Here is a 125,626-nt window from a genome sequence, read left to right as displayed (position 1 = left end):
CTACTGGCTCAGTCCCCACCTGGCAGCCATCCCCTTGGTCACATGCTGGCTGGCACTGGAATTTTTTAAAATACATGCAGGTTCGCAGCAGGAGAAGGCAAGCAGCAAGCAGAGTGAGGTGTGGCGTGGTGGGATGGTTCTTTCCATCAGTTTCAGTTTAAACCTCCTCTCCCTCAAGCCAAACCTACCTATCCTCTTTCCATATCTTCCTTCCTTCCTTCCTTCCTTCCTTCCTTTTTCTTTCTCTCCCGCTGTCCCTTCAAGCCTACCCCCATCTTCTTTTCCTTTTTCTATCCCTCTGTCTCTCTCTCTCAAGCCAAGCCTGCCCTATTCTTTCCCTCTTTCTTTCCCCATCTCACTTTTCTCTTTCCTTCTTATAAAAGCCTGTGTGGTGAAGGATCAAAGTATAATCTTATCAAAAATTAAGAGAAAAACTTCTCTAATTTTTTTTCTTTAGGAGGGCTCCGTGTTAAGTGTGATAAATTGGCAGAGGTGGAAAGGAAGAACAATGTATTTTATTATGTTTGTTGTACAAATTGTATTGTATTTATTTTATTTGAATTTTTAATTCAATTTATTTTATTTTATTTTAAATTAATCTTAGACTGCCAGAACTTCAAAAGTTAAATTTTGATTAAATTCATTTTAATTAATTTCACTTTGATTTAATCAATTGATTGATATTAAGTGTTACATTAATAATCAGCACCCTAAAAATTGACCTTGGCCCCCATGAGCCAAGTCACAGTCAGTTTTGGCCCATTTACTAACTGCTGGTCCAGGAAGCTGTGCATGAAGAATGTAGCGGTCCTTGAAACTCTGTATGAAGAATTCAGTGGTCCTTGACCCCAAAAAGGTTGAAAAACACTGGGCTAGAGTATGGGGCTCAAGAGCAAAGATCTGGGGCTAGCTCAGAGTTTTTCCAGTTCAGATAAACACTGGGTAGCTGCTCAGATCCAGTCAGGACCCAAGCATCATTTCTTTGGGCCCAGTACAAACAACATGTAAGGTGGACTTCTCCCCGCCCCGGCTCTCGTTCGCCCTCTCTCACACACATATACACACCCTTCATCCCACATAAATAAAATCTCATGGATCATGAAAGAAAAAATTCTATTTTAAATTTTGAAATAACATTGCTGACTATTTTGTAACTCGGTCCTAATTATATGTTGAGAGTGAGGCAGGCAGATCACATTCCACCATTATAACCAGAAACCAAGGGGGCAGTAGGTACTATGGCTTAGTTAGGAAACAGCTCAATGAATTGATTTTAAATGTAAGAGAGAGAGCTTTGACGATGGTCCATGCTGACACTGAGGTAGAAAAGATAAGAAGTGACTTATATATAGGAGTTTCAAGTTTGATGGTGACTCCAGAAGTTTGATGGGTCTTTGTCTTCTTCTTTTTTCTCATAGACTTTGCTGGAGTGGACTTCATTTGACAAAGAGATAAGAATATAAGCCTTTTAAATATTGCCCAATTGAAGCTACAGTGCCTGGTCCAGAAAAATCAGAAACATTCATTAAGGCAATCATTCTGCTCAAATGTTTGAACATTTCATGTCAAGGATGACACTTTCCCTACATCCTAGACAGGATGTCCAATTTTTTGACTGTTCGGGAATACTTTACATGTGGCAAACCAATTCAGGGAAGATGTAGATTTCTGCCTTTAGGGTTTTCCCTGTTCTAGAGCATTTCCCCTGCTCCATACAAGTGAAAGGGTACATTTGCTCCTTGTGTGTAGAGAGAAGGGGGGGAAAGAGGAGCATTTGGGGAAAGTGGAATGGGACATAATTGGATGCAACAGGAGGAACTTCCCCCAACATAGGATTTTCCCAAAAGCGCTTGAAGTTTCTTGGATTCTACCACCTCACGTAGCCCCTGTACTGCCTACTGAGTTGGGCCAGTCCTGGCTGGCTGGGAGGAGCTGCCTGTAGCATTTTTAATGGCTTAAAAGGTCAGCAGCTTCCCCTCTCTGTGCAAGCTGCAGCAGGCAGAAAAGAACAGCCCAGAAAGGAGAGGAAGCATTTTTTCCTGTTTACAAATAACTGAGAGAATCACATACAATCAACTGCAGGTTAGTCACTGACATTCAGCCCTGTCTATACTGCAAATTAGGGGTGTGCATTCTGGAATTTTCTTGTTCCGATTTGCATCCGAATCAAAACACCCCCATTTTGTTTTGTACCCAAATTTTCTGAATCCGAATCAGCCCTGTTTTGTTTTGTAGCCGAATTTTCTGAATCTGAATCCGAATCTATTTGGATTTTTAAAAAGGGTCCCAGGGCAAAAAGAGTGGGTGGTGGTGGTAGTGTCCAATGGGTGGAAGCTACCACCCAAATTTCAAAGGAATTAGGCAAAGGGCTGATTTTTTGTGAATTTTTTAAGTTTACACATCTTTAATAATTTTCCCATAGGGAATAATGGGGATTCCAGCAAATGTATCGCTTCAAATCAAGGGGAAAGGGATGACCCAGAGCGAAGTGTGGTGGGTGGTAGTGCCCAATGGGGGCAAAAAAACTTCCAGAATTATCTCAAAAGAATTAGGAACATAGGAAACTGCCATATACTGAGTCAGACCATTGGTCTATCTAGCTCAGTATTTTCTTCACAGACTGGCAGCGGCTTCTCCAAGGTTGCAGGCAGGAATCTCTCTCAGCCCTATCTTGGAGGAGCCAGAGAGGGAACTTGATACCTTCTGCTCTTTCCAGAGCGGCTTCATCCCCTGAGGGGAATATCTTGCAGTGCTCACACATCAAGTCTCCCATTCAAATGCAACCAGGGCAGATCCTGCTTAGCTATGGAGACAAGTCATGCTCATCCACAAGACCAGTTCTCCTCTCCATTGGGCAAAGGGCTGATCTTTTGTGAATTGTTGAAGTTTACGTGTCTTTTAAGATTTCTCCCATAGGGAATAATGGAGGTTTCAGCAGCCCCATAATTCCACTTGGGGGGCACTGGGGTTTCCCAGAGCAAGGGGTTGTGTAGTGCACATAGGGTGCTAACCACCTCCATACCCACAAGCCCTTGGGGTACTGGGTTTTGTGTTTCTGAGGTGTTCATTGTAGATTCTCTGGTAGCATATGAGATTTTCAGTGAAAAACAAGAATCCACTCTCATATGCTACCAGAGAATCTACACTCAGAACACCACAGAAACAACAGAACCCAGCACTCCATGGGTTAGCAACCCTTCCCCTGGCCAATGTGGGGTCAGTAAAGAGTGGCAAGAAGCAAAAGAGCCAATGGGGAATAAGGAGGAAATTGTCAGCCGGTCAGCCCATGATTTAGGTCACCGATCAGAAGGCTGGAAGGGTGGGAAATCCAATGAGACGTCGAACACAAAATGGAGACTGACTCAGAGATCACCACAAAATGGAGGTCCGAAACAACAAAACGTTTTGTAGCCGAAACAGAGACGTTTTGTTTTGTATACAAAACTTTTGGATCTGGAAAATGGGTGTTTTGTTTTGTCTACAAAACACACGAAGCAGGCTGTTTTGGGTACAAAATGTTTTGTATCAGAAACTTTTCGCACATCCCTACTGCAAATGCATACATGACGCCTTGGGGGTATAGTCATTTGCCACAATGAGGCTCGGGGGGGTAGAGTGTCTTGTTTGTTTGCAACCTAAATGCTTGCTGCTGATTCCACCCCACCCCCAGGGAATTATTCTTTTCATAACCAAATAGTAGTGTGTTCTTTCTCAAGGGACTAGAATATAAGGAGCTCTATAAGTAGATGGTATCAAATAACAGTGACAACCCCTGCCCTCAGGTTTACAATCTAACAGACAAACACGGGCAGAGCAGCATTTAGGGTGGCCTTGGGGCATGATTTGAGGGGGCCCCACCGCCACTACCTGCCTTCACAGCCTCCGCTGCTTCTCTTTGTGGCTGCTGACCCACCACGGCTCACTCACCACTTGTGCTGCCCATCTTGCCTCCCTTTACGGATGCATTCTAATGACATCATTGCCTCAGCATGAACATGTTGCCCCACCCCAGCAAGAAAGCATGTGCTGCTGCATTGACATAATTAGACTGTGTCAGCAAAAGGAGGCTGTAAGAATTAACTAAGCTCAGTGGGGCTTACTCCCAGGAAAGTACACATAGGATTGTAATGCCAAGTCGTTAAAGGAGATGCAAGCAGGCAGGAGGAAAGAATTCAACTAAATTTTAGTAATTTCAGTGATCAAGAACGGAGTCCAGTAAACCAGAAGACACTGAAAAACCACATCAAGCATGATTTCTTCCAAATTCCTCAGAAGTCTTTGCATGGGGGAAGCTGCAGAGGTTTGGTAAGCTGGAAGTGCACTAAACCAGAAGTGCAAAACAGCACAATAACAATATTTAAATTAAAAAATCAAACTTGTTACTCCTATGTACAATGTTTTCCTAGGGCCGTAGGTTTTTCAGGTGTGCTCACTTTAAGGATCACCTTGGTAGTCACTTTCAACGAGGTTCATGGAGCAGAAGTGACTATTACTTTGCAACCACAGGCTTCATTACTCAACAAGGGACTTAAGCAGAAGAACTCTGTGGACAGTCACAAGACCAAGATAGAATCCCAGACAAACTCCACCCACACAACTCTGGAAGGAACCCTGGCAGGGTTGTCTGTATCCTTAAAGAGATAGTATCCAAATGCCAACATCCCCCTCTGCCTTCCGTGATTCCACACTATACTTACTAGCACACAACGTAGAGAACACTGGAAACAGAAGTTCAGACACATGATGTTACATTGGAGACAAGTTCTTAGTGCTGCTGTCTCATATCAAAGTCATTACACTTGAAAGGTAGTTTCACCACACAGCCACTACCTGCCTGAATGGAATTCTCTGGCCACCTTCAGATGTAATGCAGACCCGCATCCGTGCCCCCTACTCTACCATCCACATTTTGACAAAATGGAGAGCTCCCTCTCTGCAATCTCGCTGACTGCAGAGAGGAGGGGGAACTGGTTGCTGGGGCTTCCTTCTTTTATGAAGGACAGCCTCGGCAGCCAATAGCAGCTGGAGCAAGGGAGGCGTATCCTCCCTCAGCTCCAGTCGTAGAAGGGGGAAACTGAGGTGACAGCATTCAGATGTAATGCTGGCCCTGCCAAACCGGAGTTGAAGGGTTAGGATAACTGAAGGTACTGACGGTACGAATCGGAGTCCGGGAAGGGAAACCCTGGGTACATTTTTTCCACTAAACTCCAGTTGCCTGCATTCAAATGTACCATTTCCAAAACCGGAGGCGAAAAGAAAGATTATTTGTATTACATAGAAATGTAACAACTTCAGCTTGATAGAAACCTAGGTCTGTTGGATTCTTAATCGCCCAGTTCTTGCATTCTGCTCCTTGCAGCTTTTATCCATGTGGCTCTACCTGGCCGCCCTGGTGGGGCTTTACTTCCTTCGCCGATGGTACCGAGAGAGACAGACTGTGGACAACCTGACAGAGAAATATGTCTTCATCACCGGCTGTGACTCTGGTTTTGGGAACCTGCTTGCTAGGCAGCTGGATGCCCAGGGCCTGAGAGTGTTGGCAGCCTGTTTTACTGAAAAGGGGGCAGAGCAGCTATAGAAGGCATCATTGGAGCGCCTGGAAACCACCCTTCTGGATGTCACCAGCACCAAGAGTGTTGTGGCAGTGACCAAATGGGTGAAAGGATGTGTGGGGAACAAAGGTGCCTGACTCTCTTCTTCTGTCTTGCTGCATCTTGTTGAGATTTATCCTCAGAAGTTGCATTCATAATGCTCACTCCAAATGCAAGATAAGCATCACATCCTAAAAAGCCCAGATTTTAATCCAAGATGCGGAGGAATTGAAGGCCTGCATGCCTGACTACCTGACACCCATCCATCCACATATTTCCTGCCACCAAGTCGCATCTTCCCTTCCTTACTTTTCTCATCAGTCCAGCAGCAAGAGGAGAACAGGGGGCTGTCGCTCCTCCCCCTCCACTGCCCCCAATGCCTGGTAGGCTGTGATTATTGTGTGGCAGATGCGACGTTCTACAAATGGTAGATTTTCCAGAGTTGCTTCCATGGGCCAATAGAGCTGAAGAAACTACAATTCTCACCACTCCTTGCATCTGGCATGCAGTCAGTGCAGCATGCAGGGCACCAGGACAGGGAGAGACAGCCCTCATTTCTAGGGATGTGCGGTTCGGTCCGGATCCGGACCGGTTCGTCCCGAACCGGTCCGGATCCGGCGGCTCGATCCCGGACCAAATCGGGCCCTTCTGGGACCGAGCCGGACTGAATTCGAGCCGGTTCGGTACCGAACCGGCTCAGGTTTCCCGAACCGGTCCGGGAGTGCCATTGAGTCTCTGGAGTGTCTCTTGAAACTTTAAAGTGTGTCCTCCATTTTGTGTCTCCTTCCCGAAACTTTTGCTCCTCCTTGCATCCATTTTGTGATGCTATTTCCAGGCATTGTATTGGCTGCGCTATTGATCCTTGATTGGCCAGAATGAGTCCTTTGGTCTGGTAGGCTGCTTGGCTGTTGCACTGTTGAGAGCTGGCACCCTGTTGGCCGTGGGGGGAGTGCAAAGGTGGGGGCTCCCAAAGGAGGGAATTTCAAACCTATATAAACCCAAGCCTCTTCTCTGGAAACTTCTCTTGGCTGCAGTTTTGGGATCATCTCTGAGACCTGCTTGCCCTTTGCTGGCTGCTCTGGTGTCTCTGTGAGTCCTGACTGTGTCCTGTGTCTCTCTGTGTGTGCTCTAATCCTTTGTCCACCTGCCCTTTGTGACTCTCTGTGTGTCTCCTCTCTCTGTCTGTCTCTTGTCTGTACTGTGTGTTACTTCACTTTACTTTCTTCTTAATTTCCCCCAATTTTCCCTGTTCCTTGTCTGTCTGCTTTTCTCCCCCCCCCTCCCCCCCTTTCCCTTCTCATCCTTTGGGCCTACCCTCCCCCACTCCCACCCACTGCATCCTCATTGCTTTAAAAGTTCTTCCATTAATTATTGCTCTTTGTCCTGCCTTGTTTTTGTTCAACTTTTTGATTTTCACATTGCATTCCATTGGTTTCATTTATATATTGCTTGCTGGTTTTGCTTAAATTGTACCATTTTGTTTGTTTCTGCTGCTGCCCTGCGAGTTGGTTCCCTGAATCCCTCCCCCCCACCCCCAGAGGATTCTGTTGTTGTTTCTTGTTGTCCCATATAATCAGTTTTGGTTCCCTGCTCCCAACTTGCCCCTCCAAGTCCAAACCACACCCCACCCCAACCCCACCCCATCCAGCCTTCTCCCAAATTTGCTGCTGCCAAACAGAGTCCAGTTTTCTTTGCTTGCAGTTCCACTTATTCATTTGCTATTATTAATTTGCAGCAATTGTGCTTTCATTGTCTCTGTTCACTTAGTGGGCCCCCTCAGAGTCTGTGTGTTTGGTTCCCCCTCCCACCCACGAGTTTCTTCTTCTTGGTGGTTTTTGGTTTAGAAAAAAAGAGTCTTTCTTTTCATTGTTTTTTTTTTTAAACTTCTGGCTTGTGTTCTCTTGATATATATTTTGCTCCCCTCCTCCTCCTCATCCCCCTGCCTGCCCCCCCACCCTCCCTCCTCCCAGACCCTAGCCCAGGCCCAGCTCCTCCCCCCACCACCCCATCCAGCCTTCGCTGCTGCTACCCAGAGTCCAGTTTTCTTTGCTTGCAGTCCCACTTATTTATTTGCTATTATTAATTTGCACCAATTGTGGTTTCATTGTCTCTGTTCACTTAGTGGCCCCCCTCAGAGTCTGTGTTTGGTTCCCCCTCCCCACACCCCCACACCCAAGTTTTTTCTGCTGGTTAGAGTCTTTCTTTTCATTGTTTTTTTTTTAAACTTCTGGCTTGTGTTCTCTTGATATATATTGCTTTATATATTTTGCTCCCCTCCTCCTCCTCCTCCCCCCTGCCTGCCCCCCCACCCTCCCTCCTCCCAGACCCTAGCCCAGGCCCAGCTCCTCCCCCAACCACCCCATCCAGCCTAATCGCTGCTGCTGCCCGAGTTGTTCCAGTTTCTCCTTTGCTGTTTGTTGTTGCCCCCTCCCCTTCCCCCCAACACCCCCCTGCCAAACACTAGCCCCCAACCACACACACCCTCTCTGTTCCCCCCACCCCACCTCTTTTTTCTCCTTGCCCCTGACTCTCTCCACTTACCCCAGGCCCCCTGCCACACACTAGCCCCCAACCACACACACCCTCTCTGCTCCCCCCACCCCACCTCTTTTTCTCCTTGCCCCTGACTCTCTCCACTTACCCCAGGCCCCCTGCCACACACTAGCCCCCAACCACACACACCCTCTCTGCTCCCCCCACCCCACCTCTTTTTCTCCTTGCCCCTGACTCTCTCCACTTACCCCAGGCCCCCTGCCACACACTAGCCCCCAACCACACACACCCTCTCTGTTCCCCCCACCCCACCTCTTTTTCTCCTTGCCCCTGACTGTCTCCACTTACCCCAGGCCCCCTGCCACACATTAGCCCCCAACCACACACACCCTCTCTGCTCCCCCTACCCCACCTCTTTTTCTCCTTGCCCCTGACTCTCTCCACTTACCCCAGGCCCCCTACCACACACTAGCCCCCGACCACACACACCCTCTCTGCTCCCCCCACCCCAACCCTTTTTTCTCCTTGCCCCTGACTCTCTCCACTTACCCCAGGCCCCCTGCCACACACTAGCCCCCAACCACACACACCCTCTCTGCTCCCCCCACCCCACCTCTTTTTCTCCTTGCCCCTGACTCTCTCCACTTACCCCAGGCCCCCTGCCACACACTAGCCCCCAACCACACACACCCTCTCTGCTCCCCCCACCTCTTTGGACCGCTGCTACTGCTGTCCTCCCCCACACCTGAATCCCCCCTCCCTGCTGCGCTGCGCTCCTCCTCTCTCCTCTTTCTCTTTCTCTCTCTCATCTCTCTTTCTCCTCTCTCTCTCTTTCTTTTCTCTCTCTCTCTTCTCTCTTTCTCTTTGTCCCTGCCCCCCCTCTCTTTTCTCTCTCTCTTAGTCTTTTCTCTCTCTGCTCCCCTTCACTTTCCACCTCCTCTCCCACAGCTGCAGCCACACACAGTAGCCTACCCACCTGGCGGCTGCCATCGGTTTTTTCTTTTTCTTTTGATAGTTTTTGGTTGATTTTGTCTCTGCTTGGGGGTGAGTTGAGCGACACAAATAGTGTTGTCTCCTCACTTCTGCCCCTCCATCGTTGAACTACCCCGGTTGCCTGTGTGCCTCGTGCGGCAGCCCTGCTGTGTCCCAGCCCAGGGTGGCTGGCTGGCGGCGGCGCATCCGTGACCAGCAGTGAGCGGCAGGAGAAGGACCGGAAGAAGAGGGGTTAGTGCGTGTGCGATTGTGCACCTTTTGTTGCCCCTTTCTCTCCCTAGCTGGCGGTTTTAAATAGGGACACCCCTATTCTGAAATGCATTTGGGTGTGGGGAGGAGGGAGGGAACCTTGGAGAGGAGATGTACTGTTGTAACTTGTGTCTTCATGCCCAATAAAGAAATTGCTGCTGTGTGTTGCGTTGCATTGCATGCGTCTTGCAGTTGGTTTTTGAACAGGTGCCTTCCAGAGTGCTTCCTTGCCTCTGGGGCAGTCTGAGTGGGGTCCTGGGTTCTGATGCTGCCACTACATGCTGGGCCCATGCCATGCCAGAGTGCTTCCTTGCCTCTGGGGCAGTCTGAGTGGGGTCCTGGGTTCTGATGCTGCCACTACATGCTGGGCCAATACACACATATGATGATGATCATGATGTTCAATCCATGAGGCTGCCATCAAGTGTTTGCTGCTGCTTGCTTGCCATGGCATTGGGTGGGCAGAATCACAGAGTGGGTGGGTTCAACCTGTGTGTAGGTGTGACTGGGTTCTGGTTTTGGTTGTGTGCAATTTAGAGTCACTAAATAGGCTGCATTGAGTTTGATGCTCCCCCCACAGGAGCATTACTTGAGAACCACCCCCCAGAACCCACACTTTGTGTTCCAGTTCACTAAATAAGGGTTTCCTCCTTTGATCTGCAGGTTCCCAAGCATTTTCTGCGTCCCTCCCCCACCCCCGGTAGGTGCTGTGCCCTACCCCCATCCATCCCCCGCCCCCAAAAAAGTTAAAAACTTGCCACCCACACCACAACTACTCCACCCAACTGCCCGTGCCACCCTCCCACACCAGGGTTCCACCCTTTAACCCCCTATTTTTTTAAAAAAAAAAAACCCTCCCAGACCCATCTCCCCAATTGGCTTGGTGGTTGACTCCCAAATTCTAAAAGGACACCCTCCCCCTCACTTCGATTGGCTCCCCCCCCATATCAAAAAGTCTTCCTTTCCCCCCAATTGGCTTCCTTTTTTGAAAACAAACTTCCCCCCCCGCCGCCTCCAAATCAGCTGCCTTTTTTTTGGCCCCTAAGCCCCTCCAAATTATTTTTTTGACCCTGTCTGGCCTTCCTCCTAAAGTCTCCCTCCTTCTGACCTAGCAGCATGTCTGAGCGCCGTGTGGCAGGCAGGGCTCGCTCAAGGCTGGCAGGCAGAGGTGGGAGAGGCCAGGTGCGGGGTGCGCCTGCGGCACGGGGAGGGAGAGGATGCGGGGAGCCTGAGGACACCCCAGTTCTCCCCATTGGAGAATTCTTTGCTCCGGCCCCATCTTTGGTGCGCAGGATTCAGTTCCCCACGCCTGCTGCCGCCAATCGCGGCAGAGGCAGAGGCACCGTTAGGGCTGTGGCGGGTCCCTCCTCGCCGGCGGCACCAGGTGCTGCTGAGCTACCGCCAGTTGTTGAGGTGGAGGAGACTGTGGAGTTGGAAGAGCAGGTAGAGGGCGGTGAGGACCGTGCGGCTGGCAGCGATGCAGCCAGGTTCTCCCTCCCTCTGGGGCCCCTTCCCCCTATCCTTTCGCCGCTCAGTGGGGCCCCCCCTCATGAAGCCCGACACTCTGGTGGGGAGCGGTCTGGCGAGGTGGTGGAGGAGAGGCCTGCCTCTCCGATGCCAGTTGAGCCGGGCCCTTCCTCCGCTGTGGAGGGCGGAAGGGGCGGGTTGGGTGGCAGCAGTGGGCAGGCAGCGGCGGCCGCCCCCCCCCCCCCAGGACTGCAGCCACCCTGCGAGAAACGGCCTAGGACGGCACCCAGGGCGCAGGAGGCCAAGGGCAGTGGTGCATGGGTGCATTTTGAGGTCCCTCAAGATGACCCATTCCACGCCCGCTGTGTCCACTGCAGGATGCTTGTCAGCCATGGAAGGGACCCTGCGCACCTGGGTACGACGCCTATGTGGAGACACCTAGAGCGTCACCACCCAGGTCTCAGGGGACAGGCTGGCAGCGCTAGTGCGCCTTGTGCATCTGCCACTAGGGCGGGCAGCGGCAGTGTGCCAGCCAGCAGGCAGGCTACACTGCCCGTCCAGCGGTGGACGCAGTCCTCGGGCAGCCAGCGTATTGTTCGCGTGGACCATCATCACCTCACCCGCCTCATAGGGGAGATGATTTCCACCGATGACCAGCCGTTTCAGGTGGTCGAGAACAACGGCTTCCGCCGGATTCTCCAATACCTGGCTCCCGAATACGTCATCCCCTCAAGGACCACGTTCAGCCGGAACGTGGTCCCCTCCCTGTACCGCCGGTGCAGGGAGCTCGTGTCGGCCGAGCTGCGTGCAGCTCCGGCCGGGACAAGCGTGCATTTCACGACTGACCTCTGGACCAGTGTCAGTGGGATGCACGCTTCTTTCCTGGCCCTCACTGCCCACTGGTGGGGACCGGAGAGTGAGGGGACCTCCGCGGGCGATGCTTCCGGGTCCAGCGCGGCTCCCGCTGCACTACGGCACAGGTGGGCTGTCCTGCACGTGGAGACGATGGACACGAGGCACACCGCGGAGGAGGTGGCGGCCGTACTCGACCGCCAGATAGAGGAGTGGATTGGCGGGTGTCCGCACCTCTCCCGTGGCTTCATTGTCACCGACAATGGAGCCAATGTTACCGCCGCTGTCGAGACAGTCATGGACTGTGTGAACATACGGTGTATGGCACACACGCTCCATCTGACCGTCAGGGACGCCCTTGGCCTTAAGGAGCTGAAGGCGTCCCAGGAGAAGGGGGCCCGCCCCATCCCAGCTGCTATTGCTGCCACGGCCACGCTTGTGGATAAGTCCCGCAAGCTGGCCGCCCACTTCCACCGCAGCGAGAAGTCCAGGAGACTGCTTAGCCAGAAGCAGGATGACCTTGGCCTTCCTCGCCATCTCATCCCTACGGATGTGGAGACGCGGTGGAACTCCACCTTCCTCCTGTTCCAGCGCCTGTTGGAGCAGGAGAGAGCCCTTGTCGCCCTGGCGAGGGACGAGTCCTTGGATGTCTGCGACTTCTCGAACGCAGAGTGGAAGCAGATGTCCGAGGCGGTGTCGGCACTCGAGCCCTTCCAGCTTGCCACGAAGGGCTTGTGTGGCGACACCACTCCCTTGAGCCAGGCGCTGCCCACAGCTGTTGGTCTCGAGAAGCTGATGGGTGGACTCCATATCTCTCTGACCACGCCAGAGGGTCGTGCTCTGGCTGGGAGGCTGAGGTCTGGGGTTGACAAGCGGCTCGTTGATGTGCTGGGAGACAGGGAGGAGTATGTCCTCGCTTGTCTCTGTCACCCAGCCCTCAAGGGCAATGCCGTGAGTGCCGACGAATTGCCCAGGTGGAAGGGCATCCTGGTCGAGAAGGTTAGGGAGGAGGAGGCCGCTAGGGCCCGCAGAGACCAGGGTGTTGGTAGTGGTGCGGGGGCAGCCCTCGCGGCCCAACCCGCACCCAGCAGCAGCATGGGCGGCCAGCCGGCGTCAGCTTCCCCTTCCCCTCCCTCTTCCCAGTCCAGCAGCGCGGCATCCCAGGCGGCGCCATCGCAGCAGCCACTTGCTACCGACTCGAGATCCGCCCAGTGGTTTCAGCGGTTCTGCTATGGCGCCATGCCTGGTATGCAGGAGGCTCGACCTGCCAGGCCCCCCTCCAGTGCTGAGCAATGCGTTGCGCAGTACTTGGAGGAGCCTGTGGAGGGGGACGGCGTGGACTGCGCACAGTTCTGGGCAAGCCGCCGCCAAGTCTGGCCGGACCTGGCGGTGGTGGCTGTGCGCCTCCTCTCCTGCCCCCCAACCAGTGTCCAGAGCGAGCAGGTGTTTTCACATGCCGGGGACGTGGTGACACCCTCTCGCTCCCGCTTGGACCCTGGTCTGGTGGAGCAGCTGGTCTTCCTTAAGGTGAACCTCCCCCTGTTGGGCTACCCCAAGCTGGAGTTTGAGCCGGGCGAGTGATTACCGTGGGTTGCCCCATGGTTGGTCACCTGCCTGGCTCGACCTCTGTGCTTATCCCTACCCTCCCCACATCCACCTCTAGCTGAGCTGACATGACAGATGCTGAGCCGTGCCAGCCAGTCGCAGCGTGTAGTGTGCCCACACAGAGATGCAGTTGTAGTAGTAGTTGTAGTGCTGCGACTGGCCAGATGTTTACAATGCCCACGCCCACCTAAAAAGAAACCCAATGCTGACCAGCACAGGCCCTTTATCTATCCACCTGTCAGCATTTGGGGACCTGGCGTGGGCACGGCACACCCCCCCAAAGTAGCACAGCCCACGGAGTACTAGACTTAGCGGCAGCGGCGGGTATACGTTCTAAAATGCAGTGTAGGTATGTAAATACTGTATGTAAATAAACATGTAAATAATTTTTTCTTTAAAAACCCCATGTTAAAATCAAGCCTCAAAATTATGCAAAAGAAAGAAAAAAAGGTGACAAAGGGAGAACAAAATGATGAATGCCAAATGAATTGATTTTATTGAAAATGTTACCAGAAATCATGTGTGGGGGGCTTGGTTTACATGGAGAAAATGATTGGGTGATTTTTTTCAAATGAAACGAATGAATTATTATCATCTTATGTTCATCTTGATTGTGGTCACTGTTGATGTTGGCTGATGGCAAAAAACCCAAAACCATCAGAATAGCAATGAACTGGCTGCCAACACAACATATTGATTGATAACTGTGCAGGGGGGGAATTGGGTCTCTGTGTGTGTGTGTGGTGCAGGCTCAGTCTGTCTCTTCCTGTTGTGTGTCTGTCTGTCTGTCTGTCTGTGTGAATGGATGCCTAGCACTGTCTCTGTGTGTGGATGCTTTCTGTGTGTAGTGTGGTGTGTGTCTGTCTACATGTTTTTCTTTCCTCCCCCCCATGCCTCCCTCCATCCTTCCCCTCTCATCCTCTCCCCTTCCTCTTCACCACCTTCCATCCTCCCTCCCTTCCAGCCCACCACCGCCTCACCTGCCCCCAACCCCGGTCTGGCAGATGATGAGAGTCTGGTCTCTCCCACCGAAGCACACACGTGAGCACGTGTGTGCACAAATATGTGGCTGACCAACTCTGAGCCGGACCCTCCCCCCTTCAATCCCCTCTACATCCCTCTCCCCCTCCCCTTTCCTCCCCCCTGCCTCCCTGCCTCCCTCCCTCCCTCCCCCCTCCTAGCTAGCAGCGCACACATACACACACAAAACACCTGTGGTGGCAAACACCACCAGCACACATGCACTCACACTGGTGCCACCACCTCTGCCTTGGGCCTCTGTGTCCTTGAGCAGATATGTGGTGGTGGACCAGAGAAGCATTTCTTTCCAGCAAGGCAAAAGGCATGCACTTACTGCACACACACACACACACACACAAAGAGGTGAAAAGACGAGAAGAGGCAACTTCTCTAGAACCAGCAGCAGCAGGTGAGTGTCGTGTAATTGTGTTGCTTCCCAAGGCCACTGCCCATGCTCAATGCTCAGTCTGCTGAAACTAAAGAACTAGCTACAATCACCCTTCCTCACACGCAGCTCAGCTCAGCTCAGCTGCACAGCACACTGACTAACTAGACACTACAGCTGGTGGTAGAAAAAACAGAAGTCTAGATTCTAGAAGATGTCCTGGTGGATTTTAAACTTTCAAATCTGTGCTAGGATTGCCTCGCCTCCTCCTCCTCCTCCTGCCTGTAATTGTGCCCTCTCCCCTTGCAGTTGCACCGTCGTGATGGGTTGGTGATGTGCGTGCGCCGTCTACTTAGCTCTCTCCTCCTCATGTTGGCTGGGCTTGCCAGGCACTGGCTGGCAGCAGCTGTTGGCTGTGTGCTAGGCTCAGGCTGTGGCACGCGTGACTGGACTGGGAATGTTATTGTAGCGGCAACACTGGTTGTGGTGGTAGCAGTAGTAGCTGTTGCTGTTGCTGGGCTGGTGGCTGCTGGCCTGTGCTGACTCTGCGCACTTGGTCTGGTCTGGTAATTTGGATGCAGATGTAGGGTGTGTGTGCATCATCCATGGGGAGCATCAGAGCAGAGCAGAGCAGGTTGGCTGGCTTCTGTCTGTCGGGCCTAGTCAGTGGCAGGCACTGAGTGAGGCGGTGGTTTCTTTGGGCATCACATCACCCATCATGCAGAGCGGCAGGTCTGCTGCTCCGCCTCCTGCTTCTTCTCTGTGTGTGCTGCTCTTGTGCTTAGTGTGCTGCTCCGCTGCTGCTGCTGCTGTGCTGGCAGGCAGCACAGCAGTGGCCTTTTTGTTAGATCAGAGAGTGGGTGTTGTCTCTCTGAGTGTCCTCCTCTTACTTGCTTGGATAGGAGTGGTGGTAGTAGGTAGGCATTAAGATGGACTGACTAGGTGTTACGTGTTAGGGCGCCCAGAGAGAGGCGCCAAAAAGATGGGGTGGCAATTGTTGGGTTGCTCCTAGTATTATTGGTGAATTTTTGAAGAAAAAATTTTTTCCATTGGCTAGAATGGGGGTTTGGGGCTGCCCCAGACCCGCCTCTGTGGGGTGGCAGCACCGCCAAAGTAGGTCCAGGGCCATGGCAAAAATGCCCTCAGTCCCTCCCAGCAATCCCCGTAGAGATAGGAGTGATGGTTCTGTTGTTTTTCTGAGGTGTTCTGAGTGAGTGTGGATTCTGTGATAGCAAATGAGAGTGGATTCATGGTGTCTCATTGGAAATCTCATTAGCTATCATAGAATCTACACTCAGAACACCTCAGAAAAACAACAGAACAGAACCATCACTCCTATCTCTACGGGGATTGCTGGGAGGGACTGAGGGCATTTTTGCCATGGCCCCGGACCCACTTTGGGGGTGCTGCCACCCCACAGAGGTGGGTCTGGGGCAGCCCTAAACCCCCATTCTAGCCAATGGAAAAAAAATTTTCTTCAAAAATTCACCAATAATACTAGGAGCCACCAATTGCCTTGGGATTTTTGGGGTGGAGGACACCCATGGGTGGCTACCACCCACCCCAGCTTTTTTGCCCCTAAGGGCTCCACATTGTGAGTTATGGGCAAAAATTAATTTTAAAAAAAAATTGTAAAAAATCAGAGGAAGGTCCAATCGACTTGAAATTTGGGTGGCAGGTAGAACACAATGTCCCCTTCAAAACCAGCCACTTTTTGTGATCTGAACCGGTTCGGTTCAGATCCGAACCGGTTCAAAACCGAACCGGACCGGGGGTGGTGGTCCGGCAAAACCAAAACCGAACCACCCCGGTCCGGTCCGGACCCGGTTCAGACCCGAACCGAACCGGGAGAACCAGTTTTATGCACATCCCTACTCATTTCCCCTGTTGTTGCTGCTGTCACAAGAAAGGTAACCGAGGGAGGAATGCAAAGCAGGCTAGTGGAAAGAAGGAGCTTTGGATATTTTCCGGTGGATTATGGGGGGTATTGGATTGGACACTGTCACTAGCCCTATTGAGGCATAATGTTGTGTGAGTGTACAGATGTCTGTGCACTCATACATGCTTTTGGAAGTTGAAAACACAATGAGGTCATTCTCACAACCAGCCCTATCCAGGTAGGGCAATGCTAGCCCAGGTAGGGCTGGTTGTGAAAAGCGCTGGAATTGCCTCTGATCCTGGTGCTCCTCCACTGGATAACCTGGGTTTGAAACCCAGGCTAAAAGTTGTTAGAGAGCTTGGAGGGAAGATTGCTTCATCTACCCCAGCTGCAGCGGAAGTAATGAGAGCACTTCTAATAAATATTGTCTGAAGACATGGAGTTAAAGTTCTTAATGAAGTTGTTTATTTAGAAAATCCATCAGGGAGATAGATTAAGGCCTACATGCCTTGCTGCTAGCTACATACAGGAAGAGGGGGAAGGGAGAAGAAAGAAGTCTCTCTCAGGTGAGAGAATGAAAACGGAGACTATCAGTTTAACAAAGGGGAAGTAGAGTAGAGAAAGCATAGTCTGACAGGATTCACTTGCTCACTATCTGTAGTCCTAGTGGGCAATAGTATTGCTGGTTAGCTCCAGGCTTATGGAAATTTCTTCTCTTGGATATTCTCTTGATATCCCTCTTTATCAGTCTGAGGTTTTCTGCCAGGTTTCTTGCTCACTATTGCAACTTACTCCTTAAATTTCTCCAGAACTTGGCTTTTCTCTTTTAGCATATAAATAGTAGTGCATCTTGAGTAGTCATCAATGAGAATCTAGAAATATGTTTCCTTCTGATGATTCAACTTGCATTGTTCCACAGACTTCACTATGAATCAACTCTAGGGGGTGCTGTGACTCTCTGTTTTCTGGTGAAAGCCTTAACTGACTCCTTTCCTTTTCAGACAGCACGTACATGGTGAATCATTTCTTTTGAAAGGCTGAACACTCAAGTCTCTTGCTAAATCCCCCTTCTCAAGTAGAGAAATTACTTTAACTTCTCTCTGTCCAAATCTTCTGTGCCAAAAAAATTCACATTGTTTATGCAAAGATCTTTTTGCAACATTGGCTTTCTCATTAATATAATTAATCTCAAATAAGCCACTTTCTCTTAAATAGCCTCTCATTAACAACTCCTTTTTGTCTCTGATGTCATCATTTTTTAAATTTTACTTCATAGCTCTGGGCATGGCATATTTGACTGAAATTAAATTATTTTCAAGTGCTGGGACATAAAGAGCTTCCTCAGTTCTCAAGGTTATGCTCCTTCCCTTTGGCAGCTTGCATCTGATTTTTGCTTTCTCTCTGGCCGCTGCAATGATTTTTCTGCCATCTGCCTGACTTATTGGGGTTTTATCATTCAAGTTCAACTCATTAAGCAGTTACTTGTTTTTAAACAGATTTGTAGTTGTGCCACTATCAACAACTAGATTTCTATAGTCATTTTTACAGTTACTTTCAATATCACTCTCAGAGAGGGATCAGTAATTTCAAAAATTTTCTGAGTTTATTCCATATGCCTTTTCTGCTCTCTTTTTTAAAATCCCTGTTAGTCTGGTTGGGAGAGATTCTAGGTGATGAGTCATTCCTCTTGGAATTTCTTTCAGCAGCTCTGCTGTGGCCGGGGTTTTTGTTCTGAGGACAGTTCACTTGCAAATGGCCTGGCTTCCTACACAGCCAACACACCTTGCTCTTTTGTTTGGTTTGGAACCAAGTCAGGCTATAACCTGACTCTTTTGGTCAGAGACTTCACTAGAGGCTGCATCTGATCTCCTATCAAAATCCTGAAGTCTAGAAATCACAAATTCCAAATCAATCTCCTTTTTAAAATTCCAAAACAAAACATATGATTTGAAATCTTTCAGGCATTCAAAATAAATCCAACAATTGCTTCATCTGGGAGTCTTACATTTTCTTGTGCATATCTCCTTGCTGTGTCTAGGATTAAGATGCTCAGTTAAATTCTCTCCTCTGAGTTTCATCATAAACAGTCTGACAATCAGATCAACACTAGTATTAGCTGTCTTTCTTACAGGCATTTTAAAGTGTCCCAAGATTCCTTATCTATCCTGGTCTTTCTCAAATGCACAATGATTGGGTAACTCACAGGCAAGCAGATGAGTCTGTAGACCTTTCTGTTCTTAGCATTGCACACTGCTTGTTCTCTAGCTGCTTCTAGCTGTCCTTTTGCAAAATGCTTTCCAGTCCCCGAGCCATGAGAAAGGACTCCATCTTGAATAACCATGTTTCATAATTAAATCCATCCAGCCTCAGGATCACTGGCTGCTCCTGTGCTGCATTCTCCAGGGTGAAAAAACTCCCTGCCTTTTTCTCTCTGCAACTCTTTCCTAATCAAGCAGGTTTCCACTTACTTACTGTGCCTCTTTCTCTGCTTACCCTGGGCTTTGTTTGCTTTTGGGTGCTTTCTCTGCATTCTCTAGGTTCACTGGACTCATAACCCTGTTGGAGAGCTTGGAGGGGAGATTTCTTTATCTACCCCAACTTCAGTGGAAGTGCACAGGCACTTGTAATTAATATCATCTGGAGAAATGGAGTTAAAGTTCTAAATAAATTAATTTATATAGGAAATCTATCAGGGAGATAGATTAAGGCCTACATGCCTTGCAATGAAACCTGAGGCTATCAGTCTAACAAAGGGGAAATAGAGTAGAGAAATCATAGAGATGGGATTCCCTTGCTCACTATCTCTACTCCTAGTCCCTCTAGTGGCCAATAGGGTTGCTGGTGCTAAGAGTTGATGCCATCAGGAGCTGCATCTTCAACAAAAGTGAGGTAGGAGAATGTGTGCATGCCTCCTACCTCACTGACCAGCTGTGTAGATGCTCGATCTGCCAGCAGCTCCTTTTGGGCTGCCAGTAGCCATCAAGACCATAGAGCCAGGGGATAGGAGTGACCCAGCAGCAGGGGGTTCCCCAATGCACTACACGGCTCATGTTGTGCATTGTGGGATTCCTGGCAGCCAGATTTCGTTCCCTCCACTTCTGGGTTGCCATGCCACTCACCATACTGCTGATCTGGTGGGCGTGCAGCACAGCGAAGCCCAGGAGCAGCAGGGGTCATGTGGGAGAAGATAGGTAGGCTCCTGTCTTCCCCCCAGCCCTCCCTAACCCCAGTGCCAATGGTTGTGTGAACAGCCTTAATTTTTATTAATGATTGACATACTACTGAACTTCACTTCAAGGTTGTTCGCAATAAAAGCACTGGGACTGAAAGGCAAAGGAGATTTGTAGGTTCATGGAGGTGAAGTTGTAAGACTGTAGAACATGCTTTAGTCATGCAGAAGTTAAGGTACAATATGTAAGACTGTAAAACTGTGCCTTAAGTGGCACAGCGGGGAAATGCTTGACTAACAAGCAGAAGGTTGCTGGTTCAAATCCCCACTGGTACTATATCAGGCAGCAGCGATATAGGAAGATGCTGAAAGGCATCATCTCACACTGTGTGGGAGGAGGCAATGGTAAACCCCTCCTGTATTCTACCAAAGAAAACCACAGGGCTCTGTGGGCACCAGGAGTTGAAATCAACTTGACAGCACACTTTACCTTAGAACATGTTTACTGCTTTAATTACACAGAAGTTAAAGCAGGTGCCTTAAAATAAGCTTTCCAAGCTTTTTCATGCAGAAGTGAATTTGTAAGCATTGCAACTCTTCAGTGGATCCAAATGGTTTTTTTTAATCCTAGGACAGATATCAGCATAAATAGAGACCAAGGCAGAACACAATCAATGGAAAACGGAAATTGTCCACTCCTTCAGATAGCTTGGAATGATAAGGACATCTCTAAATGTGTTTATTTTCTCCTTGTACAGGGCTCTGGGGCTTGGTAAACAATGCTGGTGTTGACACCCCAATGGGTCCCAATGAATGGATAGTTAAAGATGACTTTGCCAAGGTGATAAATGTCAACCTGCTTGGGCTAATTGATGTCACTGCACATGCTGCCCTTGGTGAAGAGAGCCAGAGGGAGGGTGGTCAACATGAGCAGTGTGACAGGAAGAATGGCAGGCTGCGGAGGAGGTTACTGCCCATCCAAGTACGGTGTGGAAGCCTTCTCAGACAGTCTGAGGTAAAATTGCAGCTTTCTCTTTTTCTTGGGTACATTACATGAGTATTTCTCCAGCCAATGTAAAAGTAACCAGATTGAACAACAGGAGGAGTATTTTCAGACAGCAGGCTTTCCTGCAGGTTTACTGCGAGGGTTCACTGTGAGTGAGAATTCCCCCCCCCCAATGCAAAAAGTGGAATTTTTACCCCAACATAAATCAGGCTATGCTTTAACAGGTAATGAAAACCCTGGATCATATGTGAAGTATTCCCCGATAGCTCACAGAGACTTCGGGGTGAATCTGGCCAATATGTGAACGCACACCCTCCATTCCAGGGGGAGAAGTGAGCTAAAAGCCCTGCCTGGAAATGCTCCAGGTGCTAGCAGGAATGGTGTCAGGCATTGGCCAGGTCAGGAATGGGCCAAGGCCCCAAAACACATGCCCCTGAAAGACTCACCTTACCCGGCCAACATCTATTGCTGGCACTGTGTCCGTCACCTAGAGGGACTTTTTAGAAGGCCTCTAAAAAAGTTATTGAATTATTTAATACCGTTGTAGATTTAGTCACTTAGTCGTAGTACATCGGTCCATGGAATGAAATTGATTGGTTTTGTCACCAAATTATAAGATGGTTTTAAAATAATTTGAAAATTGTCTTAGAATATTGATCTATGACATATTTCTTAGGTGATATGTGAATTATAAGACTGCATATCGGAAGTCATTTGTTTTAAGAAGAAAATATTTGGCACTCCATTTGCAAAAGAGTTTGCAATGTGTGAACTATATGGCTGTTTATTAGGAGTTATCTATCCATACAACAAAATATTTGGGGGGTTTCTCAGAATAGAAGACATTCTATGTTTTCAAGGGTGGTGTTGTTGTTTTTTACATGATTTTACTCACATTGAAGATATGTGAGTAAGAAACACTCACTTTTACAAGAAATAATTTGGGACTTGCACTTGGACCACTTGATAACTTTTTTTGAAACAGTTATTCACCAGATTTCTGTTTGTGTGGATCTGTTTTTTGTGATTCAGCTTGAGATTTCAGATCCTTGAATGCTGAGTGTGTGGGGGTTCTATTCTGATGCAGCAGCAGGTGTTGTTGGTTTTTTCCCTTTGCAATTTTTTTCACCCCCACAGACTCTTCTGAGTGACCACCAAAAGCAATTCCCACCCCACCCCCAGAATGTCTCACATGTTGCATCATTCTGCAGCATACTCAGGTGTGGGGGGATGGAAGCCACTAATTGTAAAACAAAAGATTTAAGGAAAATAATATCTACTACCGCTGTGCTAGTAATTCTATCTCATGAATATTTTGTAGAATTTTACTTTACAAATGAAATTGTCCCCAATTTCAGACTCCCACCTTTTATCTCCCCATTTCAAACAAATCTGAGGAGGGTTTTTTTGTGTGGGGAGGATTTCTGGCTCAGCCTTCATTGTCATTCTGTGCCCATGTTCTTCCTTGGTTTAGGTTTGTATCAAAAACTTAAAAAGGGGGGGGGGAAGCTAAAGGAAGACCACTCCATAATGAAAATGAATATGAATTTAAATAAATGTTATTTCAACATAGGGATAACTAAACAAGAGATGAAATGATGAAAAACAAATGAGTAGCGGAACAGGGGGGAAAGTCTATGAACCACTAGAATGATTTAAATGTTGGAAAGAAATCAAATTTGGCTGGAGAAATTATTTTTTAAAAACTGAGGTGAGAGGAGAATGGGAGCTCACTCTCCTGCCACATTTTTAAAGGAAGTATCCACCTTATGAAGGCTGTTGGGTTCTTGCATTCACAGGAGCTGTATTTGTTTCCGGGAGGAGCATACGCCCTTTTCATACGTTACATCCAACACTCATAAAACAAGGGTACCATGTACACAGGTACAGCAATACACTTCCTATCTGTGCCATGCTTTGGAAGGGCCTGTATCCAGCTTCACTTTTAAAATGAGCACAGGTCTAGTCATTCACACAAACATATGCATGAGTGTCCAGACATAGTCTGAATTTCTACCATAAGGGATTGGGAGGGTTCTTGTGTTCCTAAGGGCAGAGCATCGTGTATGCTCAATATCGTAATATATAAATAGTACCATTATTATGATGATGGCTCAAGGGGAAGTGATGTCCCTTAATCTTTTTGGTTTCAATTCAGGCGGGAGCTCCGTCCCTTTGGGGTCAAAGTCAGCATTATTGAGCCTGGTGGTTTCAGTACATCTATTTTCAGCATCATAGAATTCCAGAATATATGGAGCAGGGTGCCTTCTGACATCAAAGAATCCTATGGGCAGCAATATTTTGAGGATTGTGAGTTAAAAGGGCAATTTGCTTCTGGTGAGTTTGTGGGAAATGGGCAAAGAACTCCCAGCCTTTCCAAGGGAGTTTTAATTCTGAAGCATCAAGAAGATGCCTCTGCCTTGGTCCAGGACTTCTAGGGGATGTACCCAGGAGCTGTTGTGCCCCTTCTGGTTCCTAACATTTCAGCGTGCCTCCTGTGTTGTTTCAGGACTAGCTTTTCCTTTGCTTCTTATTTCTCAAATACAGATTGCAAAGTATTCTGTGACAGAAGCAAGGGAAGCAACAACAACCTTCACATGGTCACTGACTGCATGGAACACGCCCTGAAATCCTGCTACCCTTGCACTCGCTACTCTGTAGGCTGGGATGCGAAGTTCATCCAAATTCCTCTCTCGTACATGCCAACTTCACTGGCAGACTATATGTTCAGATGCATCCTGCCCAAGCCAGCACAGGCAGTACAGATTGTGCTGCAGAAACAACAAGCTGTCAGTGGAACACAACTCCAATTGCTTCTTTGAATGTCCTCAACAGAGGTAACCTTATTAATCAATAAACTATGAAAAAGTTTTTTCCCCTTTTGATTCTGAGCTATTAGCTCATGTAGCTTAGTAAAATTTATGCCCTTTTTTTCCAGTCACATAGTCTAGAAATGACACCAACAAATATTTATGTACCACTTTTCAACAAAAGCTTCAAAAGTGGTTTACAGAGAGAAATAATAAATTAATAAATGAAATGGATCCCTGTCCCCCGAAAGGGCTCACAATCTAAAAAGAAACATAAAATAGACACCCGCAACAGACATTGGAGTTCTGTGCTGGGGTTGGATAGGGCTGGGCTAGTTGCTCTCCCCCTGCTTAATAAAGAGAATCACCACGTTAAAAAGGTTCCTCTTTGCCCAGTTAGCAAAAGGGTCATTACTGCTGCATTCATGTGTGAGCACATACAGTAGATCAATATTTTTATTTATTTATTTTATTTTATTTTATTCATTGTTAAATTTATATACTGCCTTTCATTAAAAACAATCCCAAGGCGTTTACAAAAGTTAAAAAACATATAACAAAAATGATAATAAAAATAATTAAGCTAAAAATATAAAACAAATCTAATTTAAAATCTATAAAATACAAACATTAAAACTATACACGAGTAAAACACATAGAAGCAGCCATAAAAACAATCATGTAAAGGCCTGGATAAAAAGCCAAGATTTAACAAGCTTTCTAAAAACTGTGATGGAGTCCATGGAGAGAATGGCCACTGGGAGAGCATTCCAAATTCTGGGGGCAGCAACCGAGAAGGCCCTGTCCCACGTGCACGACAGCCGAGCCTCTCTCATTGTCAGCACCTGGAGCAGAGCCCCCTCAGATGACCTCGTCAAGCAGGCAGCAACACTTGGGAGCAGGCGGCCCTCAAGTACACCGGGCCCATACCGTTAAGGGCTTTAAAGGTCAAAAACAGCACCTTGAAATGGACCCGGAAACAAACTGGCAGCCAGTGCAACTCTTTCAGAATGGGTGTGATGTGCTCCCACCAGGCAGCTCCAGATAAAACCCTAGCTGCCACATTTTGCACTAGCTGCAGTTTCCAGATATTCTTCAAGGGCAGCCCCACATAGAGCACATTAAAGTAATCCAGCCATGACGTGACTAAGGCATGGGTAACTGTGGCCAGAGCTGCCTTTTCGAGAAAGGGACACAGCTGGTGCACTAGCCGAAGCCATGCAAAGGCACCCCTGGCCACCGCCTCCATAGAGCTTCCAAAAGTCCAGTAGTACCCCCAAGCTGCATACTTGCTCCTTCAAGGGGAGTGCAACCCCATCCAGAACCGGTAAAATCTCCTCATCCCGATTCGCTCTCCTACTGACCAACAGTACCTCTGTCTTGTCCAGATTCAATTTCAGTTTATTAGCCCATATCCAACCCATCACGGCCTTCAGCCCCCGATTCAGGACATCCACTGCCTCCCTAGGATCAGGTGACAAGGAGAGATAGAGCTGAGTGTCATCTGCATATTGCTGACAACTCAGTCCAAGTCCCCGGGATGACCTCTCACAGCGGTTTCATGTAGATGTTAAACAGCATGGGGGACAAGACCGAACCCTGTGGGACCCCACAGGCCAATGGCCACGGGGCCGAGCAGTAGTCCCCCAGCACTACCTTCTGGACCCTCCCCCCAAGAAAGGACCGGAAACACTGCAACACAGTACCTCTGATTTCCATACTCAAGGATACCGTGGTCGATGGTATCGAACGCCTTTGAGAGGTCCAGCAGAACCAACAGGGATGCACTCCCCCTGTCTAGTTCCCAGCATAGGTCATCCACTAGAGTGACCAAGGCAGTCTCAGTCCCATATCCAGGGCGGAAGCCAGATTGAAAAGGGGCCAGATAATTCATATCATCCAAGACCCTCTGCAGCTGGGACGCCACCACACGCTCTATCATCTTGCCCAAAAAGGGCAGGTTAGAGATCGGTCTATAGTTGTCTGAGTTGGAGGGATCAAGGGAGGGCTTTTTTAATAATGGTCTTACCACTGCCCCCTTGAGGCACGATGGCATCCTGCCATCCCTTAATGAGGCATTAATAATCACATCCAACCATCTACCTGTACCCTCCCTGGCAGCTTATATTAGCCATGAAGGGCAAGGGTCAAGAGCACACAATGTCACCTGCACACTGCCCAGGATCTTGTCCACATCCTTAGGCTGCACCAACTGAAAAGAATCCAATATTTTCCCATTTCAGATAGCTAGGGCACATTTTTTGCTGAATTAATACTGGAAACACACTGCAAGGATCAAAGCAGTGACTCATGCAGAGCTGCAATGGACAGTCTCTTCTGAGAGAGGATCATTTTGCCTTCTCTCTGTAACTGAATGATCCAAACTAGTTGCAGAGAAATAGAAAACTAACCTGCCTCCAGGAGAAGCTGATTGGAAAGAGGCCAGGCCAGAACAGTAAATCATGCAGAGACACAGCAGACACTCTGCTTTTAGTAGATAGATTCTACTTCCTTTTTCACAATACACTACTCTCCCCAGCACCCAGATTAGAAATCCCTGGTGTAGCTGCTGCTTTTTCCTCAGTACAAACAATGGAGGCATCTCATGGCAGCAGGATTACAGCTAACCCACTGGAATCTATTTTTGAAATCTCATAATCGGGGTGTAGCAAGGTTGGTATGGGTCCTGGGACAAAATTTACAATGGGCCCCTGCCCTCCCACCTCCTTCTTCAGAGGCATAAGGAGAAGATAAAAAGCAAGCTCTCACCCAGCTGGTGGGTCCCCATCCCTCAGCCCTGGGTACATTTGTCTCTTTCCTCTTGCTCAGTTATAACTATGCCTATACTCATTATATTTGGAGCTTCTTTACTGAAGATGAAGTGTCTTTCACACGCACACTCACACACACGATGCAGAAACTTCAGCCACGGAATGGACAGTACTGACAAGGCACTGTGGAGATCTTGACAGGAGCAACCATTTAGACTTTAGTCTTTCAGTAAATTAAAATGCTGCCACCAGACACTCTTTTATCAGGGACTGGACTGGAGCCTGGGCTGGAGTGCCACAGCCTAGACCTCTTTCTTTATTTTGCTATTGGGCAGATATCAAAACCTTCCACATGTATGCCTACACATGGTGAGAAAACAAGGTAGCTGAGCTGAACTCTCAGAGATGCTGTGCTCTACTGGGTGCCCCTACCCCCGTCTTCTGAGTTAATAACGAACTCTGAGAGGCTTGTAAAAAGAAAAGAACCAAAAAACCCACCCAGTTTATTCAATTGCTACAGACTGGTCCGTCCGAGGCTTTAGATGCACTTAAATGCACTTTAGATGCACTTTTTTAGATGCACTTAAAAATGCTTAGGTAGGTTACAAGTATGTTTCAAATAACCCAGATCTTTCTTGCGTGGAACATAATGGAACTTATTTACTCAGTTACAAAGAACAGATATTTAGGAATATGCAAAGCACACACAGAAAGCAAAGTAAATTCCTAATGCAAAGTCTGACTTTTCCCTATGCTAGATTCCCAAAGCCATAAAGCCCTGGCTTCATTTCCCTTGAAAACTCACCAAAATTACTGGCAAGATCAAGGCTCCTGCAAATCTCTTACCCTGGGAGATTGTCCTGCAGCATTCACCATAGGCACAGAATCCATGCTGCCCTGCACTCTCCCACTTCCTCCTTCATCTTTCCAGCATTGCCCCAGCAGCTCTCCTCCTGTCCCACCCACCTGATGGATTGATTGGTCAAGCCTGGGGTCTCCAACCTGTCAGTCAAGCGCAGGGGTTCACTTCTGGATAATCCTATAGAGGGTAGGGAGGCTGGGTCACCACAGGTTGGTAGTCTTAGTAATATTGAGTATTTGAGTATTTTGAGTTATACTGCTCGTAACTGTTGATTACTGTATTTGCTGGCCGGGTTGTGGACCACAATAAAGATAAAAATTCAAGATAAAATGTTTCTGATAGAATACTAAAGGTAAAGTGTGCCGTCGAGTCGATGTTGACTCCTGATGACCACAGAGCCCTGTGTCTTTGGTAGAATACAGGAGGGGTTTACCATTGCCTCCTCCCACACAGTATGCTAATCTACTTACTGTAAGTAGTAAGTAGCAAGTACAAATAGCAAGTACTCCCTTCCCAGGCCAAAACAACAATCAGCAATATTCCAGGCTTGAGTGGGGCTTGGCTTCCCCTTTCCCTCCCCTCTGCCTCTCCAGAAGGGTGCCCCACAGTCTGCTTAGGCCAGTGTTGCACCTTCAAGAGCACCCTCCCCACTCTCAGCAAAGACAACAAGAAGTGGGCGCCAGCCTCTCTATTTCCCTGATCATGGTCCATTTCAGTCACTGGTTCCCTACAGCTCAGTCAACTCATCAGGCAGAACACAGAACTAATTATTTGACACAGGATGATGGTCACCAGCCTTGATGGCTTTAAAATAAGCCTGGGCAAATTCATGGAGGACACCTCAGTCTATCAATCTACCCTTTCCATGCCATCCCCATCCTGCCTGCAACTTTGGAGAAGCCACTTTCAGATAGATGGAACAACAGTCTGACTTGGTGCAAGGCAGCTTCCTATGTAAGGGGCAGGGGGGTGGACACTACACACATGCCTGCTTCTCTACACCGTTCAAACATGAGCCTCTCCTTCCTCTGGTGGATCACAGAATCCCAGGAGACAAATCAAATAATGGAGTATGTTAATTTCATTTTGGAAAGGGAAACCACCAGAGAAACCCTTTTCAACACAATTCAACACCAGCCTCCTCTGGATCACAATTTTTTTTTTTAACCCAAGGGCCAGATCTGGCCAACAGAGTGTATTTCCTATAGAGCTTAGCTGCTACTTGTTACAGCTACCTGAAAAAGTGAGCTCAGTTGGGAGGCGGGGGAAGCAGACACTCTGAGCAAATGCAACAGCATTATAATACTGCCCATAGAAAATATGAGGACAAAAATGATTTTTTTAAAAAAAGATCCAAGAGCCAGTTCTGGCCAAAAATGTGTGTTGCCAGGCTCTCTGGAATCAATACAATGCACTCTGCTTTTAAAAAAAAAAAAAAGACCACAACACTCACAAATACGGTGAATATTTTTATACCACTTTTCAACCAAAGTTCCCAGAGCAATTTACCTATATATAAGTGGCTCCCTGTCCCCAAGGGGCCTGCAATCTAAAAAAGAAAGATAAGACAGACACCAGCAATAGCCACTGGGGGGCGATGCTGTGCTGGGGATGGAGGATGGATGGGGCAGTTGCTTTCCCCCTGCTCAATAAAGAGAATCATCACTTTTACAAGGTGCCTCTTTGCTCTGTTATCAGGGGACAAAACTGTTTTGACAACACTTACAAAACTGTTCCCAAAGATGGGTATATCTTAAATAAAAACTGACAAGAAGTTGCCGGCCTCATTTTTTGACAAGCTGTATTTCAACGGACCATAACGCAGCCATTTTTCATCTTTTTCTTATGAAACTGCATATGAATAATCTTCAAATGGACCTACCCTAATATGAAACTTTCAAGCCACCATACCCTTCCCCAGAAAAAATAACATCATGCCCCCTGCATCCTGCTCATAATGGTCGGATTTGATTTGTGTCCTACGCCCTTAACGATGGAGTGCTGACTAGCACTTCATAATATTAAATAATATCAGAGATAGTCTTGACAACACTGATTTGGCTTATTATGAATAGCTATTAATACTGCCATCAATATGCATGCTACGTTACAACAAAACAACATGGCCCTAGCCTGAGTTCACAGTCTAGGACATGGAAGAAGAGGAGGGCAGAAGAATATTGGTCAATGGGAGCATCTCAGGAGTACCAGGTAAGAAAGGACGGAGGCACAATGGAAGCACTTCCCCCTGCTCTGTTTTTCAAACCATATTTGATTATGCCCCAGGGACCCTTTTATCTCTGGTTATTATGGGACATAAAAGGTAAGGGCAATAAATCTTTAAATGCACATCATATTGCAACTCAGTTTTGAGTAGATCCATTAATCTTCCCCATCCACTAAAACCTGAAATTATTTCTCTGCCTGCGATCACCACCTCTTACATTTGACCCCTGTCTGCTTCAGGATAAGCCACCTAATGGCACAGCAGGGAAATGACTTGATTATCAAGCCAGAGTTTGCAGGTTTGAATCCCTGCTGGTATGTTTCCCAGACTATGGGAAACACCTGTGTACAATTCTGGTCACCACATCTTAAAAAGGACATTGTAGAACTGGAATAGGTGCAGAAGAGGGCAACCAAGATGATCAGGGGCCTAGAGCACTTTTCTTATGAGGCAAGGCTACAACACCTGGGGCTATTTAGTTTAGAAAAAAGACGACTGTGGGAAGACATGATAGAGGTCTATACAGTCATGCATGGGGTGGAGAAGGTGGATAGAGAGAAATTCTTCTCTCTCACACATAACACTAGAACCAGGGGTCATCCCATGAAATTGATTGCCGGGAAATTTAGGACCAGCAAATGGAAGTATTTTTTTTCCATGCATAATCAACTTGTGGAATTCTCTGCCACGAGATGTGGTGACAGCCAACAACCTTGATGGCTTTAAGAGGGGTTTGGATAACTTCATGGAGGAAAGGTCTATCGACGGCTACTAGTCGGAGGGCTGTAGGCCACCTCCAGCCTCGGGGGCGGGGTGCCTCTGGATACCAGTTGCAGGGGAGTAACAGCAGGAGAGAGGACATGCCCTCAACTCCTGCCTGGTGGGCCACTGTGTGAAACAGGATGCTGGACTAGATGGGCCTTGGGCCTGATCCAGCAGAGCTGTTCTTATGTTCTTATCTATATCGGGCAGCAGCATTATAGGAAGATGCTGAAAGGCATCATCTCTTACTGTGTGGGAGGCGGCAATGGTAAACCCCTCCTGTATTCTATCAAAGACAACCACAGCGCTCTGTGGTTGCCAGGAGTCAACACTGACTTGACGGCACACTTTACCTTTACTTGCTTCAGGATGGTTTTTATGAAATGTGTTTGCTTCCCTGTGGGAGAGGTTGTAGCCCTAACCCTTTACCTCCTGCTCTCCTTCCCCCTCACCTGACCTTTCCTACTCCACCCCCCTCATATCGCCTTAGCACATTTTGGCCCAGATCAGATTAGCACAAAGTCCACCCATGCTGCAGGGGAGAGAGAGAGAGAGAGAGAGAGAGAGAGAGAGAGAGAGAGAGGTGGAATATTGAAGAACCAGTAGCACCAGCAAATGTTCCACTTGGGGTGAGCAGCAATGAGTCACCTCTCCCCCACCCCCGCATTGGCCCTCTGGGTGGAAGCCAGCACTGACATTGCCCTACCCCCTTCAGCAGTCTATCTCCCCACCTCACCGGCCCAGGCTCTGCCCCTCTTCGCCTTCACTGATGGCCTGAGCCCACCACTTCCACTTGCAGTTTGCATACCAGTGCAAGGCAGCATAAAGCATGCCTCCAGCAGACAGCAGTGCCAGCTGACCTCTCTTCATCACAGCTGCACTGCTCAGCCAGCACCTGTATGCACTCTCACTCTCCCCACCCCACCCACATCTCTCCCCTTGTGGTGAAGGAGAGAAAGAGTGCAACCTGCCTACTGTTGCCACCCCCGCCTGATCTGTGCTGCTGCCCCTGCTCCTCTCCTCTGCTTTTCCCCTTGCCTCTGCCTCTCTTGCCAGTCCTGCCTCACTGATCCAGGTTCTGCCCCTCTTCACCCCCTCTGCCAGTCTCAGCTTCTGGGGTGTGCTGTCCTGCTTACTGACTGCACGTCAACTAGAGGCAGTGTGGAGAATGCCTCCAGCAGGGGCGGCTGGCCTCTCTTCATTGCCACTGAACTGCTAAACCAGATATTGGAAATATCCCGATATCGGCACAAAGTAGCACATAAAAATAAACTCCGTGCTAAGGAAATGCAGGTTGCATCATATTCTTAGTGCCACCTGCTGGCAGGCTGTGGCAATTGGTGAAATAACTGTAAAAGAAATGTCCGCTTTCATTAAAGGGCCACAGGAGGACTCCTTTAGTTAAGGGAGGCAAGTAGTTTAAAAAAGTTCTGCCATTATCAGTCTCAAAATTGTATTGTTTATAAATATGACATTTGTTGAAGCGAATAAGTTGAAAATTGGCACTAGACAAGTTTGTTTGTTTGTTTGTTTTTATTTAATGGATTTTTATACCGCCCCAAACCAAAGTTCTGTGACTGTTCCTAATTTCAAAATTATCTATAAAATTGGCACCAGGACAGTACAATATGTTAAAAAGTGCTGAAAATTGAGAAATTGACCCCTTTCCCCCAAATTTCATCCATGCATATTGTATATTTATTTCAAATTTGATGAAAATGACTGATATACTGTACCCAGTCTGTCTAGGAAGAGTGCCTTTAAGTATAACTTTGCCAGCACTTGCTAGCCATGTGGTGTCATTTAGTGACATTTTGAGCAAAAATTCAAAATACTCCTGTGCCATTAAAGCCTATGCCTAGCAAGTGCTGGCAAAGTTATTCAGTGCATGGCCAGTTTGACAATGAAGCCAGAGTGCTGACACATGTGCCCGTACCCTGACACTGGCAGGAGGAACAACCTAATGGATTATATTGCAAGTGCAATGCCTGTTCTGTTAAGTCAGGGGTGCCCAACCTTTAGTACTCCAGCAGTTGCTGAACTACAGCTCCCATCATCCCCAGCCACAATAAATTGCAGCTGGGGATTAAAGGAGTCATAGTTCAGCAACAACTGGAGTACCAAAGGTTGGACATCCCTGTGTTATGGAACATAAACTCTCAGGAAATGGGGGGGGGGGGGGGTAAAATGGAATGGACAGGTGGGGAAAGTCAGGTGGTTAGGTGAGCACTGTGAGGGAGAAGCAGTGTTGGTTTGAGGGGTATATGGAATGAATTTGAAAATGCATGCACACAGAACACACACACAGTCAAACAGAAGAACAAACACATGCCTGCAGGACACACAAATGTGTGTTCAACACATATGAACAGACACACACACACAGAAATACAAATGCCTCACAAACACATACATACAACACAAATACACGAATGGATAAGAATATTCTCAAAGACCAACACCACCCCTTTTTAAAAAAAATGTTCTTCACCTAGGTGCTTTCCAGATCACTACAGATCTGCTAAGTGTGCTTCTGTACTTCCTGTGTTGTGACACCGCAGTCGCTGTGCTGATGGCAAGAGGCCATTCACATTTCTGATACCTTCTGGATTTTATCTTTGCAATATAGCGTTACAACGCTGCATGTGCATCACAAAAAAGTAGTTGCATTTTCCCATTGTAGGAGTTTGAGATTCTGGGGATCATTTTCAATCCGATCCTGCGAAGCTGAAGCATTTTACTCCTGTTGTAGGGTTTAATCTGGAAAGTGCCCTTGAATTGGAGACTAAGAGAATTCATCTCCAATTCAGCAATTCTCACCTCATGAATTCCTTCACACAGAAATAATTCACCTATCCTTAAATAGCCATGCCGCCAAGGAGCCAACAGAGGAAGCATGCCTCCAGACCAGAATAACTTAAAGAGCATAATCGGGGTGGGTGGGAATCCAATGACAGTTCTGTTGTTGTTTTTTAAAGACTGATAGATTCGATTCAATTTTATAAGCAAGTTTATGAACAAAATAACATTTTTTTTCAAAAGCAGAGAAGCAAAGTCCCTCACTGCCTGGACTTTCTGCAGTCTAGAGTCTCAAACTAATTGGTTAATTTGCCATTCCAAAGCGACTAAATAGCAAAGGTTCCAAAGAATGCAAGGTTTCTCCACCACACATGCACACATACCTGCTCTTTCTCTAGCTGTGTACTTGAATAAGGAAGAGGAAGCGGATGCCCACCTACTCTGCAATGCCATTGGCCAAAAATGGACAAGAAGGACGGCATGCAATATGAACAATTCCTGCTTGGGGGGAAAATGTAAGCAACCATAGCCAAATTTCATAAGATATAGGAATATGAACAGCCCCAGCTTTACTCCAAATGATGCCTGAAAATAAACAGTTATTTTCAGTTATTTCCACTTGTCCTAAGTCGTCCGATGTTAGCCCCCTTCCTCCCACACCAAAGCTGGAAAGGCTCCAGGGAGCCTTTGAGTTTGACTGGCTCTGCCTGGGGGGAGGAGCTGCCTGTAGCTTATTGAATGGGCCAAAGTTCAGCAGTTGCTGCTTGACGGACAAACTGCAGCAGGCAGAGGAGAGTGGCCCAGAGAAAGGAAGGCCGCTTTGCCCTGTCTCTAACCAGCTGAAACGGAGAAACCTTCATAGCATCAACTGCAGGTTAGTCACTGACAAGGAGTCACCTTTATACTGCAAACCCCTGCTAACTTGGCTAAGAGGCACCTTTTAACATGGTGATTCTCTTTATTTAGCAGGGGGAGAGTAACTGGCCCTATCCACCCCCAGCACAGTCCCTCCAGTGACTGTGGCTGGTGTCTGTCTTATGTTTCTTTTTAGATTGGGGACAGGGATCCATCTTATTTGTTATATGTTATTTCTCTGCGTAAACCGCCCTGAGCCATTTTTGGAAGGGCGGTATAGAAATCGAATAACTAAATAACTAAATAACTAACTAAATGCGTGCCAGACATACTCTGGGCATTGTCCTTGAGGTTCCAGTCATAATGTTGGGCCACCAGCTGCCTACACAGGCCAACCAGTGTTTAGATGTTAAGAAAGGACAGTACAGATTATCTGGTACCATAGATTGGCAACTTTGGAACCAGTGAAATGTCAGAGTGAAGAATAATGAGTGTACATTCAGATGGAAACCGACCTCTGAGGAAGTCTAAGGATCTCTATGATTTGTCCTGTTTTAGACTGATAAATGAGAGTATCTGCAGGAGCAATGTAACATAAGGCTAAACCAGACAAGATATTAGAGACCCTGGGCCGAATTTTCAGTCTCTTTAAATGTCATGTTTATGTTTATGTTTCCCCTAATGGAGTAAATAACAGCTGGGAGAAGATGATGTATTACAGCATGTTGTGGGTGGAAAGAACTCAGAGTCTAGTGGCAACCCATCACCACAGAAAAGTTTGATATATCATGGAGCTTCTCCAGTATTGCATCTGATTCGGTATTTCTGGAATGTTTCCATAATCAGGGGCGTACAATTAAGAAGTTAAAGGGAGATGAATGTCTCCTGGCCTACAGCCTCTAAGGGACCCCAAGCCCCCTTTCCCCCCAAGGCCAGTCCTTGCCCTCTCTCCAGTCCCGTAGCCAGGAGTGTGAGCTGCAGTCCCCGCAAGCAGGTTCTCTGTGACTCCCAATTTCTCTTTTGTCAGTGACAGAGGAGAGCAGCTGCAGAGAAAGAAAAGGCTTAAAGCAGCCTTGTCTTTCCCCTCTCCCCTTTCATCCAGTCTAGGATCGGACTGACCCACTGGGCAGTAAGCCGAATTCCCCGTGTGCCCTTTGCCTTTGCACCCCGCTGCCTCCGAATTTGCGCCCCCGCCCTCATCCTGAGCTCCCTCCCACCTCTGTGGCCGCCAGCGCCTGCCTCTCTCTTGCAGGGCAGGGAATCTCTGCAGCCAGACAGGCTGCTGCTTCAATCGGGCTTTCCCTTCCCTCCCTGCTGCTACTGCCGTGGTCTGCTCTGCATTCTGCCACAGAGGGTGCAAGGGTGCAGTTGCACTCCCTGTGAATGAATGTTGATTCTCATAGAGATCGGCAGTAGCAGAGAGTAAAGAAAGGGTTGACATTTCTTCCAGCCCTATTGGTCCTCCTGGTGTCTTGTGCTCCTTCCCCACTTGGAATTTGTATGGAACTGCTGCAGAGCCAAGCTGCCTGTTGGTCTCATTCAAGAAGGAAAGTAACACATTTGCTTTAAAAAAAACAAACCAACCATTTGCTGTTTGTTTTGTGTGTGATTTGTTCCCTTTAGTCAAGCTACCATATTGGCTCTCTCTTCCCACCCCACCACAACCGCAGGAACCGGTGTGTGTGTGTGTGTGTGTGCTGTGTGCGTGTGAGAGAGAGTTTTAAGCTTTAAAAAAAAAAAAAAAAATTTTCAAAGTATACAAAAACTGTTCTGGTGCAAACCTTCCTGTGAGGAAATTAGTTGAGCAAAAGTATTAAAAGCTTTGAAAATAATGGGGGTGGGGGAGGAATGCTCTAACAAAATGGATCTGTTTTCGTTCCTGTTCCTAGCTCTAATCTGGTCTCTGTGTTTGGATTTCTTCTCCCCCCACCCCCCACCCTTATTAAAAATACTGATATGCAGCTTTTTCAGCAGCAGAGTTCTCAAAATGGTTTAAATAGCAAAATATGATAAAATGTTTCTCTCAACATATTTCCCCTTTTAAACATTGCTATTTAATTTTATTTTGCTTTATGCTTGTATCAGGTTCCCCCACCAAAAGTCTATTTTTGTATACTTGCTTCAAAACAAGGCTTTGCTAATCAGTTCACAAGAAACTCATTTTTAAAACACCGTTGCCCATGAAATGATTGTTTGTCTTTAAATTCTACAAAATTGGGATTACTCCATATATGACATTCTGCTGTCGTATTTGAAATCAAAATAGTCTTTTCTTTCCGTAGTGTATAGACAAACATTTCAGGCTCCTGCCTCAGAAGGCTGGATGGGGAAGGAGCTAGGCTGGTGGGGAGTCCCTGCTTGGAGAGGGAAGGAGCCAGAACTGGTTGGCCTGGCTGGGGCACCTGGCCATGATGTGAGGCTCTCCTCTTCTCCCACTCCACCCCACCCCCACCAAAAGCAAACACTACAGGCTGCCTCCTTCAGCCCAGCTGCCCTTGTCTCACACATGTATCCACTCCCTTCCACCAGTTATTTATTTTCTCCCCTCCCCTGTCATTTCTCTTCACCCCCATTTCTCTCCCCTCCCCATTTTCTCCCTCTCCTCCCAGCCAGAATTCCCTCTAACAGGGATTCCCAGATGTTGTTGACCACAACTCCCATAGTTCCCATGCAAAATCCATGGCAGCTGGGCATTCTGGGTGTTGTAGTCACCAACATCTGGGAATCCCTGTTAGAGGGAACACTATCTCCAGCCATTTTCAAGCCCTTTATTCTTTTCTTCCCCAGGTCATTTCTCTTAATCTCTTTCCCTCTTCTCCACAGTACTTCCTCTTATCCAGCAGGCATGGAGTAATGAGAGGGTGTCCCCGTGCATCTTTGCTTCCCATGGTGTTCTCTAAGTTACAGGAGATGGTTCATGGCTGCAGCAAGCATCACTGGAAAACCTGTGACTTTTCTATTTATGAATGTAGTTTTGAAATAGGCAGGCAAGCTGCTCTTGTAACTTCTGAATGCATTTATTCTCCACTCTTGTAGCTGGTGATGGAGATGCCCCCCCCATTGGGGACGCCCTGCCCCCCAACATTAGACCCAGAGATACCAACCCAGAATTATATGGAATTCAGGCCTGTGTCTGACTCTATTTTATAAGAGTTCAATTAAATGCCTGAACTCAAGGTGAGCTGGCACGCAGGTCTCTTGCCTGCCTCATGTACTGCTCTGTGAAGGAGGAGGCAATCCAGCATTGTATTGTGAAATGGGCACTCACAGAAACACAAGGGCTAGGCCTGAGCTAATCAATATGCTAAAATGTAACTCACTATCAGATAATGTCTGAGGCCAGGGGCTGATCTCCCCTTTCCTGTTGCAAGAAATCTATGTTAATCTTTGTCAATGATTGCTCTGCTATGCCCAAAGGGGATTACTCAGTTGCTGTCTATAGAAATCCCACCCTAGGAGAACACCTGTAGATTTAGTCCTTTTACTAACACCTTCTGGGACCAGGCTCAAATCTGGGGACAAGAGAAGATGCCCATTTGCAGCTCAGAGAGGCAGATTTGCCTTGGGCAATGTCCCCTCCTCAAGATAGCAGCTAACAGAAGATGGGATTAAGATCTCCCTGGACTGCCTGAATAATTAAAAAGACATTATCCAGAAGGTAACAGCATTGTCACCTTTTGGGACCCAGGAAAGATGATGGGAGATCAAAGGAAGATACAACTATAAAGAATAGCTTACTGAACAGAGAACTGGAAGTCTCTTGTGTACAAGCATTCTTTTGCCTACAAGCAATCTTGTGCCTACAAGCAAGATCTGCTCATGAGCAATCCAAGGGTTTGCTGCCCAAGCCGCGGGGCGAGAGGCAGGAACTCTTTCCATGGGAGAAGGAACTGTTTGTGACTTCTGCTGCGAAGTGAGAAGTCAAGACTTCCCCAGCCATGGTGCTCTGACTCTCAGCTGTGCTCTGAGCAAACTGCATGCTTGATCTAAAAGCTCCTGTCTCCAGCCAAAACCTTCTCTCCATCAGCTGAAAGCACCACCACTCTCAGGGCCTTTGATCCTGGGTAATATGCTGCCTTCACAAGCCTTGGATCCCTACTTTCCTCCTCCTTACTAATCACTGCTACCCCCTTCCTAAGCCCCCCCTTCCTCCTTCTTTCTCTGCTTCTCTCTAAAGGTTTTATTTAGGATTTGTTAGATTATTAGATATCTGTAATTACTGATTGCACACACATAAGTTAGTTAGGCACATTACACTACACCTTGAATCAGAAACATGTTTTTAATGTGGATTATTTTATCCTGATGAGCAACTTTTTATAATAAAGCCCATTGAACTTTCTGAGTGTGTCTCTCTCTATCTCTGTTTGCACGCCCAGATCCTACATGGTCACCATCTCCAAGAACCAATTCAGTTTGTGTATGATGTGACTTTGCTCTGAGCAAACTGCATGCTTGATCTAAAAGCTCCTGTCTCCAGCCAAAACCTTCTCTCCATCAGCTGAAAGCACCACCGCTCTCAGGGCCTTTGATCCTGGGTAATATGCTGCCTTCACAAGCCTTGGATCCCTACTTTCCTCCTCCTTACTAATCACTGCTACCCCCTTCCTAAGCCCCCCCTTCCTCCTTCTTTCTCTGCTTCTCTCTAAAGGTTTTATTTAGGATTTGTTAGATTATTAGATATCTGTAATTACTGATTGCACACACATAAGTTAGTTAGGCACATTACACTACACCTTGAATCAGAAACATGTTTTTAATGTGGATTATTTTATCCTGATGAGCAACTTTTTATAATAAAGCCCATTGAACTTTCTGAGTGTGTCTCTCTCTATCTCTGTTTGCACGCCCAGATCCTACATGGTCACCATCTCCAAGAACCAATTCAGTTTGTGTATGATGTGACTTTGCCTCTTTCCCTCTTAGCATGTACAGAGTGCGAAACCAGGTATAGCTCACAACACTGGCCTCTGTTTTACCTTATATAAATTTATTTCCTTTTACATGTATAGCCTGTGCTTCCTCCAAGAAACCCAGGGTGGTGCACATGGTTAATTTATACTCCCAAAAGCCCTATGACAAAGGTTCTGCTGAGAGAGAAGTAACTGTCCCAGAGTCATCCAGTGAGTTTCATGGCTGAATGGGGATTTGAACTCAGGTCTCCTCAGTCTTAGTCCAACACTCTAACCCCTACATCACACTAGCTCTTGACTCTACACTACATATGACATCAGTTTTCCAAAAGAAGTGTGATAAGCTGTTGGAAAGGATTCCAGGGTCTTCCTAGGACTTTCAGACATTTACACTTCTTAAACTTAAGTTGTTATTTAGCTACCTCTGGAAATATACAGTGTCTGTCCCCACTGTATCTCCCCTGCTCCATTTCACGTAAAAATCAATGCTTCCTGTACATGGTTGTTTTAAATATTACCGCAATGATATGCCTAAATGCTTTGAAATTCTATGATGCTGTATATATTGTTAGGAACTGAAAATAATTTTCCTCTCTTGGGTTGGTGTATAGGGGTGAGAAGTGAGAGGGCAGGCATCTTGTGGAAACTGGTGGGGAGAGAGAACTTAAAACAGCGCTATTGTAGGGCTGAAGCAGGGATTATGGAGTGATGCACAGAGTGAATTAAGATGCCATCCACTTCAGTTTCTAACAATCTTGCAGGAACTGGACTACATAGGAACACATATATCCAAACTATTTTATTAGTATAGAATTGTGTTTCTTAATAGTTGCAAGTGATACTTCATTTGAAATATTTATAGTAACCTATAAGTAACAGAAAACAGAGGTCAGATATGAAAAGTTAACAGAAAAAATTAATTATTAAATGAAACCAAAAAAGTATGGTGAAACCCACCCATTCTGCTCAAAACCTGGCGCCCTCCCCACACACATATTCCCCCGCCCTCTCAGTGCCCCTAGTCTGGCCCTGATCCGGGTCAACAGCCAGCACTGCATTGGCTCGCTTGTTCTCACTGCAAAGCCCAAGCAGCCCCCCACACCAGAGATGTGTGCTTGCTTGGGGCTGTGCAGCTTCAGCGTGCTCCTTGGAGACCCAGCTGAATGTGCATTGTGTGCAGTTCCTCCCCCTGTGAGTCACTCGTTGAGCTCCGTGAGACCTCGGAACTTCTCTGCTAGACCATGTGATCGTGTTTCTGAGAGGCTGCCCTTAAAGCAAAGGCGTGGCTTTTTTCCATTTACTTGCTTGCTTCTGGCTATTTGTTGACGATTGAACCCTGTAGAATGAAGTCCACGATGCCTGCTTTGGGTCTTGGACTGAACACTGGGAGAGCCAGCCACAAGCTAGAATCTGTGCTGTAGGTGGGTAGACACACTTAGGTGAATTTGGTGCATGCTGTGGGGTATAGGGAGGAGTTAAAGACCCACAGCTGATCTGAAACTGTGGGGATCCTACTTGCTGTGTGAAAGCTGCAGTGACTCCTTCCTGCTATATGAAACATGCAATTAAATTGGGGGAGGGGGCAAATACACACAAGAAAGGTGTAGATTATCTAGTGTTAGTATATTTCTTTAAACATCCCTTGAAAATCTCTGTTTGGAATGCTTAAATTCAAATTCCACAGATCATGCTACCATAATATGGAACTGCAATATGGATTTTTGAGACCATAGGAAGCTGCCATATACTGAGTCAGACCATGGATCTATCTAGCTCAGTATTGTCTTCACAGACTGACAGCAGCTTCTCCAAGGTTGCAGGCAGGAATCTCTCTCAGCCTGTACTGTATGCTTTGGTAGTTTGTTGGTTCAATAAAAAAAAAAAATATTGTCCTATTTTTTAAAAAATAAATCTTGTCCTATCTTGGAGAAGCAAGGGAGAACCTTCTGCTCTTTCCAGAGCGGCTCCATCCCCTGAGGGGAATATATTTTGATATTTTGAATTGCTTTTGAGAACTACAATATGGATTTTTGAGAACTTGCTTTCTGCCCAGACATGCTGGAATTGTATTGTGAGGTGGGGTGGAGTTAAATCCCCAAAGCTGATCTGGAACTGGGGGAATCCTCATTGCTATGTGGCTTGCAATCCTGCCTGCTATGAAACATGACATTAATTTGGGGGTGGGGTGATGAGTGAGAAGGAGTGGATTCTCTACTGTTATTGTGCTTCATTATTTTATCGTCTGTGTCTGTTTTTATATTCTTGCTTCAAAATAAGACTTTGCAAATCGAATCATGAGGAACTCATCTTGCAAGCATGAATTGCCCCTTTTGCTAAGCAGGTCCATTTGGCTTGCATTTGAATGGGAGACATGAGTGAGCACTGCACTGTAAAATATTGCTGTTAGTGGATGGGGCCGCTCTGGGAAAAGCATCTAGGTTCCAAGTTTCCTCAATGGCATCTCCAAGATAGGGCTGAGAGAGACCCCTGTCTGCAACCTTGGAGAAGTTGCTGCCAGTCTGTGTAGACAATACTGAGCTAGATGGACCAATGGCCTGACTCAGTAGAAGGCAGCTTCCTATGTTCCTAACTTATTTTACAAGCTGCCTGTCTCTCTCACCCTTGAAAATGCTTGTATTTTATATTCCTAAATGCTTAGGAACATAGAGGCAGGGGCGTAGCTAGGGGAAAGGAGGTCTGTGTTCACCCCTCTCGCCCTCGGAGAAAGGAACATAATGAAGAAAATGAGGAGGGATGGAGCTGGGGGTCCCTCAGGAGCTGAGGAGCCTGGGTTCTTTGAACTCATCCATTCAATTATAGCTACACCCCTACACAGAGGGAACACTAAGGGGGCACAGCAGAATTGGATCCTTTAGAAACAGAGGGGGGAGGGGGGAAAGATATATGTGGGATGGGAATATGTTAAGTTACATGTTGAAATGTTTCTGATAATTCATATATGCGTGAATATACTTGTTACATCCTTGCATTCTTGTTCGTTCAATTTCTGTTTGGGCCCTCAAGAACCCGCACAGTATTCTGGAATAGCTGGGCAAAGTGGATTTTATAGTGCTACTGCACTTTTCTGCCATGGAGAGACTGGGCAGGGGAGTTCGTCACAAAGCACGTTAAAAACTGAAACTCTGTCTGAAGTCTGAAGGCTTAATAGACTTGTTCTGCTAGGTTTGAGATGGCCCTGCAAAAGTTTCAAAGTGGTTTACACTTTCACATATAATGTATATTGACTGAAATGTTAAGGAAGCCCTGCACATGCTGATTTGCCCCCAGCCCCGCACCCCGCTAGGGACAGCCCTGACCTTGTAACTGTAGTCTCCTGTCCTCTGTTAATCTGCTACACTACAGGTGAAACTCGGAAAATTAGAATATCGTGCAAAAGTCCATTAATTTCAGTAATGCAAATTAAAAGGTGAAACTGATATATGAGACAGACGCATTACATGCAAAGCGAGATAAGTCAAGCCTTAATTTGTTATAATTGTGATGATCATGGCGTACAGCTCATGAGAACCCCAAATCCACAATCTCAGAAAATTAGAATATTACATGGAACCAAGAAGACAAGGATTGAAGAATAGAACAATATCGGACCTCTGAAAAGTATAAGCATGCATATGTATTCAGTACTTGGTTTGGGCCCCTTTTGCAGCAATTACTGCCTCAATGCAGCGTGGCATGGATGCTATCAGTCTGTGGCACTGATGAGGTATTATGGAAGACCAGGTTGCTTCATTAGCGGCCTTCAGCAATTCTGCATTGTTTCGTCTCATGTCTCTCATCCTTCTCTTGGCAATGCCCCATAGATTCTCTATGGGGTCAGGTCAGGCGAGTTTGCTGGCCAATCAAGCACAGTACACTGTATACTTTTCAGAGGTCCGATATCAGTTTCACCTTTTAATTTGCATTACTGAAATTAATGGACTTTTGCACGATATTCTAATTTTCCGAGTTTCACCTGTATATTACATATGTCCTTAATGCAGCAGAGACATGGGGCCAGGAGAAGGAGAGGAAGGCAGCTAGGGGCCCATTTGAAAATCTCATCTCCGGGCCCACTCCAACCTTGGTACGCCCCTGTCCATTATACATGGGTATAGCCATTTTATGGTGTTAGCCATAATTCAGCTATACCCATGCTTGATTGCAGAAATCAAGCATGGGTATATGCAATAATGTAACAAAAGTTTGCCAACATCCACACTATGCATCTAGACTAAGCATGTGTGTAGCAAGACTGTGCATGCACTACCAAAAAAAAAAAAAAAGGCAAGTTTATGCAATTTGCATATTCATAATCCACACAGTCAGTGACTGACATCCAGACTAATGAAGCACATGTGCAGCAAATGCATAGCATTCATGCACTATAGGGGGAGGGCAGTTTTTGTTGAACTCCCTTTCCCTCTGAAGCTGACTACAACTCCCTGAAATATGTCCCTACAGAACCCTCAGGGGCCTATGTTTGGAAGTCACAGTCAGCTTCAGAGGGAAGTGGGAACGGATGAAAATTGCCCCCCACCCCCACCCCAACAGTGTGTGCTTCATTCGTCTTGATGTCTGCCATTGACTATGTGAACTTTGCAAGTACAAATTGCATAAACTAGCCAGATTTTATTTTCCCTGATAGAGCTGTGCCATCAACAGTTGCATGACATGAGTAAATGTAGGAGGTGATCCTTTTCCAAGTAATGGCTTTGGTTCTGATCAGTTTTTTAAAAGTTTGGGTCTGATGTATTCTGAAGTGCTCCAGCTCTTGAGCTCTGCTTGTTTTGTTTTCTTCATTATAGATCTTAGTCATGTGGCTCTACCTGGCTGCCCTGGTGGGCCTTTACTTCCTTCACCGATGGTACCGGGAGAGACAGACGGTGGACAACCTGACAGAGAGATATGTCTTCATCACTGGCTGTGACTCTGGCTTTGGGAACCAGCTGGCCAGGCAGTTGGATATTCAGGGCATGCAGGTGTTGGCAGCTTGTTTTACCCAGAAGGGGGCAGAGCAGCTGGAGAAGGCCACCTCGGAGCGACTGAAAACCACCATTCTGGATGTCACCAGCACAGAGAGCGTTGTGGCAGCAACCACATGGGTGAAAGGATGTGTGGGGAACAAAGGTGCCTGTTTTTCTCTCCTTCTATCAGCGTGCTGTACCTATGCTGCACGTGGGCAGGGTTATGTGACTGGTTTACTTCAAACGTTACTGGAAGCTTCTAGGGTTGCCAGCTAACTATACTATCACTGAGAGGTCTGCTCTTGGGCCTTTAACTGCAGCTTGATCTGAGAAATGAAGCTTTTTCTCAGCATAGGAACATAGGAAGCTGCTTATACCAAGTCAAACCCTTGGTCCATCTAGCTCAGTATTGTTGATACAGACTGATAGTAGCTCTCCAAGGTTTCAGACAGGAATTTATCCCAGCCCTACCTGGAGCTTTCCCTCATGGTGCTTCCAGCTCTCAGAGTATCCAATGAGGAAAGCCAGCAGCCTACTCACTACTGTGAGTTTTCTTTTCTGTAGGTTCACACACAGCTCACTTCAATGTTTTCCTTGAGGCCAATGGCTTCCTAGAGGAGGTGGAATACCAGGCTTCCCTTTTCCCCAAGGGTTTAGTGATTAAAGCACTCTCTCTGATCTGGCTCTGTTGAGATCCACACACACCTGCTTAATTGGTCTGTGGATCAGACTGCCTGTTAGCCATCAGCCTTGGCTTTCTATTCCCAACCACCACCAGGACCCCAACACACACACACACACACACACACACACACACACACACATCCCCAGACCTCCTACAGCATCACCTCTGCTTTTGCAGCCCCATCCCAGCTTGGACTTTATCAAGGAAATGCTCATTTTATGCAAAAGACTGCAAATCCTCCTCCCAGATCTCCCCACTCTAAAAACTTTCAAAGAGCAAAAAGCCTGAAAACTGGGTGATGGTGGTTTTTTTCCAACTAGGCCGCTTTGTTTTTGCATTCCATAGGCATGACTTGCTCTTATCATGTAAATGTAAAGACTGATGTCAGTGCCTTGCAGTGGATTTTCCAGGAAACTTTGCTGAAAAACAGGATTTAAAAAACCCGGATATAAACCAGGATGAGGTGAAATCCAGAGTGAAAAGCCTGATTTGGGTGTGAGGTGCCTCCAAAGACATTGATGTTCCCCTCAGTGGGAATCCGGCTGTAGTGAGAACACACACCCTCCCTTCCAGAGGAGATTCGGGGTAAAGCCCCTGTGTGGAAAGCTCCTGGAGATGCCAGGAATTGACCTTCTACACACAAAGCATCTGCTGAGCTATACAGCCCAACTGAAAAGTTGCCAACCTTAATAGTAGCTATTCTGCATTGGCACCTGCTTCACTCTTAGGAAATTTATGTATGAGACCTAAAGAAAACAAAGATAGTAGATCTTTACTACCTGACTCACCTTGTCTGAACTTTGATGCTGTTTGTTAAATCTAAGGTTTGCTTGTAAGCTGTTTGTTAAATCTAAGGCTGTTTGGCACTGGCTTATGTGTACAAATAGACCAGCATAAATAGGGTGCTCGGGTATGTGACTACATATAAACAGTACAGAAAATACACTGAGTCTGAAAGTTGGAGGGCTCCCTGTATGCCATCTAGGGCATCCCCTTGCTTGATGCAGGAAATTCAGAGCTAGAGCATCCCCAGCAGATGGTTGTCCCTCCAGCCCCTGCCTGAAAATCTGCAGCAAAGGAGAACCTGCCATCACCCTACGTAATTGGTTCCATTGTTGAACTGCGTTTACTGTTAAGCTTCTCCTAATTTTCAGCCGAAACCTATATTCTTCTAACTTAAGACCATTAGATCTAGTCCTGGCTTCTGGGGCAGCAGAGAACACATCTTTTCCCTCTTCTGTGTGACAGCCCTTAACCATGTCTCCCCTCCATCTCTTCTTCTCCATGCTAAGCATATTGAGTTCCTCCCATCTGTCCTCTTAGGACTTGTTTTACAGACCCCTGACCATCTTTGTTGCCCTCCTCTGAACCCATTTCAATTTGTCTGTTATTTTTTAAGTACAACACCCAGAACAAGACACAGTACTTCAGATAAGGTCTGACTAGTGGATAGAAAAGTGGAAAAATTACTTCTTGTGACCTTGAAATTATGTTTCTGTTAATGTAGCCTAAAATCACATTAGGTCTAGTGCTGCTGACTCCAGGGGCATAGCTATATTTGAACAAGGTGGGACAGATTCATTCATTTTTTAAAAAAATCAATTATATTTTTATACCACCTGATATGTACATCTCTAGGTGGTGTACAAAATTTAAAAGTCAACACGGATTAAAATGCACCACAGTAAAAACAATAGCATAAAACAGTTATTAAAACAAATTATTAAAAATTAATTCTAATTAAAAGCCTGCGAGAACAGGAGAGTCTTGAGGGCCTTCCTGAAAACAAACAGAGAAGGAGATGCTCTTATTTCAGTATTTATATTTATATACTTTGTATTTCAACCGGAAACATATTGGCAGCCAGTGCAGTTCTTTTAAAACCAGTGTTATGTTGTCCCTTCATGTTGTCCCAGAGACCAATCTGGCTGCCGATTCTGTACCAATTGTAGTTTCTAAACTATGTACAAAGGCAGCCCCATGTAGAGTGCATTACCGTAGTCAAGCCTGGAGGTTACCAGCACATGTACCACTGTTTCAAGGTCATTCACCTCTAGAAATGGTCGTAGCTGACGTATCAGCTGAAGCAGATAAAAAGCACTCCTGGTCACTGCCTCAGCCTGAGAAACCAGGGAGAGCTTTTGGTCCAGCAGCACTAAAAAGCTATGTACCTGATATTTCAGGAGGAGTATAACCCCATCCAGAACAGGCAGATGTAAAACATCTCTCGGGTCCCGGTCCCCCACAGTCAGTACCTCCATCTTATTTGGATTCAGCGTCAGCTTGTTATCACTTATCCAGCCCATTACTGCCTCCAGGCAGGCACTTAGGGAAAATAAGCCATTTCCTGATGAGGTTGACGTGGAGAAGTAGATCTGGAAGTCATCAGCATATTGATAACACCCAGCACCAAACCTCCTGATGATCTCTCCCAGCGGTTTCATGTAGATGTTAAAGAGCTTTGGAGACAGTATGGAGCCTTGTGGGGTTCATAAGCCCACAACTAAACCCCACACTTTAGTTCTCGCTTTGCAGAACAACAGTCTCCAAGTGACACCATCTGGAATCTACCAGAGAGGTAGGAACGGAACCACTGTAAAACAGTGCCACTCAATCTCACCTCCTTCAGGCAGTCAAGAAGGATGCCATGGTCAATGGTATCGAAAGCCACAGAGAGATCCAAAATGATCAGCAAAGTCACCCTCCCTCTGTCGATAGCCAGTTGGAGATCATCTATCAGGCCAAACAAGGCAAACCCATAGCCCACATGGAAGCCAGTTTGAAATGGGTCTAGATAATCTGCATCATCTAAAACTGCCTGGAGTTGAGAGACCACCACCTGCTGAATCACCTTTCCCAACCATGGAAGATTAGAAAAAGGTCTGTAATTAGCTAACTCTGAGGGATCCAGTGCAGCTTTCTTTAAAGGGGGGGGCTAATAATAGCCTCCTCAAGACAAGGAGGCATCCTGCCCTCCCTCAGAGAAGCATTTATAATATTTACCAGACCTTCTCTGATAATATAATTATCAGATGAGATAAGCCAAGTTGGGCAAAGATCAAGAGAACAAGTTGTAGGACACACTGTCTGAAGCAGTTTGTCCACTTCCTCAGGAGTCACAAACTGAAAATGATCCAATATAATCCCATAAGAGGAGTTGCTGGACACTCCACAGCAGACTCTGCAGCAACTCTGGAATCCAGCTTGGCCCGAATATGAGATATTTTACACATGCCTCTGGGCCCCTGAGGGAAGGGGGTCCTGGGTGACAGTTCACTTTTTCATACTTCCCCTCCTGCCTCCCTGACTCTGTAGCACACTAAGGGCCCCTAATTGGAGGATTCGTCTTGATATCATGCAAGAAAGATGAGGTCTCTCCAGGAGAGGGGGAGGAGTATGAGGCAGCATCTCTCCCTCCTCCTCTCAGTTTGACTAGCTGCCTAGTGCCCACCCTCCCTCAGCCTGACTGATAAGCTCAACAGCAAGCTCCACCAGCCAATCAGGAGGAGGGAGAGATGCTGACTGATACTTCTTCCCCTCTCCACACACACACACACCCCTTTGAAGCTGAGACAGAGCTGAAAAGATCCTCAATTAAAGGGCTTAGGGACTCTTTTTAAAATTCTGCCCATATTGAATAGAACAAAGTAAAAATATAATATTCTTCTACTTTGCTTACTCCCCCTTCCCCCCCGCCCAAAAAAAATCCTTAGTAACTGAGTTTGGTTTAGCACTAAACCTGGGCGAAATCTGGGACCCAGTTTTCCATGGAAATCTTTGATGTGTGTGTGTGTGTGTGTGAGAGAGAGAGAGAGAGATGCATTGTCGACATATGAATATATGAGGTTGTTCTAGTAGGAATGTATACTAAAAGTTTTCTGAGCTAGGGGAATGCAACTGCCAAGTGTGTTTTGAAAGTGTGTGGGTGAAGGAGCATATGAGATTATCTGCATAGGGTTGAGAAAAGGGGTGTGCCGAGAACGTTTCTGTTTTCACCATGTCCTTTCAGTTCTGCAGCAAAGGCATGTGGGGGGAGGTGGAGAGGGATGGAAGCAGGGGGCCCACTCCAGGGCCCTCTCCCAGGCTTTCCAAGGTCCCACTCAGGACTTACTATGTCCAATGTCCCACTCAGGACTTGCTATGCCCTTGCTGACTCACATTCAGCTCATGATTGGCTGTAATCCCTAGATCCTTTTGATTTGCACCACTGCAAAGGCAAGTATTTTCCACTCTATTCCTGCGCATTTAGAATTTTTTTGTCTAAATGCAGAACTTTGCATTTGTCTCTGTTGAATTTCATTTCCCCCCAGCCCATTTTTTCTTTCTATCAAAGTCATTTTGAATTTTAATCCTGTCCTCTGAGGTATTAGTTATCCCTTCCAATTTTGTGTGGTCTGCAAATTTGATGAGAATTCCCTCCACCCTTTCATCTAAGTCATTGATAAAAACTGTGAAAGGGTACAAGGGCCAAGAGAGAGCCCTGCAGCATGGCACCCTCAACTTTCCTCCAGTTTGATGAAGAGCCATGAATAAGCCCTCCTTGAGAATTGTTTTCCAAACAGTTGTCACTCTACCTGATGGTCTGATATCCTGATCTATCCTAATTTGACCAATCTGACCCGGAGAGACTCTCAGTGCTATCTATGAATGTAAATAAGGCTGCCAGTACCGGCATCCATCAGCCCAAGTTTTCACGTATAATTTCAATGTTGATGTAATCACTGCCTGCAGCTTCTGCGGGTTTGACTTGCTTTATCAAGTTTACAATTTCATCACAGGAGAGAGAGGGCCACTTGGACAAAGCAGAAACACCCACACCCAAAGTATAATTTCAAGATTCCACCCGCCTGTAAAAGTTATGAAAGTGCTGCTCCCAAGCCTCAGGAGGCACAACAGAGGTAGACGCCAGCAGAGGTCTCATCTGAGATGGCTTTACCAGGCTCCCAAAACTGGAATGATTATTCGACCTGGCCGCATGGATCAATTCCAACCACTTCTTATGGATGTATTGCAAATCCCAAGAACACGCCTACAGAAGAAAGAATATTTAGCTAAATTTGCCATCTCACCCCAAAGATGTTTCCAAAATGCCACAGTGACTCCTCTGGTTGAGAGAGAATTTAGCTTCTCATTTACGACTGCTTCATCTGAGCCTTGCAGTCGAGTTCGCAGAAGGCATAACAACGTAACAGAGGGTGATGAACCATCAATGCGCTCCAGCTGTCAAGGTCAGCTTGGCTCTGATTATGTAAGCAACCCCTCATGGCCAGAAAGTGAAAACATAAAGCGGCCAAATGCGTTGTGAGTTTCCCTTGCGCTGGCTGCTAAAGCCACTTCCTCTCATCATTCTCTTAGTCTAGTAGACGTTTCTAGCTCTCTGACTGAGGTAGCTGCTGGCTTGGCTGACCTAAGCAAACATTGCCAAGCAGCACTCTCGAACATTGATCACCTGTCCTCTCAGTGCACAGAAGGAAATCGAATTACTCTAGAGGAGCCGACTCCGCTGATAACTCCAGTGCTTCACATGGAGACAGATGTTGTCCATTTAGCTCGCCAGGCCATGCAAGATAATGGCCAGCTTGTTCCTGATCAGTGGGCCGGTTTAACTCTTGACACTCATTTTGGCTCAGTTTTCTCTTTTTTGCATTACAATTGTTGTCCCTCTTCTTCGCAAGCCCCAGAAAGGATTAAGGATGTTTCAGTCTCCATGCCTAAACCACAAAGCCCTTCAGCTGTCCTCACTACGGAGGAGGAGGTCAACATCCCACCTTCCTACCTTCAACAGGACCAGCCTTCCCAGTCCCCGGCTAGCCGATGTCCATCTGTAGCCTTCGATGTTGCTGATCCAGTGGAGGTATCGCCGCAGCAGGTCTCAGGGACTTTGCCAAGTGCTTGTGACACATTGCCTTTGACTGAGCCCCCTCCCCCAAGTGACATTTTGATTGAGTCCCTTCCCCCAAGTGACATTTTTGCATGCCTTAGAACATGATCTGGGGGATATAGGGGCGGATTGACTTTTGAATGATTTGGGCCGTTTTTCACTTTTGTGTTGGAACACGGCAGGGTGGGAGGGTAGAATCTGTGACCCGGACTTTTTGGTTTTCCTAAATGGCTTTGATATACTAATGCTCCAGGAAACGTGGGCCATGGGAGAGTTGTCTCTCCCCGGCTATACTGCTTTTTTCTCTCCAGCCAAAAGGGTGGTTGGTAGGGGCAGGCCAAGGGCCGGGCTTGTGACTTTTGTGTCCCAGGCCCTGCAGTGCAAGCCATCACCTGTGGGGGCCTTTAACTCATTCACATTAGCAGTTTCACTTAATTTTGTGAATCTAAATCTGATTTTAATCAATGTTTCTTTACCCCCGACAGGGTCTTGGGTGGCAGCCATGGAGGTTTGGTCAAACCTTGAGATGCTTATTGTGGATTTTCAGGCTAAACATCATCACCACCTACTTTTGCGGGTGACTTTAACGCACCCATTGGGGTGAATGATTTTGACCTTTACAGAAAATTCCATAGCCATCCTCCCTTGGCTGAGCTTCCTTTCCACCTGCTGGTTAGAAGTGCTAAAGACAGCAAGGCTAATACTGATGGATTAATCTTTTTAAATCTTTTGAATAACATGGACCTACATCTATTAAACAGAGCTGCTCCTTCGGATTTTCCAGCAGAGTACACGCACTGGGCAGGATCAAGACCTTCAGCAATAGATTTTGTAGCAGTGTCTCGTAATTTGGTGCCTTGTATAAGAAACTTTCGCATTATTACTTGCCCTGAGAGTGACCACTTCCCTTTAGCCTGGAACTTATTGGGGGAGGATTCCCTTAGGGTAGAATGTGAGATTGTACCCCACAAAGAGTGTGAGTTGATTCCTCAATGTGCAAAATGGCCAGTGTCAGAGGCAGAGTAGGCTAGAATGTTTTTCAGATTGGATGGACTTTTAGCCCTTTATGAGGTTCTCAAGATGGGAGGCTCGTGCCTGCAGGATATAGACATATTAGAGCAGTATGCTAAATTAATTAGTCTGCTCGCCCCACTTCTTGCTAAATCCTGTACCTCCTCCAGTGCTAGGCAGAAGTTTGTCTTGTGTCCCTGGTTTGACCAGGAATGCCAAATTGCCAAAAAGGACCTTACACTAGCCTTTCAGTCTCAAGGAGCCCCTGGTGGCACAGTGGTAAAACTGCTGCCCTGTAACCAGAAGGTTACAAGTTCTATCCTGACCAGGGGCTCAAGGTTGACTCAGCCTTCCATCCTTCCGAGGTCGGTAAAATGAGTACCCAGAATGTTGGGGGCAATATGCTAAATCATTGTAAACCGCTTAGAGAGCTCCGGCTATAGAGCGGTATATAAATGTAAGTGCTATTGCTATTGCTATTGCTAAGTTAAGAGCACCCATATATGGCTGGAGTTCAGGCCCTCTCTTTAACGAAACAAGCATATAAAAAGCTATTAAAGATCAAGATAATCTATGTCCCCAACATTCCAGAAATCCATTAAACTAGTAACCTGATTTTTAAAAGAGAAAGAGGCTGTTCACATTAGCAGCCCTATCTGAGCTTGGACAGCTCTACCCAGATAGGGCTGTTCGTGTGGAGAGCTGGGATTGGGCCCGATCCTGGCACTGCCCTGCCAGGTAGCCTGAGTTTTTACTTGGGCTGTTACCAAGGTAGAAGGGTGCGAGTGCACCCTTCTTTCCTGGTACCCAGGCTTGTGTCTGCTTGCAGGGAAATCCCTCAATGCACCGCACTCCTCAAGTGGTGCATTGTGGGATTTCTGGAGGCCAGGCTGCATTTCCTGGGCTTCCAGATCACCGTGGTTCTCCCGGCAGCACTGCTCATGTGGGCATGCGAGCATCACTGCCAAGAAGACTCCAAGGATCATTGTGGGGATAGGTAGGTGCGACCCTGCCTCTGCTCCCCACCCCACTCACAGTTTGTGTGAACAACGAGAGAGAGAGAGAGAGAGAGAGAGAGAGAGAGAGAGAGAGAGAGAGAATATTAGGCAGACAGGATTTATTCTTGACAAGTTCAATTTGTCTCTCAACATTACTACCAATTCTACCAATTCTTGTTTCCATGAAGCATCTGTAATTTGTTTCAGGAAATCATCTTCCACATCTTCTCCCTGATATGACAATCTGTAATAAATTCTGATCACCTTTTTACCCAGATGCTCTTCACTAGCCTATCATGTTCACTCCCTCAGATTTCTGTGCAGGTGTACACACTTTTGGCATAATATTACTCACACACCACCACCACCACCACTTTCTGTTGCATCTGATCTTTCTGAACCACATTCCAGTCCTTGGAGTTATCCCCACCAAATCTTAGCATAGAGTCCCAGAAACCCAATCCCTGTCATCAACGCTTTCTGCACAGCCAGCATTCACCTTGAAGTATTCTTCTCTTCCTTGTTAGTCCTCTACCTGGTTCCAGAGGAACTGAACATATACAGTTCTTAATGTAAGTTGGTAAAAACATTCAATGATGATGTTAAATATGTTTCTTCTCTCCTCATACAGGGCTCTGGGGCTTGGTGAACAATGCAGGGATAGGTATCCCAATGGGTCCCAATGAATGCCTGACCAAGCATGACTTTGAAAAGATGATCAATGTCAACCTCCTTGGAGTGGTCGACGTAACACTGCACATGCTGCCCTTGGTGAAAAAGACCAGAGGGAGGGTGATCAATGTGGCCAGCACAATGGGAAGAATAGCATGCTTCGGAGGAGGTTACTGCCCAGCCAAGTTTGGCGTGGAAGCCTTCTCTGACAGTCTGAGGTAAAAATAAAAAAACCCAGCTCCACAGCTTTCTATTTTGCTTGGTTAAATAACATGGGTATTTCACCAGCTAAATTTGGAGTCACTACTTACCTAGACCCAAGTTCCCTAGACTGCACTGAATAAATATAAGCAGGTGCTGAGAAAGATGACTGGTGTCACTACCCACAACTTCCAGAGTCCCCAGCTAATATTTCCACAGTAACTTTGAGATGCAAATGCAAGACCCAGATTTCTCTCACAGCTAGGTCAAAGCAGCTTTTCTCATCTCTGGATCAGGCAGCCGGGAGAAAGAACATAACTAAATATTCAAAACATAGGTCTAAGATCACCTGGAGGCTTTACACACAGGGCTTCTATCCCGAATCTACTTCAGAGGAGAGTGTGCGCTCACACACCAGCCAAACTTACCCTGAAGTCCTTTCGAGATTCTTGGGCCCACTCCATACACAAGTCGGGCTTTGTCTTGCAAATTCTAGCTTATCTCGAGGTATTTCTGGATTTTTAAAATGCTGGTTTTCAGCTACTTTTTCTTGCCTTCCCCCCAGAAGAGCATTCAGACCCTGGTGGGAGCGTGCTTCACACTCTCACACGATCCCTGCTGCTCCGTGCAGCTTAGAGCAGGATGGATTGCTCTGAGGGTGGCACTCATTATCCCGGCCTCCAGGAAGTGTTTCACATGGGGCTTTCAAATCCCTTTAACTCGCATTTCCTCTAGAATAGAGCGGGGGTGTTCACATATTGGCCAGATTTATCCCAAAGTCCCTGCGAGTTATCAGGGAGCAGTTCACACACAATTTGGGTTTTTCACTGTGCTTTACAGTGTAGCCCGATTTCTATCTAGAGTAAAAAGAAACCCACTATTTTCATCATTTTGGGGGGACAACTTCGAGTTCGAAGTAAAGCCTCCCAGTAAACCCGCGGTAAAGCCTGCTGTGTGTAAAAGTCCCATGTATCCCACAGTGTACCGGGTTAATTGTATTCCTCAACATGCAGTTTCAGTTTGATGAAGTAAATGTGGTGTTAGAAGAACAGCCAATTACCCCTCTGGTGAAATCTAGCAAATATCTACAGATCTGACTGGAGTTCTGTCTGTTTGTTCTGAATGATTAATTGAAGCTGTCAGGATCAGGGGCGTAACTATAATAGGGCAAGGGGAGACAGTTGTCTGGGGGCCCACTGCCTTGGGGGGCCCCCAGAGACAAATCACATGACTGACTCCCCCAGCCACGCACCCACCTGGGCTTCCTTCAGTTGTATTCACCCTCTGAAATGGATGTGAGTGTTAAGACCTGGAGCTACCAGAACAGCATGTCCTTCTCTAGTACCATTCAATGACTTGCATCGTCCACAATTTACAAAACCTTTTAAAATTTTATATATATATATATTTTTTTTAAAAATCTTGTCTCTGGGCCCACTCCAACCTTGCTACGCCCCTGGTCAGGATCATATAAATAACACAACACATCTGTACCATGTGCAAAGCTGGCAGAAGAGGGATGTGATGCCTGATACTCCTTGGCTTATGCTAGTGGGATAACTCTTCTGAAGTCACTTAATTTAAGTCAAACCAACTGGTTCAATAAAATAGTCAAATCAAGACTATGTATTCCATTGCAAGATGCAAAAAATATAAGGAGCTGTGGTGCTTCAGATCTGATAATTGACCCATCCACTTTCTGCTCCAGCTGGGAGCAGTTCACCAAGCTCTCAGGCCATTATTTATTCCCAGCCCACCCCAACCCCATGAAATCCTTCTACTGGAATGCGAGGGATCGAACCTAGGATTCCAAATGCAAAGCACTGAGTTATGCCTCTCTCTAATGACTGGCAGGAAGTGTGTAGCATGGCTAGACACCCCCATTCCCTGGTGAGACATATAAACAGCATGGTACACTATGTAATTTGCGAACTCATTCTGAGTTTCCATTACATTTTCTACATAAAATAGATTAAATGGTTCAAGTCTGTCAAAAACAAATCACTAAGAAATCTGCAGCTGTCTTCTTCCCCAACTGGCTAAAGCCTCCAGGGGGTTCTCCAGTTTACACGCTGCCATGTGTCCCATAAGCCTGAGCCTTTTGGAAGGGCGGTATAAAAGTTTTAATATAAATAAATAAATAAATAAATAAATAAATAAGTGGCCCTCTGTATTGCCAGGGGTTTGACATTGCACTCGCTGGGTGCTGTCCATATTTCCGATGCCTTGTTTTGAAGTTTAATGATGTGTTATGTCCCTATAACATGGTAATAGTGTTGCAGGAAAGTAGCTGTATTTTTCCGTGGTAGGGAGGCTTGCAATAGAGTTAATGTGTTGCAGCATGTTGCAGTATGGACAGTTCATTGCCTCCCCCCCCCCCCACCAGCCTGTGCTTGTTTTCTCCACCCCCTTGCCACGAGGAGCAAAACAGGCAGGGAGAAATCACGACTTTCTCCTCTTTTCCTCCCCACAGATTCCAAACCCCACACCTTCCTCCTCCTTCTCTTGCTTCCAATGTAACTTGAGCTTGTCAACACAAGCGAACTCAGGAAGAGAGGAGATTGGAGGGGTTTTATTAATATTTTTCCACCAGGGTTCTTTTGTGCAGTCCCCCTTGTGCAGTCTGGTTACTTTGGCCAGTGACTCATACTAGTGCAACTGAGCAGATTTCTGAATCCAACCCTTTCTGGTACACATTTACTGAACAGGAAGCCCATTGAACTAAATCATTTACTTCTGTGCAATCCCATTTGCTTACTACAAGGCAAAGGGCAGGGAGAAAGAACAGACATGGTCCATTTACTTCTATGCAATCCCGCAGCCCTGGAGGACCACTCACCTCCCCACTCCTGTTTGTTTGTTCCCTGGAGGTGCACCAGTTCCTGTCTTTCCCCCTTCCTGGCTCACCACAGGATTCCCTTTCACTCTCCACCTCAAGAGTGAAATAAGCAGTTCCCTTGTTTTTGCACTCCAAAGGATCTCCTCCTCACTCTCCCTTAAAAAAAAAAAAAAATCCTATTATTGCTTGCACAAGACTGGAATGATGCAAGACAAAGTTAGATTTTTGCTTTGGAACATCCCCCTGCTGGCAGAATCCCCCTGCTGGCAGATTAGCGCAAGGAGTCGAGAAGTCACCCCCCCCCCCAATTCACATCACTCCCCCCCCCCACAACCCCATTGGCCCAAATGGAGCAGGAGCAGGGGCAAACAAACGTTTTCAAGGAGAATATGGACAGTGCTGCCTTGAAAACACATTGCAATGGACAGAAAATATGAATGGCCACCAGCCTACAACGAAGCACTGAATAACACTTTACTCTCTATTTTAAACCATTGCACTATTCCGTTACACTTTGCAATGCTTTACCCGTTGCAGATCTCGTAGTCCGTAAAACGCCTAAGTTCAGGAAAGCATGTTGCTGTTCCAAAAAGGATTCAGACACTAGTACTACTGATGATGAGATTTTTAACATACTTTGTTCTTTGTAATAATATTCGGTTGCTGCTCATTGTTTAAAGTTGTTTTTCAGTTATTATAATGTGTATTTTATTATAACAATATTTTCCATTTTTTAGCTATTAAGATAAAGTAATTGGCTAATGGAGGGAGAATAAATGTTAGAAATAAATAAACCTGAGTGGGTATGGGTTGCAGGAGATATCTTCTGCCACAAGGGGAAATTCTCTATACAATGTACTCTGTTGTGTGCTCACTCAAGAAGCAAGATTTCTAGCACTAGGAAATGAATCAGGGAGATTCTTCCACTCACAGGAGCAGAACATCCCTGAACTAGAATCCTTAATACTGTGTGTGTGTGTGTGTGTGTGTGTGTGCGCGCGCTTTGATCTTTTGTTCCAATTCAGGCGAGAGCTTCGCCCCTTTGGAGTCCAAGTCTGCATTGTTGAGCCTGGTGGTTTCCTTACATCAATTTTCAACAACCTAAATGACCAACTGGGGAATGTGTGGAGCCAGCTACCTTCTGACATCCAAGAATCATATGGGCAGCAGTACTTTGAGAACTGTGAGTTAAGAAGGCATTAGTTCTGTTAACTGTATTGAGGGCTGATTGTTTATGTCTGAAATGGAAGGGATGGGACTAAGAATGCCCATGGGAGTTCATCATGGGAGTTTCAGTTTTAAAACATCATTAGTTCAAAAGCAAAGATGTTGCTAGGTACTCAAAATATCCAGGGCCCAAGCCCATAGCCCCCCTTTTGATAATTCAACTCAATCATGCCCCTCCAAGAATAATGACATCTGATTCCCCTGCTAACTGGACAAAGAGGCACCTTTTACTGTGGTGATTCTCTTTATTTAGCAGGGGGAGAGTAACTGGCTCTATCCACCCACAGCACAGTATGCCTCCAGTGACTGTTGCTGGTGTCTATCTTGTGTTTCTTTTTAGATTGTGAGCCCTTTGAGGACAGGGATCCATCTTATTTGTTTGTTATTTCTCTGTGTAAACCGCCCTGAGCCATTTTTGGAAGGGCGGTATAGAAATCGAATTATTTCTTGTTTACACAGTCAGACAGGTGTTATTGACTGGTTTGTTTTATCCAGACATCGAGTCCTTCCCAAGGACCTGGGATGCCAGAATTTTATTGTCAATTGTTATAGATATTGTCGCAGAATATAGGCTGTTCCCAGTAAAGCTGCTTTTTGTAATTGGCTGATGGTGATTTCTGTGGCCCCTATGGTGTTGAGGTGCTCTTCAAGGTCTTTTGGAACTGCACCCAGGGCGCCAATTAACACTGGGATTATTTTGGTCTTTTTCTGCCACAGCCTTTTAATTTCAATTTGTAGATCTTTGTATTTGGTGATTTTTTCTATTTCTTTTTCTTCTATTCTGCTATCCCCTGGTATTGCTATGTCGATTATTTTCACTTGTTATTCCTTCTTCTCGACTGCAGTTATATCTGGTGTATTGTGTGGCAGATGTTTGTCTGTTTGTAGTTGGAAGTCCCATAATATTTTTACATCTTCATTTTCTTCAACTTTTTCAATCTTATGGTCCCACCAATGTTTGGCTACAGGTAGCTTGTATTTTTTGCAGATGTTCGAGTGTATCATCCCTGCTACCTTGTCATGCCTTTGTTTGGAGTCAGTCTGTGTGATCTTTTGACAACAGCTGATTAGGTAGCCCACTGTTTCATCTGCTTCTTTACAAAGGCAGCACTTGCTGTTTGTTGTGGATTTTTCAACTTTTGCTCTTATTGCATTTGTTCTTAGTGCCTGTTCTTGTGCAGCCAGTATTAAACCCTCTGTTTCTTTCTTCAAGTAACCGTTCTTAAGCCATTGCCAGGTCTTGGTGATGTCTGATTTTCCACTTATATTGTGCAAATATTGACCATGCAGGGGCTTATTTTTCCATTTTTCTGCTCGGTTATTGACTTGTTCTTTCTTGTAGGCCCGCTTTCTTTCATTGGTGTGGAATAGTTTCGCGTTATTGACCATTTGAAGTGCATCTTCTTCACTGTCCTTGATATATTCTTCAAGGCCTCTTAACTCCTCCCCTACTGTTTTATGGACTTGTAGCATTCCTCTTCCACCTGAGCTGCGAGGGAGGTATAGCCTATCTACATCACTGCGGGGGTGCAGAGCGTGATTGATGGTCATGATTTTCCTGGTCTTATGATCCAGCGTCTCTAGCTCTGCCTGGGTCCAGTCTATTATTCCTGCAGTGTATCTGATAACAGGTATAGCCCAGGTGTTTATGGCTTGCCTCTGAAAAGTATAAGCATGCATATGTATTCAGTACTTGGTTTGGACCCCTTTTGCAGCAATTACTGCCTCAATGCGGCGTGGCATGGATGCTATCAGCCTGTGGCACTGATGAGGTATTATGGAAGACCAGGTTGCTTCATTAGCGGCCTTCAGCAATTCTGCATTGTTTGGTCTCATGTCTCTCATCCTTCTCTTGGCAATGCCCCATAGATTCTCTATGGGGTCAGGTCAGGCGAGTTTGCTGGCCAATCAAGCACAGTACACTGTATACTTTTCAGAGGTCCGATATTGTTCTATTCTTCAATCCTTGTCTTATTGGTTCCATGTAATATTCTAATTTTCTGGGATTGTGGCTGTGGGGTTTTCATGAGCTGTACGCCATGATCATCACAATTATAACAAATTAAGGCTTGACTTATCTCGCTTTGCATGTAATGCATCTGTCTCATATATCAGTTTCACCTTTTAATTTGCATTACTGAAATTAATGGACTTTTGCACGATATTCTAATTTTCCAAGTTTCACCTGTATGGTGTTCCCACCATTGAGTTTGGACTTGAGGATTTTTCTAACTCTCCTGATGTATTCACTTCCCATTTTTCTTTTAACTTCAGTGTGTGCAATGTTATCAGCCTGCAGAATGCCCAAGTATTTGTAAGGTTCTTTCTCTTCCAGGTTCTTGATCTAGCTTCCATTGGGCAGTTCTATTCCTTCTGTTTTTCTTATTTTCCCTCTGTTCATTATTAATGCAGCACACTTGTCTAGTCCAAACTCCATTGCTATATCGCTACTGAATATACGGCAGTGTTTAGCAGTGATTCGATTTCTGACTGGGACTTTCCATGCAACTTCAGATCGTCCATATACAGCAGATGGTTGGTTTTACTTGATGTTTTAGATGTTTGGTATCCGAGGCCCGTTTTGTTCAGTATTTGTGAAAGTGGGGTCATGGCGATTACAAACAACAGAGGGGATAGTGAGTCCCCTTGGAAAATGCCTCTTCTAATGCTAACCTGTCCAAGTGTCTGACCATTGATTCTTAACTGTGTACTCCACATGCTCATTGCTTTTTTTATAAATATCTGAATGTTTTTGCTGACACCAGTTGTTTCTAAACATTTTAGTATCCATGTGTGAGGCAATGAATCAAAGGCTTTCTTGTAGTCAATCCATGCAACACTTAGATTGGTTTTTCTTCTCTTGCAGTTTTCTAAAATCAGCAGCTGGTCTTTTGTGCCTCTGGTGTTCGGGCAATTTCCTTTCTCTTCAACTGGAAGCTGTTTGTTAGTTAATAAGTGTTGCATCACTTCATCTGCTATTATTCCAGTTAATAATTTGAACATGGTTGGCAGGCAGGTTATTGGTCTATAATTACTTGTAACTGCACCTTTTGCTGGGTCTTTCATTTGGAGATGAGTTTTCCCAGTTGTTAGCCATTGTTCAATATCACCTCCTTGCAAAATGTGATTGAACTGTTTTGATAGTTGTTTATGAAGGCTTGTTAGGTGTTTAAGCCAAAAGCCATGCAGTTCATCGTCGCCTGGAGCAGTCCAATTTTTAATTTCCTTTGCTCTTTCACTTATTAATTCTGGTGTTATTATTAGGTCTTGCATTTGTTGGTTACATTTTTTGACCTCTTTCATCCAGCCTGCTTTTTTATTATAATCTATTGGATTGTCCCATTATTTCCCCCAGAATTGCACTGTTTCTTCTTTATTTCGTGTTTCTAGGTTTCTTGCAGTTTCTCCTTCTGTGCTTTGGTAGAAACGTCTCTGATTCGACTGGAATTGGAGATTCTGCCTGTGTTGTGTAATTCTGGCTTTCAATTTACTCTCATCTGATCTAAGCCTGGAGATTTTTTTTTCTAATCTAATCTTCCATTTAGGTGATGTACTGCTTTCTTTTTTTACAGGTCCACTGATCTTATATCCGAGCTCTTGTGTTGTTATTGTTGCTGCACTGTACATTAGTTGGTTTGTTTCTTGCAAATTATTGGTTATTATTTCTGCAAGTGCAGCATCAACATCTTTTAATGCCTGAACAAGTTGTTTTTTGGCAACTGCTTTTAGAGCTGGAAGTCGAACCCTGGTGGTTGTTTGGTTCATGTGCTCAGTTATTTTTTGCTTTAGTTCTTGTTGCTTTTCTGTTAAACGCCATTCAAGTTTTTGAGGTGAAGCAAAAGGGAGGTTGCCTGGTTTTGATTTTGAAACAGTTCAGTAACAGTGGTATCCTCGATTTCCAACACCTCCTCCACCTGCGCCTGAGCAACTTCTTCAATTGGTGGTAATTCTTCTTCCATATCTTGAGCCTGTGTTGCTCTTTGCAGTTCTTCCAGCTCAACTCCTGTGAATACTTTATTTCTTATTATGAATCTTCTCTGGTCTGCTAGCCTTTGTTCTGTTTTTTCTGTATCTGGATGCTTCTCTTTCCAAATTTGGTACATTCTTTTTAAATAACCTCTTCTAGTTGGACTAGACTTGTAATAGCAGATCATTATTTCCTTGTTGGCATTTTTCGTATTTTTTTTCGGTAAAGCGACGTTTCTTCCAGCAACCTTACAGTCTCCAGCCCTGGTTGCTCAACTGAAGATCCTGAGTCTTGTAGCCCACTTGCCACCAGATGTCCAGGGACTATAGCACCTGGCGCGGTCCTTGTTGACCCAAGCAACGACCGATCCGGTATAGATTTATTAAAGTTACGTCTCACCATATTGTTGATGAGAGAGGCACTCTTTGTCTGGCTCCTCTGGTGAGACCTGTCCAGTATGGTTGGACCTCTGGCCTAGCTCTCACCTTCCTCGGAGCACGCAAGCCCCACAACCACACCAAGGTAGTGCCTCACTGGGGGATTATTATTATTATTATTATTATTATTATTATTATTATTATTATTCCCCAAAGGGAAGCTGGAGGAGATAAGTGCTGTATTGAGGGCTAAAGAGTCTGTTTTGTCCCCTTCACAGCACCTTTTAGGGGAGAGACAGAGATAAGAAGCAACCATTGCTTCTCGAGCAACCACAGAGGTGACTGCTCACACACACCCTGTCCAAGAAGGAGGTGACCGATGAGATTCGAGACTCTCCATTCACTGGGGGCTCAAGCCCCATGGGCCACTTCCTAATGATGCCCCTGTTTGAAGGAGAGTTCTACGGCTAGTTCCAGATGCCTCCTATTTGGTTCAGGACTTTTAGGACTTTTATTCTGTCTCTTCAGCTACCAAAAATGCTAGCATGCCTCCTATATTGTTGCAGGGCTAAACTTTTCCCTTGCTTTTTATTCCCCTCACACAGATTTTGCATTACTCCAACGTTTGATCAAGAGCGGCAGCAACAACCTCTACCTGGTTACTGACTGCATTGAACATGCCCTGAGGTCCTCTTACCCTCGCACTCGCTACTCTGCAGGCTGGGATGCAAAGTTCTTCTACATTCCTCTCTCTTATATGCCAACATCAGTGGCAGACTATGTGGTGACCTTCTCTTTGCCTAAGCCAGCCCAGGCCGTGTAGATTATTTTGCAGAAGCGGGATTACAAATATCCAAACAAACCAACAAGCTGTGGTTGGGAAATAATTCCAACTGCATCTTCTAATATCCTAATCAGATACAACCTTAATAATAAAATAAAATAAAAAACTGTACACTTAAAAAAAAGTCTTTAATTGCTGAGTAATTAACTCATAGATATTAGTCACAGTGGCTTACATTCTGCACAGTGAGCTACCCAGGGTGGAGCTATAGGGCAGATGGGTGTTGGGGATTGTTAATTTTACCTCCAGTAGGTAAACAGCAGACCACTAAGGAAGAGAGCACACACTCCAGTTACAGAGCTGGTAGCAGAGGATGGTTTAGTTGTTGCAGCTATTTAGAGAAAATACATGGAGATTCTTGTAGAATTAAATACTAAGTATTTATTGGTTATTTAACTGGCGCAGTGGGGAAATACTTGACTAACAAGCAGAAGGTTGCCGGTTCGATTTCCCACTGGTACTATATCAGGCAGCAGAGATATAGGAAGATGCTGAAAGGCATCATCTCATACATCGCGGGAGGAGGCAATGTTAAACTCCTCCAGTATTCTACCAAAGAAAACCACAGGGCTCTGTGGACGCCAGGAGTCGAGATTGACTTGACAGCACACCTTACCTTTATAATTGGATAGGAAATACCTAATCCTAATCTAAAGGACTACATAATGAATAGGTAAGGAGAGAGAGAGAGAGATGTTTTCATCTGCTCTCTAAGAGGAAAGGAAGGATTGTGACTCACCATAGAGCAGGGACAGATAGAGAGACCCTTACACACAGTCTCTACTCCCAATGCCCCTAGTGGTCATTAGGATAGTTGGGGCAAAAGGTCGATGCACTGGAACTCCATCTCCAAAGGGTCCAAAGAACCTGCGCCACCCTGCCTCCAGAACTGAACCTTGCTTGCCTCTCCTCACCTCTCCTCTCCCACTGGCCAGTGTGCCAGCCACCCACTACCTTGCTGCTCTCCATGGTAGCAGCATGCTGCCCACCCGCAGCATGCCAGTGATGCTCCTGCTGCCTGCTGCTGCATCCCAGCCATTCAGAGTCAGAGGCCTCCCATGCCCTTCCAACTCAGCCGGAGCTACTGATCCAAGGGAGAGGCATACTTGCTGCTTCCAAACCACTCCACACCCTGCTCATGCTGCTTCTGAAGGTGGGGAATCTCTGTCTCTCCCCGCCTTAGAAAGCAGCATGGTCTGGGTGCAGAATAGTGCAGAAACAGCAAGTAAGCCTCTCCCTTGGATTGGTGGCTCATGGTGCAGAATGTAAACTTGTTTCCCTTATTCTCCAATCACATTGTCTAGAAATGGTAGAGCTAGAAGCTGTAGCTAGTGGTGTGCTTGTATGTGGTTGAGCATGAAGATAAATGTTTTAAGAATTTTGGTGGCTGAGGCATTTTATGAATTAAAATTGGAAGTACACTGGGCAAAAAGCAAGCCCAGAACAGTGACCCATGAAGAGATGGGAAGAAGCCCCTTCTGATAGCAGGTCATGCTAGTATTTCTCTCTATATATTTCACCAATACTTTTCAATATCTACATGAAACCGCTGGGTGAGGTCATCAGGAGATTTGGTGCTGGGTGTTATCAGTATGCTGATGACACCCAATTCTACTTCTCTTGTTCATCTGCTTCATCAGGAAATGGCGTCAATTCCCTAAATGCCTGCCTACAGGCAGTAATGGACTGGATGAGGGATAACAAATTGAAGCTGTATCCAAGCAAGATGGAGGTGCTCATTGTAGGGGCTCAGAATCTGACGAATGAGTTAGATCTCCCTGTGCTGGATGGGGTTACACTCCCCCGGAAGGAGCAGGTGCGTAGTTTGGGGGTACTCCTGGATCCAGACCTCACCCTGGTATCTCAGGTGGAGGCTGTGGCCAGGAGTGTTTTTTATCAGCTTAGGCTGATCCGACAGCTGTGTCCATTCCTTGAGGAGGATGACCTCAGAATGGTGGTGCACCAGCTGGTAACCTCCAGGCTTGACTACTGTAATGTGCTCTATGTGGGCCTGCCTTTGTACATAGTTCGGAAACCAGTTAGTTCAAAATGCAGCACCCAGGCTGGTCTCCGGGGCAACTCGGAGAGACCATATTATGCCTGTTTTAAAACAGCTGCACTGGCTGCTGATAGGTTGCCGGGCAAAATACAAAGTGCTGGTTATTACCTTTAAAGCCCTAAACGGCTTAGGTCCAGGTTACCTTAGAGAGCACCTTCTTTGGTCTGATCTCCACCTCACGCTAAGATCATCTGAGGAGGTCCGGCTCCAGTTGCCACCGGCTCATCTGGTGGTCACTCAGAGGTGGGCCTTCTCTGTAGCCGCTCCTAGATTGTGGAATGCACTCCCTGCAGATATCCGTAATTTGAATTCTTTATTGGCATTTAGGAGAGCTCTAAAGACCTACCTGTTCGGCCTGGCCTTCCAGGGTTTTTAAATTGATTTAAAGGGTTTTCAATGTATTGGGGTTTTATAAGTTTTTGAATTGTTTTATTTTTAGCTGTTTTATTGTATTTTAAATTTTTTATTCCCAATCATTGATTGATTTTAACTGCTTTATAATATTTGTGAACCGCCCTGAGCTATTCTGTAAGGGCGGTCTAAAAATCAAACAGATATAGATATAGATATAGATATAGATATAGATATAGATATAGATATAGATATAGATATAGATATAGAAATTGAATGATTCCACCACAACAGATGAGGCATAATTCCCCACCCATTGGCACTCTTACCCTTAGACTTCATGGCCAAAGTCCAGGGCCTCCACACACCCTGCCCCCCACCCCAAATGCTCTTTAGTCTGTCCTGGGTGGAACATAGGAAGCTGCCTTATACTGAGTCAGACCATTGGTCCATCTAACTCAGTATTGTCTACACGAGGGGTGTGCAATTCGGATTTTCAGTGTTTCGATTCGGATCCGAATCGAAACACCCCCGTTCTGTTTTGAATCCGAATCTGGCCCATCCGAATCACCCCCGATTCGATTCAGATCCGAATTAATCCAAATCTGAAACTGAATAGATTTGGATTAAAAAATGGTCCTGGGGCCAAAAGAGTGGGGTGGGGTGGTAGTGCCCAATGGGTGGAGGCTACCACCCCAATTGAAGAGTGATTGGGCAGAGGGCTGATTTTTGGTGAATTTCTGAAGTTTACACGTTTTTAAGGTTTTCTCCCATTAGGTATAATGGAGGGTGTATCGCTTCACATCGGGGGGAAAGGGGTGGCCTAGAGCAGTGTGGGGTTGGTGGTAGTGCAGGATAGGGGCAAGGAAGATACCTGAATTTTTTCAAAGGATTTGGGCAGAGGGCTGATTTTTGGTGATTTCATTGTTGGAGTTTTGTTGCTTCTGAGGTGTTCTGAGTGTGGATTCTATGATAGCAAATGAGATTTTCAATGAGACACCATGAATCCACTCTCATTTGCTATCATAGAATCTACACTCAGAACATCTAAGAAACAACAGAACCCTGTACCCCATGGGTTAGAAACCCATGGGGGTGGCTGGCACCCTATGTGCACTACACCACCACTCACTCTGGGCCACCCCAGCACCCCCCCCCAAGTGCACTTATGGGGCTGCTGAAACCTCCATTATACCTTATGAGGAAAAACCTTAAAGACGAGTAAACTTCAACAATTCACCAAAAATCAGCCCTCTGCCCAAATCCTTTGAAAAAAAATCTGGTAGCTTCCTTACCCCTATCTTGCACTACCACCAACCCCACACAGCTCTGGGCCACCCCTTTCCCCCGATGTGACGCGATACACCCTCCATTATACCTAATGGGGAAAAACCTTAAAGACGCGTAAACTTCAACAATTCACCAAAAATCAGCCCTTTGCCCAATCACTCTTCAATTGGGGTGGTAGCTTCCACCAATTAGGCACTACCACCCAACCCCACTCTTCTGCCCCAGATCCCACATTATGCCCCCAATCTGCCCCAAAGACACTAAAACTTCAGAAATTCACCAAAAATCAGCCCTCTGCCCAATCCCTCTGCAATTGGGGTGGTAGCCTCTACCCATTAGGCACTACCACACCACACCACTCTTTTGGCCCTGTGACCCGAAATTCGAGTAGACATCACATCAGACCTTTTTGCATTGAAGTCAATGGGAGGCAAAAAGGTGGGAAATTCAAATTGATGTCATTGCTTAAAATGGAGGGGGAAGAAGAAGGCATTTATTGGCCACAAAATGGAGGGCCAAAACAACAAATATTTCAGATCCGAAACAGGGGTGATTCGTTTTGGATCCCAATAATTTCGGAGGGCTTCGAGGGTGATTCGGTTCAGATCCGAATCACCCGAAATCGGCCGTTTCGGGTACAGATAGTTCTGTACCCAAAATGTTTCGCACATCCCTAGTCTACACGGACTGGCAGCAGCTTCTCCGAGGTTGCAGGCAGGAACCTCTCTCAGCCCTGTCTTGGAGATGACAGGGAAGGAACTTCTGCTCTTCCCAGAGCAGCCCCATCCCCTAAGTGGAATATCTTACAGTGCTAACACTTCTAGTCTCCCTTTCATATGCAACCAGGGCGGACCCTGCTTAGCTAAGGGGACAAGTCATGCTTGCTACCACAAGACCAGCTCTCTTCCCAGGGTGGTGTGGTTGCCACTTGCCCACACTGGGCTGGGCAGATGAGTGTGATTGTGACCAGTGCCGGGTGCTTTAGAGACAGAGGGGGGAGTGGGGAAAGAAAAATGTGGGGTGGGGATCTGTTAAGTTGCATGTTGAAATGTTTCTGCTAATGCATATTTGCATACATATACCTGTTTTATATTCTTACATTCTTGTGAGTTCAGTTACTGTTTGTGCCCTCAAGAACTCTCATATAAAAATACGGTGTCATGGTGTGTGTACGGGGATAATGCAATGGGGGGGGCTCCAGCAAGGGGGTAGGGATGTGCACGGAACCAGCAGGGGCCAGTTCAGTGGCAAGGGGGTGGCTTTAAGGGTGGGGGAGAATGCACTCCCCCCCCCCGGCCATGTCTACCCCGCCAGCACATGTCTCCCAAAAATGCATCAGGGCAGCAGGGTACCTCACTGCCACCCCGCTCCGACATTATCCGAAAGTCACCGGAAGTAGCAGCTGTGACTGCGCGCCTTACACTTGTGTGCGCACACGTCAAGTTAGGGTTAGGTTAGGATTAGTGCAGTAGCAGCTACCACTTCCAGTGACTTCTGGATAATGTCAGAGCAGGGCAGCAGGGAAGTATGCTGCCGCCCCAACAAGCTTTTAGGGAGACGTGCGCCGGCAGGGGAGATGCACGGGGGGGGGAGGTAAGTGCATCCTCCTCTGCCCTTAAAGCCACCATCCCACCCCACCCCACCGTCGAGCCCTCGAGCCAGGCAAGGTTTGAACTGGTTTGGAGGCCCATAAAACTCTGAACCTGTCCGTACACGGGGGGGGGGAGGGGAGGTGGTGGCTCCAGCTCCAAAGGCCTTTAGGTCCAGGCTCCAAAATTACCTAAGTGCCCCTCTGTCCCCACCTCCTGGGTGCTTTCTAGGGAGCAGCTTGAACTTGCTTCTCAGTGGTAGGCTTGGTGTGCATTCGTACTGTCTGGGTTTTGACACTTTATTGCAAACGGTAATGTTCGCACAGCCACAGCCTGAACTGGATTTTATCTTGATGTTTCAGGTTTAAAGCGTTGTCTGTGTGTGAGAAAATAGTAGCTGTTTTTTTTGCAGGCTTGCTCGCTCCATTCCCCCCTCCATCTGCCCCTCAGCTTCCCCACACACCCTCTCCCTCCTTGTGGTGTGTATGTGTGTGTCTCCTGCTCTCTCACCCCTCGCCTCTCTCCTGCTCTTCCTCCGCCTCCCCAACACTCTCTGGATACTACCCAGCTGCTGGGATCACTGCTGCTGCCACCGCCCCTGAACTGCCTTCTTCCTCCCAAGCTCAGCCATGAACCTCGCCAAAGGGGCAGCAGAGGAAGGGGCAGTGCCCGATTCCAAGGTGGATGTCATTTTTAGAGGGGCGGCAGCCAGGGAGGACACCTCTCTTTCACAAATTCACCCGGCGGGGGAGGGGAGGGAAAGCTATTGTTGTTGGAGTTTGTAATTATTTTTCAAAGCGCCAACAAAGGAAGCTACCCACTCCAGTTACAGAGTAGAGTGCAGAGTTTTGTTGCTGCAGTTATCTAAAGACCATGCATGGAGACTGTTGTACAATCCAGTCTAAATAAGTTTATTGGGAAAGTACAAACACCTGTATTGGGCAGCAGCGATACAGGAAGATGCTGAAAGGCATCATCTCATACTGCGCGGGAGGAGGCAGTGGTAAAACCCTCCTGTATTCTACCAAAGAAAACCACAGGGCCCTGTGGGCGCCAGGAGTCGAAATTGACTTGACAACACATTTTACCTTTACTTTACATTTTGGATAGGAAAGACCTAGCCCTGTCTAAAGGCTACATAATGGCTAGATGGAGAGAGAGATGTTTCAATCTACTCTCTAAGAGGAAAGGAAGAGGACTGACTCCCCACAGGAAATACCCGAGGAGTCAAGGCAGGGGTCATAGAGTAGAGGTAAAGCAGGGACAGGTAAGGAGACCCTCACCAACTACGTCTACACCCAATGCCTCTAGTGGTCATTAGGACAGTTGGTGCAAAAAGTTGATGCACTTGAACCATCTCCAACAGTCCTGCCACTCCCTCCTCCTCTCTTCTTTCTCTCGCTCCTCCCCCTGCCACCCTGCTGCAACTCCCCAGCTTTGCAGCCAATCTCCCTCCCCAATTTGCTTCACATGTGGGGGTTGTTTCCTCCCCTCCTCCTTTCTCTCGCTCGCTCCTCTCAAAGCCTCAGACAACTCCAGCCACTATCGGTTTATTCCCGCTTTGAAGCCAGTTAGGGTTGGTGTAGGATTTTCCACCACTTCCTCCATCGCTCAAGCAAGCAGTCTGGAAAGCAGCAAAGCGATGCCATTCAATCATGCAGAGGTGGAGCAGACACTCTCCTTTGGTGGGTAGGTATTTTGGACTCACAGGAGGAATTTGGGAAATGGTGAGGAGTAGAGCAAACAAATATCCCCAACTTATTCTCCCAAGCTTCTTGGGTGGGGACTGCATTTTTCCTAGAGTAGCCTGGCACCTCTTGAATACTGATGCAACAGGCAGCCCCCTTTATTGCCCACTGGGCTGGCCTTGCTTTTGGGGGTCACGCTTTGTTGGGTGCTGACTATGCCAGAAGTGGCATAAAATCCTAAATTTACAGCTGATTTTCAGATGGAGTCCTCTGGGCATTGCACCACCTCTCAGGTGGCTATATAATCTGCTTTCATGATTAAGCCAGCCCTAGATTATTGTATGTAAATGTGTTTGTAATTGTATATCTCTTGATACAGCCCCTGCTAGCCATTTTTCTGGACACTGCTGCTCCTGTTCTAAAGGAATGTCAAGAGTCTGCTCCCTCCCCAGACCAGAATAGTCCACCACTAGCAGAGTTAAGCAGCTGCCCTCGGCACTACTCTGAAAAGACTGCAGCAGCCGCAGCAACAGGAAGAAGGGGCTTTTCCCTTTTGAAATTCACAGGGTTGCTTAAACCATGGGTGTTCTTTCCACATCCAGTGCGCCCTCACTTTAGTTTTTGTTCCACTCATTTTGTAATGTCAGTGTAAAACCTGCATTGACCAGAATGTACCTTTGGGCTTCCTGGTCCTTATAAGCAACATCTGTACATGAAGTAAACTGCATAAGAGAGGCTCAGTGGAGTTTCAGGCACCCTATGTGAAAACACTGTGAACTACTGGAGGAATATTTGGAAGATCTTTATATATGGAAAACGGGATAGCAATAGCAATAGCAATAGCACTTACATTTATATACCGCTCTATAGCCAGAGCTCTCTAAGCGGTTTACAATGATTTAGCACATTGCCCCCAACATTCTGGGTAGTGGATGAGAAATTTGGGTGGGGAGAAGAGTCTCTGGGTCGCTTTGATTTATTTTGTTACATTTATACGCCACTGTTCCTCCAAAGAGCCCAGAATAGTGTACATGACTGTGTTTATCCTCACAACAGCCCTGTGAGGTAGGTTAGGCTGAGAGAGAAGTGACTGGCTCAGAGTCACCCAGTGACTTAAATGGCTGAATGGAGATTTGAATTCGGCTCTCCCCAGTCCTACTCCAATACTCTTAACTATTACACCACACTGGGAGGAGAGCGGGTCTTGTGGTAGAAAGCATGACTTGTCCCCATAGCTAAGCAGGGTCTGCCCTGGTTGCATATGAATGGGAGACTTGATGTGTGAGCACTGCAAGATATTCCCCTTAGGGGATGAAGCCGCTCTGGGAAGAGCAGAAGATTTCAAGTTCTCTCCCTGGCTTCTCCAAGATGGGACAAGATTTTTTTATTGAACCAACAAACTACCAAAAAATACAGTATGTTGCCAAGATAGGGCTGAGAGAGATTCCTGCCTGCAACCTTGGAGAAGCCGCTGCCAGTCTGTGAAGACAATACTGAGCTAGATAGACCCAATGGTCTGACTCAGTATATGGCAGTTTCCTATGTTCTTTCTCAGTGGAACTGAAGAATAAAAACATAATGACGTATTCTGCTGGCTTTAAAGTTGTTAGTGCCTTTATGGGCTTCAAAACCCAAGTTGATCCCTTTAAGAGGGGCAACCCACTGGCACCAATGGAAGCTAGTTTTTCAAGGTAAATCGCATCTGCAGAAAAGGGGCAACTCAGATTGGAGCTGTGATGGGACAAACCCACACTGCAGTCCCAATCTGTGAAGGGGGCTCATATGGCTGCTATTTACTGAATTAAAAACAACCCACCCACCCACCCCCGAGTCCTAAATGCATGTTTAAAGCAATATATATTTTGACACTAAGGCACCTGACTCCATTAGTGTTTGGATTTTGAGATGTGTGCTATAACAGAGTGAGAACATATCCACTAGAGGTGGAGGAGTGCATGGAAAAGGTACTGAATGCAGTTCAGGAATAAAACCTGCATAGAAATGTGTAGGACCATCATCTTTTCCCCTAGAGGAATCCAGGACTATTAATAGCTTGTGTGAAAGGTAGAAATGCAACAAGTGCAGGGGTAAGAAGCATGGAAAGGGTAAGTTCATGGAAGAAGCACTTCATGGAAGAAGAAGGGGTAAGCAGCAATGTGGCCAAATTTGCAGATGATACCAAACTCTTCCGGGTAGTGAAATCCAAAACGGATTGTGAGCAGCTCCAAAAGGATCTCTCCAAACTGGGGGAGTGGGCGACAAAATGGCAAATGCGGTTCAATGTTAGCAAGTGTAAAGTGATGCACATTGGGACGAAAAACCCCAACTTCAAGTATATGCTGATGGGATCTGAGCTGTCGATGACGGACCAGGAGAGGGATCTTGGGGTTGTGGTGGACAGCTCGTTGAAAGTGTCGATTCAATGTGCGGCAGTTGTGAAAAAGGCAAATTCCATGCTAGGGATCATTAGGAAGGCGATTGAAAATAAAACAGCTAACATTATAATGCCCTTATACAAAACTATGGTGCGACCAAACTTGGAGTACTGCGTACAATTCTGGTCACCACATCTTAAAAAGGACATTGTTGAACTGGAGAAGGTACAGAAGAGGGCAAACAAGATGATCAGGGGCCTAGAGCACCTTTCTTATGAGGCAAGACTACAACGCCTGGGGCTTTTTAGTTTAGAAAAAAGATGACTGCGGGGAGACATGATAGAGGTCTATAAAATCATGCATGGCGTGGAGAAAGTGGAGAGAGAGAGATTCTTTTCCCTCTCACACAACACTAGAACCAGGGGTCACTCCATGAAATTGATTGCCAGGAGGTCTAGGACCAACAAACAGAAGTACTTTTTCACACAACGCGTGATCCACTTGTGGAACTCTCTGCCACAGGATGTGGTGATGGCCAACAACCTGGATGGCTTTAAGAGGGGTTTGGGTGACTTCATGGAGGAGAGGTCTATCAATGGCTACTAGTCAGAGGGCTGTGGGCCACCTCCAGCCTCAAGGGCAGGGTGCCTCTGAGTACCAGTTGCAGGGGAGTAATGGCAGGAGAGAGGGCACGCCCTCAACTCCTGCCTGTGGCTTCCAGCGGCATCTGGTGGGCCACTGTGCGAAACAGGATGCTGGACTAGATGGGCCTTGAGCCTGATCCAGCAGGGCTATTCTTATGTTCTTAAGTGCATTTCTTTTCACACTACTGTGCTTGACAAAAACTGTACCTATTGAGTTTCTGCCTCTCACAGAGCACTTCTTTACCCCCCAGGGAAAGAAGGCAATACAGTAATCCAATGGTTATGCGGACCACAAGAATGAATAGAATTACTGTGGTGCAAACTGGGAATAATTTCATCAGCCTGTATATACTAATACAGTTAAAACCAAAGCACTGAAAGTGCCACAGGGCTGAATGGGGAAACTGAGGCAACAGTTTGCCACAGGGCAAACTGAGGCAACACTAAAGTGAAGGATAAGGTTGCACACAACAAAAGCATTCAAAGATTTTGTTGCAGGCATGACCTAAAGCAATACCTGATTAGTTTAAGATTTGACAAAAGAATGTTAACGTTCCGGAATTGCCAGTAGATGCTTCTTGATGGGAGTTAAATTGTTAGGAGATGGTCTCTGAGTAGAACTCAACTCTCTCAAGAATATGTGGAATGAAGAAAGTTTGGAGCTGGTGAAACATTCCAGCCAAAGAGAGAAGGCTGCTATATATAAGGGTGTGGTGTGGGAGGCGGGGGAGAGAGAGAGAGAGAGAGAGAGATGCAACAAAAAAGGCAGCTTAGAATAGTCTGAGATGTTACTATCTCCAGACCTAATTGTGTTCTATAAAAATACCTTCCTTTGACATCAAGAAGGCTACAACATGAGCTTATGAAAGAACCTGATACATGCAAAGCATCTATTCTGCAACTGAGATGAACCCCTCCGACCTTGTTTATAGTTTTTACTGGAGTGATCATAAAAAATATTGAATAATACATTGTATATTTACCTGCCTAATGAGCTTGGAATCAGGGTAGCCAGTAGAGTATATAGAGTGTTGAGGTGCACAGAGTGATATATTGGAGCTATTCACACAACCTACCAGGTGGGGGAAGGCTGCGCAAAACAGACCTTCGCCTTAGACAATCAGTAAACATGCACTGGGAATGCAGACCGCGCTCCCAGACAATCGAGCTCCAGAGGGCTGGGATGACATGTCCCAGCCTCCAGGAGTCCCACAATGCATCACACACTGAGCGTGGTGCATTGGGGGATTCCCCCAGGTGACGGGTTTTTAGGTGCCCATCTCTATGTCTCTTCGGGCCGCATGTAGCCCAAGGAGACACACAATCCCGGAGCCTGGGTTAAGGGCACATTCGCTCCCTTAACCCTGGCTAAAAGCCAGGTTTAAAAGCTGAGCTAGGCGGCACTGCCCTGCCAGAATCGGGCCCAATCCTGATGGCTCTCACGCGCAGCCTAACCCAGGCTGGGCTTCCCTAGCCTGGCTTAGGCTGTGCATGAGAACAGCCTCATTATTTGAGCAATGAATGTTCCATTATTTGAGCAATGGAAGCAGAGTTTTTAGATGTCTACCTAAAACACTTTCATAAAGGTGTCACAAATGTTAGCCTGTTAATACAAATGAATCAAGTCAACAGGATTCAGCTATCATAGTGCCCACAAACCATGACTCGTGAGAAGCAGAGGGCACTCCATTGTATATATACGCCTGCATCTTTGAAGGCCAGAACAGGGCACTGCAGCAGATCCACTTCAACCAATGGCAGCACCTCCACTACCGGCTTTGGAGAAGGCCACTCAGATTGAGAAAATGGTGCCAAAGTAAAGGATTAACCACACAGTGCCATAGCCTTAATGTGATTCAGGGGGCCCCATCACTGCTTTTATCTCATCATAAACTGCCTGACATCTGTTTTGACCTTAGTGTGTAATCTCTTATTGTTCCTCAGGTTTACCCCAGAACAGTAATTACCTAAGAACCTGGCCTAGGTCTGTACCTGAGAATGGACTTAAACCAGTTGGGATCTCAAGTCTCTTTCCTGTATAACAGTTAGTACTCATCAGAACCAAACGAAAGCAAGTGGCTTCAATCCAGCTAGTCTGGCACATCTCTATATTAGGAACTCAGTGAAAGGCTAGAAGCTTGAGTTTGTTTTCCCTTTGTGGTGCAGCTATTCTTTTTCCCCAATCTGCCTTTTCGGCTTCCTGTAAGAGGATGTGATTAAAAAACAGTCCAAGATATTTTGGTGCCTGAGGCATAAAATCTAAACAGCACATCCATTTGGATTTTTAAAAATGATTATTTGGTATCCTTTCATTATTTGGTAGCCTCTCAGTGGTGTTTGGCCCACTGAAGCCATTGATTGCTTGAGGCAACCTGCTTCAGTGGGCCAAACACCATTGGCTGCCAGGTTCTTCCTAGGTTCTTCCAGATTGTTTACATTAGACTTGCTACAGCTTTCAGAACCACCAGAGCGTTTTCCAGACTAAAAGATTTGCAACAATTAAAGTGTTGCAAAGTGCAGTGGAATTAGGCAGCAGTTTGAAACCACAAGCACAGCGGCTTTGATGCAGTTTTCAATGAAACGTGACAGGGTTTTGACCATCTATATTGCCCACCACTGCATCAGATTTTCCAGGCAGGAGGTGTCCATATTCCAGGATTGCATTCACTGCCCTCAACAGCTCCTCCATTTCCAGCCAATAAAGTCGTGGAGGCGGTGGGGAACTGCTGACCGATGAACCCTTTAAAAAACCACTTGGTGCTTTTGTGCAAACGTGCAACAACTTTCTCCTTTGTTCAAACAGAAGCACCGGACACATGGGGCGTGAGACCAATGAGATCAAAAGCCAAGGACAAAAGTGGAAATGAAACAGAGCAGAAATACATTAGATAATTTTTTTAAAAGAAAAGAAAAATTGGATTTACATATCAAATTCCAGAGACAAATGTGGCCAAAACCTAGGGCCGAAGGCAGAAATGAAAAACCGAGAGTTGACAATATATTAAGACAAATATATTGTGTGGCTTTATATATCAACAGATCCTTCATCTGCCGAATGAGCCAGCAAATCCACAGTGTGAATGTGTCCAAACAACAACAACAAGTTTGAGGGCACGCCCTCAACTCCTGTCTGTGGTTTTCAGCGGCATCCGGTGGGCCACTGTCCAAAACAGGATGCTGGACTAGATGGGCCTTGGGCCTGATCCAGCAGGGCTGTTCTTATGTTCTTAAAAGTCTTAATGAAAAACGTGAGTGAGCGAAATCAAAAGCCGAAAGCAGAAGAGAAACGGGTTGCACCCTTGCACCATTGTGGGTTGCACCCTTGCACAAGAACTCGCATTGAGATTTATTTATTTTTATTTACATGAGTGGCAGCATTATTTCAGGAATAGGTGGAAAGGGGCTGTAAAAATCGGCAAATCCAAGTGAACCACCCAGACCCACACCATGTTGCAACACATCAAACACAGGGCAAGCCTTTGAACAACGGGAAAACACAGCACTTTCCTGAAACAGTTTTACAGCATTATAGGGCCAAAACGCATCAATAAAACCTAAATCAAGACATCGGAAATACAGATGGCACCCTGGTGACAGCACTGTAACTGCGATGTCACAATATGAGAAATGTGATGGGGCGCTTAATGGACACGTCGTGAAACTGTTGCAGCGTGTAATCTGGAAAACTCCCAGTAGCTCTAACCAGAAACATTATTCTTTGGGTTTACAAAACTGTATGTAAAATATTTTGAAAGGCAATATACAAATACATAATATAACAGTGAGGCCAGGCTGGGACAGAGTCTTGTCTGCTCACCACATGTGAAACTGAGATGATACCATTCCCCCTCTAGGTTTTCCCTCTTTTAGGCCGTTCCTTGTTCCTTATAGTTGAATGGACATTTTTGCTTCCTTCATGTGTATGGAGCAGGGGAAAGAGCTCCATTTCTGAAAATTGGGGTAGGACACAAAGGTTTGCAAAGGGGGGAATTGTCCCTCACCTCCACCCCCTACCCCGCTGGCTGCTCGTTCTGCCTCCATCTGCTGAAGATTTTCCCAACAGGCTTGGGTGCCTCTTGAACTCTCCAGCCCCAGGCAGCCAGCCTGTACTGCCTACTGGGCTGGGCTGGCTTAAATGGAAAGGAGGAGCTGTATGCAGCTTGTTATATGTAAGATTCAAAGCTCAGCACACTTGGAAACTGCAGCAGGCAAAGAGTGGCCCACAAAAGCCCCACAAAGCTTTTGTTCTTTCTTCAAGCAAAGGAAGCTGGGAGAGGTTTCATCAACTGCAGGTTAGTTGCACTCAGGAATCTGCATACAGGTGGCCCTCATTATCTGTGGTTTTGTGACGTGTATCTGCAGTCAATGACATATACAATATACCTGACCTCGTATGCAGCTTCAATATATGCAGTTTTCAGCAGCACAGTTCTTCCCTTACATGGTCGTGCTCTTGCTGCACGTGCTCATGGGCTCTGAGAGGAGTTTGGAGGAGGACAGTGGAGTGCTTTGGTCTGCATGCTTAGGGTTTTTCGCTCTTCTGAAAGCCTTTTTGGGTAGCATTTAGCAGCTTTGGTATCCCTAGGGAGCCTTTGGGAGCCTTCTGGAGCAGTGTTTCCTCTAAGGCGTGTGCATGTGCGTGCGCACACACAGTTTTTTTATGGCCACTCAGTTAATTTTAGATCCCACTCAGATTGAATCAGGAAGGTCCCACTCTGAATATATGTGTGCACACTGTCTGGATACTGCCACCCAGAACAAAACGCATTCTGCACAGAGATGAAAAAAAAAAAATGAGAGAGAACACTGTTCAGGAGCCATTGTTCTGGGTCTTTTGGAGGCTTTTTGGAGCCATTCCTGTGGAGCTTCTTAGAGCCATTTTCTGGAGCCTCTTGCAGCATTGGGCTCCCCTTGTAAGATGCTAATTATCACTGGTATAATTTTAATTTTAATTTTAATGTTGATGAAATTTTATTTTTAATTTCAAATTTCAAATTATAAATTAATTTTAATTTTTATAATCACAGTACTGTATTATTTAATTTAAATTGTAATTAAAAGTTCAATTTAAATTGAAAATTAAAAATTGATTTTAATTATCCACTGAAAATTGATTCTCCACTCATTCCTTGATTCTCACACACTCCACTGTGTGGGTTTACTTGAAATGGATTTAATGTTGTGCTCCATCCTTATTCTTGCTTTTGCCCTGGCTTTTCAGTGATTTTTCGGTCATTTTCCTGCACTCCAGAACTTAACCCTCCCCACAATTCCCATTGACTTAAGGTTTCATGATCCACAGTTGTAGGCCAGAATGAAACACACACACCCCAAATTAAGCTTGTGCATTTTGATTCAGGTACAAAATGTTTTGTGCCCAAAAATGGCAATTTCTGAGGTTTTGTAACCAAAACAAAATCAAGAATTAAAAAACAGATATTTTTGTTTCCAAATTGAAATGACTGTGTTTCAGACAGAATGCTTTGTTCTTCAGAAAAGCGTTGCAATTCAAATTGACTTCTCTGACTCTCTCCACTCCAGCTGAGGCACTGAGTGATTAGCAGAAGATAAGATATGCAAAAAGCTGTTGAGCATGAATAGTTTAATTAAGTGTTGTGTTAAGTGTGATTGAAATGCAAACTGACCTTGCAAAGGGATTTGGAAGACAGCATTTTGAGACAGAAATACCCAAATATCTTTGGGAGCTCAATGCAATTCCAAAGCTCTTGCTAAAAGCCATGGTATAAATTGTGTGGAGAAGCTTTTCTAGAAGCTGGTAAGGAAAGTTCTGAAATTTCACAGGTGTTTCTTTCCAAAGGTTTAGAAAGAATTTATTGACTTGTTCAGTGCTCTTTTGAAGAACTATTTTGTTTTTCTTCTGATTTTTATGAGTTATAGTGGTGTCTAAGTTTTGATGCCCAAGTTGAGCAGTCTAATGTAATTTAGGTCACAATGTAATTTGGTGGGACATGATGTCTAAGCCAGGGGTTTACAACTTTTGCCATTGCAGGGTCAGGTCATCCACATGGGACTACAGGAGACAAAAGGAGGGGAGTGGGGAATACACCTGTCAATCTATTGATATCCCCAGGAATATTAGTTGCTTCTCTCTTTCTTGTAACCATGATCCATGGTTTTGCACTTTCTTAAATGCAGTGATGATAAATCTCAACAATTCTGAACAGTAGGCTGATTTGTTTGGGCTACGGCTCACTCCACTTCAGTTAAATGAACATTCGAAGCTGTCCCATAGTACCAAGGCAGTTTAATTTTATTTTTTTACATTTTATATCCCGCTCTTCCTCCAAGGAGCCCAGAGTGCTGTACTACATACTTAGGTTTCTCCTCACAACAACCCTGTGAAGTAGATTAGGCTGAGAGAAGTGACTGGCCCAGAGTCACCAGCGAGTATCATGGCTGAATGGGGATTTGAACTCAGGTCTCCCTGGTCCTAGTCCAGCACTCTAACCACTACACCACGCTGGCTCATTGGTCTATTTTGCTATCTCAAATGGCCTGTGGTCACTGTTCCATGGGGAGGGAGTTCTTTTATTGAAAGATTGCTTGAATCCACAAATGGGTTGTGCTGCTGTGCTAGTGCCACAGGGACAGGCTCACACTCACTGCAAAATTCTTAAATAACTGTGCCAAAAAATTAAGTGTCGTTGGTCATCATTCTCTTCACTCTTTCAACTTGTTTATGTGGGGCTTCAGGGGCAAAACAGTGGGTTGGGTGGCAGTGCCCCAAGGGTGGTGCACCCAGATTACAAATAGGGCAAAGGGCTGATTTCTTAGGAATTTTTGAGGTTTACACATCTTTAATATTTTTTCCCATAGGGAATAATGGAGGTTTCAGCAGCCCCATAACTCCACCTGGGGGGCACTGGGTTGGCCCGAAATGAGTGGTGGTGTAGTGCACAGAGGGTGCCAACCAACCCCCTGGATTGCTAACCCATTGGGGTACTGGGCTTTGTTGTTTCTGAGGTGTTGAGTTTAGATTCTCTGGTAGCATATGAGATTTTTAATGAAAAACCATGAATCCACTCTCATATGCTACTAGAGAATCTACTCGCAGAACACCTCTAGAACAACAAAACCCTGTACTTCATGGGTTGGCAACCCATGTGGATGGTTGGCATCCTATGTGCACTACACCGCCACTTGCTCTGGGCCACCCCGTGCCCCTCAAGTGGAATTATGGGACTGCAGAAACCTCCATTATACCCTGCAAGGAAAATCTGAGACACGTAACTTCATTAATTCTTTAAAAATCAGCCCTTTGCCAAATTCCTCTGAAGAAATTGTGGTAGCTTCCTTGCACCAACTGGGCACTACCACCAACCACACTCCACTCTGGGCCACCCCTTCCCCCCACCTCTCGTGAAGCTATACGTTTCCTGAAACCTCCATCATACCGTATGGAGAAAATCTGAAAGACGCGCAAACTTCAAAAATTAACTAAAAATCAGCAGTTTGCACAATTCCTTTGAAATTTTTGAGGTAGCTTCCACTCATTGGGCACTATAACCTCCACCCACTCTTTTGACCACATGACCCATTTTTAAATCTGAATTAATTCAGATTCAGATTCGGATTAATTCGGATACAAAACAAAACTGGGGTGATTCGGAAGGCTTAATTTTGGACAAAATACAAAATGGGGTTGATTCTGATTTGGTACAAATCGAAACAGAAAAAATACAAAATGCACAACTCTACCCCAAATAATGAGGGCCACCTCTACTGCAAATACACTCTGGGTATAGTCCTTTGCAAGAATGAGGCATATGAGGTTTTGCTTGATTGTTGCAATTCACATGATTGCAGCTGGTTTTTTCCTCCTCCAGGCATCATTTTTTTACTATTATTGGCTAACATCCTGGCTAGCATTGTGTATGTGCTTCTAGGACCAGCCCATGCAGTACTAACTCCGGTACCCCCCTTGCTTATGAATCATGGATGCTCATTTGCAAGAGTGCAACTATTTTTGGCACTCTCCCTATATTCTGGAAGCACTCTAGCTATTAACTGTGGGGCGGGGCAGGGACCCTGCTGCATCAATCTCCCTCGCACCCTGCCGCTCACCCTTACAGAACAGAACAGAACTTTATTACAGCCGTAGACCAATATACAAGAAATACAAACAATGCATCGTGTAAATAAAATTAAAAAGAAGAGAAAAATATATAAAATACTTATGAAATGCATTGCGAAAGATCAGATCGGGTTTTGCAGATTATAAAACAAAACCTGACCACTATATTAATAATTTTTTCATCTGGGTTAAGTAATAAAAACTTCAAACCACTCACCCTTACAGCGGAGCTTGTCCAAAGCAGGAAAAGCTCAATGCATAATGGCAGGTGCTTCTATGATTGTGAGACTGGATCCCTCTTCAGACAAGCCCCACTGTAAGCATGAGTGGTGGGGTACGCTGCTGATTGACATGGTGAGGGTGGGACTTCCTCCCGCTTCACCTCGCTGTCCATGGCTACAGCAGGGTGATTTCATAACGTTTGAATAAGGCTTTTGTTACAGCAGAAATACATCCCTAATCCCCCACAGGTTAGTGGTGTGAGTGCACTGATGTTAGAAGCATGCATGCATGCAGCATTACTCTGGATGTCAGCCATTATTATTATTATCAATTGCTTAACTGCCTTAAGCAGAAGGCAATGTACATTATACGCACCCCATAAAACAACAGTGATGAACTCTGCCCTCCAGTATATAGTCTTTTAACAGAAACATGAGGAAAACGAAGAGGGGATAGAAAAAGCAAAAGGATGAAGAGACTATCATCAAAGAAAACCTGGGGAAATAGCTATATCTTCAGGCACTTCTTAAAGAGTGAGAAGAACTGAAGCATACTAATATCTGGTGGTAACAAATTCCAGAGATGCGTTACTGCAAAAGTAACAGAAGTTGTGATGACAGATGTTTAATCTAACTAAACCAAATTTTCCCAGCTTGGGTCCCCAGATGTCGTTGGACTACAGCTCCCATTATCCCCATCCACAATGGCCGAAGCCATTGTGGCTGGGAATGATAAGAGTTATAGTCCAAGAGCATCTGAGGACCCAAAAGGTTGGGAACCCCTTCAGAATAATAAATAGCTTGGGATGTTAGAGTCTGCCATCCCTCTTTGTAATGAACTCTGCTGTACACCTTCATCTTCACATGCTTTTGCTTTCCCAAATGAATGTATCTAAACCATTATGTATTTTGCTAAGCATTTGAGTTTTGGGTTTTGTTTTTAAAAGCCACAAGAAGAAGTAGAGAACTAAAATTTGGAAATTTTGGAAGTATTTTCATTTTGAACACTGAGATTCTTCCCATCCAAGAGAGCTTATCCTTTGCTCAGACTTTCAGATCTAATTCCATCTTTTTAAGTAGAGGTTCAGAATAATCTTCCTTCAGCTTAGAGATCTCATCTGAAAGGAAAATAGATAGGTACTGGATTCCTGTCTTTCGCCAACTTGGACCTGTCTGATTTTGAAACTGATCTTTCAGTGACACATTCAGATTTATGCCTAATAGTTTTGATTTATCTGGACTGATTTTGTATCTAGATACCATACTAAAATTATCTATTTTGTTCCTATTCTTTGGACCCTGACAATCTAACAGCTTCTGGCCAGTTACTAATAATCCTTTCTTGGGTAAGGTACTTGAGTGGGCTGTGGTCATGCAACTCTTAAGTTCTCCTGGATGACTCTGATTATCTAGACCCACTTTGAATTGGGTTTAGGCCTAGATTTGTAATAGAAATCACCTTGGTTGCCCTGACTGATAAACTATGCAGAAAGGACAACAGGGTAAATGCTATCTTTTTATACTACTACTACTACTACTACTACTACTACTACTAGGAATATTTATATACTGCTCTTCAACAAAAATCTTAAAGTGGTTTACATAAAAAAATAAATAATAAAGAAATAAAATGGCCCCAGTCCCCAAAGGGCTCACAATCTAAAAAGAAACGTAAGGTATACACTAGCAACATCCACTGCAAGGATGCTGTGCTGGAGATGGATAGGGCCAGTTGCTTACCCCCTGCTATATATAAGAGAATCGCCACTTTAAAAGGTGTCTCTTTGCTCAGTTAGCAGGGTTTCTCCTGGATTTCTCAGTGGTTTTTGAAAACATGGTATTTTCCTAGATTCATGATGTCAGGAGCTTCATGATGTCAGGAGCTGCCCTCCCATTGGCCATGATGGAGCAGGAGGCCATGAAGGAGTACCATGCCAAAGCTGCTCCAGCTTCAGGATCATATAGTGTACTTTGCAGAGTAGCATGTCCATTAACAATAGTCACTGTATGCAAAGCTCTCTGTGGTTTCCCAGTGGGATAACATCACCCTTGCAGAGTGCTGATACCTGGATAAAAGAGGCACAAGGATTCTCACAGTGAGGAGAAAAATAGGTAGGAGGAGGCCTCTTCTCTCTGCCACCCTTGGTAAAAAGCTGGGTACAAAAGCTGGATAGCCCTGCCAAGACCAACCTGGGCTGGAAACAATTGCAGGGATTCTGATTATCATGCAAATCAAGAAAGCCCTCCTACCCCAATTTTAACAGTCATGTGTGAACCAGCCTAGAAAATTTAGCAATATTCTGTATGGGGCAATGGCATTTGGGAGGAAGTTCTCTCCACAAAGGCTGTGCTTTGTCCTATGTGTTTGATTAGACATTCAGCTATTCATCAAAGAAAGGTAGACAATGTTCTACAGGGCAGTAGTACATTTGCCGCATGTATGCAGGACTTAATCAGTAAACATTAGCTGCTGTATGTATGCTGAAAACCCGGACTGCTTATTCCAGCTTAACACCTCCTATACCAGTGATCTTCACTATTTTTCAAGCAGGGGCCGTGGCGGGAGGGACTTCAATGTGAGAGCCACTGTGCTGACCTCTGTACAGTACTGTGCTTTTCTCAGTGTTGGGAGGGCCCTTTAAAAGAGACAGTCCTCTCTTAAGCACTGAGAAGGGCCACTGTTCCCAGTACTCTATGCACACCTTCCAAGATGGGGCAGGGGCTCAAGAAGGCTTAATTTCTTAAAGGAGCCCCCCCCACCCTACCCTGGGCGAAGTGCAGCACTGCACAGTGAGAATGACCATTTCCACATAGTGCTAAACTTCACAGAGTATTCAGCTTCAACCAAAGTTTCACATAGGCCCAATAAACAGTTAGGGGCCCACACTTAGGGTTGGTGAGGCCAACACTGCCCCAGGCCTTAGAGTGAAGAACATCTGTCCTACACTGATCATCTTTCCAGAAGATTGGGCTTGAACTGGATTTGAAACTGCCCCAGCACTTAAGCTCTTTTCATTTCTTCCCTTTAGCTTTTTGCCATGTGGCTCTACCTGGCTGCTTTTGTGGGGCTTTACTTCCTTTGTTGATGGTACCGGGAGAGACAGACTGTGGACAACCTGACAGAGAAGTATGTCTTCATCACTGGCTGTGACTCTGGCTTTGGAAACCTGCTGGCCAGGCAGCTGGATGAGAAGGGCCTGAAGGTGTTGGCAGCTTGCCTCATACAGTGTGGGGCAGAGCAGCTGCAGAAGGCCACCTCAGGTCAGCTGAGAACCACCCTTCTGGATGTCACCAGCACAGAGAGTGTTGCGGCAGCAACCAAGTGGGTGAAAGGATGTGTGGGGAACAAAGGTGGCTGACTTTTTCTACTTTTGTCATTATGTTGTATCTATGAGTGGGTAGGGCCAGCAATCCAATCCAATCTTTATTGCGCTCATAGACCAGAGTACAAAAACACAAAAAGAAACAAATACACAAAAACAAAAAACAAATAAACAGGTGTATTATCCGCTGCTTTGGCCAACAATAAAGAGCTCTCATGTGATTCAAGTAAAGACATATCAATAAGATTTGGAGAGTCATTTACTTTGGATGATTCAGCAGAAGCGTGGATTGAATGACTAAGCAGCTCCTGCCTTCCTTGCTTTAACTCAGTCAGCCGTGAAAGCCCAGAAGGAGTGGAGTGACCTTGAGAGTCCTGAACGATGATGTAATCATTTGTTGGTTTCTGGCTGTTAACTACACAGAGACATGCCTGAGGTCTTGAACGAAAAAGATTGGCCTTTAGCATTCTATCTTTGGTCTTCTGTGAAAACAAAACTGTTGGTTGTATATCTTTAAAGTATCTTTGTGTTCTGATGCCATATCTGGATAGAAGCTAGCTTGGACGAAACAGGATCGTGGGAATCCTGCCGGTTTTGAACATAATCATAAAGTGGAGAATATCGCAGTACGTGATGGTTGCTTGAGTTAGTAATCTCAAAGAATGAATTATTGCATCTTTATGGTGCCACTTAGAATAATTTATGGAGATCTTGGTAATCAGTAACAAAACATAATTAGGTTGAAACACGCAGCCAGACTTTGATTTGGGGTGGTATATAAATGTATTATTATTATTTTACACAGTCAGACAGGTGTTATTGACTGGTTTGTTTTAGCCAGACATCGAGTCCTTCCCAAGGACCTGGGATGGCTGAATTTTATTGTCAATGTTGTTGCTGTTGTTATAGATATCGTCGCAGAATATAGGCTATTCCCAGTAAAGCTGCTTTTTGTAATTGGCTGATGGTGATTTCTGTGGCCCCTATGGTGTTGAGGTGCTCTTCAAGGTCTTTTGGAACTGCACCCAGGGCGCCAATTACCACTGGGATTATTTTGGTCTTTTTCTGCCACAGCCTTTCAATTTCAATTTGTAGATCTTTGTATTTGGTGATTTTTTCTATTTCTTTTTCTTCTATTCTGCTATCCCCTAGTATTGCTATGTCGATTATTTTCACTTGTTTTTCTTTCTTCTCAACTACAGTTATATCTGGTGTATTGTGTGGCAGATGTTTGTCTGTTTGTAGGTGGAAGTCCCATAATATTTTTACATCTTCATTTTCTACCACTTTTTCAAGTTTACGGTCCCACCAATGTTTGGCTACAGGTAGCTTGTATTTTTTGCAGATGTTCCAGTGTATCATCCCTGCTACTTTGTCATGACTTTGTTTGTAGTCAGTCTGTGCGATCTTTTTACAACAGCTGATTAGGTGGTCCACGGTTTCATCTGCTTCTTTACAAAGGCAGCACTTGCTGTTTGTTGTGGATTTTTCAACTTTTGCCCTTATTGCATTTGTTCTTAGTGCCTGTTCTTGCGCAGCCAGTATTAAACCCTCTGTTTCTTTCTTCAAGTTGCCATTCTTAAGCCATTGCCAGGTCTTGGTGATGTCTGATTTTCCACTTATATTGCGCAAATATTGACCATGCACGGGCTTATTTTTCCATTTTTCTGCTCGGTTATTGACTTGTTCTTTCTTGTAGGCCTGCTTTGTTTAATTGGTGTTGAATAGTTTCTCGTTCTTGACCATTTGAAGTGCATCTTCTTCACAGTCCTTGATATATTCTTCAAGGCCTCTTTTCTCCTCCTCTACTGTTTGATGGACTTGCAGCATTCCTCTTCCACCTGAGCTGCGAGGGAGGTATAGCCTATCTGCATCACTGCGGGGGTGCAGAGCATGATTGATGGTCATGATTTTCCTGGTCTTACGATCTAGCGTCTCTAGCTCTGCCTGGGTCCAGTCTATTATTCCTGCAGTGTATCTGATAACAGGTATAGCCCAGGTGTTTACGGCTTGTATGGTGTTCCCACCATTTAGTTTGGACTTGAGGATTTTTCTAACTCCTCAAGTCCAAACTCAATGGCGGGAACACCATACAAGCCATACATATTAAATTATTATTATTATTATTATTAAGTGGTTTCTGAGGAGAAAAAGATAATCTAGTTTTCATTTTTGAAGGCAAAGAATTTGATGAAGAAGCACAATTACATTCCTTAGATGAGTTAATTTGTCTGGAGAGATGTTGTTGACAAAATAAAAATAAGAGTGTCAAGTTTCTTTTCGAGGGAGTACATATTTTGCAAGACTACTTGGAGAGTGTTCGCCGTCAGTTGGCAAAACTGAGATAGTGTAGCATTTAGTTTGCCAATATCCTGAGAAGTGTGGGCTGTGTCCGACAGAAGGGAAACTGAAGCCAGCTTCTCAATAGGCCCTGGGTCCAGTTCATCTAGAGGTTCCAGCGGCTTAAACCTATTCAATAAGGATGGTGACTGAGAGGAACTTACTTTAGTAACTATAAATTCCTCCATTCGAGACTGTTTTGAAAAACTTCCCTCCTCCACATTGCTTGCTGCTGGGCTGAGACGGGCTCTTTTCTTCCTCCCCATATTCCACAAAAATTCAGCACAATGAAGCAAAAATGCCAGGAAAAATTTAAAAACATTTACCAGGAAATTTAAAAGGAAATATAATGAGAAATATAAAAATATAGGAAAACAGTTAAAATGCAAGAAATATGGAGGCGCTCAAGAAAGCACATCCAGCTACCATCAAACTCTGCTCTTACCAGGACAATACATGCTTCTAGGGCCAGCAACGTGATTGGCTTCTAAGGTTTCAGTTGGTCAGAAAGTTATACCTTGCCTTTGTCAGCTGCTTGATCTGAGCAATGAGCAGATTAAGCTTTCCATGCTGGAAAGACAAATGTTATCATTTACTATTATTTGCCAATCAAGCTGTTGCTAAAGGCACAGACAGAGAGGTAAGCTGAAAATTTGGCACGCTTAGAAGTAGCATAGGAATAGCCATATTGCTGCAGCTTCTACACCACTGCCATACTACAGGTATGGGTTCTTAGACAAAGTTCAGTATCGGTACCCATCATTAGAGGTGTAGCTATAATTGAGCAAATGGGTTCAAAGAACCTGGGGTCCCCAGTTCCACCCCTCCCTATTTTCTTCATTATCTCCCTCACTCTGAGGGGCCACTGGAGAGAGGGGTGAAGACAGGCCCCCTCTCCCCTAGCTATGCCCCTGCCCATAATCCTTGGATTGATGCTTAACCACAGTGCATGCACAGTGCTCATCATGCTGACATGTGTGCCCTCCACAGAAGGCTTGAGATTTAATGGCCTCAGTTCTTCTGGCAGCTGCTGTTTTGTTTTCCCCCAAAGGCCCCAGAGCTATCCTTGAGGTAAGATATGGTGGGAGAAACAAAATGGCAGCTGGTGAGGGGCTACTACCCGGAGGAGCTCTACCACTCCTTTTCAGCTTAAGTGGGGAGGAGAACCCTCACTGTTCTGCTGTGCTACGATTGAAACTCCCCTATACCTAAACTTAAGGGGAGCCCCTCAAAGAGCATTTTGGCACGGCTTCCCTCAAAGCTGGAGCTGCCCCCTTCCTAAAGCAAAGTACGCTGGGTTTTCAGCCTTCTACCATCACATCAGCCTTCTACCAGCAACAGTTAAATGATTAGCTGTTTTAAATTGTTGCCCTGGTTTTCAGGACTTTTAGCGGTTTTATTGGTTTTATTGTGTTTTAATAGTTTTTAATTGCTAATTTGTTTTCATTGTTTTTATCATGCTGTGAACTGCCCTGAGCCATTTTGGAAGGGCGGTATATAAATCTAATAGATAGATAGATAGATAGATAGATAGATAGATAGATAGATAGATAGATAGATAACATCCCCTGCTAACTGGGCAAAGAGGCACCTTTTACTGTGGTGATTCTCTTTATTTAGCAGGGGGAGAGTAACTGGCCCTATCCACCCCCAGCACAGTACCTCCAGTGACTGTTGCTGGTGTCTATCTTGTGTGTTTTTTTTAGAATGTGAGCCCTTTGGGGACAGGGAGCCATATTATTTATTTATTATTTCTCTGTGTAAAACGCCCTGAGCCATTTTTGGAAGGGCGGTATAGAAATTGAATTATTTATTATTATTATTATTATTATTATTATTATTATTATTATTATTATTAACAATGCCTCAACATTCTATACATCATGAAAAGTAGCCAGTTGATTGAAATTTATCTGCTAAATGTCAAAAACATCTGATGAAACTGCATTGTAGTAATTTTGTAATGTACACACTGACTCCTTGCTTTTCCCTTACATTTTCATTTGGCTTAAGAGAATTGCATAAATTTTGAAGTTAATACTGTAGTGCTTATGAAGGATTGACATACCGCTGAATTCAGCTCCAATTTTGCCCTCAGTAAAAGGATTGGGGCTGAATTGCAAAGAGTAAGTGTGCGTGCAGAGGCTAAGCTGTAAATGCGCACAGCATGTGGGCCTGTGGATCATTCTTACGGCTTACATACCATGGAATGTTCTTTAAAATATACTTTCTATGCTTTTTGGTGCATAAGTGAATTTGTAAACACATTCTCTTAACTCAAATGTGGATCCTATAACACAAATCCACATAAATAGGGATCACAATGGTACATGGTTGAATACAATCTACAGAAAACAAAATAGTCCAGTTCTGGAGAGAGCTGGGGCTGATAAGGAAGTTCTAAACAAGTGCATTCTCTCCTCACACAGGGCTTTGGGGTTTGGTCAACAATGCAGGCATTGCTGTTCCAAATGCCCCCAATGCATGGTTGACCAAAGAAGACTTTGCCAAGGTGATAAACGTCAACCTGCTTGGACTGATTGACGTCACTCTGCACATGCTGCCCCTGGTAAAAAGAGCCAGAGGGAGGGTGGTCAATATGTCCAGCACGATGGGAAGACTGGCAGTCTGTGGTGGAGGTTACCCTCCATCTAAGCATGGCATGGAAGCCTTCTCAGACAGTCTGAGGTACAATCGCAGCTCTACAACCTTCTTTCTTGCTTGGTTGAATGCCATGGGTGTTTCTCCAACTAAAGTTTGGGTAACCACATTGAATAACAATGATCAGCAACATCTGGGAAAGATAGCTGCTGTAAGGACAGAACTGGAGACTGACAGAGCTGTTTTGTCTCCTCCATTACTTAGCGCAATAGCTCCTTCAACTTTTGTCCTTAGTATTCCTAGTATTCATATTCTGCTGAGGCCATGCTCCAGGTATCTGTATCTTGAAAGGTGAGGTGGATAACTTGCAGGGACTGGGTTTTTTTGCTCAGTTAGCAGAGGGCAAGAACCGAACAAGAACTCTCAAGACCACTTATGCATACCATGCAACACTGTTATTGCAGATCACTGTGAGATGATATTCCTTGATCTCTTTGTGTCCAATTAAGGCGAGACGTCCATCCTTTTGGGGTCCAAGTCAGCATTATTAAGCCTGGTGGTTTTGGTACATCCTTTTTCAACAATGCAGAAGAGGCCTTCCAGAATATCTGGAAGAGACTGCCTTCTTACATCCAAGAATTCTATGGTCAGCAGTACTTTGAGACCTGTGAGTTAAAGGGGGCAAATTACTTCTGGTAAGTGTGTGTGTGTGTGTGTGTGTGTGTGCGCGCACACACACACACACGGACGCACATATGGGCCAAAACTCCCTGCCATGGGAGTTTCAGTTCTCAAGCATCAAAAGGTAAAGTGTGCCGTTGAGTCGGTGTCGACCCCTGGCGCCCACAGAGCCCTGTGGTTGTCTTCGACAGAATACAGGAGGGGTTGATCACTGCCTCCTCCCGCGCAGTATGAGATGATGCTTTTCAGCATCTTACTATATCTCTGCTGCCCAATACAGGTGTTTCCCATAATCTGGGAAACATTCCAGAGGAGATTCAAACCGGCAACCTCTGGCTTGATAATCAAGTCATTTCCCCGCTGCACCATTAGGTGGCTCTCTCAAGCATCAAACATAATCCCAAATGCCTCACTTTCAGTACAGTACTCGAGGGGAGCACACAGGAGTGTTTTTGTCCCTTCGGTTACCTAGCATTTCTCCTTGCCTCCTACATTGTTTCAGGCCTGACATTTCCTTTGCTTCTTATTTCTTGCTCACAGATTGCAAATATTTCCAAGATCAAACCATGGCAAACAGCAACCTCTACCTGGTCACCGACTGCATTGAACATGCCCTGAATTCCTGCTACCCTCGTATTCGCTACTCTGCAGGCTGGGATGCGAAGCTCTACCACATTCCTCTTTCTTACTTGCCAACATCATCATACAACGAGTGTACAGTTTACACAGGTACAGATCAGTACATTGGTAACATTATTCATACATTATGCTGAACACAGGTACAGCAGTATACTTCCTATCTGTACATGAGAGGCCCTGTACCCAGGTTCCATTTTTATAATGAATGCAGGTACAGTCATTCACATAAAAACATGTACAAGTGTACAGACATTTGTACATTCATACAACATAATGAGGTCATTCACACAATCAAAAACTGTGTTCTTCCCAGGTTTGGGAGCCATGTGTCCTCTCAATTTTTAGTTGTGTGGAAGCAAGGCAAGAGGAAAAGCTGGGTAACGTGATTATGTGGAAGCAAGGTCGGAGAAAAACCTGGATAGCTTTTCCTCCTTCCTTGCTTCCTCATAATCACCCCATGAGTCGCTAAATGCTCGTCTGAACAGGCTCAAAATGGAAACCATCCAGACCTTCAGGTGGCTTAGAATGATAATGAATTATAAGGACAGTTCTAATTATGTACATTCTCTCCTCACACAGGGCTCTGGGGCTTGGTAAACAATGTGAGCATAGGCACCCCACTTGCTCCCAATGAATGGCTTATTAAAGAGGACTTTGCCAAGGTGACAAACATCAACCTGCTTGGGCTGATTGATGACCCTGCACATGCTGCCCCTGATGAAAAAGACCAGAGAGAGGGTGGTCAACATGAGCAGCACAACAGGAAGACTAGCATGTGTCGGAGGAGGTTACGCTCCGTCCAAGTTTGGTGTCGAAGCCTTCTCTGACAGTCTGAGGTACAACAGCAGCTCTGCAGCTTTCTCTCTTGCTTAGTTAAGTCGCCTGGGTGTTGCTCCAGATAAGATGGAGTAAGACTGAATAATAATTGGTGCTGGGAAAGATGACTGCTGTCAGGGAACAGGCTGTCTCTTTTGTCTCATCCATTATCTCCCAAGTCTTTTTTCTTTGTACTCTTAGTATTGTGCTGTCGATAAACTATATCACAAGTCATATCAGTAACATCCAATATGTTATTTCATGCCTATGCTGGTGTGTTTTGCAAAGCCCAACTGATAGCAGAGGAATGACTCCTTTGTTCCACCACAGAAAATGGGGGGGTGATCAGTAAAGTAATTTCTCCCGCACAAGCTGAACTTCATCTAAATGCACAAGGGTGCTCACCAGCAGAAGGGGTGGGGAAGGTTACTCACTCTTGACAAGGAAGCAAGTGGGTTTTTAAAAGTCTTTTTTAAATGTCTACTGCTGGGTTTGATTTTTATTAGGGGTATGGATGTACATGAACTGGTTTGGCGGTCCTTTTACGGACCATCGGACCGGATCAGAGGTCCCGCTTTTTGGCCGGTTTGGCAGCAGGGGGTTACCTTTAAGGAGCAGGGAGGGTGCCCATTCCCCCAACACCACTGTATTTCCCCCGCCAGCACTATCTGCTGCATACCTCCTTGCAGCCCCATTGAACGGCATGCTGGAAGTGGCCGGTATGCCACAATGCCCTGGACGGATTCTCATTCTGGGACATTGTGGAGGGGAAAGTGGTGACCACCTGTGCAGGCTGCGTGATTTTGTGATGGCCACCATCTTATTTTCTCTACAATTAAGCATCATTATTATTATTATCATTGATCAGTGTAAGATGATATTCCTTGATCTATTTGCTTCCAATTCAGGCAGGAGCTCCGTCCCTTTGGGGTCCAAGTCAGTATCATTGAGCCTGGTAGTTTCAACACATCTATTTTCAGCCAAATAGAAAACGCCTTCCGGAAGACATGGAGCCAACTGCCTTCTGATATCAAAGAATCCGATGGGCAGCAATACTTTGATGACAGTAAGTTAAAGGGTGTGTGTGTGTGTGTGTGTGTGTGTGTGTGTGTGTGTGTGTGTGTGTGTGTGTTAGAAAGGGTGGGAGTCACAAAGACAAGAATCCCAGCCCTGCCCTGGAAGTTTCAGTATCTCCAACACTGAGGATAATCCCAAATGCCTTGCCTTTGATACAAGACTTCAAGGGGATGCATCCAGGAACCCCTTCAACTAGCTAGCATTCCCCATTGATTTTGCATTCTATGTTGTTTCTGGGTTAACTTATCCTTTGCTTCATATTTCTCCTACACAGCTTGCAAATACTACCAAAGTATCGGCACAGGAAACAGCAGCAACCTCCACGTGGTCACTGACTGCATGGAACATGCCCTGAAGCCCTGCTCCCCTCGCACTCGCTACTCCCCAGGCTGGGATTCAAAGTTCATCAGCATTCCTCTCTCTCTTATTGCCCAACTTCAGTGGCAGATTATTTGTTGACCTTCGCTCTGCCCAAACCAGCACATGCACTGTAGACTATTTTAAAGAGTCAGCAATACAGTCATTCAAACAAAGTGTAAAAGCACATACCACCAATTGCATCTTTTACAATCCTAATCAAATGAAGCCATAGTAATCAAGGAACTGTAATCAAAAGTTATTTTTATGTTTCTTTTCACTTCAGGCAGTTTTGCTCTATTCTCCAGGCACATGGTCTAGAAATGGCAGAGGTAGAAGGTGGTATGTGCACACCCATGTGCACACGCATGCAGTAAACATGTAGATCTATCTTTCCAAAAGTTGTTAGCGGCATACCTTTTTTCTGAATTAAAACTGAACCATATGGGAAGGAGCCATGGCCAGAGCAGTGACTCATGCAGAGATAAAATGCCCAGGAATTGCCCACCTCCTGAAGAAGCTGATTTGAAGGAGGCAAGGCTGGAACATTAAATCATGCAGAGGAGCAGCAGACAATCTCCTTTTGGTAGGTACACATTTTGGGCTTGCATGAGTCTTTAATTATCTCATTTCTTTCTCATAACTTGCTACTCATTCATTCATCCCCAGTGCACTGATTAGGAATTATAGATGTTTGCTACTTTTCCTCAGTGCAAACAGTGGAGGCATTTGACAGCAGCAGGATTACAGCTAGCTCTCGAGAGTTTTTCCAATTCATACTACTCTGAGTGTGTTGCCTTGGGATGAAATGACCTTGGTTTATCTTTCCACATATATAAGCACTCACACTCCTGTTGAAGAAGCGGCAGCCCTGAAGGGGTCAACACAGGCTGGGACAATTTGGAGATTTGGGACCAGTCTTGACAGCAGTGTACTTGGATCTCTGGAGTCATCCCAACTACTTATAGCTGACCCCTCCAAGAACAGTGTCCGACTGTTGTTTAATTCACAACAAAGTGCTGGCAGAGCAAGTTAATTTGCACTAGTGAAAGACGTTCGCTTAATTGCACTACAAAAAGTGGGGTTTGCAGAATTGTGCTATTGTCCTACAGCACAATTCTTTAATGTCCCTATTAAAAGAAATGAGGCATGTCACAGTTGCACAGCTGTGGCGCAGATGTAAGCATGTTTGCAGTAGCACAACAGTAATCTGGAGCACAATTCGCTGGAGCAACAGTTTTGCACAAGTGCAGTGTCCTTCCACAAACAGCTCATTGCTCTGGATGTCAGCCAGTGTCACCATCCCAGGTGGCAGCCTCATTTCCCTGCATATTTTAGCTAGCTCTGCTCTTGGAATATTTAAAATTCTATGAAAATGCACGAGTCAGTATCTCCTGCTAAAGGACAGAACCCCAGCTGGCCAGAGCTGGCCCTGGATATATATACTAGCAGATTTCTCTGGCAGTTCACAGTGGTTTAACACTGGCCAAATCTCCTTTGCTTAATGCAATCGAAAAGACTATCACCACTGGCCAAACTAACTTGTAAGGAGTTTGGGGTGTGTCTGTGTGTAAAACCTAATCTTTCTCTCTGTGGCGCCCTTGGAGTCTAACAATGTATCACTCATAAAAACTTCAAAACATCAAAATCATAATTACAAATTAAATGTCAGTCTTAACAATGAAATTAAAGAATAAAACCATAAACACTTCTGTTAGCTTAAGTATTGTAACTGCTGCTGATCTCAAGACCCAGGTGAGATCAACAGATACTTGCCAGGGGGAAGGGAAGCATGCTTGATCCCTTCCCTCTTGAACAACCTGCCTCATGTATGCTTCCCCTTGATGGAGTGAATGAGGCAGCCTTCTCAATATCTGCAGCGTCTAAATAGGCTGTTAGGCAGTGCTGGGGATGAGACAGCTGTCATGGTGCACATCGATGTGGGGGAATGTAGTTGGGAGGTCCTGGAAGCCAAATTTAGGCTGATAGGTAGCATATTGGTAGCATATTGAAGTCCAGGACCCCCAAGGTAGCATTCTCAGAAATGCCTGTTCCACGTGCAAGTACAGTGAGACAGGCAGAGCTGAGAGGTCTCAATGTGTGGATGAGACGTTGGTGCCAGGAGGAGTGGTTTAGATTTGTTAAGCACTGAGATATATTTTGGGGCTAGCAAGACCTGTACAAAAGGGACAGGCTGCACTTGAACCAAGATGGAACCAGACTGCTGGTGCTTAAAATAAAAAATAAAAGGTGTCATTTTAAAAGAGCAGCTTTTAAAATGACACCTGGGGAATAGCCAACAGGAGCTGGGCAGTATCCGGTTCAGCAAAAGCCATCCTTTAAAGTGCGAGAGTGTAAAGGATTCAGATAAAACAGAAGGGAACAGAGCAGAACGACATAAAGAGCAGACAGGCAGCTGTGCTATCTGGTCAAAGAGCAAATAAATAAATAAATAATAGCATATACCAGTAAGAGATTCCGTGTACAGGTAAACATAGGAAACATAGGAAACTGCCATATACTGAGTCAGACCATTGGTCTATCTAGCTCAGTATTGTCTTCACAGACTGGCAGCAGCGGCTTCTCCAAGGTTGCAGGCAGGAATCTCTCTCAGCCCTATCTTGGAGAAGCCAGGGAGGGAACTTGAAACTTTCTGCTCTTCCCAGAGCGGCTTCATCCCGAGGGGAATATCTTGCAGTGCTCACACATCAAGTCTCCCATTCATATGCAACCAGAGCAGACCTTGCTTAGCTAAGGGGACAGGTCATGCTTGCTACCACAAGACCAGCTCTCCTCTCCTTATATGCCAGTGCCAGAAGGCTCCAAGCCAAGATGGGCAAGCTGGAGTGCTTGGTTGCTAACACAGAAATAGATATAGTGGGCATAACAGAAACATGGTGGAACAGTGAGAACCAGGGGGACAATGTTATCCCTAGATATAAACTCTATAGAAAGGACAGGGAGGAGCACCTTGGAGGTGTAGTATTTATTTATTTATTTAACATATTTTTATACCACCCAAAACATACGTCTCTGGGTGGTTTACAACAAAATAAAAACAGAAAGTAAAACATTAGTTTTTAAAAAAAGATTAAAACATAACAATTTAAAATTTTTAAAACAATATTTTAAAACAGCATTAAAACCATTAAAACAATTATTATATTATTAACCAGTGATTTGAGGCCCGTTAAATAACGGGCGCTAGTAGAGTTGTGCGCGCCGGGGCCCCCGCCTCCATGCCGCGGCCGGTCTCCCTGGCCGGGCAAGGGCCCCAAAGTCTCCCCCCCGCCTGGTTTCGGCGGTGCCGCCAGGCCTCGGCGGCAGCTTTGCCACCACATCGGGCGGCTTCCCCCGCCACCTCTTCCCCCCGTCCGGCTTTGGCGGTGCGTCCTGGCCTCAGCCATGGCTCCGCTGCCGCCTCGGCCGCGCCGCGTCCTCTGGCTTCCCCAGCTTTGCCTCTTCCCCGGCTTCGCAGCGGCCGCTTCTGGCCTTTCCGCGGCCGGGCAAACAACCGCCCAACACGGCCGCCTGGTGCTGGCGGTCGTGTCTCCCTCGGCGTGTTCTGGGCATGCGCTCTGCAGCCAAGGGAGACACGGACGCAGACACCAGCCTTCTAAGGCACGGATGCACACCTAACCATCTTATTATAGAGGATTCTCCAAGATGGGCCATGCGTGGGGACGTTGTAGAAAGGAGGCGATTGGCTGACAGAGTTTGCAAGCAGAAGCACCTGATTGGGCAGTGGGGATTCCTTATGCAGATAGGGAGGAGGAGCCTGTGGCACTGTGGTGATTGGGCAGTTGGGATCCCTATGCAGATAAAGAGGAGGAGCCTGTGATGGTTGAGGTCAGTTTGAATGCAACTTGATTGTAGAGGAGAGGAATCTCTATATATAAAAGGATAGCAGGCAGGGGTTTGAAAAAAGATGGGTCGTGAGGGAGGAAAGAGCCCCTTCAGGAGAAGGAGAATTAAATGAGGAAACAAGATGAACAAAATCTGTTAACTCAGGGAGGGAGGGAGGGAAAAACATGAAGGGAGAGGGGAAGAAAGAGTGGGGAAGAGCGAGTGGAGGAGAGAGAAAGAGAAAAAGAAGGGAGGGGGAAGAGAGACAGAAGGAAGGGCAAGGGATGGGCCTGAGCCTGTCAGCAGCCTGACAGGGGAATGAGCGGCCATGGCAGCAATAGCAGCAAGGAAGGGTCCAAGCAACCACTGCTGCTGTTTGGGGCTACCAAGGTCACTGTCAGAGGGAGGCAGGCAGGCAAGGGATGGGCCTGGGCCTGTCAGTGGCCTGAGGGGAACGAGTGGCCATGGTGTTGGCAAAAGTGAGGAACGGCCCGGTCAATCACTCCTGCTGCTCCTGTGGGGAGGAGCAGGATTGGGGCTCGGGTAAGGGTGGGGAGGTCTCTGGGGATGGGGGCTGCAGCTTGGCCAACAGGCGGCAGCAATGCTCCAGCCACGACCAAGAAGGGTGAGGGGGATGGAAGCAATGGGATAGAGGAGAAGCAGGAGTGCAGCTCAGGTGAGGGTGGTGAGATCTCTGAGGTGAGGGGAACAAGCAGGTAGGAACGCGCAGATGCTCTAGAGCACGAGAGTTCCAGCACTGAAGCAGAGAGAAATAATGGTGGCGGCCAGAATGCAGAGGTGGAGGGCCAGCAGGCAAAAGCCCCTCCAGCCAGAAGAGGTGGGTGGATGGTGGGCAAAGCCCCACCGGCGAGGAAGAGGAGGCAGTGGCGGGGAGAAATAATGGTGGCAGAGAGGAGGTGGGCAGATGGCAGGCAAAGCCCTACCAGCTGGGAGGAGGAGGTGGGTGGCGGCAGCGGGATGGCCTGGCTGGTCCAATGGGGAGAGCTGCGTGGGGAGAGAGCTGCGCGAGGTGAGCGCTGCGGGGAAAGCAAGCGAGCGCACTGCAGGGGGGAGAGCAATCGAGAGCGCTGCGGGGGGAGAGCGAGCGAGAGCGCTGCAAGGGGATGCCACAGGCTCAGTGCACAACTACACAGATGCTCTGTGCAGGGTCAGCTAGTATTAATTAAAAGCCTGGGTGAACAGATGCATCTTTAGACTTTTAAAAAGCTGTCAGAGATGGGGAAGCTCTTATTTCATTAGGGAGCACATTCCAAAGCCTTGGGGCAGCAGCGGAGAAGGCGCATCCCTGAGTAGCCACCAGATGAGCCAGTGGCAAATGCAGATGGACCTCTCCAGATTATCTCAGTGGGCGGTGCGGTTCATGACAAAGAAGACGTTCTCTTAAATACCCAGGGCCCAAGCTGTTTAGGGCTTTATAGGTTACTAGTAGTTTTAAGCCCGTTAAAATAACGGGCGCTAGTACCTTTTTTTTGCTGTTGTTGTTTCCTTTATTCCTTCTCTGTCTCTCTTTGGCCCTCCTTTCCTTTTATCTTTTTCTCTTTCTGTCTTTCCGTTTTCTTCCCTTTCTCTCTCTTCCTCTGTTTTCTTTCCTTCCTTTCTTCTCTCTCCCTCGCCCTCTTTTCCTTCCTTTTTTCCACCTCTGCTAACTCCCATATTTCTGTTTTCTTGGTCTTTTCCTCCTTTCTTTAATGGGCTCGCTCTTTGGGGCTGGCTGCTCCTCCCTCCCTTCTGTCTTTTTTTGGTCCTTCTTCCTCATTTCTTTCTCCTTTTTCTTTCTCCTTCCTTTATTCTCTCTTTCCTACTTTCCCTCCCTCCCTCCTTGTTTCTATTGTCCTTTCCCCTCCCCCCTCTCTCTTTTCTCTCCTTCCTTCTTTCCTTCTTTCCATCTTCCTATTGTCCTGTCTCCCTCCCTCACTCCTCCCCCCCCCTCTCTTTCTCTATTTCTCTCTCTGTCTTTGCCTTCCTCCCTCAGTCCCTGGCCCATGTTAGCTAGTAGACTTTTGGTGCCGCCTATTTCTGCTTCCTTTGGCTTCACTGCGTCCTCCTCCTTTTGGCTGGGCCCAGTGCCTTCTCTGGTCTGGAATGGGGTTCTTTTTCTGATTGTTTTCCCCTACTCTCTCTCCCTGTCTTTTGACCCACACTTGTGTATCTGTTTTCCTTTCTCCCACCCCACCCTCTTGTTTTCTACCCTTCCCTCTCTCCCATGCTCTTCTTTCCTTTTCCCTCTCTCTAGCCCCCCCCCTTTGCCCCCGCCGTCTTTCCCTTCGCCGCGGCTTCTCTGTGCCATCGCCATCACCATTGCCTTGCTGTGGCCGCCCCTGGCACCCAGAGTGCTGCCCACCCCCGCTGTCTTTCCCTTCCCGGCGTCCGCGCCCGATGTCCGTCTTTCCCTTCCCCAGCGTCCGTTCCCTTCCCCACTCCCAGAGTGCCGCCCAGAGTGCCGTCCCCACCAGCCAGAGTGCTGCCTGCCCCCACTCCCTTCCCGGAGTCCTTTCTCCAGCCGGATGGGCAGAGGCAGCTGCAAGAGAACTGGCCAGAGTGCCGCCCCCGCCGCCCAGAGTGCTGGCCATCCCCGCCGTCTTTCCCTTCCCGGTGTCCTTTCTCCGGCCGGGCGGGCAGAGGTGGCGACCGGAGAACCGGCCAGCATGGCCGCCTGGTGTCGGCGGTCGTGTCTCCCTCAGACTGTTCTGGGCATGCGCTTCATGCATGCCCAGAACAGCCCAGGGAGACACAGACGCAGACCCCAGCATTCTAAGGCACGGACGCACACTTACCATCTTATTATAGAGGATAACCAACACCTTGTATTTTGCCTGGAAACATATTGGCAGCCAGTGTCACTCCTTCAATACAGCAGTTATATGGTCTCTCTGAGATGACCCAGAGACCAACCTGGCTGCCGCATTCTGGACCATCTGTAGTTTCTGGATTACATACAAGGGCAGCCCCACATAGAGCACATTGCAGTAATCCAGTCTGGAGGTTACCACTGTTTTGAGGTTGTTTATCTCAAGAAACAGACGCAGCTGGCATATCAGTCGAAGCTGATAGAAGGCACTTCTGGCCACTGTCTCAACCTGGGACACCAGGGAGAGGCTCGGATCCAGAAGCACCCCTAGACTGCATACCTGTTCCTTCTGGTGAAGTGTGACCCCATCCAGAACAGTCAGATCAAAATTGTCTCTCAAGTTTTGACCCCACACAATGAGTACCTCCGTCTTATCTGGATTCATTCTCAGTTTGTTAGCCCTCATCCATCCCATCACCAACTCCAGGCAGGCATATAGGGAGATTATGCCCTCTCCTGATGATGCTGACATAGATTTGGGTGTCATCAGCATACCGATAACACACTGCACCAAATCTCCTGATGATCTCTTCCAGCGGTTTCATGAAGATGTTAAACAACCTTGGAGACAATATGGAGCCCTGAGGCACATCATACAAAAGTTCAGATTTTGAAGAAGAGCAGTCTCCAAGGGACACCATCTGGAATCTGCCTGAGAGGTAGATGTGGAACCACTGCAAAGCACTGCCTCCCACTCCCAACCTTCTCAGACGCTCCAGAAGTAGTATCGAAAGCCATCAAGTGTCAGTAATCTGGCCACCCAGTAGGGAAGTCTAGGATGATAGTTCATAAAAGACCAAACTGGGTAGCAGAAGCGAAACACGGCTCAGAAATATTTCGCTCTCTCTGGCTCAGGCTGAAAGCTGTCGACACTAGGGATGACATACATTGCCTTCCAGCGGCTAACTGCAAGCTGTAGACGTGCTTTATAGTTCAAGCTGATAACTGTCAGCTGGCAGGGATTCAAGGCTTATCTGCCCTCAGCAAGAGGCACTTACTTCTCCTGATTGATTCCAGATGTGCCTGCCGCCTTGTGACCCGTCTCTGCTGTGGAGTCAGTGGGGGTTGCCTGCAGAGCTCATCCTCCAGTTCATCAGTCCCTGTCTCTGCTGCTTCAGACTGCTGTGCCTACTCTGAGACGTCAACCGTACCTGCCTCAGCCGTCTCATGGGAACCAACATTCGGGCTCTGCCCCTCAGGCACCCCTGCATCAGCTGAAGGGCTGTCAGCATCCCCTTCCTCCTCGCTATCTGGGAGCGAGGGCATGACACCAAGAGGTCCAAAAGGTCCAAGAGAATCACACTTCCTCTGTCAATTCCCAATTGGAGATCATCCATCAGGCCGACCAAGGCAGTCTCCACCCCATAGCCAGCCCAAAAGCCAGTTTGAAATGGGTCTATATAATCAGTTACCTCCAAGACTGTCTGGAGCTGGGATGCCACCACCCTCTCAAATTACCTTGCCCAGCCACGGAAGGTTGGAGACAGGCCTGTAGTTGCTCAACTTTGAGGGATCCAAGTTAGGCTTCTTCAGAAGCAGTCTAGTAATTGCCTCTTTAAGACAAGGAGGCATCCTACCTTCCCTCAGAGACACATTTATAATCTCTACCATGCCTTCTACAACAACCCCACTGCCAGATAGTATAAGCCATGTTGGCAAGGATCAAGAGAACAGGTGGTAGGCCTCACCATTCCAATCAGCTTGTCTACATCCTCAGGAGTCACAAACTGGAACTGATCCAACCTAATCACACAAGAGAAGTCACTGGACACCTCCATATCAGACACTGAAGTAATTGTGGAGGAGTCTAAGTCGGCCAGAATACGAGAGATTTCCCCCCACAAAGAATTCATTAAACACATCACAGAGGGTAATTGATGGTTCCAGATTCTGATTCAAGGGAGGAGCGGCACATACTAGCCCTCTCACAACCCTGAACAACTCTGCTGGACGTTAACTTGCGGATGCAATACAGGCAGAAAAGAATTGCTTCTTTGCTGTACATATCGCCTGAGCATAGGTCTTCAAATGATCCCTATGTTGCAATCTGTTGATTCAAGCCGAGTCTTTCTCCACTTGTGCTCCAGTCGTCTACTACGCCACTTCAGCCCCCATAATTCTTCCATATACCAAGGGGCCAGTTTTGAAGCCAGTTGGAGAGGACGCTTAGGAGCAATCATGTCTACTGCCCTGGAGAGTTTGCTGTTCCAATTCTCCACCAGGGCATCAGCAGGATCACCAGCAGAGCCAACACTTAATCCCTCCAAGGCTTCTTGAAATCCTATTGGATCCAATAACCTTCTCGGGTGGACCATCCAAATTGGTCCCTCACCCCTGCGAAGGTGGGAAGTGATTGTGAGTCCAACCTTAACCAGATGGTGGTCTGTCATGACAATGAGGAAATCACAGGATTGCCCACCCATGGAAAACCACCCTGCTCAGAGTGAAAGACCAAATCAAGCATGTGACCTGCAATGTGCACCGGTCCTGAGACCACTTGAGATAGGCCCACAGTTGTCATGGCCGCTATGAACTCCTGAGCTGCCCCAGACAAATTGGTCCCAAAATGAATATTGAAGTGCCCCAGCACCATAAGCCTGGGAGACTCCAACATCAAGTCCGAGACCAGAGTCCGGTTAGGGACTCTGTTGAGCAGCGGGGCAATCGGTACACCAACAGAAGTCCCAGTCTATCCCTGGCCCCCAAACCTAAGTACACAATTACACAGTTGTACTCAATATGGTATAACTGAGTACCATAAGTAATTGTGTACACAAGTATTCAATATGGTCCGACACTTTAACAGGGATCCTGGTAAGGGAAATGTTATTCCTATAGATCACAGCCACTCCACCTCCCCGCCCATGGTCCTTCATCCGATCCTCAACAGAGTATCCTGGAGGGAGAAGCTGGGACCACACTGGGCCCCCTGTCTCCCCCAGCCAGGTCTCTGTAATACATACCAGGTTGGCACCTTCATCCAGAATCAAATCATGGATGATTTCTGATTTGTTCTGGACTGTAACACCCAGGACCTGGTGCATGATGTCAGTGTCATCGACCCTTTAGGGAACAGTGAACATAGTGTGATCAAATTCACCATACATGCAGGGAGAGAATCACCAAGGAAGTCTAATGCAGACACTTTGAATTTCAGAACAACAACAACAACAACAACTGCAGAGGGTCTTGGATGATATAGATTATCTGGACCCTTTTCAATCTGGCTTCTGCCAGTGGATTACCTACGCCAGGAACTGGACAGGGGGAGTGTGTCCCTGCTGGTTCTGTTGGACCTCTCAGTGGCATTTGATACCATTGACCATGGTATCCTTCTGGACTGCCTCTCTAGTATGGGCATCGGAGGTAATGCATTGCAGTGGTTCCGGTCCTTTTGGGGGGGCAGGGTCCAGAAGGTGGTGCTGGGGGACTACTGCTCGGCTCCATGGCCACTGGCCTGTGGGGTCCTGCAGGGTTCGGTTTTGTCCCCCATGCTGTTTAACAACTACATGAAACCGCTGGGAGAGGTCATCCAGGGACTTGGACTGAATTGTCAGCAATATGCAGACGACACTCAGCTCTATCTCTTCTTGTCACCTGATCCTAGGGAGGCAGTGGATGTCCTGAATTGGGGACTGAAGTCCATGATAGGTTGGATGTGGGCTAATAAACTGAAATTGAATCTGGACAAGGCAGAGGTAATGTTGTCAGTAGAAGAGCCAATCGGGATGAGGAGATTTTACCAGTTCTGGATGGGGTTGCACTCCCCTTGAAGGAGCAAGGGTTATTACAAGCTTGGGGGTATTACTGGACCCGGCTCTGCTTTTGGAGGCTCAGGAGGAGGTGGTGGCCAGGGATGCCTTTGCACAGCTTTGGCTAGTGCACCAGCTGCGTCCCTTTCTCGAGAAGGCAGATCTGGCCACAGTTATCCATGCCTTAGTCACTTCATGGCTGGATTACTGTAATGTGCTCTATGTGGGGCTGCCCTTGAAGAATAGCCGGAAACTGCAGCTACTGCAAAATGTGGCAGCTGGGGTTTTGTCTGGAGCTGCATGGTGGGAGCACATCACACCCATTTTGAAAGAGCTGCACTAACTTTCAGTTTGTTTACGGGTCCAATTCAAAGTGCTGGTTTTGACCTTTAAAGCCCTTAATTGTTTGGGCCAGGGATACCTGAGGGACCACCTGCTCCCAAGGGTTGCTGCCTGCTTGACGAGGTCATCTGAGGGGGCCCTGCTGTGGGTGCTGACAATGAGGGAAGCTCAGTTATCATGCACATGGGACAGGGCCTTCTCTGTTGCTCCCCCAGATTCTGGAATCCTCTCCCGGTGGCTATTTGCTCCTCGGTCTCCATCACAGTTTTTAGAAAGCATGTTAAATCTTGGCTTTTTACCCAGGCTTTTATATGATTGTCTCTGCTGCTGCTTCTTTGTATTTTGTACTGTTTTTATGCTTGTATTTTAAATTTTTAATCAGATTTCTTTTCTATTTTAGCTTCATATTTTGTGTCATTTTTACAATCTTGTTTTTAATTTCTGTGTGCCTTGGGATTTTTTTAATGAAAGGCGGTATATAAATTTAATAAAAAAATAAATTAATTAAATAAACAACAACAACAACAAATATTTATATACTGCTTTTCAACAAAAGTTTCCAAAGCGGTTTACACAGAGAATTAATTAATTTAATTAATTAATCAATAAAGATGGCTCCCTGACACCAAAGGGCTCACAATCTAAAAAGAAACATAAGATAGACACCAGCAACAGTCACTGGAAATACTGTGCTGGGGGTGGATAGGGCCAGTTACTCTCCCCCTGCTAAATAAAGAGAATCACCATGTTTAAAAGGTGCCTCTTTGCCCAGTTAGCAGGGATTAATTTCAGAAGAAATTAGCAGGGAAATTAGCAGGGGAATTTCAGAAGAGGAAACCCCCACAATGAGGAATATGGGGGAAAGAAAGGTGAAAGAGAAAATCAAGAGAGTCACTTCGCTCCAGAATGCATGGAGTTTACTCAAAACCACAATACTAGAAGCCCAGTTAGACTGTGTACTCAAAATGAGGAAAGGTACCACCAAGTCCAGGAGGATGCCAGCATGGCTAACAGGTAGAGTCAAGGAAGCCATACAAGGGAAGAAGACTTCCTTCTGAAATTGGAAGGCCTGTCCAAATGAAGAGAACAGAAAGGAACACAAACTGTGGCAAAAGAAATGCAAGGTGACAATAAGGGAGGCAAAAATAAAGTTTGAGGAACATTTAGCTAAAAGCATCATGGGGAATAACAAAAACTTCTTAAAATACATCAGATGCAGTAAACCTGCCAGGCAGGTGGTTGGACCATTAGACAATGAGGGAGTGAAAGGGATTATTAAGGAGAATATGGAGGTTGCAGAGAAGCTAAATAAATTCGTTACATCTGTCTTCATGGTAGAGGATACTGAGCATATACCTGTTCCTGAACCAGGCTTTTTGGGGATGGAGGCTAAAGAACTGAGTCAGATAGAAATGACAAGAGATGATGTTCTCAACTGTCTGGAAAAACTAGCATATCACCAAGGCCAGATGGTATCCATCCAAGAGTCCTCAAAGAACTCAAATGTGAAATTGCCAACCACCTTACAAAAATATATAACTTATCCCTCAATCAGACTCTGTATGTACCGGAGGACTGGAAAGTAGCCAATGTAACACCAATTTTCAAAACGGGATCCAGGGGCAACCTGAGAAATTGCGGGCCAGTTAGCTTAATGTCTGTTCCAGGTAAATTGATGGAAAACATCCTCAAGGATAAAATTGTAAAACGCATAGAAGAACAGGCCTTGCTGGCAGTGAACCAGCATTGCTTCTGCAAAGGTAAATCTTGCCTCACAAACCTTTTGGAGTTCTTTGAGAGTGTCAACAAGTGTTTGGATAAAGTATACCTGGACTTCCAAAAAGCTTTCGACAAAGTTCCTCATCAAAGACCCTTGAGAAAACTTAGCAGTCATGGGATAAAGGACAAATACATGTGTGGATTGCTAACTGGTTGAAAGACAGGAAACAGAGTGTAGGTATAAATGGAGAGTTTTCACAATGGAGATCCCCCCAGGGATCTGTACTGGGACCAGTGTTTTTTAATTTATTCATAAATGCTCTATAAGTTGGGGTAAGGAGTGAGGTGGCCAAATTTGCAGATGATACCAAACTATTTAGGGTAGTAAAATCCAAAACTGATTGTGAGGAGCTCCAAAAGGATCTCTCCAAACTGGGTGAGTGGGCAACAAAATGGCGAATGCAGTTCAGTGTTCGCAAGTGTAAAGTGATGCACACTCCGATGAAAAACCCCAACTTCAAGTATACACTGATGGGATCTGAGCTGTCAGTTACTGACCAGGAGAGGGAGCTTGGAGTTATGGTGGACAACTCGTTGAAAGTGTCGACTCAATGTGTGGCAGCTGTGAAAGAGGCCAATTCCATGCTAGGGATCATTAGAAAAGGGATTGAAAATAAAACTGCTAATATTATAATGCCCTTATACAAAAGTATGGTGCAGCAACACCTGGAGTACTGCATACTATTCTGGTCACCACATCTAAAAAAGGACATTGTAGATCTGGAAAAGGTGCAGAAGAGGGCAACTAGCGGCGTAAGTTCTATTGAGCAAGAGGAGACAAATGTCTCTAGGCCCACAGGGCCTAGAGGGCCCCCCAAGTCCCCTTAGCCAGTACCCCTTGCTTGCCTGCTGGTCCCCTCTCCTGCTAGCCCTTCTGCTCTAGCCAGAGGAGCGAAGCAGCCTGCCAGCGGCTGCAGCCCCTTCAGTCTCCGCCTCTCAGCTGTTCAGCGGGTGGGTGGGACTTCCAAAGAGTCCTCCGTGCAGGCCTCCCTGAAGCCTGAACTCAAGTGCTGGCAGGCAGGAAACAAGGAAGGAAGCAAGGAGGCAGGGTGGCCAGTGCTGGCTGCCCTTGCCCATCACAGTTCTGCCCAGCTTTTGACTCCTCAAGCTTAGTAATGGAGGTAGGATGTGATTTCCTTTTTGTGGTTATTCCCCCCCACCCGAATATTTAGGGATTGCTTGCCATAGAGCTTTAATATAAGGTGAGGGGGGATATAGGGAAGATTGAAATGACTCTGAATATTTAATTCAGAGATTGGGGGATTTGCTGGTTTAATATATATATATTTTTTTAAATTAAAAAGAACTGTTTTTTTAAAAGTAGTTCCACCCCAATATGGAAGAATCTGCCCTTTTCTTTCATTAAAAAAACCAACCCCATTTCAGCCCCAGCCTTTAGATGACCTGGAATGACTGGGCATAGGGCTTTGGTTCTGAGCAGAGAGATGTGAGAGGAATGTGTATATTTAAATTGAAGTGGATTGGACAAATGGTTGGTAATATTTTTAAAATTTAAAAACCATCCAAACAAAAAAGGCATATAATTGACTTGTTTCGTGACAAAACATTACAAAGTCCTTTAGGTTTCAGTGAAATGTACTTCCAGCTAAATGTGGTTAGATTTGCTGCCTGAGGCTTTAGTTCTCTACACACTTACCTGGAAGCAAACGGTACTGAATTTGTTAGGACTTATGAGAAAACATACCTATGATCGCATTGGATGGCTGAAAGTCTCCTTTGTTAATCAGCAGTGAGGGGCCCATTTTAAAATCTCATCTCCAGGCCCACTTCAACCTTGCTACGCCCCTGAGGGTAACCAAGATGATCAGGGGCCTAGAGCACCTTTCTTACGAGGCAAGGCTACAACACCTGGGGCTTTTTAGTTTAGAAAGACAGCTGCGGGGACTGATGATAGAGGTCTGTAAAATCATGCATGGTGTGGAGAAAGTGGGTAGAGAGAAATGTTTCTCCCTCTCCCATAACAACAGAACCAGGGGTCAACCCATGAAATTGATTGCCAAGAAATTTAGGTCCAACAAACAGAAGTACTTTTTCACACAACACATAATCAACTTGTGGAATTATCTGCTACAAGATGTGGTGACAGCCAACAACCTGGATGGCTTTAAGAGAGGTTTGGAAAACTTCATGGAGGAGAGGTCTATCAATGGCTACTAGCCGGAGGGCTACAGACCACCTCGAGCCTCAAAGGCAGTCTCCAAGCAATACCATCTGGAGTCTGCCTGAGAGGTACAAACAGAACCCCTGCAAAGCAGTGCCTCCCACCCAGCCCCATCAGACACTCCAGAGGTATACCATGATTGATGGTATCAAAAGCCACCAAGAGATCCAAAAGGATCAACAGTCACACTCCCTCTGTCAATTCCTAATAGGAGATCATCAATCAGGCCTACCAAGGCAGTCTCCACCCCATAGCCAATTTTAATTGGATCTAGATAATCTAGATAATCCATTTCATCCAGATCCATCTGGAACTGAGAGGCCACCACTCTCTTAATTACCTTGCCGAACCATGGAAGATTGGAGATAGGCCTGTTAATTGTTTAATTCTCAGGGGTCCAATGTAGGCTTCTACAAAAGAGATCTAATAACTGCCTCCTTAAGACAGGAAGGCATTCTGCACTCCCTCAGAAGCATTTATGGTATCTAGTATGCCCCCTCCAATAACCTCTCTAATGGAGAGTAAAAGTCATGTTGGACAAGAGTCAAGAGAACACGTGGTAGGCTGCACCACTCCAAGCAGCTTGTCCACATCCTTAGGAGTCATAAGACTGAAACTGATCCAAGCTCACCCTATAAGAGGAGTCATCTGTGATAAGTGTGGAGTTCAGGTCATCCCAAATACAAGATATTTAATCCACACACAAAATTCATTTAAAACATCACAACAGGTAACTGCTGGTTCCAAATTCAGATTCAGGGGAGGAGGGGCATGTACTAGTCCTCTCACAACCCTGGACAATTCCACTGGATGTGATCTTATGCTTTAATATGCAGTAAAGTGCATCTCCATGCTAATAAAAGCTTCATATCAATCATACATAGCCGGAAGAAAACAAGAAGTATATTTTAGAAGAAAACAAGAAGTATATTTTAATGTGATATGCACAATTGTCGATGATTATGTGGCATTCTGGCAGTGGCAAGAAATACTGGAAAGAAATGATCATAAAATACAAATTGTTTCAGAATTTAATTTTGAACCCTGCTGTGAATCTTTGCCATCCAATGAAGCCTAAATTGATGTCCCTACCTTGGGCTGCACTGGACACAAATCTGCCTCGTGATATTTAAATATGAGTGTTTGGTGTTCAGTGAGGGAGGTTGCAATCCTACTCTTATGCCTCCCTGCCCGCCCCTGACCTTCTTCAAGCAGCCTGAGCAGGTTTTGGATACAACCATGTGAGCACCAAGTCCACTAATGCTGTGGGCAGATAAGAGAGAGGAATGTAGAAGAACTGGGCGTCCCAGCCTCCAGAATAGCGAGTACGGGGATACTGGGATATCAAGGCATGCTCCATGCAGTCAGTGACTAAGAAGAGGTCTGTGCAGCATTTAGTTGTGATTATCTGCTTTGATATCTCGTAAACTGTACGTAAAAAAAGAAAGTGGGGGAGAGGGGGAGAGAAGAGAGTTATATTCATTTTATTTGTGATCCAAAACTAAAGAAGAACAAGAAATAAAATAGCCCTAGGTGTGTATACACACACACACACACACACACACACACACACCCCTTTTAAATAAACAGAAACAGATGGAAGAGATCTCTCAATTACTTCTGTTTCAGAGATATAATCAGAATCTGGAAAATATCTGCCTATTCTCCAAGCATTTAAAACAAGTTGTTCTGGTAAGAACTAATCTGCCTACTTTCCTTTCATTATAATCTTATTTAATAATTACGCCCTTGAGCCGTTCCTATGTGTCCCTACACCTATAGCAAATTTGGTTCAAATCAGTTAGGCGGTTCACAAGTTAGCTCACTTGCGCCTCAAATGTTTATGCACCCGCCATCTTGAACGGAGGTGGATGACATCAGCCACATTCACACATAACATCGTTCTGCCCTCCCTGGCACACCCATGCGGTCACCTGTCCTCATTTGGATGTAACTGGCAGGACCCCTGTTGCAGTCAGGGAGAGTGCAGAGAGGAGGGGAACTGACTGCGTCAGCTTCCTTCTAGTATGGACAGCCCACGCATCCAATCGCAGTCAGAGTGAGGGAGAAGCTTCCTCCCTCAACTCCGGTTACAACTCAGTGTGCTGTTCAGATATAATGCTGCCAGATTACAACCTCATGTAGAAGCGGCGAAACTCACTACAAACCGAAGGTTCAAATTGGATTTTCAGGAGGGAAAACTCAGGTCACTTTGAGGTCTGAACCATGATTAAACGCGTTCGGACATATAAACATTTCAACTACAAGCCCTTTCAACTCCGGTTTCCTGTTACATGTGAATGGGGCCATCATCAGAAGCTACGCCATTGAGGTGTCCTTATGTATCAACTATACCAAATTTGGTTCAAATCGGTTAGACAGTCCATAGTTTAGCCCACTTGCAGCTCAAAACGTTTTCACATCTTGCCATCTTGAATTGGGGTGGATCATCACAAACTATGCCCTTGAGGTGTCTCTATGTGTCACTCACTATAACTGTACCAAATTTGGTTCAAATCAGTTAGGCAGTGAATCAGGGAAAGCCCACTTGTATCTCAGATGTTCACGTATCTGCCATATTGAAATGGGGTGAATTACATCATCACAAACTACGCTGTTGAGGTGTCCCCATGTGTGCCTACAACTGTACCAAATTTGGTCCAGGCATTGCAAAATTGATGGTTGGGGACACACACACACACATGGACACACAGACACACACAGAGAATGCCGGCTGATTTCATAAGCTTACTGGGTGATCTTACAGAAGCTGCGTGATCTCATCCTGCTTTCTGCATGAGACCTGATTTTTAGCCTACTTTCGAAAGTAGGCCTAGAAAAGAAAAGAAAAGAAAGGAGGACAGAAAGCAGGACAGATTTAAAGAAGGGGAGAAACATGTAAACCACTGGCAAAGGCAATGAGAGGCCTGGCAATGGCATAGAGTTAGGCCTGCCTCCCACAATGCAACACTATCAGATCAACTACATAGGGGGAGGCAAATCCACAGAAAGGCCTAGGGGCCTGTCCATGTATTACAAACAAGAGTGCCACTATCACATATTTACAAGGCTAGACCATAAAATATACAATTGATTTTTTTAGTCTACTTCCCTTAAGGGTTTGGGTACAGTTGTAGGGACACATAGGGATACCTCAAAAGCATAGTTTGTGATGATGTCGTCCACCCCAAATTAAGATGGCAGATGTGTGATCATTTAAGGCTGAAGTGGTCTAACTTGTGAGGGTGCTAATTATCAATTAAGATTATAGTGTAAGGAAAGTAGGCAGATTACTTCTTACCAGAACCACATGTGGTCACCTACTTGTGTCTGAAAACAAAAAGGAACTGACAATTGTAAACTTTTCCAGACTAGTTGCTTGCTGGCTTTTCTTACTGCCCACAGGCAATCAAGCAGTCATTATTTACAAGTCTAATCTGGAGATAAGTTGTGAGGGGGTGTTCAACTGTGGCCCTCCAGCTGTTTTTGACCTACAACTCCCATCATCCCCACATCCTGGTCACAGTGGCCAGTAGCCAGGGATGATGGGAGTTGTAGGCCAAAAATAGCAGGAGGGCCTCAGTTGGACACCCCTGACTTATGGAATGCTTGGCCAAATGGTAACCAACTTACCATGAAATATCCCCCACCTAGTCTGTCTATATCTTCCATGTAACGTCTGCGACAGGAAGGAGGAGAGACATGACCAGAAGATACATTCCTTGCCTGTACTAGTCTGTGATGAGTGAAGGTACTTGGACCAGAATGTGTGGGAATGGAACACACAAACCACACAGGCCGAAGAGGAGGGTTATATCTTGAGGGACGATGATTAAATTAAAATGCAATGGGGAGGTTAAAAATTGAGCTGTGATGGTGACAATGTACAGGACTTTGACGGACTGTGAAAAGGGCAGTTGGGGGCTGTGAGAGCAGGAGAAAGAAGAATTGGGAAGGTTTTAGTTATCAGAAACTGTAGGGCTCTACTGGAAATGACTGGGACGTCCAGGGAGAGCATCTAATAACTGAATTGGAGTCCCATATGCAACATCTCTATTTTAAGTTGGGGTAGTAATAGTGTGGGGGAAGAGAGAAGAAAATACAACTTTTCTGGTAGAAAAGTATACCTTGAACTGGGTTCATTTATGCCCCTTTGTGTTCCAGGGCCAGACTGGGGGATCTGAGAGGGCGGTGCAATGTATGTGGGGAGGGCGCCAGGTTTTGAACTGAATGGGTAATTAAGGGTGGAAGTATTCACTGCTGCCGAGTGCAGCGGGGCGCAGGGGTGCACCGTGGGTGGGATACACCGAGAATATGCCCTGTGGGCCAGTCTGAGCCTGTTGTGTTCCATCTTGTCCAAACTATTCCAGTATTGACACCTCCCCCACAGTTTTGTTTGTTTTATTTAATTTCCCCATTTAGAGGTGATTGGAGATTGCATCCTACATTGCTTAGGAATTATAGTGTGCTTTTTGCCTGTCACCTAGACTTGTCAAAATGGCAGACCACCCAGCTGAAAGTTGCTGGGTTCCACTTTTGGACCAAGATGAGGTGGCAAACACCCCATCCTTCAAAGGGATGGGGAGGCCTTGCTGGCAGGTAGAAGGCAGATGTATACTTTTCACCCCATTGGCTGAACAGATTACGAGCATCCCTGCCCACCAGGAAACCCCTCCCATTCTTCTCACTCAGACCACAGAAGGGACTCACGGTTGTCAAAATAGGTCTGGCCATAACTATCTTTGACCTCTTGTGGGATGATGACCCACAGTTGCTCCAAATTGTCAAGACAGGACTGGATATTGGTCATGGATGTTCTGAAATACCCCGGTTCTACTATGGCTATTTTCACCCCGAATGGGAGAAGCTCACGCCTAGAAAGAAACAATAAGTGACAGGCAGCTGTAAGAAATCAACACAATTGTCATTTTATAAGAGGTGTTTCTGGAGATTAGGGTCCACGCTTGTTACTGATTATGGTTTTCAAAATGTTGATATTATTGCTTGTTTGGTGTGAGAATCCAGTATTCATATTCAGTAACAGTGGATACAAGTGGGGCCTGCAACAGTTCGAGAGACTCAGGTTGGTCACTCCTAAAATTAAAATAACCCAAATTTATCATTACTTTCTTTCTCTTGATCTGACTTTATCTTAACTCCAGAGATATTTAGTGCTTCTCAGCAGCTTGATTATTTTGGTGCTAGAAGAGGTAGAGGATTACCTGAGGGAGTCAGAAAAAGCTTCCACTCCATATTTAGACGGACAGTAGCCTCCTCCATAAAAAGATATTCGGCCCAGGATGCTGGCTACGTTGACTACCCTTCCCCTGGCCTTCTTCACCAGGGGCAACATATGCAGTGTCACATCAATCAAACCAATCAGGTTGACATTTAGCACTTTCACAAAGTCCTCTTTAGTCATCCACTCATTAGGAACCGCGGGATGCCCGATCCCTGCATTGTTTACCAAGCCCCAGAGTCCTGCAGAAAAGAGGTAGCAAACAAGCATATAAATATATAAACAGAGCAAATATTGAACACCCAGCATGAAAGAAGCAACAGCTAGTTAGTATGGAAAGGAATACGTTGTTCTCATAAGAGTACACTTAGTTTCGCTGGGAGTTTCCAAATGTTTGTATTAGCAAAACTTTGTAGGCCAAGGGAAACCTTCCTGGCTAAAAGGGAACAGTCATGTAGACATGATGACAGGGCAGCCATGTTATTTGCAAGTATTGCTTTTAATTTAGCACTTTGGCATTTTGGCACTTAAATATTTTGGTGTTGGTAGGGGACAAACCTAGGACTTTGAGATTGAGAGTTTCAGGCTCCTTGAACTGAGATAGCAAAAATAACAGAGTCTTGTGACACCTTAAAGATCAACATATTTATTGCAGCATCAGCTTTCACGGACCTCCACAAAGACTTAGATGTTATATCATCTTTAAGATGTCACAAGACTCTGTTATTTGTGCTGCAATAGACTTAACACAGCTGTCCCTCTGCAACTGAGCTAGGACACCGGTGCCTATGCTCAGATGAGCACCGAAGAAACCCTTGGAGTGTGTGGGGAGATATTTGAAAATGTGCTTGAGCAGTGAAAAAGATTAGTTTGAATAAGTAGCAAGCTAGCTGAGATAGATGGCGCTTTTCGTATCTAGTACATTCTGTTCCTTGCCTTGAAGTTACTTGACTCTGGGGTTATTTTCACAATCAGCCAAAATCAGGCTAGGAGAGCCTTGCCCGATTTTTGCTGATCGTGTAAAACACCGGGCTCTCAGGCGAGCCCGGTGGCTTACAAGTGGCTAGCCCACTTTTGTAGCCCTCCCTTTAGCCCGGGTTTGCAGAGCAAGCGCTCCACAAACCCAGGGTTCCCGATCGTGAGTAGCTGCGGCACGGCTCCACACTGCAGCTACTCATAAGGAGACCCCCGGAGGGGAGGCAAAAAGCCATCTCCTAGCTCCCGGAGTCTCGCCAGCAAGCCCTGCGCGCTCATGCAGGGCATGCTGGAGCTTCCGGGGGCCGATCAGCCCCCGCTTCCCCCAGCCCCTGCCGGCTCCGTCACGGAGCCGGCCATCGTGTGGGCGGCCAATCCGGCCGCCCAGGGCTCCCTCCCTGCTCGTGTGTGGGGAGAGCTGGCTTAGCCCACTCTCCCCGCACACTCGCAAAACCCGGGTCTCACTGATTGTGAGACCCGGCTCTATGTGTGGGGAGCGTAGAAATAGATTGGGCCAAACAAGCCTATCCTTTGAGAAGTGTGGGTGAGAGAAGTCATACATGAAAGTATCTGGGATCTTTTGAGTTAAAAGGGGATGTATTGGCTTGTATGCAATGTGCAAGTGTGGAATGTACTGTTATCGCAATATAAAAGAGACACGGAAACTGCTAGAGTGCACGGCCGCACCCAGTGAGCTTTGATTGCTAGAAAACTTTTAAAAAGCTCTGTTTAAAAGTGTGATACTGGTGCCTGGTGTAAATTACCCAACCAAGGAACGAATGCAGGGAGAATCCCTGACTTCCAACAAGTCGCCATGTGACCAGAAAAGGACAAGTAAGGCCTGAATTTGATAGCTGATTTGTATGAGGAGCTGACACAGTGCAGGTGAGCCAGGCAGGCTCATTCGTCTAGGTTACAACAGCTTATATTTATGTATGTGTGCGCGCCATTCACCTTTATCAACAGCTTGTGTGCAGATGTTAGCACATTATCATTTTTATTTCAGGCTGTGAAAACCTTGCTGATCTGTGCATACCAAGCCACTGTTAAAGGCACAAGACCAGGCCTGGCTGCATTTTCTGGCCAGCAAGCAACCTTAGGAGACAAGCTAGTGGCTTGACTGGCCCTCCAGTGCAGAAACAGAGGAGGCAGCAGGCATACCCCATGAGGTTCTGAGGACAGAGGATCTAGCAAGCCCCGAAGAAACACTGCCTTACACAACATGGCTTACCCTTCCAGCCCAGAACTGAAAGACCGGGGAAAGTTAGGAATTGTACCTTTGTTCCCCACACATCCTTTCACCCATTCGGTTGCCGCCGCCACACTCTCCATGCAGCTGACATCCAGAATAGTGGTTCTCAAGCGCTCTGATGAGACCCTCTCCAGTTGTTCTGCCCCTTTTGGGGTGAGACAAGCTGCCAACACTCTCAGGCCCCGGGCATCCAACTGCCTGGCCAGCTGATTCCCAAAGCCAGAGTCACAGCCAGTGATGAAGACATATTTCTCTGTCAGGTTGTCCACAGTCTGTCTCTCCCGGTACCATCGGCGAAGGAAGTAAAGGCCCACCAGGGCAGCCAGGTACAGCCACATGCTTGCTGTACAAATAAGACAAAGCCAAATTCAGGGTTTTTTTGCTCAGAATTCCAGTTTTTTCTCTCTTTCAGAATTATATTTAAATGTTAACTATTCGCACCCCCCTCAAAAATAGTATAAGGCATTTATAAAAATTATCATTCATAATGAATTCAAAGCTAGCTAATTTTATACAAACATTAATAACAGCCAACCCAGAGACACATAAATTACTCATTTATAAGTTCAATTTTATGCTAAATATGGCTATTCATCTGGAGCAACGGGAAGGACAGTCTGTAAACATTGCACAAGTCTGTAAACATTGCACAAGTCTGTAAACATTGCACATTGCCTGTACTTCATTCATTTCATTAAAATATGTTAGATAAGATATGTAGTTAATTTAATAATTCTTTAAAATACTACACCAGTATTCTAAATCAAAAGGAGTCATTTTGGTGTTACATTTTATTGGTTTTTATTCATTTATTCGATTTCTATACTGTCCTTCCAAAAATGGATCAGGGCGGTTTACACAGAGAGATAATAAATAAATAAGATAAATAAGATGGATCCCTGTCCCCAAAGGGCTCACAATCTAAACAGAAACCTAAGATAGACACCAGCAAGAGTCACTGGAGGTACTGTGCTGGGGGTGAATAGGGCCAGTTACTCTTCGTCTGCTAAATAAAGAGAATCACCACATTATCTGGGAAAAGAGGCACCTTTTACTGTGGTGATTCTCTTTATTTAGCAGGGGGAGAGTAACTGGCCCTATCCACCCCCAGCACAGTACCTCCAGTGACTGTTGCTGGTGTCTATATTATGTTTCTTTTTAGAATGTGAGCCCTTTGGGGACATGACCTCCATCTTATTTATTTGTTATTTCTCTGTGTAAACCACCCTGAGCCATTTTTGGAAGGGCGGTATAGAAATCGAATTAATAATAGTAATAATAATAATATAACAACAACAACAACACGCACTACCTTGTCGTGGTTGTGGGGCTTGTGTGCTCTGAGGAAGGTGAGAGCTATGCTAGAGGTCCAACCATACTGGACAGGTCTCACCAGAGGAGCCAGACAAAGAGTGCCTCTCCCATCAACAATATGGTGAGACGTAACTTTAATAAATCTATACCGGATCGGTCGTCGCCCGGGTCAACAAGGACCACGCCAGATGCTATAGTCCCTGGACATCTGGTGGCAAGTGGGCAACAGGACTCAGGATCTTCAGTTGAGCAACCAGGGCTGAAGACAGCAACGTTACTGGAAGAAACGTCGCTTAACCGAAAAAAAATATATACGAAAAATGCCAACAAGGAAATAATGATCTGCTATTACAAGTCTAGTCCAACTAGAAGAGGTTACTTAAAAAGAATGTACCAGATTTGGAAAGAGAACCATCCAGATACAGAAATAACAGAACAAAGGCTAGCAGAGCAGAGAAGATACATAATAAGAAATAAAGTATTCACAGGAGTTGAGCTGGAAGAACTGGAAAGAGCAACACAGGCTCAAGATATGGAAGAATTACCACCAATTGAAGAAGTTGCTCAGGCGCAGGTGGAGGAGGTGTTAGAAATCGAGGATGCCACTGTTACTGAACTGCTTCAAAATCAAAACCAGGCAACCACCCCTTTGCCTTCACCTCAAAAACCCAAATGCTGTTTAAAAGAAAAGCAACAAGAACTAAAGCAAAAAATAACTGAGCACATGAACCAAACAACCACGAGGGTTTGACTTCCAGCTCTAAAAACAGTTGCCAAAAAACAACTTGCTCAGGCATTAAAAGATGTCAGTGCTGCACTTGCAGAGATAACAACCAAGAATTTGCAAGAAACAAACCAACTAATGTACAGTGCAGCAACAATAACAACACAAGAGCTCGAGTATAAGATCAGTGGACCTGTAAAAAAAGAAAGCAGTACATCACCTAAATGGAAGATTAGATTAGAAAATAAAATCTCCAGGCTTAGATCAGATGCTAGTAAATTGAAAGATATGAAAGACAAGAAGCTGAAGAATGAAAACACCAAACAGTATCTGATCCAAAAATACCACCTAGATTCAAGGAAAATTAGAGAAGTCCTGGAAATAATCAAGCAGCAAATAACAGCAGTGTCAAAGAAGATTAGCAGGTATGAAGCCAGAATTACACAACACAGGCAGAATCTCCAATTCCAGTCGAATCAGAGACGTTTCTACCAAAGCATAGAAGGAGAAACTGCAAGAAACCTAGAAACACCAAATAAAGAAGAAACAGTGCAATTCTGGGGAAAATTATGGGACAATCCAATAGATTATAATAAAAAAGCAGGCTGGATGAAAGAGGTCAAAAAATGTAACCAACAAAGGCAAGATCTAATAATAACACCAGAATTAATAAGTGAAAGAGCAAAGAAAATTAAAAATTGGACTGCTCCAGGCGACGATGAACTGCATGGCTTTTGGCTTAAACACCTAACAAGCCTTCATAAACAACTATCAAAACAGTTCAATCACATTTTGCAAGGAGGTGATATTGAACAATGGCTAACAACTGGGAAAACTCATCTCCAAATGAAAGACCCAGCAAAAGGTGCAGTTCCAAGTAATTATAGACCGATAACCTGTCTGCCAACCATGTTCAAATTATTAACTGGAATAATAGCAGATGAAGTGATGCAACACTTATTAACTAACAAACAGCTTCCAGTTGAACAGAAAGGAAATTGCCCGAACACCAGAGGCACAAAAGACCAGCTGCTGATTGACAAAATGATTTTAGAAAACTGCAAGAGAAGAAAAACCAGTCTAAGTGTTGCATGGATTGACTACAAGAAAACCTTCGATTCATTGCCTCACACATGGATACTAAAATGTTTAGAAACAACTGGTGTCAGCAAAAACATTCAGATATTTATAAAAAAAGCAATGAGCATGTGGAGTACAATCAATGGCGAGACACTTGGACAGGTAAGCATTAGAAGAGGCATTTTCCAAGGGGACTCACTATCCCCTCTGTTGTTTGTAATCGCCATGACCCCACTTTCACAAATACTAAACAAAACAGGTCTCGGATACCAAACATCTAAAACATCAAGTAAAATCAACCATCTGCTGTACATGGACGATCTGAAGTTGTATGGAAAGTCCCAGTCAGAAATCGAATCACTGCTAAGCACTGTCCGTATATTCAGTAGAGATATAGCAATGGAGTTTGGACTAGACAAGTGTGCTGCATTAATAATGAACAGAGGGAAAATAAGAAAAACAGAAGGAATAGAACTGCCCAATGGAAGCAAGATCAAGAACCTGGAAGAGAAAGAACCTTACAAATACTTGGGCATTCTGCAGGCTGATAACATTGCAAACACTGAAGTTAAAAGAAAAATGGGAAGTGAATACATCAGGAGAGTTAGAAATATCCTCAAGTACAAACTCAATGGCGGGAACACCATACAAGCCATAAACACCTGGGCTATACCTGTTATCAGATACACTGCAGAAATAATAGACTGGAGCCAGGCTGAGCTAGAGACGCTGGATCATAAGACCAGGAAAATCATGACCATCAATCATGCTCTGCACCCCCGCAGTGATGTAGATAGGCTATACCTCCCTCTCAGCTCAGGTGGAAGAGGAATGCTGCAAGTCCATCAAACAGTAGAGGAGGAGAAAAGAGGCCTTGAAGAATATATAAGGGACAGTGAAGAAGATGCACTTCAAATGGTCAAGAACGAGAAACTATTCAACACCAATTAAACAAAGCAGGCCTACAGGAAAGAAGGAGTAAAGAACCGAGCAGAAAAATGGAAAAATAAGCCCGTGCATGGTCAATATTTGCACAATATAAGTGGAAAATCAGACATCACCAAGACCTGGCAATGGCTTAAGAATGGCAACTTGAAGAAAGAAACAGAGGGTTTAATACTGGCTGCGCAAGAACAGGCACTAAGAACAAATGCAATAAGAGCAAAAGTAGAAAAGTCAATAACAAACCTCAAGTGCCGCCATTGTAAAGAAGCAGATGAAACAGTGGACCACCTAATCAGCAGTTGTAAAAAGATCGCACAGACTGACTGCAAAAAAAGCCATGACAAGGTAGCAGGGATGATACACTGGAACATCTGCAAAAAATACAAGCTACCTGTAGCCAAAAATTGGTGGGACCGTAAACTTGAAAAAGTGGTAGAAAATGAAGATGTAAAAATATTATGGGACTTCCAACTACAAACAGACAAACATCTGCCACACAATACACCAGATATAACTGTAGTCGAGGAGAAAGAAAAACAAGTGAAAATAATCGACATAGCAATACCATGGGATAGCAGAATAGAAGAAAAAGAAATAGAAAAAAATCACCAAATACAAAGGTCTACAAATTGAAATTGAAAAGCTGTGGCAGAAAAAGACCAAAATAATCCCAGTAGTAATTGGTACCCTGGGTGCAGTTCCAAAAGACCTTGAAGAGCACCTCAACACCATAGGGGCCACAGAAATCACCATCAGCCAATTACAAAAAGCAGCTTTACTGGGAACAGCCTATATTCTGCGATGATATCTATAACAACTGACAATAAAATTTGGCCATCCCAGGTCCTTGGGAAGGACTCGATGTCTGGATAAAACAAACCAGTCAATAACACCTGTCTGACTGTGTAAACAAGAAGAAGAAGAAGAAGAAGAAGAAGAAGAAGAAGAAGAAGAAGAAGAAGAAGGAGGAGGAGGAGGAGGAGGAGGAGGAGGAGGAGGAGGAGGAGGAGGAGGAGGTGTCTCTTTGCCAAGTTAGCAGGGGTAATTTTATGTACTTATCTCAGGATGTAAATGGTGACCATGCCAAGACTCAAGCATTCAAAGCTTTAATCCCAAGCACCAGATTTGTAGGGTCAATTGTAGAATTTAGTGGAGATGAAAATGCCCTCCACACTGCTCCTAAGCGTGAGCTTTGATTTGGTATCTTGACCAATCTTATCTGGTATCTTCACCTTAACCAATAAACACCACATTTAAATCAATGAATAGCATATTTATTCACCAATAAATAGCAAATTCCGGTATTGGAAAATGGAGTGGGGTGGTAGTCTGCAGTTGCTGAGAAATCCATGACAGCACTACACACAGCTTAGACAAAGTTAAAAACAGAACCTGTATATTAGAAAGTGTTGGGATATAAAGTCTTGGTGTTTAATGCTCAGGTATATAGTCTGGTAAAAAGATCATCCCCAACATTTGTTGATAGATATCCAGAGCAAATACAAGTCAACAGGACAGCACATCAGTTATTTTTGCATAATTTGCATAATATGCAAATTATTTGCAAGGTAATTTGCATAATGTGCACATTAGAGTACCCAACTTTGGAATGCTTGAATATGGCAGCCCTAATTGTCTGGCTTCTAAATTTTGGGGCTGGCTCCTAGATCCAAAGAAAATTTGTCAAGGCTTGTCTTAGAAAAAGCTTCTGCTGCATTTTTGCAGTCTCTCCCATTATTAAGCCAATCTGTTAACCATGTTTTTTTGGCTGTATATTTCTGTATACTAGGCATTCTGCATCCTCTGTTGTTCCATAAGTCCTACACAGTTTTAAAAATTAATTTGCAGTTTATTTGATGCCCATGAACTGCAGATTTAATACACACACACACACACTTAAGAGAATGCCTTGCAGCATCCAAAGGGTTAAGAATAGAACAAAGTCCTGCTTATCCTGTGTACCCTGCAGTTCATTGCACCCTTTCCTGGGTGGATGGCACTTTGCATAATGTGGTCAATGTACCCCTAATATAGGCTGGAATAAACTAGCAATGTTGTGTTGAAATTAATAAATATCTTTAGCTTATGACTCAGGCATTATTTAAGTAAATACAAGTAGGTAGACCCATGAAATCTTTGTTTTCAGAGAGTGTAGTTTTGGCTGCCATAAAATGATAGCTAAAAAGGTTATTCTCAGGAGCATTCCGATGTTGCAAGCACCATTTTGGAGGCCTGTTTTTCCCTTGCTGGTTGGTTTTCTGGCACTGGCTTCCAGTTGGCTTGCTAATAGCAATCTCCTTGCTTCGTCAAGGGTTGTCATCATGGGTTGTCATCATGGGCAGCTGTACCCCCATTGGTTGGGGGAAGGGAGGGGGTAACCCAAAGGAGGAAGTTGCTTTAGTTGAGCTTATGGCTATGCTTGCTGCTAAGGGTGCTGCTGTGGCAACTGTGGCAATGTTAGGAAGTAATAATTGTGTGAGAGATAGCAACTTCTGCCAATGATGTTACTGCAGCACAGGCACTGTGGCTGGCAGTGGATTCTGGGTCAGTGATTCTTGAACTGTCCTTGAAATGTGTGTTCTGTGTTGGGAGCCTTTCTGTGCCCGTTGGCAGCTGTGAAGCTGATAGCACTGCTATTCCCCCTCCTCCATTTGGCTGCCTCTTGGGCTGCACCCGCCCATCCCCCAGCAGCTGTTGCATGTCCCTCTGAGCCCTTCCTGACTCCTGAAAGGTAATTACTGGGGTTATCCTGACCTCTGGAACCCCCAGCTTCTCCCAGCATCCTGCCATTTGACTGGGTAAACAACCCTGTCTCACGGAGGAGGAGGGTGGGAAATACCGACAGTAGTATTTGATGGACCTACGGCTACCTGTTCCAACAAACAATGATGTTTTGAAGCAAAGGTTGCTTTTTAAAAACAAAGCAGCTAACTCTACTACGACACAATGTGCTTACTCAAGTTGCGTTAGAAAGGTCTAGCGAGGATTTAAGACACTAGCTTAGTTTAAAGGTAACTCTCCCCCAAAGAGATCGTTAAATATATACTTTAGAATAAAGGCGTTGCCTTACCTCAGAATTCAGCTGGCACTTTAACCATCCAATTTGTCTGAAAGAACAGTGCTCTGAAGGTAGATAGGTAAGATGTATTAACCCATGCTATCATTCAGTTCCACCCAGAAGCTGTACAGAGGCTCTTGATAGGCTGGAAAGTTGATATCAAGGAAAGGAGAAAGTCCAAGGGACTGGGTTTGATCTTTGCATAGGCAATTACCCTGGTCTGGATGCAACAGGGCCTTAGCCATGTTCGTCCCACCTGCAGGGAAATAGCTCTCATTTGCTCCTTGGGACAGAACCACTCCATTAATGATTTTCTTCTGTCAGTTCATACATACCACAAACTGTCTCTTGCTACAATCAGAGTGCACAGCGAGGAGCAGATCAAAATGATCCTTCTCAATAAAAAATCATTTAAGTCAATTGGCCTACTTCCCTGTTTCATTTTTTCCTTAATTTCTCAGAACAGATTAGGACATATACACATACTTAACATGAGAAAAATATATTCTTGATTGTAAATAAAAAAGATTATAGAGCTTTCAATTTCTGGGAAATTCAAGGTCATAGACCATGGAAACAAAATTCAGTATACCTTCTCAAATAATGCATTTTGCTTCCACATTTGGGTGTTTTCCAGATTACATGTGGGTGGCTCATTGTTACACCCAGGAAGAGTGATCAGCAACAACAAAATCCTTGCCGGTTCCACCCAACACACCTATTCAACAAAAAAGGTCAATTGGAATGTCCCCCCAGGACATGTTTTGGGGTATATCAAATCTCAGTTTCATGATCCAGTGAGCTCTTTGCGAACCATCTACCTTGGAGTTACCAGCTGCTTGGGTGATTTACTGTTCACAGGCCACCGTGCCAGGCTGTGTTCCGTTCTTACCACTCTCCAGATCAGCTGTCTTACCTAGCCTGATCTGCCCAGTCTTCCTCGCTAACATAGGAAGCTGGTTCCATGGAGGAAGCACCCTCATGGATTCATCTCTATCAACTAATCCCTCTGGACTTCTCGCCCCTGCCTCTGAACAAGCTGTCCCTGAGGAATGAGGTCCTTCAGTTGTTTTTTCAGGAGCCCTGAGGATTTTTCGTCCAAGTGATATTAACGTTTGCCCCTTGCTGGGCCCATCTCTATCCCTATTCCTTTTCTTATATTCAGCTGCCTCTTTCTCTAAAAAGCCTCTTCCTCTTGCCCGGCTGGGAATATATATAATTAGGACTTTAAGCTAAAATGCTTATGTGCAGTTAAACATATTTTTAATAGTAATATTGCTTTTTTTATTTAACAAGCTTAACAAGGAGAACTGTGTGGATCCTCACAAGACAAAGATATAATCTCAGACAAATTCCCTCACATTGTTCTGGTTCTGGAGGAACCCATATAATGCCACAGACATTATATGGTCTTCCATTGTGGGCAGAGGGAAGAAGCATATACCAGTAAAGGGTGCAGCAATACTAATACCAAATGGAGGAGCAGGTTTTCCTTGGGGGATGGCCTACCAGGGTTATGGGAGAAGAACATAACAGAGAAGAGTGTTTATTATTTATTTTTATTTTATTTTATTTACATTTATATCCCTCTCTTCCTCCAAGGAGTCCAGAGCGGTGTACTACATACTTCAGTTTCTTTTTCACAACAACCCTGTTAAGTAGGTTAGGCTGAGAGAGAAGTGACCGGCCCAGAGTCACCCAGCTAGTATCATGGCTGAATGGGGATTTGAACTCGGGTCTCCCAGGTCCTAGTCCAGCACTCTAACCACTACACCACGCTGGCATGTACAGAATATCAAAGTTATTCCCACATTGAGCAATCTCACAGCTCATCTTGGAACATGCCCTCCCAATCCACAAGGCATAGTTTACAGGCAAGCTTGAGCTTCGAGAGGTATCATTTCAGAAATTAACAAATAAACCACTAGAGGTCCTCAGAGGACAGGACACTTTGAAGCCTACGGAGCTTTTGCCTGGACTACAACTCCCACAATTCCTGAGCTTGGTCGGATATGATTGGTTTGTAGAGAGCTGCTGGAAGTCGGAGCCTGTTTTCTCCCACGCTTTCCTCTTGCTTTGGCTATGGCAGACTTTGATCCGGGCTCTTTGCCTGACCTGCTGCCTCTTTATTATCGTCGCATCTTCCCCTTCGGTCCTTATGGGCGGTGGTTGCGCTATGGTGACGGTGAGAAACCCAGTGCATGGGAAAGACAAAGCCATAGGGGAAGCAGAAGGGCAGGTGCGGGGTGGGGGGCAGTGTTAGAGTGTGCGGAGGAGGGGGTCGTTGACAGATGGAACGGACTAGTGCAGGAGCTAAACCCTTGAACCGGTTTTCATTACCAGCCCTCAGCCTTGGAATGTGGTACCATGCTATTAAAAAGGCCATTTAAAAGGCGATATTGCCTCTGAGCATATGCAGAATTCGATAGGTAGAAGTGGAGAAAGTGCAACCGGCCACCTGACTCCTGGTGGTGGGAGGGCGTTTAAGGCAGAGGGTGTGACTGTCAGGAGCTCTAGTGCTTTACCTTTTAGACACAAAGGCTGCACCAGAGGCGTAACTAGGGAAAATGGCGCCCGGGGCAAGCACTGAAATGGCGCCCCCTGCGCCCCCCCCCGCGCCACAACATACTACATTATACTTAGGTTTTTCCTCACAAGCGCCCACCGCCGCCGCCAAGCCAGGCCACTGACTGGCCGCCAGGCGCCAGCAAAGCAATGGGGGGGGGGGCGCAGGCGGCGCGGAAGGGACCGCTCGTGGGGGATGGGCTGCCTACGCGCTCCCTTGACTGCTGCAGCGCTGCTGCACTGAGCAGGAAACATTTGTATTAACAAAAAATTAAAAAAAAAATTAAAAAAATTTTTGTCATGTCGGCGCCCCACATGTGACCAGAAAAGATGGCGCCCGGGGCACGTGCCCCCCCTGCCCCCCTTATAGTTACGCCTCTGGGCTGCACTCCTGTGCACACAGGGGTGTAGCTATAATTGAGATGATGGGTTCAAAGGACCTGGGCTCCTGAGGCCCCCCCGCTCCATCTCTCCCTATTTTCTTCATTATCTCCCTCACTCTGAAGAGCCTCTGGGGAGAGGGGTGAACATGGTCCCCTATCTCTTAGCTATACCCCTATATGCACACGTACCTGGGAGTAATCCATATTGAATATAGTGAGACTTACTTCTAGTAAACATGCATATGATTGTGCTGTAGGCAGAGTGTGACAGTTAACAACATTGCATAAAGAAGTCTGTCTAACTTGCAGAGTTCCTTCTGCAATGGCTTTTACAAAAATGAAATGGGTTTTTCTCCATGGATCTATCAGCCTCTATTAACTATTTAACCAGCTAAAGTGGTCTGGTATGTTCAGAGGAGCATATACTTGAGAACCAGGTGCGGGGGATAAAAACTAGGGAGGGGTTGTCATCTTCATTCCTTGTCGCAAACTTCACAAAGGATCTGGTTGGCCAGTGTTAGAAACGGAATCTTAGATTTTTGTCTTCTCCGGGCACTTCCTATGCTCTTAACTATTGATCAGGTTAACAAAGGAAAACCTTTAACTCTTAACATTTTTATGGCACTTCTAGTATGTAATCTTAAGCAAGCATACTCCCTACTATGGAGGAGGTCCCACTGAATGCAGTGGGATTTATTTCTGAATAAACATGCTTCAAATTCCACTATTATGTTCACATATTTTATCCTGTAATCCTTTTAGCAACCTTGTGAGGTAGGTCAGCATTATTATCCTCTTATT

The 125,626-nt window shown here is 45.7% G+C and overlaps 2 protein-coding genes and 2 pseudogenes across 3 annotated transcripts; 3 read left to right on the top strand and 1 right to left on the bottom strand.

The window, feature by feature from the left end:
* Positions 1-5,368: 5,368 nt before the first annotated feature.
* LOC128344040 (retinol dehydrogenase 7-like) lies at positions 5,369-23,531 on the top strand (annotated as a pseudogene).
* A 10,157-nt stretch (positions 23,532-33,688) lies between these two features.
* Positions 33,689-62,498, top strand: LOC128347366 (retinol dehydrogenase 7-like). Of its 2 annotated transcripts, none has more exons than XM_053301876.1 (5): positions 33,689-33,814; positions 43,514-43,835; positions 52,879-53,137; positions 56,985-57,142; positions 62,136-62,498. In XM_053301876.1, exons 2-5 carry the CDS (start codon positions 43,523-43,525, stop codon positions 62,351-62,353), a joined length of 948 nt encoding a protein of 315 aa, XP_053157851.1. In that variant the 5' UTR covers positions 33,689-33,814; positions 43,514-43,522; the 3' UTR covers positions 62,354-62,498. The 2 variants fall into 2 exon arrangements, with proteins under 2 accessions (XP_053157851.1, XP_053157852.1); XM_053301877.1 differs by lacking the exon at positions 33,689-33,814 and adding an exon at positions 40,110-40,129.
* Positions 62,499-83,724: 21,226 nt separating this feature from the next.
* On the top strand, positions 83,725-92,657 carry LOC128345518 (retinol dehydrogenase 7-like; annotated as a pseudogene).
* Positions 92,658-108,202: 15,545 nt separating this feature from the next.
* LOC128345226 (17-beta-hydroxysteroid dehydrogenase type 6-like) lies at positions 108,203-121,958 on the bottom strand. The gene is made up of 5 exons (XM_053296844.1): positions 121,890-121,958; positions 114,782-115,099; positions 112,513-112,771; positions 112,001-112,164; positions 108,203-108,718 (listed from the first exon to the last, which is right to left on the bottom strand). Exons 2-5 carry the CDS (start codon positions 115,092-115,094, stop codon positions 108,498-108,500), a joined length of 957 nt encoding a protein of 318 aa, XP_053152819.1. The 5' UTR covers positions 115,095-115,099; positions 121,890-121,958; the 3' UTR covers positions 108,203-108,497.
* Positions 121,959-125,626: the final 3,668 nt, after the last annotated feature.

The sequence above is a fragment of the Hemicordylus capensis genome, chromosome 2 (assembly GCF_027244095.1).
Source record: "Hemicordylus capensis ecotype Gifberg chromosome 2, rHemCap1.1.pri, whole genome shotgun sequence".
In the NCBI taxonomy this organism is placed as follows: Eukaryota; Metazoa; Chordata; class Lepidosauria; order Squamata; family Cordylidae; genus Hemicordylus; species Hemicordylus capensis.
Note: the sequence above shows the minus strand (reverse complement) of the source record. Positions and strands in the feature narration are given on the sequence as shown.

Excerpts from the sequence above, each read along its gene's own strand:
- LOC128347366 (XM_053301876.1), top strand. The coding sequence starts at position 43,523 with ATGTGGCTCTACCTGGCTGCCCTGGTGGGCCTTTACTTCCTTCACCGA. Across the intron at positions 43,836-52,878 it reads AGGATGTGTGGGGAACAAAG|GGCTCTGGGGCTTGGTGAAC; the intron begins GTGCCTGTTTTT and ends CTCCTCATACAG. Across the intron at positions 57,143-62,135 it reads GCAGCAGTACTTTGAGAACT|ATTTTGCATTACTCCAACGT; the intron begins GTGAGTTAAGAA and ends CCCCTCACACAG.
- LOC128345226 (XM_053296844.1), bottom strand. The coding sequence starts at position 115,094 with ATGTGGCTGTACCTGGCTGCCCTGGTGGGCCTTTACTTCCTTCGCCGA. Across the intron at positions 112,165-112,512 it reads GCTTTTTCTGACTCCCTCAG|GCGTGAGCTTCTCCCATTCG; the intron begins GTAATCCTCTAC and ends GTTTCTTTCTAG. Across the intron at positions 108,719-112,000 it reads CCAGACCTATTTTGACAACC|TTTACGAGATATCAAAGCAG; the intron begins GTGAGTCCCTTC and ends TTTTACGTACAG.